Source organism: Armigeres subalbatus, chromosome 1 (genome assembly GCF_024139115.2).
Source record: "Armigeres subalbatus isolate Guangzhou_Male chromosome 1, GZ_Asu_2, whole genome shotgun sequence".
Classification (NCBI taxonomy): Eukaryota; Metazoa; Arthropoda; class Insecta; order Diptera; family Culicidae; genus Armigeres; species Armigeres subalbatus.
Genome location: NC_085139.1, coordinates 149,394,039 through 149,514,419, shown reverse-complemented (window position 1 = coordinate 149,514,419; position 120,381 = coordinate 149,394,039). Strand labels below are relative to the sequence as shown.

The 120,381-nt window shown below is 40.8% G+C and overlaps 4 protein-coding genes and 2 long non-coding RNA genes across 9 annotated transcripts in view; 2 read left to right on the top strand and 4 right to left on the bottom strand.

Moving 5' to 3' along the window:
• Positions 1-2,598: 2,598 nt before the first annotated feature.
• On the bottom strand, positions 2,599-3,164 carry LOC134207354 (uncharacterized). The gene is made up of 2 exons (XR_009978365.1): positions 3,027-3,164; positions 2,599-2,954 (listed from the first exon to the last, which is right to left on the bottom strand). It is a non-coding gene; the product is annotated as an uncharacterized LOC134207354 (long non-coding RNA).
• Positions 3,165-9,769: 6,605 nt separating this feature from the next.
• Positions 9,770-30,882, bottom strand: LOC134205245 (beta-1,3-galactosyltransferase 5-like). 2 transcript variants are annotated; one of them, XM_062680325.1, is made up of 3 exons: positions 30,622-30,882; positions 16,727-17,830; positions 9,770-10,091 (listed from the first exon to the last, which is right to left on the bottom strand). In XM_062680325.1, exons 1-3 carry the CDS (start codon positions 30,740-30,742, stop codon positions 9,820-9,822), a joined length of 1,497 nt encoding a protein of 498 aa, XP_062536309.1. In that variant the 5' UTR covers positions 30,743-30,882; the 3' UTR covers positions 9,770-9,819. The 2 variants fall into 2 exon arrangements, with proteins under 2 accessions (XP_062536309.1, XP_062536310.1); XM_062680326.1 differs by lacking the exon at positions 30,622-30,882 and adding an exon at positions 22,484-22,849.
• A 710-nt stretch (positions 30,883-31,592) lies between these two features.
• LOC134205243 (uncharacterized) lies at positions 31,593-67,545 on the bottom strand. Its single transcript, XM_062680324.1, has 16 exons — positions 67,388-67,545; positions 67,209-67,332; positions 66,555-66,778; positions 66,264-66,499; positions 54,619-54,884; positions 54,186-54,554; positions 53,607-54,113; positions 53,134-53,532; positions 39,088-39,309; positions 38,779-39,029; positions 38,501-38,724; positions 37,647-38,377; positions 36,792-37,588; positions 31,992-33,144; positions 31,856-31,923; positions 31,593-31,793 (listed from the first exon to the last, which is right to left on the bottom strand). Exons 1-16 carry the CDS (start codon positions 67,436-67,438, stop codon positions 31,746-31,748), a joined length of 5,670 nt encoding a protein of 1,889 aa, XP_062536308.1. The 5' UTR covers positions 67,439-67,545; the 3' UTR covers positions 31,593-31,745.
• Positions 67,546-69,691: 2,146 nt separating this feature from the next.
• On the bottom strand, positions 69,692-77,513 carry LOC134207347 (uncharacterized). The gene is made up of 3 exons (XR_009978364.1): positions 77,486-77,513; positions 69,865-69,977; positions 69,692-69,788 (listed from the first exon to the last, which is right to left on the bottom strand). It is a non-coding gene; the product is annotated as an uncharacterized LOC134207347 (long non-coding RNA).
• A 3,811-nt stretch (positions 77,514-81,324) lies between these two features.
• On the top strand, positions 81,325-111,648 carry LOC134205242 (serine/threonine-protein kinase Warts). Of its 3 annotated transcripts, XM_062680322.1 has the most exons (9): positions 81,325-81,457; positions 81,522-81,807; positions 96,100-96,266; positions 96,538-98,833; positions 98,897-99,017; positions 109,355-109,470; positions 109,538-109,610; positions 109,805-110,000; positions 111,055-111,648. In XM_062680322.1, the coding sequence occupies exons 3-9, from the start codon at positions 96,147-96,149 to the stop codon at positions 111,481-111,483; spliced, it is 3,351 nt and encodes a 1,116-aa protein (XP_062536306.1). In that variant the 5' UTR covers positions 81,325-81,457; positions 81,522-81,807; positions 96,100-96,146; the 3' UTR covers positions 111,484-111,648. The 3 variants fall into 3 exon arrangements, with proteins under 3 accessions (XP_062536306.1, XP_062536307.1, XP_062536305.1); XM_062680323.1 differs by having other exon boundaries at positions 81,384-81,807; positions 109,541-109,610; XM_062680321.1 differs by having other exon boundaries at positions 81,385-81,807.
• Positions 111,649-119,663: 8,015 nt separating this feature from the next.
• The window catches only part of LOC134205241 (superkiller complex protein 2), a 13,941-nt gene continuing 13,223 nt past the window's right edge, over positions 119,664-120,381 (top strand). The window contains exons 1-2 of the mRNA XM_062680320.1: positions 119,664-119,809; positions 119,880-120,381. The exon at positions 119,880-120,381 is cut by the window's right edge and continues 162 nt beyond it. Coding sequence (XP_062536304.1) covers positions 119,798-119,809; positions 119,880-120,381 — 514 coding nt within the window. The 5' untranslated portion in view covers positions 119,664-119,797. The remainder of the gene's footprint in view (positions 119,810-119,879) is intronic.

The window sequence follows — 120,381 nt, the reverse complement described above, 5'->3', positions numbered from 1 at the left end:
ATAACATTCTAACGTTTTTTGACAGTGCAAAGGCAAAGGCCGAGGCAAAATACAGTTTACGTACACGGAACATATTTCAAAATTTGCATTGGCATAATTAGGTACAGTAGACGTTCGATAACTGCAAGTTAATTTAACCATAATGCTGTTTAGCTGCAATTCGATAGTTGCAACAGTTTTGCAGTTATTGTACCGCTAAACTTCAACTGATATCAAAGTCAATGACAGACAGACGCGTTTGTCCACTCACAGGACAGTTATCGGTGCTATTTTCTTTGCGTTCATTACATTCTCATTACAGGTGTAACGTCGAGAGAAGTAAAGGGTGAGAAGCACACTTCTCGAGTGATTTTTGAAAACGTCGTATGTCTCTCTTTGTTTACTTTCTCTTTGCATTATTTCAAAGTCATATTATTTTGTATTACCAAACTCTAGTAAGATAAAAGGTTTTCTCGTGATGGGTGATTGAATCAGAAGCGTTACGTTTACCGTTATAATACAGAATGAGAACGAGGCCTCCTTTATTATTCTTTATATATACTTTTGAGTGTAGATCATTTTTGAACTGCTAAGTTGGCATAGCTGATCTGAATATAGGATTTGAAAATATTTGAAAAATAATTATGGCAATGGGCTACTCTAATTCGTATATAACAACTCCTTCATTCTTCAAAAAACTAATAATAATGGCTATTTGAAATACAAAATTATTTTCGAAAGCTGGGATTCAGCTTAGATCTAATCTAATCTAATCTCATACTTGCGCAGCCAATACTTGAAAGCATCCTGGAAAATGACGGTTTCTAAATTCCGTCATTTTTCTTTTCATACGGCCAGGCCAACTACGCAGTATGTACCGCAGAGATGACTTCTAGATACTGAGCGATTTCAGAATTTGTAAACCCTTAAAGTCGATCCATACCATGAAATCGAGGGGATAGGAAGAAAGCGTGGACCTCCCGTACCAAACGCTTCCAGTTAATCAAATATTATATTAATGAATTTTTCGTTGGGAGCAAAGCTATTTAAAAGTTATGAAATGCTCCATTCGGCAAGTGATGGTTGACGTCGTGTTCAGAATAACTACGTTCACTATAAATAAGAAAAGAAGAAGAAAATCATCATTAGTAGACGGTAGCTTCTTTCGTCGGTAACAGATGTGATGACAATTCTGAAAATAAAAGAAGCGCTAGCACAACATTAGAAGATTTGACACTTTAATTATACTCATGTTATTTTTTAAATGCTTTTCCAGACTGCTATCAGAAATCAAGGGGGGTTAAATCCTTGATTCCAATCTAGGAAAAACATTACAGGGACATGAGTATTACTATCTGCGGTTGGGAAGCATCTAGGAAGTTGGAAGGAAGGATTAGTGTAGTATTTACTTAATGACTTACCGACAATTTCATAAGCACTATAGAATTGGAAATTGGGGAAGGTTTTCGTTGGGTCAGGATTTGCCTGTAGCTGGCAATGTGACCGTGGTAGATCTTACCCCGTAACACACCACGTAAAGGTGTCTACCCAGCATTACGGGAACGAAAGCTGGGATTCAGCTTAGTCTTCAAAACTTAATCATTGATCAGAATCATTCATATATAAACAAGAAAAGAACTTCCAGTTATTCTATTAAATTCTATAGACATAATCCTCCATAATATTTGGTTTTCGAGCCCGTTTTGAATGTCTTGGTTGTGCATTCAAAGGATCCGCTTTTTGCTTTCGCCTCGATCGTATTGCATCCGTGGAATACTTTTTCGCCCGATTTTCAGACCCGTTCTCTGCCATTTGGTCAGACTGGCACCAAAACGTTGGGACTCGTTAATTGGCTATCACCTTTAGTGATCTTCAGCTGAGTGCGATGGGCGGTAGTTACCACGCTTCCAATCTGAATCTGAATTGTATCCTTGTTCATCGTTGTCCGAATTCTGCGTTGCCATTTTACTCATCATTTCATTCAAGGTATCGTTGCTGATGTCTTCGTTATTGTTGTGACTGGGCCCTTCTTGCGGATCAACTTCGACCCAATTCACTTGGCGGTTGAGCAGCAAATTTCTAAGTCGAAAACATTTACGCTTAATAGGAATGTCCAGTGTCCACGTGTGTCACAGAAATCGCAAATCATGTTGGCATACTTTGACTTGTTTGATGACACTTTCCTACTGAACTGAATTAAAATAGAAGATAAAAGGACTTTTAGTACACGGGTATGGTGCAAGGTATAAACGTTTCTTTTGTCATTCTATGATATCGTTATTAGTTTATCACTTTCATTTGTGTCTTTTTATATTCACGAATTAAAAATCCACAAATGAACAATAGCAGACACAATCAAAGCATATTCACTATTGTCCCTTTATTTGAAGTGCACTTTGGTTTTCAACTAAATTGTCACCACGTGCCCCGCATGGATCACAATCTATCTTTCACTATAACACTTGAACTGCTGTTGATTTCAATTGTAGCTATCCATTTGATATGCCGAAATACACAATAAGGTTTTATTTTTATCTCGTCGTCACTTATTTTGTATTACCAAACTCTAGTAAGATAAAAGGTTTTCTCGTGATGAGTGATTAAATTAGAAGCGATACGTTTAACGTAATAATACAGAATGAGAACGAGGCCTCCTTTATTATTCATTATATATACTTTCGAAATGCTATGAAAACTAATATGGATAATTTATTTGTTAATTTGTATTAATTTACAATAGCTTTAAGTAGCTCTGTAGTGTTACGACTGAGCCTAACAAGAAAATTCATGTTATTACAAAGGTTGTGTATTGCTTTTACCTTATTGCGATGCATTGTTCTACACTCGACTTGATTTTCGCTCCTATACACAGTCGTATTTTGGTACATGCTGCAGAAGATCCCTTGCTACCAGTCGATTTCCACCATCCACCACTTAGCGTCCGCTGTGATGTTTCTGGCAACAGACAACTGCCTCTTCAAGAGGCAAATAGATTCGATCAAAAACTAAATTATCGCAAAATTGACTTTGACCTGCTCCTTGCTCACCTGTTCAGTCTGGAATGGAGTTTTATTTACGTCAGTGAGGATGTGAATGATATGGCTGCTAAATTCAGCGATGCAATCTGTGGTTGGTTAAGTGCAAATGTTCCTTAATGTGTTTCTTCTACAGTAAAATAAACTAACCAGTTGGGGGTTCAGATAGCGAATGAGCCCAGCTCATCACTAGTATATTTCAGATCATCTTTTCATGACGTTACAATTCGTTTCATGTCAATTGACAGCTGCTCGCACATATAATTAATAGTAAACAAATTCATGGTAGTAATTAGGCAATTCAATTAATAAGTTTACACTGAAGGTAAACCTTGTTCGAAAGCGTCCAACTAGACACTACATTCCTATGAAAAGGAAACCGGCGGTCCCTCCCTGGAATACGCCTCAACTGAAAAAACTAAAGCGCAGTCGAAGACTTTGGCATCGTTACTTGAGAATTCATCATTCGACCTTTGCAAGATTGAATTTCAAACATGCTAGTGACGATTACATACGGTTGAATGCTGCACTGTATAAAAGTCATGTTCTAAGAGTGCAGAATAATTTACGTCGTGAACCTAAATCTTTCTGGAGCTTCGTGAATAGTAAGAGGAAGAATACGACTGTCACTCCTAATGTGGTTTATGAGAATAGTGAGTCGACAAGTGAATCTGAAGCGTGTGGTCTATTCGCCAGACACTTCGCATCTGTTTTCCAGACGGAATCATCTGACGTTGAGGCTGAGCTTACTACGACAAACGTTCCATTGGACGCTGTGGATCTGAATACTTTTGAAATATCTCCTGCTATGGTCATCCAAGCCGCTAAAAAGCTGAAAAATTCCTTTTCTCCTGGGCCGGGTGGTATTCCTGCTGCTATACTTCGTCGCTGTGCTACTGCTGTTGCAGAACCGCTTGCCTTTGTTTTTAACAAATCATTCGAAAGTGGGGTTTTTCCCATGTGCTGGAAACATTCTTATATGTTTCCGGTACACAAAAGTGGAAATCGTCGTGATGTCAAAAACTACCGTGGAATCACTAGTCTGTGTGCCGGTTCAAAGCTATTTGAAGTCATGGTTAGTTACTACGTTTTGCGCGCAACGAAGGCTTATATCTCTAACGAGCAACATGAATTCATGCCCGGCAGATCCGTTAGTACAAACTTGCTTGATTTCACGACTACTTGTATGACAGCAATGGAAGAAAAAGCGCAGGTGGACGTTATATATATACGGATTTGAAAGCGGCTTTTGATAAAATTGACCACAAGATACTCCTTCGGAAATTGTCGCGAGTGGGCGTTTCGGATAGACTCGTTTACATCATACCTGTCTGGTAGAATACTGCGAGATAAGTACGGAGCTGGTATTTCTTCACCGTTCACCTGTTCTTCAGGTGTCCCACAAGGAAGCAATCTGGGACCGTTACTGTTTGTCATATTTTTCAACGACGTAGCAACTTCTCTTGGATTTAGATGCAAGCTGATTTATGCCGATGATCTGAAAATATACATGGTAGTACGCTGTATTGAAGACTGCTCTCATCTACAAACGCTGATTAATAGGTTTGCTCTCTGGTGTCAAGAAAATAAGCTTGTGATCAGCGTTCCAAAATGTGCTGTGATGACTTTCCATCTTAGGCTCTTAGGATCCGATAATATTTGATTACTACATCGATAACTGCTGCCTCAAGAGGGTGGACCACATAACAGATCTTGGCGTTGCATTGGATTCAAAGCTCAGTTTTCACGCCCATTATGCGTCGATCATTTCCAAAGCCAATCGTCAACTTGGCTTTGTGACTAAAATTGCAAAGGAATTCACTGATCCACATTGTCTAAAGGCACTGTATTGCTCCTTTGTAAGGTCAATTCTCGAAAGCTCATCTATTGTATGGGCGCCAAACGACGTAACATGGAATCTGAGAATCGAGCGTATCCAAAAACGATTCATCAGGCTCGCATTGAGACATCTTTCGTGGCGGGACCCCGCGAATCTTCCTACCTATCCCGAACGATGCCAATTGCTTGGTCTTGGATCGGCGACGGAAAATTCAGCAGGCTACTTTTATTGTAAAGTTGCTGAACGGAGAAATCGATTGCTCCCATCTTCTTTCGTTGATTGGATTCCGCGTACCTGGAAGAATGCTGAGACAGCGGACATTGCTGCACACTGTATTTCATCGCACTCTATTTGGTTATAACCAGCCCATATGTACCATGATTCGTTTGTTTTCATCGATTGAAGCTGCATTCGATTTCGGAATTTCCACATCCCAGAACCTAATTTAAGCTTATATTCATGTTATTCATTAAGACTGTTGAATGTCAGATGAATTATAAATAAACAAATAAACAAATAAACAAACACTATACGCCTAATGACGAATTTCGCGCCAACTCGACTAGCGGTTGGCAGCACCATCTCAGAATCAAATGAAACTTGGTGGGCATAAAGATATGGTATTTCTAAGCCACTCTGCATACTTAGTTTTTCAAAAATTGTCAAGAGTAACATTTGATGAGGGCCTAATTATTTTTTCATTGATTTTTAAAAAATCGATGTAACTCTAAAATGACAAGACCTACAAAAAAGTGTTGTATGGTGGACTGTCGTGAAATTACCTGAAGTTTTTTGGAAAAATATTCAAAAAATATAAAACCGATTTCTACACTGAAAAAAATAGTTTTAAAAATTAAAATCGATATTACAAAAAAACCTCATCTCAGAAATCGATGAAATTTTTTCAGCAGATAGGTATTTCAATTATCTAACTTTTCTGGGAATAATGTTCCTGTGACATATTTAAAGAAAAAAAGTTTTTATAACAAAAACTTTTTTTATGTCCATATTGAGTGAAAATTTATCAGCGTGTTTTATGCATACAGCGCCAAATATAGATTCAGCAGCCTATCATCAAGGGGTTTCCAAGATGCTTTGAGGTGACAAGTAATCCAAGATTACTTCATTTTTCGCAAAGTAATCATATTATTGTGAGTAATCAAGGTAATCGAGGTAATCAGAGTAACCCATAGTAATCACAAGTAATCATTGATAATCAGTGGTAATCAGTTATTAATTATTATATTTTTTAGTAATCAATTCGTAGTAATCATTAATATTATTGTACTTCCAGTTGAAAACTGAAGTGAGCTCTAGCGACTTTTCTTTTATTTGTCGATGTCGAAACTGCATCGCGATTTGTGCGCATTTATATTGCCGCTGTGAGTCATCGTGAGCATTAGCCCCGATGTAGTTGCGATATATGGAAATGGCAGAAAAGTGAATTGTCGTGAGAGCTTACATCGGTTTTTATTTTTTGTTTTTGATTTTCAAAATTAGTTAGATGTTTCAAAAATATGGGTTCTTTGGGAAATTTGACTATAAATTAGTCAAAGAGAAACTGATAATATAAAACAATAAAACGAGAATTAAATTTTTAAGAGAAGGGTCTATTATTCATAACATACCAAAAGTTAGAATGGTTACACATCTCATAACTATTTATTACTAACGAAAGAAACCCAGCTTTGCCCGGGTGTTGCAAATGCCACAATGAACTATTTACAGCACCGCACTCTTGATCTAGAGTGCGTTTGTTTTCCGTGCGTTTGTTCCTCAACAGCTGGCCCAAAATTGTATTCTAATCATTTTTTTCCTTTCCTCGTTAAATTCACCAACTGTTGGTAAACCTTGCGAATCCCGAAACGAATCGGATAGGGAAAAATCTTGAAAATCGGCCAACCCGTTCGCGAGTTAAAACGTCAGGAAAGAAATCTCAACTCAATTTTTATTATTTATATAGAAAGATAGTCGATTATTATGAATTACTCTGGTTACATTGATTACATTAATCAAATTGATTACTTAGGTTACGATGATTAATAATTGATTACCATTAATTATTTATGATTACTATGGATTATTCTGATTACATTGATTATTTTAATCAAATTGATTACTGAAAATTACGCTGATTTATTACTGATTACTAAAAATTACAATGATTCTTACATCATTTTTATGCATTTGCCAGACCAAAGAACTCAAATCGTTATCCTCTGAATAGTTTTCGATAGCCGTTGAGAGACGAAGAGTTCCATGAGAGTAAAAATGTCAAATTCTCGTAAAATAATCAAATAATCATGAGTAATTCTTCGGAATCAGTAAGTAATCAAGAGTAATCAATGAGTAATCAGCAATAAACGTGGTAATCACTTTAATCAAGGTAATCACTGAGTAATCAAGAGTAATCATGGTAATTTTGACAGTACTGACAAGTAATCAATGATGTTGGAAACCCCTTGCCTATCATCAACCAACGACACATTTTGGACGTATAAAAATTTGTTTAGGAAGCAATTTCTAACATTAATGTGAACCAACATTTGAAAAGGGCGTATATTTTACTAGATTTCTTATATCAATGTTACACACAAATGACCAGATTTACAAAATTGTGTTGTTTGATGGACTATTGTAAATTTGTCTGAACTGTAAAATCTGAAACATAAAAGAGCGTTTCGTTCACCGAGAAAACAAATTAATGAATGTAAAGATTAAAATTGGTTTAGCAAAAAAAAATACTCAATAATTTGTAAATTTACTCGAACAATTTGAAAACATTTGGGTCTTCATCTGAGTTGGAATGTTTTTCAGCCTGGATTGGTATAAAAATATGAAACTTTTGTGCGCCAGTTATAGTTTTTTGTTTTTTTGAATAGTTCACCAAACTCATCTGCCATTGTTGAGTATTGCTCATTCGATATGTAACAGAAATGTAATTTATAGAGATATTTTTGTCTGATTGTGTAACTGCTCATTCGTACAACTCCCGAAGAGTCTTAATAGTATTTCCTATATAAGACTTGCTCGTTTTGCCATTCGTTTGAGAGAGCCACCAATAGCTTCACAAGGGCCTTTTCCGTGCGTTGTTGCAAAAAAGTGCCATTCTGCTTCTAAGCCATGTTTTGAATTGAAATTACACATTTATTTCGTAATGCAAAAATCGATCATTTTCAACCGTCTCCTCCAACCCTCCTTCAAACTTTTTATATCAATAATTTTAAAATTGTGTATGGATTGTCACACTTATGTAATTCATGGATGTTCATTTAGGTAAGCAGAGTTTAGATTTAGCAAAACCAAATTGTTAGTAGTGACCACGGCAACCCCTTCTAACTTTCAGAGGAAATCTCCCAAATTATCTTTAAATTTTTAACATTCAGATAATTTTAAATTCTTAACATTTTTAACATTATTTTAGATGGCTCGGAGATCCATAGTATTACATACCGACCGTCTATGATCGGCGAATTGAGGTGATGTCTGTGGTTTTGAGTGCACAAAATCTAACCCATTTTGCAGTACTGTTCCTTATCCTCATTTGCTTCCAACTGGTTGCATTCATTGGGAAATCCTGTTTCCTATCGAAGCATATTGTTTTTATTTTATTGATAATTTCATTTATCGGACAATGGACTCAAAAGAAATAAAGGCAAACATACTATTTTGTGTACAAAAAACTTAAATAGTCTAGCTATTTTATTGGCACCTATTATCAACCATCAAGTTGCAATGCATCAAGACTGAATCGGACTATAGACTCAAAAGTTTTGGCAAAAATACTATTTTTCTATATTACACCAGAAAGTTACCGATACCGCTAGGTGGATTAATCAATGTTTTTCTCAAATAAATTTTGACTACACCATTACAAATAAAATAAAACACAAGTTTTTTGTTATTTAATTGCAAATTTGATTTTTTTTGTGGTGATTCGATTATCCGAAGGATTCGATTATCCGGAGTGAAAATAAAATCGATACTCCGGATTATCGAGTCCGACCTGTATTACAGTTAAATATCACTTCAATTTCGTTTCGGGAACATTTGCCCGTTTCAAAGCAATTATTTGTTTTTTTTTGTAAACTCAATTGTTTTTAAGTTACTTTGATACAAAAAGTCAAAGAAAATATAAACCCTTTTCAAATGTTGGTCCACAAATATGTTAGATTATGCTAAATTGCTTCCTAAACAATTTTTTATACGACCAAAATGTGTCGTTGGTTTATGATAGGCTGCTGAACCTATATTTGGCGCTGTAGGCATAAAACACGCTGATAAATTTTCACTCAATATGGACATGGAAAAAGTTTTTGTTAGAAAAACTTTTTTTCTTTAAATATGTCACAGGAACATTATTCCCAGAAAAGTTAGATAGTTGAAATACCTATCTGCAGAAAAAATTTCACTGATTTCTGAGATGAGGTTTTTTTTGTAATATCGATTTTAATTTTTAAAACTATTTTTTTTTCAGTGTAGAAATCGGTTTTTTATTTTTTGGGTATTTTTCCAAAAAACTTCAGGGAATTTCACGACAGTCCACCATACAACACTTTTTTGTAGGTCTTGTCATTTTAGAGTTACATCGATTTTTTAAAAATCAATGAAAAAAATTAGGCCCTTATCAAATGTTACTCTTGACAATATTTGAAAAACTAAGTATGCAGAGTGGGTTATAAATACCTTATCTTCATGCCCACCAAGTTTCATTCTATTCTGAGATGATGCTGCCAGCCCCATAGAAGGGTTGGCGCGAAATTCGTCTAATGGTTTTCTCAATTCAGGTATCAAAAAGGCACGTAGTTTTCATGTAGCATTGTTGTATATTCACCTTATACCAATAATGTCATGCATCATCATAAATTCAGTAAATCAGGCATTTCTCAAAAGATCAACTTCTAAATTGCCAGCATTTATCTTTTTATATAAAATAATTGTTTATTATTAATTATAACTACAGATTTATTTACATTGTACACTGTTATCGGATAGTTTTTTCCACAAATCATATTGTTCGTTTGTCTTTACCATGTGTATACTGATAGACTTTTTAATGTTACACTGATTAAAAGCAATGCGTCTATTTAAAAACTCTTTTATGTTTATTCTATGAATATTCAGCAGTTGTGCTACTATTCCAGTTGTGTATACATCTTCCAGCTTGAGGTAAGTTTGTGATAACGATTTATTGTATAACTCCACAATGATGTCTGATGTCATTAGATAAGCTGGCCCTGAAAAGAATAAACAAATAAGTCATAAGGAAGAAAATAACTCTACGTTAGAATATCTTAGTTCTATCATTAGGCTGACTCATGAAATGTTTATAGAGAAACGTAAAATTCAAACACACTTCCAGGAATCATTCCAAAGTGAGCTAAACATGATCAGCGTAACTATATTCATATGAACTATGAACCTGCAGACGATATCCTACATGCAGTGAAAAGCGGTCTACAAAAGCATTAGGGGAAGGGGGGGGCAATATGCCCTAGCTAAGCAAACACTGCTCTATTGTCTTATTTGTAACGCTATTCATGGGTATTTTTACATTATGCATCAGTTAAACAAGATAGCTAGTTGATGCCATTCAAAAATTGTCAAAAATCTCAATCATATTGATAATATTTACATTTCAAAAAAGTGGTGATATTCTTTTGCCAGAAAACTCATGAGGCAAAACGCCTTTTAGCTGGCAGCTCCTAGGGAACAAAGTACCACGCGTCGGCGAATCAGCATTCTGGTATGGATAGTCCGTGGAGACGCAAGTACTTTGTAGGTTATTGCCACTAGGGCGTTTTGCCTCGCCAAAATGTTAGATGTTTCTTCAAAATGTGGAAATTTTCGGTTTTTCCGACCTTCCCAAGCACTTTTTTAAAACTTTCTTCGCCTATCCTACATAATTTTAGATCTAGTTTTGTTACGGACATCTTAAGGACGGTAAATATGAGGGAAACCACAAAAGACGTTTTGCATCGGGGGGGGCGTTTTGGGGCCTCTTCCCCTAAAACATCAGGCTCTACTAAAACCGTAACGTAACGTAGAAGTGGGTGGATCACCAAAAATCTCCATGCAGCAGTGGCGCCGGGAGTGGGTGGGACAGGTAGGACATGTCCTACGCACGAAAAATCATGGGTAGGACAACCTGAGCATTGTCCTACCCATGATTCTAAAGAGATAACAAACAATAAATGAAACAATCTGCACTATGTGCTATATTAATAGCTGCTTCCCATTTTTAGGATAAATTTTCTATATACTGGCTTTCAAACGTATGGTTTGTCTTCATTGTCATTGACATCATTTATTTCAAAGCAATTCGAAATAGTTTATTCTCTTGATCTTCCCTGAGAGAATTTTAGATTAAGGGCAATTAAACGTTACTTATTACAGTTTATGTATATCTTGCCAATCATCTGTCATGAAGAATATGTTAGCGACTTTTTTCAAAACTCATGGCTCATTGAGTTGGCCTGGTGTGCTTAGGAAATTGTTTTAAACTATCATGAAAAGGTTTTTTTTTTCGAGTTTCCAGCAAAACATTTTTAAAATTTCTATAAAACAAATTCAGAATTCTCGCGAAAATTTGTTCAGCATTTCCATGGATTTTTTTCAAAATTTTCTTTGGAAAATCTTCGGAATTTCCTCGGGAGATTCTTTGGAATTTCGTTGAAAAATTGTCCGAAATTGATTTCGAAATTTCTTTAGGAAACTTTTCGGAATTTCCTCGGGAGATTCTTTGGAATTTCGTCGAAAAATTGTCCGGAATTGATTTCGAAATTTCTTTAGGAAACTTTTCGGAATTTCCTCGGGAATCGCTTCCGAATTCTCCGGAGAAACTTCCCAAAATTTCCTTTGGAAACGCTTCCGGATTCTCAAGGAAGAGTCCCTCCGGTAAAAAACATCGGGAAACTTTTTAAAATTTCCTCGAGAAATACTTCGGAATTACTTTGTGAGTTCCTTCACACTGTTTTCGGGAAACTCCTCAAAATTTGCTCAAAGAACTCTATGAAATGTGCTCGACTCGTCGGAATGTTCTATAAAAACTTTATCGGGAAACCTTTCGATTTTTTTTAGAAAACTTTTCGAAATTTTCTTGGGAAACTCTTCCATATTCCAAGTAGAAATTTGTTGAATAATTATTTGCGAGCTTCTTAGGGCAAAATGTTACACGGTTTAAACGACTGTTGTGTTCCTTGTCTTCTAAAAAGACGACAACAGTCGTTTAAACCGTGAGAAATTTGTTCCATGGAAAACCATAGGAACATTCTTCGGGAAGCTCTTAGAATTTATTTTAAAATTAAGAATTTACTTGGGAAACACTTCGAAATTTTTACGGGAAAATCTACGGAATTGCTTTGCGAAACCATTCCTTTCCTCGGAAAATACTTTTGAATTTCCCCGGGAAAATCCATGTAATTGCTTTGAAACACTTTTCAAAATTTCCTCGGGAAATTTGTCGGAAATCCCACGGAAAATTGTTTGAAAATTCTTCAGGAAACTCTTCGGATCAGATAACTATTCAGTTTTCTTTGAAAAACTTTTCGGAATTTCCTCGAGAAACGATTCTGAATTTCCAAAGGAAATTTGAATTTTCTCCTTTAAAAAAAACTCTACGAAGAGAAGAGAAAACTCCTCGGGAAACTCGTAGAGATTTTTTCAAGAAACTCTTTGTAATTTCCCTGCCAAACTTTTCGGAAGTTTCCCTGAAAAGCGTTCAGAACTTCCTCAAGAAACTCTTTAGAATTTATTTGGGAAACTTTTCGGAAATACCTCGGGAAACGCTTCCAAATTATCTGAAGAAACTCATAGTAGTTTTTTTAGGAAACGCTTCGGACTTCCCAAGGGATTTTTTTTCGGAATTTTCCCAGGAAGTTCTTCCAAAAATCCCTCCTCGGAATTTCGTTGGGAAATACTTCGAAGGTTCCTCGGGAAAATGTTTAGAATTACTTTGAGAAACTCTTCGGAATTTCATCGAAAAAATCTACGTACTTAATTTGGGTAAACTCGTTACAATTTCATCAGGAAGCTTTCGAAATTACCTCGAAAAACTCTACGAGGTCGTTGGAATTTTCACGAAACACTCTTAAGAAATCCCTCGGGAAAATCTACGTAATTAATTTGGAAAACTTTTCAAAATTTTCTAGAGAAACGCTTTGAAACTTTCTCGTAAATTCTACGGAATTTTGTCGGTTAACTCTGATCATTATATGATAATGGAGGATATTTGACTGAGCACAGATAAATTCGATCAGCATTCAGAGCTTTGTGTGAAACGTACTCTATTAATGCCTCGTTTCAAAATTGGCGTTTTCTTAAATGTTCGTTGGGGCAACTTTGTCCTACCCACGTCTTGGAACCCGACCGCGCCTCTGCCATGCAGTATCACAAATAGTTCGGATTTACTATCAAACGGGAAAAAATGTTTATTCGACCAACAGCAAATCGGTTATTTTGGCCTTCTATGGGATCGTCATGGAATCCCGAAGTATGGAAGCACCAAAGAACATCACCCGATTGCGATTTTTTTCTAGAAGCCATAAATTACTATTTATTTTTATTTATTATTTTAATAATCATGTATTTAACATGTATAATCTAATAATGATTTTCAATGTGTGTAGTTATAAAAAAAAACTATATTTTGATTAAAACTCTCACTTATCATCTCTGTATAATACATATACGATATGTAGCATACCGCGAGAAACTTTTTTCGCAAGCTTTCATGATAGAGAACTGATTCGGGACGGAGACGAGCCAGCCTCGGGCTGAAAGTCTCCTTAATAAAGACACAAAAAAAAAACTGATTCGGGATGTTAAACCCCATGATAAATTTCTTTTAGAAAGCTCCAAATGCGGGGAGCACTGGCTCTAATAGATGATGCATTTCAACTTGTTCTACACAGCTGCGCTGTAACCATCACGAAAGGAGCGAAAACAAAGCGAGAATCACCATTTTTCTGTGGGGGCTGCCTATCCGATTCTGTTTCGCACCTGTATACAAGTTTGATAAATTTGTTATCATGGCTTGTTATGATTCGGAACAGTTTTTGCCTCTCTTTTATCTATTAAGAGCTCTTTCTGCAAACCCTGACCAGAACACATCGAGATAGGAAGATAATCGAAATGTAGAAAACCCAAATGTTTGTAGATTGGTGGGACTGAGGAAACCATCGACATAAGGAGAGATATCGAGATATAGAGCATCGGGGTGTAGAGAATTGACTGTAGTAGCTTGTGCCTAACATGCGAGCCCTCAGTTTCCCACTAGATAATCAGCTCCTCAAAAATGCTATTTTTGTGGACAAATGGACAAAAGCAAACCATCCATAAATTCAAAGAAATAATGTCGCTAACTTTTTGCACACTAGGATTCTAAACAAGAAATTATCGTCTCAGCGAACGCGTTACCTATCGGAAAAGGTGCAACGATTAGCCAAAAATATTCCAATGGTCTTGTCACATTGACAATCAGACTAATGCACTGTGCTGAGGATTCATGTATTCAGAATGGAAATTCCGACCTATACTGCAAATCGCCTCCAGCGGTGGGAATTAATGAATCTCCAACGATTTCTCGATCCAATATGTTTCGCTGGACAAGTTTGGCAACGCTGATGTGTTGTTCCGGCTTGTCGATCAGCACACCAGGCCTGAGCAACAGAGGTAGTCACCGAAAGCAGAACCAGAGTATTGGTGTCCCACAACAGCTCCGTGGCAGCAAGTTCACGCTGATTATGCGGGCCCGTTTGATGGCGAATACTATCTTCTCTTCATCGATGCACACAGCAATTGGCCCGCGATCTTTCCGACTCGCCCAGATAACTTCAACAGCCACAATCAACCACGTGCGCACGTTGTTCGCCAACAAGGGTATGCCGGAATTCCTCGAGATCGGCAATGGCAATGGGTTTTTCAATTTGAAGGATTCGGTGTACGATAACACTAACAACAAATGGTCGTGGCTCCCTAGGACTGTAATAGAAAGGATCGACACAGTGATGTATAACATCCGAGAGTACAGTAGAAGCATAAGTAAGTACTAGAACGCTAATGGCGCTGTATTGCCAAATTATGCTTCAACAAGCATCATTTGGCCATAATTTATGCATCGTGTTGTTATAGTGCATGTTTAATTTCATCACCAACATCGGTTTAACACATGTAGTACCGGTACTTTGGCTTCCAGGTCAAAGTAACCTAGATGTTAGTCACGCGAACAGGAACGACATTAGCAATCTTATACTTTTGAATCAACTGAGTGGACAATACAAACCTGACATACATACAAAAGGTCACACGTCAACTATCTCAGAGAACGAACTACTTCGAGGACAACAACAATATCTTGCTTGACGAGTGGTACCTGCCTTTGCCGATTCCTACTCTTCTATGTCACTCGTCGAAGCTGCAAACCACCATCAAATCAATCTCTACTACAGCAGTGTATCAACTTCCAACACCGACGCCTTCTTCATCATCACAATCGACGGCATTTGAGTCAGCCTTCGAAAGCTCACCTACAGTTCAACAAAAATGAGTAAAGTTGAGTAGATCGTGAAAATCTAAAACTGAACTGCCGTAATCTGGAAAAGTGACGTAACAGCCATTTTACAACATGCATGTTTTCCATTTTTCTGTTAAAGAGCTCGATGAGTAGTACTCGTTAACACCATTTTTGGAAAATGGCGTATACGTCACTTTTTCAGATTACGGCAGTGAATGGAAATTTCGTATTGAATGGAAAGTCCCTTTGAAACGCCCAGAGGGTTAAAACAAGGTGAGGGTCTATCTTGCTCGCTTTGGAGGGGGTAATACGACGAGCAGGTATTGACACGAGTAATGCGATTTTGGCGTGATCCGTCCAGCTACTCCGGTTCGCCGAGTGGAGTAAGTCAGACTGGAGAGGGAAGCTAATCAGATCGGACTAGTAATCAACACGTCGAAAACGATGTAGGTACATGATAAGAAGAGGCTCAAAAGAGGACAACCTTATCAACGAGTTTGTGTCGGTGGTGACGAAATCGAGGTAGTACATATTATTAGACTTCATATACATGGGCTCACTGATGACACCCGATCTCGTAACACCGGGTAGACACCTCAACGTGGTGTGTTACGGAGTAAGATTTACCATCACATTGCCAGCTTCAGGCAAATCCTGAACCAACGGATACCCTCCGCAATATCCAACTCCGTAGTACTTATGAGGGTGTCGCTAAGTTGGTGGCCTCTCTCAAGTAAGTACCACATCAACATTTCCTTCCTAGTTACGGTGAAGATGGGCATGGTCAGGAATAGTAATCCTCATGCTTTTGTTAATTTTGTATCATATTATAGAATCTAGGGCCCCTCCCCTTCTTGATTTCTGAAAGCATTCTAGATATGGATTTAAAAAAAACATGAGTGTCACTAGTGTCCAATCTACGAACTACACCGTAACAATGCTAATGCTTGAGCTCACTGATGACCACCGAAAACAATACCAGAGGTGCGCAATGATCAAGGTGGATCGATCAGGTGGAAGACGATTGGAGAACCATCCGAAGACTGCGTGGTTTACTACTTTTACTTACTACAGAGACCACTCTGGCCTTAATCTGAATAAAAAAAAATAAACAGTAAACACATTCGCGCATAAGCGCCATTTTTTCGAAAAGCTTTGAAGATAGCACGCGTTAGATTATTTCGCCATATAAATTCCGATAAAAAAATAAACGTTTCCTGTTGCAACCATTCCAATTAGCCTCGTGATTTTTTGTGCCAGATATTGTGGTAGCATTGGAGATTCTTAACACATTCTGAGATTTCCGCATCGTGAATTATACAAATAAAAGAAATAATTTATTTATATGTTAATACATACCGGTTGTAAAAGGTGGAAATACTGGAGGAAAATACTGTTCCGGACTGACGTAATACTTGGACTTTTTGTTCCGGATGGGTTTCCATTTCTTGGCCAATCGTCCAAAAATGGAACGCTTATAGCTCAAGTGAGATTCGATGAACTGCAGTAGCTTCGGCACATTTATGAACATGTCATCATCCGTTTTCAACAGATAAGTTGCATTCGGGCAGTTCGTGCTTGTCCATTCGAGAAGTGATAACGTCTTTAGTGTGAGATTCCGATAGCTGTCGATAAAATTGCCCCTAATAATATCACTGTACATATAGTTTTCCGCCGACAGCTGATCCTCGATACGTTGATCCAGTGTGCGGCCTAATACAAAACCGATCGATATATCTCGTCGAATGCCGTAGTGTCCCCAGGACTGCCTTATGGACAGCCTTTGATCGCGGTGCGTCGGTGCGGACGTAATTAGAATAAGGAGATTCACATCGGAGCCTTTATTAGGACAAATGTTATTAATAGTAGATGGGTCATTCATATGACCCCGTTCATAAATATCCTTGGTTTTAACTACTTTTTCCGTAGTACTATCAACGGATTTGGCGGGAACCGTCTTAACGACGGTTGAAACATTCTTACTGGTAGGAATGCTTACTCTCTTAACCTCGTCCACCTGCTGAGATTCCGACAGTTTGTCTATTCGTTGTATGTTATCATTTTCTGTGTCTACTTTGGCCGTAGACTCGTTCGAGATTAGTGTCGCCTCGCCAAGCTTCCGCAACACGTTTGTGATGTTGGTAGATGAACCACAGCCATTCGCTAGAAAGGTGAAAAAACCACAATTTTTCCTGCCCGGTTGCCGCTCCGGCTGCAGCAATCTTTGCGCCGTATGTGATGTCGCGTTTACCACTTGAAAAGCGGCATAATTCTTATCGGAAGTATTTAAACGTGACTCCGGGTATCGCTTTAGCGGTGGTATATCAAACTGTCGACTATTTAGCGTGGAATAAAATATGATGGTCGCCAGTATTATAATACCGAATATCAAATGTGTGATGCGGAAGTTTGTATAGCACATTTTTTTCTGCAACAATGATCTAACCATTTTCCATGGAAAACCTGAAATTATGGAGACGTAATTAATACCACGAGATCAACAGAAAATTGAAGCAAGGTACTTATCATAATAATTAAATTTTTGTCGTAAAGAAAAACACGCATATATTTTATATGACCACTAATGAAGCTTTAATTGTCGAAACACAATCTACAAAAAAGCTTACCCTTTAAAAGGCAGACAAAACTCAAAAGTTACTAAAATTTTCGTAAATAACTGTTCACATCATTTCAAACTTTTTTTTTTAGCTCAAATTTATCTGGAGTGTTACTCGATGGCAAATATAGCCAATATATGGGAAATAAGCGTTGCCGCTACGTTTCGTGCACGTGGTGTTAAACGAACGCAGGTGTTCACCGGGAAAAGCGGTAACGCAGCGTCGGTGTTGAAAAAAATGTTACATGGGAATCGGCCCATAGCAATACTGCAACCACGATACTAGCGATCAATGTTACAGTACAACCTCAACAATATGGAGTCCATTCAGACATTTCAGTTGAAGAATATAGAAAAATTAATAATTTGGTAATCTGGGAGCTCTAAAAAGTTGTAGGTATTCATAAGCGGGTCTCCAGTTAGCCTTGTGAGTTGAGGCGTAGTATGGCCAATCCGGGGATTGCGAGTTCGATTTTCGGTCCGGTCTAGGATGTTTTCGGGTGGGAAATAGGGCAAAATGTATCCATTGTACTTGCCAAACAAGATACATATTCATGCAATTGGCGGGCATATAAAAGCTTTCAATTAATAACTGTGGAATTACTTATAGAACACCTGAACAAGCTGACCAAGTTTCAGTTAAAATGTAGTGCCATTGAAGAATAATAAGAAGAGAAGGTATCCGCTATCAGGTCCTACAAAAGCAACCGTTTGCCGCTCATCTAGTTTTCTAGACGGCCGGAATAAACGACTACGCATTGCATTCAGCGGCGGGAAGAGATACTCGGCAATTCAACACACGCCTACAAAAAGATCCAGCTGTAGAAGCTCCTCCAAGAAGCAATTCAGGAGATCACCCAAATTTTCCAGTTAGTCGTTAATCAAGCAACGAACCCAGAGCAAGTAATGAAGTCAGGTTGGATACTGCCTTTCGTTGTCGGCAAATCAACTACATCATTCCGAAACTCCCAAGGAACGTGACATGCTTGCTGATAACGTTGCGACAGTCAAGAAATTTTTTGACAATGGTGTTTAACAATCGCCACCAGTGTCTGTCACTGTGAGAAGTTCGAGTATCAAGATTTGAAAATCAATCACACAAAAAGAAACTATTGTGAATCGTATAAAATACGGCAGACTTCAGTGGGCTGGTCACTTAGTGCGAATGTCGGAAGAAAGAATAGCGAAAACAATATTCAACAGAAAACCAGATATGAGCCGGCGACTTCGTGGAAGGCCACGAACACGCTGGCTGCACGCGGTGGAATCGGACTGGGGAAACATCGCGCAAGACCGACGATTATGGAGCTCTACAATACGCCAGGCATAGGCGTATCGACACTGTAGCCAACCAGGTACATCCTTATTCAGGATGGACGAGATACTGTGGGTGCAATTGGGAGCTAATAAATGACTTCGATTTTACTGATGATGTTGCTCTACTAGTGCAACGGCGCTCCAATATGCTGAGTAAGCTGAACGATCTGAAAGAATGGTTCTTCACGATGGGTCTCACCAACAAGGTCAACGAGACCAAATCGTTGGATGCCGAAACGCACAACCCCTCCAACTTTACAATAACCGAGCAAGCAAAACTTTCAAGATTTTGGCAACCAGTTATTATTAGACAGTGGTACCAAGATGCAACTACTAACAGTGTATCGGAAAGCAAGTACAATATTTTTCTGGAAATAAAAAATGTTATAGAAATGCTAATATCATCTTTCAAACTTAGACGTACATGTTCATGATTTAATTGAAAGCGAAAGTATAAATTTGATAGTTCCGTTAGGATACGGCAAGCATGAAGAATGTTTTTAGAGAGATCGATTTGAAAGCGAGCGGGGTGCAATATTTGTGATGGTATAAATCTCATTTTCTTCCTTCTGTCACTCTCCCATATGATGAGGCTTGCCGTATCCTAACGGAACTATCAAATCTATACTTTCGCCTCTAATTATAACATGAACATGTACGTCTAAGTTTGGAAGATGATAGAAGCATTTTCATATCATTGTAAATCGTTTAACGTCTCGTAGAAGTAATACACTCTCATCATTAATAGTGTACAAAATAATAAAAAAAATCCTCTGATTCCAAGTTTCTACATCTGAAGAAAAATCTCATTTATGAATAATTTATGGAAATAAGCATTTCTTAGACGCAGGTGTCCAATTTTTCAATTATTGATGACCTCAAGCCACATATTCAAAAAGTCTGTCACACAAAAGCATCTTCTGTCCAAATATTTTACTATGGTAATTGGATGAATTTCGCATTATCGATTTCGTGTAAAATTGCGTCCCTTAGTGTTCTGGAGCCCTCTTAGACGCAGGCTTGTGTTTGAAATGGACAAATAGCAAATGTTTGAAATGGACAAATTGATATTAAATTTGCGAAAAAATATCCACTTTTCTCAGTATGACGGGACTCGAAGCCACTGCCCGAGCAAAGTCGGTTACCAAATGAGAGCAAGATTATATCGAAAACGAAAACAAAATTCGATGGTCAACTTTGACAAGCTGTAACTTTGTACCCCGATGACCGATTGAGCTGGAATTTTGGCAGTTAACTACAAATATGTTGAAATTTACACATACTAAGTATCATTTTTTTTCGAATGACGCGTTCAAAAATTACGCACTAGGTCAAATTGTTCAAAAAATAAAAAAAAATATTTTTGATGTATTGGCCAATTCAAATGTCAAATTCCAAAATTTGTATTTTTCAAATTATAAACTTAGTGTCTCGCAGCACCTGAATTTAAATTGAACAATTTGTCCTAGTGCGTAATTTTTGAACGCGTCATACGAAAAAAATGATACTGAGTATGTGTAAATTTCAACATATTTGTAGTTCAATGCCAAAATTTCAGCTCAATCGGTCATCGAGGTACAAAGTTACAGCTTGTCAAAGTTGACCATTTTGTATGAAAAACGGCTTCCGCTGCGGAAGCCGCGGAGGTGTACATGAAAATTTGAAATTTTACCAACACTGTTTAACCATACATAATCCATACAAAACGAGTTCAACTGGATTAATCAAATAATTGACATCACAACTGCAAATTTTAATTTCAAACTTTCAAACAAAGCGCCGGCAAGGAGGTTGTGGATTCGAGTTCCACCAAGACACGTGGATTCTTTTTCTCATATTTTATATTAATTTGTCCACTTTAAATATGTGCTGTACATATGTACAGACAAGATTATTCATTCACGATATTTTTTCCACTCGAGTGATGCACTTAGGCAGTATTGCGATTTGGTTTTGACACCTTTCTCAATGCATCAAACGTGCTAAATAAAATCAATTACAACCGTGACAAAAAAATCTTAATTGCCTTGCCCTTATAACCGCTGATTATTTACCGTTCATAAAACGTTATACATACACAAATTCACGTTAATTTTTATTTTAACTCCCGATAAAATAAAGGTTCGATATCTTAGATATTCGATAGCAACGCAACGATGTTTCTAATTATAATAATTAAATGCATAACGCATTATCAAAACTGATTTCATTGCCCTCCTATGGAGACATCCTCACCATCAAATTATCGCAATTCGTCATTCGCACAGTGCGACCTTGCTACAACAACAGCAGCAGTGCCCAACACTGAGATTCGTTCGTAAGAAATGCTTACATGGCAAACGAAGAAGACGTTCTTAACGCAGCATAACTTGGTTCATCATTGTTTATGGCTGACGAGCTCAAATGTGTATTGCCAACAATTCGACCTCAGTCAGTTGGTGGTTATCTTAGCGACGAGCTAACTATTAGTGAATAATGTTCACAGACAGTGATTCACAATGAAGTCTTCGCGGTTCAAGCAAACCCTTAACGAAATTTCGGAGAAAAATAAAAGCATGAATTATATCGCTTAATTACCTGTTTTCAGCATATGAAGCAGAACAAAGATGTGTAGTTGTTTACCTTCCGCTAGATTTTAGAAACAGATTTTAGAATCGAATCACAAGTAAAAAAATGTTAAGCCACTATCCAGCTGCAATCATAATTCGTCAATTTCAATGTTCTCCCAGTTGAACTATTGAAGAGTTTGAATGTGCTTACGACTGTTGTAACAGACAATAAAGTGTGTAACGCTTCTTTTAACTTGAGCACCACTGGCTACTAGTCCGCTGTTTTGTTGCATTTGAACCATACACTTTTCATGAATTTAACAGAATGAAACATACAAGAGCTGTATAGAAATGAGCAACCCAAGATACTTCAATTTAGCAAATGCAGTCCTGCATTATAAATGCAATTAGGAAGAATTCTCAATCATCCCGGACAAAGCATAAAACAGACGTGTCATTATATCTGTAAAATATACATATCTACTATTTCGAAACAAATTTCAAGAGCCTTCGCACTTGCATTGAAGTGGCTCTCTCTAATGTTGCCGTAATCAGGTCGAGGTTCCAAACAGTGTCTACTTCATACTAAGATTTTCTAGCGAGATATTGCCGAAAATCAGCTTAAGAACTTACGTGGTGATTCGTAATCCTAAGATGTCTAGAATAATTTCAATGCTCTCTTCCGATTTTATGACTTAGTACGCCGATGATGACGAGGCTCTTCCATTAGCAACGCAATCCGTCCATCCATGATCCATTCAGTTTGCGCTCTTCAAGTTGTGTAAACAGATTTTTACGCCACCTTTGAACTTGATACACGCGACACGGAAACGATAGAACTTTTACACGTCTTCATCTTTTCTGATAATGGTCAAAAATGCGAGAATACGCGATTGACTCACAACGAGTTCTGCTTGTGTGAAGATATAATAAAAGCAAACAGTTTTTTGATGTTTCTACTGTTTCTACGGGTTTTCCCTCTACGCTGCTTCGCTACCCAGCGCAATGACACATGTCACGGGCGATGGGGTGACCATTTGAACCAGCGCAGGCGTTCATCCGCTGGACATTTACACTGAAATTTCAAATTAGAAACTGGGCATTTTCTTATTAGAATGACTCATATGCAGGAAAGAAGCAAATGATTCTAGCTGATACACAGTTGCGCACAGGAATACTTAATTATTCATAATCTACGGTATCTATAATAAATGTAATACAATTCCTGCCATTGTTCGAGAAAAAAGTAATAGAGAAGGTTTTTGGCTCGTTTCTGCTTGTTTACGAACATACATAAGAGTGTATGTAGACGGTGTTCATTATTTGATAATTATTGGAGATCCACTAATGATAATTGAATAACGATCGCGGTACTATTCTTTTCAAATGTGACATTTTATTGGGTTCTGATGATTGATTTCTGACCTTTCTCTTCCAACTATTTATGCTTATATGGTCTTGACTTTCTTGTTCTTAGTTGCTGACTGGGGTTAAACACCCTACGAAATCTATGGATTCTAATAGCTTTCTGCAATGCGCTTATTTACATCGGTCATTGATCATCAGTATCTTGAACATCATCTATCCATATTGGCGTGAAAATACTGGAAGTTTTTTCTGAGTAATTGCGGTTGAACACTAGTCAGCCAATTTAAGTAAAACCTAATCGATATCAACTAAATACTTTCGTTCTTTGGAGCAATCAGTAGACTGGTACATTAACTGTCAGACCTAAACACTGCTCTTCATAGCCGAATGGCCGCATCAACTCAAATCGTAAGGTTCATAATCGTTTCAGAAAGTTCAATGGGTTGACAATTATTTGGTTTCGCCGATGACATTGATATTATGGCACGTAACTTTGAGAGGATGGAGGAAGCCTACATCCGACTAAAAAGCGAAGCTAAACGGATTGAACTATAGTCATTAACACGTCGAAGACGAAGTACATGATAGGAAGAGGCTCCAGAGAGGAGAACGTTAGCCCACCACGAGTGGTGGTGGCGAGGTGGAATTCGTGTACTTAGATTCACTGGTGACCTCCGATAACGATACCAGCAGTGAAATTCGGAGACTTTTTTTGAACTCCGCAAAACGCTCCGATCGAATAGAGTTCGCCGCCGTACCAAACTGACAACAGCAACAGTTCGCTAACTGGGCGCATTTTAACTGGGCGTTCGATAACTTAAAAAGCGGTTATCCGTCAAAAAACAAAAACAAAAGCTAAGTTGTGAGGAGAGTCTGAATGGAAAATTATTCTCGTTCCAAGAAAAACACCGATCATAACAATGCATCGTAGACCCCTCGTCAGCCCAGTTAAAAGCGGCGCTCGTTAACTGGACTGATGTTCTAGCCCAGTTAGCGAATGGTTTCTGTATTTACAAAACGCTTATTAGACCGGTAGTTCACTACGGACACGAAACCAGGACGATGCTAGTGGAGGACCAATGCGCACTGGGAGTTTTCGAAAGGAAAGTGCTGCGTACCATCTATGGTGTGGTGCAGACAGTACGTGGAGGAGGCGAACGAATCACGAGTTGCATCAGCTGTGGGAGAACCATTCATTGTTCACACCGCGAAAATCGGAAGACTGCGGTGGGCCGGGCACGTGGCCAGAATGTCGGACAGTAATCCGGTAAATGGTTCTCGACAACAATCCGACGGGAACAAGAAGGCAAGGTGCACGATGGCAAGGTGGATCGATCAGGTGGAGGACGATTTGCGGACCCTCCCCAGACTGCGTGGTTGGCGACGTGCAGCCATGGACCCAGCTCAATGGTAAAGACTTTTATACACCGGCCCCCGGCCTTAGACTGACTGACAATAAATGAATAAATTGTCATTCTTTACTTGATCCATCACCTCTTGTTGATGGTTATCAGCAGACCAGAACCGTTTGATCTGTTCCGCCAATTTCTTGTTGGACAGACAGTTGTGCAGACAGTACGTGGAGGAGGCGAATGAATCACGAGTTGCATCAGCTGTGGGAGAACCATCCATTGTTCACACCGCGAAAATCGGAAGACTGCGGTGGGCCGGGCACGTAGCCAGAATGTCGGACAGTAATCCGGTAAATGGTTCTCGACAACAATCCGACGGGAACAAGAAGGCAAGGTGCACGATGGCAAGGTGGATCGATCAGGTGGAGGACGATTTGCGGACCCTCCCCAGACTGCGTGGTTGGCGTCGTGCAGCCATGGACCCAGCTCAATGGTAAAGACTTTTATACACCGGCCCCCGGCCTTAGACTGAAAATAAATGAATAAATTGTCATTCTTTACTTGATCCATCACCTCTTGTTGATGGTTATCAGCCGACCAGAACCGTTTGATCTGTTCCGCCAATTTCTTGTTGGAAGATTCAATAACGAGCGTTGGCATTTAGTTTCTTGAATGCAACACAATATTCAATCAAATGATCAGCTTAGAAAATCGCACATCCACACTCAACCATGCCGACCAACACAGCACGAGAGTGGGGTGTATCAGTTGGCAGAGGCAGAGACCTTTGATTTTGTCTGCGGTATCCTCGCGTCAGGATCGACTCAACACTTCCCTGGTACTGATATCAAGTTTCGATGCAGTGAAACACGATCGCCTGAGACATCTTGTTCATCTTCAGACCATGATATTGCAAGAAGCTGACACACTTTTCAACGTCATTGATCGAACATACCAGAGACCAGTTTGACTCTGAAATCATCGCCTTAGCCTCGTACTTGTATCCGCAATGAGAGCAGACAGATTTTTAAATAATCGTTGTCCCGTATCGTCTGTTTAGCAATGGAACTTTGGACTTTGTTGGGCTTGAAGCATTAGCATTAGGAGCTTAGAATAAGTCTGTACGATCCAATCGAAGACGAAGTATCAAGTAAGTAATTTGTTTGAACATGTATGTAATAGAAATTTGCAACACTTGCTGCATCATATCAATAAAACCTATTTTTTGTATATTAGCTATGAGCGTGTTTTTTAAGTTCTTTTGTTTACTCTTGCTTATATACTCAATCCAGTTGAAACCAGAAATCGGGTGCTAGCGAAGTTGGATTTTTCTCACAATCCGTACGTTAAACCTAACTTCGGAAGTGGTGCGCTGAATAGCGCTTCGCGATATGAAAACAGCGCACCACTTCCGAAGTTAGGTTTAACGTACGGGTTATGAGAAAAATCCAACTTCGCTATCCCCAATTCCGGTTTTCAACTGGATTGAGAATATTATTCATTCGCGAGCCATCTTGTTAAATCGTAAACCTTAATTAAAGTTTCTGAAAGCGTAATCGTGGTTTTCATTACTTTTCACGTCCGAACCTTCCTTCAAAAGGTTGTGGGCCCCGTTTCGCGTTCACGTTGTATGCTGCGGAAAAGTAAAAATCGTGTCGTGAGCAAGGTCGTGAGCGTGTTTAATCGCGTTTTATTTTCCGTCAGAGTAGCGTGGAATTTACATTCGTCTTTCGGGTGTGAACAAGCAAATGGCTGCCGACATGAACTGAAAAGCTGTGGAAAAGCTGAACGATTTCAATTACGAAGTATAGAGATTTCGCATCGACCTGCTGCTGATCCTCGACGGATTGAAAAAAGTCGTCGATGAACCGAAGCCAGCCGAACCTGACGCATCCTGGATTACCCAGGACGGTAAAGCGCGTGCTTTGATCGGTTTTTCCATCGAAGATAATCAGATCTGTCATGTAATAAAGGCAACATCAGCACATGAGATGTGGTTGTCACTGAAGAGACATCACTCCCGATCGAAAAGGGTGAACAAAGGAGTTCGACCGAGAAGGCTGCTGGAGGAGATTTTCATCGTTCAACGTGAAGATGAGGAACCGAGAAACTTGAAAGAGGCTTTAACCGGTCCGAACAAAAATCAATGGGTTGCAGCCATGAAAGAGGAATTACAATCGCATGTGCTGAATGGAACATGACAACTGACGGAACTACCGGCTGGCCGTGAAGCGGTCGGTTCAAAATGGATCTATAAGATCAAACGGAACGCAAGTGGTGAATTAGTCAAATTCAAGTCTCATCTTGTCGCACAAGGGTACTCGCAGCAGTAGGGTGATGATTATGACGAAGTCTTCGCCCCCGTTATCAAACAGGCAACACTTCGTACTTTTCTGGCAGTGGCATCTAGGCTGAACATGACCTTACGATATCTGGATGTGATGACCGCTTATCTGTATGGTCATCTCTCGGAGGAGCTATACATGAAGAAGCCACCCGGATTTGCTGAGAAAGGGAAAGAAAAGCTCGTATGTAGATTACGGCGTAGCATATATGGCCTTAAACAATCGGCCAGGTGCTGGAGCAAACGTCTACACAGTGTTCTCTTGAAGTTAGGATTCGTGCAAAGTAAAACGGATCCATGCTTGTACACGAAGCTTGTCGGAGGACACCGAATATGCCTACTTGTATATGTAGATGATATTCTACTCTACAGCGAAGGATTCCAGCGTTCCGTTCCACGACAATAAATACTACTTATCGCAGCCTTGTCGGTGCTTTACTATATGTCTTGCTATATGTGGCTGTATGTGCTAGGCCAGATGTCGCTGTGAGTGCTTCAATATGGGGAAGAAAAGTGTGTTCACCTACGGAAGCTGATTGGACAGCCGCGAAGAGAGTACTTCGATACCTAAAGTGTACTAAGGGTGCACGATTGGAGTATAGTAGTGATACAGGACTTGTTGGGTACTCCGACGCTGACTGGGCGGGAGAACCGAACACTCGACGCTCGACCACAGGTTTCGTGTATCTCTACGTTGGTGGTGCGGTTGCATGGGGGAGCTATTTGCAGCATTGTGTGACTCTTTCCTCCATGGAATCCGAGTACGTGGCAGTCGGTGAAGAAAGTCAGGAGGCAGTTTGGCTACGAAGAATTTTGGAAGATTTGGGTGAGAAGCAGAACAGAGCGACAAATATTCTGGAAGATAATCAGAGTTGTATTCAGTTCGTCGATTCTGATCGTATTACTTAGCGGTCCAAGCATATAGAAACGAAAAAGTGTTACGTTAAAGAGCTGTGTGCGCAGAAAAAGCTAAAACTTTTGTATTGCCCGACTGAGGACATGGTGGCAGATATTCTTACGAAGCCGCTGGGTGCAACGAAGATTCAAAAACTTTCCAAAATGTTGGGACATTCGCAATAACGTTTCGTGGCAGTGGTGGCAACCAGTGATGGTTTCACTCGGTGCAATGAACGTTCATTTTGGAATTATTCCCGAATCAATCGACGCAGAGCATGAGTGGGCCTGATTCATTTTCTCTGCTGAGAGCAGATGTGGTTGCAGACACTCCGAATGAATCCTGCTTATGAGTAAACATACTCCGATCGCGTGTGTGTGGTAATTGCTGCCCGGGTGAATCGTGTGATGATTGAGTCGGCAGCAAACATTGGGTGTTCATTATCGTTTCTTGATTCGATCCAGCCTTCAGTCTCGGGACATTCGATAGGATCATATTATGAAAATGTGATTCGACTCTCACTCATATTGTTCGGCAAAGGACGCTTCTTAGACGGTACGGACGGTACCTAGCGCAACAAGAATTTTGCTTTTATCGGCTTTGAAGCGTACGTTGCTTGAATTGGATACAAAATGGATGCATGAAAATTGGCTTACGTAACAATCGTTTGACTTGATCAAATCAAAACATTGGCTTTGTTTTAACTTGTTTCCTCGCAATTTTGGAGACGCACATTTCGGTTTAGTGCATCAGCATGCATATTGCCAGTAAGCATGTGGCGTGATACTTTTGACGTAGAACTACGTCTGTCTTTTCTATATTGGGGTACACTTTACGATTGCAAAAAACTGAAAAACGTCACGAAAATATGATAGACTTTGAACGTTAATAGCTTAGCCGTTTCTCGGTGGATTTTCAATTTTCTTGGACCATTCAATCAAGGAAGAGTCAACGCTTCATACCCAATGTACACTGAAGTCGTTTTTCACGCGGTTATTTTTACAGGAATTGTTTTTTATGCGATTTTTTTCACTCGAATTTCTAGACTTCTAGACTGGTTCATACAGACATATTTTTAAATTTACGCGGTTTTTACGTTGTTTTCATCTACGCGTCTCATATCCCCTGCGTAAAAACCGACTCTAGTGTATTACAATATCAATGTATGATAATATTTTCTATTAAAAACTTGCTAACAGCTTAGCACTCGGTTTCGGTGATTCAGTCAATCTTGTAAGTGCATCGCAAGCTTCTTCTTTCATAGCAATACATTCCAACTGGAACTGCGCCTGCTTTTCAACTTAGTAATCTATTGGCATTTCTTTAGTTATTAATAAAAAGCTTTTTATGTCCACCATTGCAGGGCTTTTAGCTGGTGCAGTTCGTTTCTGCTAACTTAAACGTGCGTTTTCTCTCGAAAGCTTGGGGGCGTTTGACGGCAGCTTCTTGCTTACGTCTACTGATGCCAGTAGAGGGACTCGAAATCTTCTTCGCTGCTGCAATGATTGCGTTCTGGTAAACTTTCTTTGGCTCGTTTTTGCTGATTCGTAGGTGTCTGCCAGAGTAAACGCTAGGTCCTACGCACTCACGTGAAGGAATAATAATTATTATCAATAAACTGCTAAACTTCTTTGTCGTGTCTACTCTGACTTCTCTCTCTGACTTCCATCAAACGCCGTTGACAGCCCAGCTTTCGCAATGGGTTTTTCTGTAATGAGCCACCAGGGGTTTAGACTGACTTAGTGACGGGTGCTTAGTCTCTGTTCCATTTTGCGTCGTACACTATCAGCCAGGGTTGTGCTTTTCAAATTTTGAAATCGATTATCATTTAAATGTAAACCTAACTAACACCAATTGATTGTCAATAATGAAGTTCAATCGGATGTTTGGCATTGTGTTTTGATGTTATGTAGGAAAATAAGTTCAAACGTAGCATTTACCACTGGCGTCGCCAGTTTTGTTATTTGGTGGGGCACCACTTGGCGCAAGAACAATAGCCTATGAGAACAATGGTGTGATTGCACCGTGTGGTGTCCCACCTCTGTCTCCGCCAGTGACATTTACCAATGCTTCGAATTGAGATACAATTATCGAACGATTCTTACTCTCTAGCGAGTTTTTATCAATTGATAATTTTGATATATGAACGCTTGAGAGTGTTGTTCATCCTCGATTATTTGATTTTTTTATTTTTATCTTCTTTTTCAAATCAATCTCAGGAGCATAGGATAAACGCACAGCTTTAGTCTAATCGCACAGAATAGTCGAAAACCTGTACATTACATACAGCTACGTAGTTCAACGTCACGTTTGCGTACAACCCGATTGGGCTGCACCTTTGAGTTTTTGTATATTAGCTATGAGCGTGTTTTTTTTAAGTTCTTTTGTTTACTCTTGCTCATATTATTCATTCGCGAAACATCTTGTCAAATCGTAAACCTTAGTTAAAGTTTCTGAAAGTGTAATCGTGGTTTTCATTACTTTTCACGTCCGAACCTTCCTTCGAAAGTATGTACCAGTTTTCGTAATATCCGCAGAACATTGGGTCACCGGTTTGACCTTTGTCGCAACTCCTTTTTGGAATACTGCGCGCAGTTGCCATCGCCAAAGCTTATCTTTCGTCCTCTTACAAAGGCAGCATCTTGCAATTTATTTATTTATTGTACATCAACAGACTACTTATGTCTTAATGATGGTAGAAAAATATAAGCATACATATCGTCAGAAACTTTTAAAAAATGGATATGCAAGAATGACGATTCTCGTAATCTCAAAGTTTTTCAAAAGAAATGAATATATAGTTCAAACTTACCTTCTATTGCTGGGGACTCCAAAGATACCCAGAGCCGCAATAGATAGATGCGGTTCTGGAAGTCGTTGAACTCAACGTGTGCCGAGTCATCATTTTTCCCGTACATATGTTTGTAGCGCATGAATGCTTATGCTTAACTAACGATGACCGCCACTAGCTCGATGGCTCAGCGACTCAGTGCTTCATCCGCTTCAAAAGTTTTATTACTTTTATTCTTTACTTTTGCCATTCTCGTTGTTAATTCACTGTTGATTTTGCCGTAGAATACTGGTCCACAATCGACGACGACCCACTCCCTTTCTGAGAACAACAATTTTTTCTTGGTCCCATCACTTTTTTAATTCACAGTCCTCCCTGGTCTTTCCAGGATTATAAGTCCCACATCTAATGAAACATTAAAATAGTTCAATTAATTGCATATTATTCGGCAACTCGGGCGTACGAAAACAATTTTTTTGTTAAATATTTTGGCTTTGCATATGCACAGCATAATATGTTTCGAAATGGACAAATTGATATGAAATTTGCGAAAAAGAATCCACGTGTATTGGAGAGACTCGAACCCTCAACCTCATACTCTCTAGATAGGCGTGATAACCCCTACACAACAAGACCACTTAAAGGTCACGTTTGCGGAAAAGCCATCAGAATCCGAGTACCAACCTCCACCGCGGTTAGCTCTTTTTTGCAAATTGAATATCTTTCGGATGCTTGATTTGTCCAATCTACACATGTGCTTTACTGTAGTATATCCACAGCCATGCGAGTGCACATTGTTTATTAAACGAGAGGATTAAAATAGTTCAAATTTCAATCAAAAATCGGCATAAATTTGGGACTAAAAATATTGCAGAAATGAGCTCGCCGAGACCAAATTCTGCAGTTAGTTAAAACTTTACTCGACTCCGAATTTTCTGCTTCATGGGGTGGTTTCGAAGCTTTTAAGACTTGACTGTATAAGACGCATAACATTGTTTTCATGCAATAGATGCATTACATTTAGAAACAATGGTTGACTATTGTTGTACATAAAATACAGAACAAAACGTCTGTAAACAAAAAAACACAATGATTATAACATAACTAATCCTAGCGAAACATTAACAATATTAAAAATAAAAAACTTAGTTCACAAAAGATGAAATTCGACCATACGACAACTGCCGCCAACCCTGAAATTGCAATATTAAGAAATCATTAGATGTTCAAATTGGAAAACTCTGAAATCTCGTACCTCAAGAATACTGTGACCGTAAACGTAAACCAAATTGTCGACAGTTGCTATTTGTAGCGCCGGGTTTCCTGCGTTATAAAATGTAATTTTCATTTATCACGTGCTTTTATTTAGCTTGATATCTCAGAATACTCACCTTGCAGTGTGTATGCTTTCATAGAGGCCACGGGCGAATCGAAAATAAGCTTCTGGTATAACGATGAATAAGAACGATCCATTATAAATATTTCCACCATGGTGGAGCTTTCCTCAGAAAGAGCAAACATTATCAAGCCGTCCACATCTATTGCTACAACATCAGTGTAGCTTCCGCTAAATGTCTTAAAGTGAACGAAACGCAATGAAACAGGATCGTAGTAGAACAGCTTGAGATTGGGCGCCAATGTGCCTAACTGAAGTTGGTGGGAGTCTGACACAGACAGCAATAATGCTGAATCGTTCACGTGTATCAAATGGAATGAGGCTCCCGATGTACTTAGAGGAAGTTCCTGTTGTACACTTAACACACCATTTTTACTAACGTACAGTAGTAGCACCAGGGTAGAATCTTTCTCCACCTGTGATACAACTAATGTTTGCAGTTCTCCGTTGTTGGCAATTTCCTTGAATTCGGATCGAAGCAACATTCCGTCCACTGTAGCTCGTACAGAGCTTGTCTCACCGTCAGGCGTATTTTGACGAACAGTTACATTAAAACGATTCACACCTTCCGTGCATGATTTCTCAAAATCAATAGTTCCATTCGCTTTGAACTGTTTAGTTCTACTGCTTTGAGTCATAACGCTGCTCTCATCTAACGGAATGTTTTCAATATATAACAAGCGTGATTCTTTAGCACTATTAGCTACATATGCTCTACTGGAAATCGAGAGTTGCTCTCTTATTACCGGGATCAACGGTAACAGATCTTCCACAGAGGACAACCGAAGGTTCATCATTTTGTGGACGGAAACACCATTCAGTCTGTTCTCAATAGTCAATCCATGTTGTAGACTACCTTCGTTAGCAAACACCAATTCCTTGAATACCATTTCAGCGGCATTGATCATAAAGGAAGACTTGTATGCGTCCAACAGATTCACTTCGTTGCACTTCATAATCGAAGTAGGCCCAAGTAGATGCACAGTGCCCTTCACATGCTTTGGTTCAACCATGATTTGATGCTCGTTGGATGATCTGGATACAATCTCACTCACGGGGATGCCGTTAACGATGTGAACAGTATTATGTTCGCCTGACAGTACCAAGTTGGAAAATTGTATCAATCCAGTTACCTGTTGTGACTTTTCCTGAAATTAATTGGAAAACATAAACAATTAAAATTAGTAGATAGAAAACTTGAGGTGATTAGGTATACTACAAAGCCACAAATGCCACCTTTGAACCACATGCTTTTTTCCAGTATTTTTTCTTGAGGGTATCATAATGCACATAAAGAAGGTGAAGCAACGGTAAATTATTGGCTCACTAATGCTGAACAATCGACTTAAATTTCAGCACTGTACGAAAATTATTACAGTGAACTCTCCCTAATTGGATGTTCTGTAATTCGATATTTTCTATTGCTCGATTGGATTCAAAGTCCCTTGAATCTAGCATACTGCGTTCCCTCCGCAAGTCGTTGTCTCCTAACTCGATTTAATTAAGTCGAAGTAATTTTCCAATGCATGTTCACCTCGCTAATTTGATGGTGTCAGAATCAGTTCACATGCACGATATACACGATGTAGGGCCATTCGACCGAACGCCATTTGAATGCATGTCGTTTGATCAAACGGGTCATTTGGCTGAATGTCTTTTGATCGAATAGTCCAGATAATTAATAATTAATTCCGAACGTCTTAGGGGAAAATGTTACACGGTTTGGACATTTTTTATTTTCCTTTTACTTCCACTATTTGCACACAATAGTGGAAGTAAAAGGAAGATACAAATTTTTCAAATCGTGAGTCCAGATAAGTTTTCATAAAAAATCAGAACCTGGCTATCATGGACATCACATTAATTGGTGAAATGTTCAAACATAATATGCTTGAACATTTAACCCAATAATACGATGTTCATGATAGCCAGGTTCTGATTTTTGATGAAAACCACGGTATTAGGCGATGCGCGGAATTAGGGCAGGTCACGGTACTACATGAAAAGTTGGCTAATGTTTTTCGGTTTTCGTGTACTTACACACACATACACACTGACAGACATAGGGTAAAATGCCCAATAGTGGACCCCCTAGTAGCGAATTTTGCCCTTTTTGTCATAAGGAGTAGACATTTTCAACATATTAATTCTGCTTGACATCTAATACCAAGTTCAGCATCCCCTCTTCACGATATATACTAATAATAGGTAATAGGTATTTTTTTGGTCCGAGTTCGAATGTTCAAAACTACTTCTCCAAACTTAGGGTCAATTTCGATTTTATGGGAAATGAGGCTAGTGTCGATTCCTCGGTGTTATGTACGCGCCGACGGGGTGTTCGAGTGCATCGTTGCACATAAGTTAAACGCGCACATACAAAATAAACATATTAAAAACTTTATTAGAAGACGAACTAAAACATAAACAAACATTCGCAAGAAGCGTGCGGACTGAATACATAACAAAACATAATGGCAGAGTATTGTTGTTGTTCTTGCTATCGCGCATCAACGGGTAGCAGACGAGCTGCTACCAGTGAGCAAGCAGTATTGGTGATGGTAGTGTTGTTGGTGGTTCCCAACATCTCCCCTTCTAATACAGCTGGAACGGGTCAAATCTTATCGGCGGTCTTCGATTGCGCAAAGAGCGGCGAGGTACCTGCACAGCTGTTTCGGTTGTACTTGACGGTACAGGACTTGATTCGAAGGGCGATGTGAATCTGGACGTTGACGTCGACGGTTCACGAAATCCGGTGACTTCGCTCGGTTGAACTGACGTGGCTTGCAATGGTGTCGATTGATCGAAGGTGCAGTAAGTGATGATGGCATCTGTGCCACTGGTGCAGATGGTGTTGCAAGTGCAGAAGGACATGATGGTTGAGGCTGACTTGGTTGGGGCAGATTCCAGGCTTGCAAAAGGATGTCCAGCGGCAATTGTTGATTGCTTGTCCTGGACGGGGTCGTCCCGGATGTTGCCACTCTGCCGGCGCTGGTTCGGTTACGTAGCTGGTTGATGTGCGACCGAAGCATACGCCTGTCTTCCACCCACACGTTAAACATTACGTTTCCAATTCGCTTCAAGACTACCGCAGGTGCCCATCTCCAGGAATTGTTGGTGTGTACCTTGGCGTAGACTGGATCACCTTTTTTAAATGACCTTGATCCTGAGTGGTCGTTCACTTCCGGAACGGTTGGCGGACGAAGTAGGTCCAGGCTGGTCCGTATTCTGCGCCCAAATATAACTTCGGACGGAGATTTACCTTGTGGAGCTGAAGGATTGGGTGTGGAACGGTAGGTCATCAAGAAAGTGTCCAGTGCCTCTTGGATGGCTCCTTTCCCCTCACGGTTTTTTTTAATTGCTCGCTTGAAGGTGTCCACGAAGCGTTCTGCCTGCCCGTTGGATTGCGGATGAAACGGCGCTGTGGTCACGTGATTGACACCGTTCTCCAAACAAAACTGAGCGAACTCGGCACTGATAAATTGCGTACCGTTATCACTGACTAGCGTCTCGGGCATGCCAAGGCGAGCGAAGAGACTCCGCAGGATACAGATGGAAGGGATACAGAGGGAAGCAGGCGCGAAGTCGACCCGTCTCACCTTCCGAGGACATAGGGCGTGGTAAGGCCACCTGGAAAGCCGGCAATGCGCTGGCACGATACCATGGTGTTCTTCTAAAAAAGCGAGTCACGATGTTCGGTGCTGCAAGGACACGCAGCTAACCTCGAGGGTGCGTTGTGCACTGGCCCCCCTATGAAGCATTACTTTCTGGTTGTACCGAAGGGACTATGGGCTTGGCGGCAATGGAAACGGTTTAGCGGGTCGGGGATGTAGTCCTGCCTCCCTCGGTGATCCCTAAACCCGCACTTCCTGGTCAACCCAGGATGTCTGTTGAGCAGATTCCCCCTGCATTTCTTAAGAAGAAAAAAAAACATGCTCAGTTCGTCGAGCTGAGTCGATTGGTATATAACACTATGGGTCTCCGAGGCTTCTATAAAAAGTACGTTTTTGGAGTGAAATGATAGCCTTTCGGTACAACTTTGTTGTACGAGAAAGGCAAAAAAAACAGTGAGTTATATTTTCACCTAAATACCAACTAGGCATAACAAATACAATGTAAACTAGGGACGCGTGATGACATAAGTCAATGTTTGTGTATATTTTTAATGTAAAAAAAAAACAAATCTTGTGGAAAACGCAAGTGTTGCAAGTCACTCCGTTTTACGGTACTGAGAATGCTTGAAGAATAAATTTAATATATCTGAGGGCAAGAAGAATAAGTCCATTTTGCATAAGAACGATTTTGCTCTATGACCTCCAGACTGCCGGTGAGAGCGATAACCCATTGTCACCCCCAGACCCATGGTCACCACCGATGACGGTAGCAAGCGAAAAGATACAAAGGTTCAAAACAATAATATAATAATAAAGATGAAGGTTCAAAACACAGTGAAAATTGATAAAACAATTTATGTTAATTAAATAAACGATACAAAAACACAATCTAAAGCGACTGTCGGTAATGATGATATCCAATATTGTATTCAGGGGAACATACAACGTTGTTGAATATTAAAGCCATCACAATCACAATGTTGCACCGTGAACAGCTAGATTGACACAAGGCATCGAATACTACCGTACTATAAGATGAATCGGAGGAAAAAATGAGCATGCCCTACCCTCAACATCGTATGGGTCATGTAATAGCCTTAAACCCCTTTACAAATTACTCTACATGAAATTTGAACAAATTTGCAACAACAACAAAACGGTGAACTAATTGATTAACAACATACCTGATGATACTCCTGAGCGTATGTCCGGTTTTTAACCACGCGTGTGGCTAAGAAATGCTGCAGCGAAAAGTCGTTAATAGCTTCTACGTACAAGTTTCCGATGACCTCAATAGTGTTATCAAACTGATATCGCTTTCTGATCGTCTGACTCTCCTCAGAATGAAGATCCAAATGGTGAGGATAGATACCGTCGGTCAGCTGATCGCTGCATAACAGTTGTACCACTTTTACTTCTTCGAAGTACTTGTACGATTTTATCATTTCTTGGTGATGACCCACTGAGTGAATGCTCTGATTCAATCGAACCACATCTATTCCGTTCACCAACGATGCCGTTACCAAATCATTAGATGTTACCGAGCCGCTACAAATGACTTCCTTGAATGCTTTTCCATGTGTGTGAAAAATGAGTTTAGGCTGTTTTTTCATCACTGAGTCATTGAGCAGGCTCATAAAGTTGCAGCTTTTGCTAAAAATGTTGCCTTCATTCCACATCTTCAAAATCTCAACGGAATTTCCATTAAACACTATCTTTTTCTCAAAAACTTCAGTGTTCCCAGTGACGGCTGACAGCATTGCATCATACAGAAGCGTTCCAGGAGTCCAATGTTGTAGCAGCAACGATCCGTGTACCGTTAAGCTGGCGATCACCTGTAGATTCGGTGGCATTGAGCAGGATGAACTGTTGGGAAACATGTGACCCTGCGCATCCGATACCGACAATGTACCGATCGAGATATCGTGTTTAAGTTTGAATGTTTTCAAGTTGGAATTCTGCAAATGTTTTGTCGGTATATCTGCAAAACGAAATTATTTATCTTAAAATGGAATCATCCTTTATATGTACTGGCTTACCATTTATCTGCTTGGTAGCCAAATATTTCGCACCGAGCTGCCCTATGCTCCATAAGCCGACTATATTCTGATTAGCTGTTTTCCTTGCTGAATTGTAGAGCACGTTATCAAGGATAATGCTGTTCATGTGCAATAAACTCATTGTCTCGTCAACCGTCATTCCCTTCTGCAGAGTTTTGCATCCCCCGATTTCCCATTGTTTCATATGGTCACCCTCGCCCTTCAGTGTCAGCAGTTTGAAGTATTCCTTAACTCCAATGTTGTTCAAATAGTCCATAAACATTTGGCTCGTCGAAATTACGTTCTTCTTCACCACCAAATTGTCTATCTTCAACTGCTTTGCGAAGGGATCAACACGATACGTAAAGCTATCGATTTCGGATATAAAGTTCTCTGCGTTCACCCCGTTGATCAACGATATTCGAAAATGCTCTGCTTTCACATCCGGTAGGAATAAATACTCAAGTTGTTGCGCATTATGAGTATTCACACTGTTATCAATGATAGACGCGAAGGAAATGTTATGAAACTCCATAAGTGTCATTCCTCCAAGCAGCTCAATGTAACATTCCTCTACCGATAAGTACCCAATTTCTTTGACACCATCGTGGAACGCCAGTGGGCTAGCGTCGGATATCAAGCTTTGGATGTTGATCGAATCTACAACATCTGCTACCAGCGTGTCGGTTTGTAGTTGACCAGTGAAGACTTTACGACCTGATACAGTTGACCTGTAGAAAGGAAACTTGTTACACAGGGCAGATAAATTGTTTTATCAACCATGCGTTGAACAATCTTAAAATGTGAGATGAAAAAGCAGAAAAGAGGATCACTGGTGTACAACAATTACTTACATGGATCCGCGTTGAACGGCTTCAGAATAAATATACTGCAGGAAACTGGGAACTGTGGCATACGTCTTCACGAAACCCCGCACATAAACATTCGACATTTCTAGATTCAAATGCGAAGGCCATTGATCACCCCTTAAATAGTTGCTCGTAGGATTATAGTTCAGCTCCGCGCACAATAGGTGACTAGTCTCTACATTGCGATTAAAGGTGAATGTTCCAATGTCCTAGAAATAATATGTCGGATTTAATAATGAAGACTATCAGTTTATAAGCCAAACCTGTTGAATGTGTTTCATCCAGAAATACCGTTGAACATCAGGACTAGCTGTAAGACCTTTTAGAATTAGTGGATCCTTCTGATTTTCCATATTAAGCTTCTTCAACTTCAACGTTCCCTTCAGATGAACACGTCCTGAATAAATCTGAGAAAAATCTTCCACCTTAGTGCCCAAAACATGCTTCGTAAAGTGCTGATCCTCGGCCGACAGTGTGAGGTCTTTCATGACGACGAAATTCGATGCAAGTGCCGCTAAAATGTTTACCATAGATTAAAAAAATGTCGCGAGCAGAATTAGGTTCGCACTTACAATTTATGTTTTTTGTAGAGCTTATCAACGCAACATCCCTGGGAATATTAATTCCGTTTATTGTTTTACTATGCAACGATCGAGCGTACACCTGCGATAGGTGTACCACAGCCGAGATAGTTTGATTGGTTCTCAAATCGAAAAAGTGGTTCACTGGGAAACTGTTCAAATGACGCGCATGTACATTTCGGATGTACGAAGGTGATCGCAGGAAAACGTTACCTGGAATGGAATTATCAGTAAGGTAGGTGTTTTTAAATCTAATTACTGGAATTCGAAATGATGTGTTATACTGCATGTTTCTCATTAGTATTTTTCTAGAAATCCTCAGAGAAGGATGACGGACTGTTTTAACGGTAACGGCTTTATGCGCGAGATAATTGGGCACGAATAGAAACATGGAATGTTTTAGCCCTAGCCCTGCGAGGTCTCAATAGGGGGTTTCTGGCAGCCGCGTTAAAAGTAGTGTTTCTGAATATATTTTATTGTGTAAAGCGAGGGCTGACAACCGACCCATCTACTCCCTTAGTAAAGCCGTCCCATAGAACAGATGATAATACCTCACTAACGTCGATCTGGCTCTGAACGTACGAGTGTCAACCCACGCACTTCTTCTAGCAGTCGCAAAGCTAATGGTTCACTGGTCAGTAAGCATGTACCAACCACCTTCAGTTAAAAAGTGTTCCAGGTGACTCAAATCTGCTCACAAATCATAAGAGTGTAAAGGACTGGATCGTAATAATACAAAGGTTGCGTTGGCGTTGTGATGAAGAAAATCATTTTGCGCAGGGCTTCGATAACGCACATGGGTGTCTTATATGCGCTAGTACGAAACAAGCCCGTTACCATGTTAAGGGAGGACCTACTTGTCTTTTCGGTGTCGGATAACAGCTGACTCCAATTTTGACTTCAACTGACTAGCAGCTGCTTTGGCAATCGTTCTCCGAATCAAAAAACGATGTTGCTATTCTTGCAGACCTGTTGCTTATAACGGCAACTTGGTCGCATTTGAGTTCAAGACGGCGGGCGGCGTTGGGGTTCCCGGTCCAGGAGGTCGTACATACACCTGCCGAAGGTTTTGCCATAGCTAAGATCAAATAATTGTTCTATTGTGCTGCTATGCATACCACGATGGCCAATAGATCGATTCACCCAAATGGTCGATACATAGGCTATCGTCTGACCTCGTAGGCAAGAAACCGGTTGTCATCGTGAGCGACAGCAAGCCGGATTCCGTGCCAAGATCCTGTGTGGACCATATTGTCACGCTTCGCATCATTCAGGTCAACGAATTCCAGGGGTCCCTTTACTTGGTATTCATTGACAACGAAAAAGCTTTCGACCGTCTCAATCACGAGAATATGTGGGCGCCCTGAGACGCAAGGGGGTTCATGAGAAAATCATCGGTCTCATCGAAGCATAGTACCCTATCCGGATCGTAGCTGGTGTGAGGCAAGGATGTATTCTATCACCGTTACTGTTACACCCTCCGGGTGCAAGAAAACGATCTCAAGTGGGTTGGTGAACGAACTCAACTAAAAGTATATTTTACATTAATAATTAAACATATAAACAATACAAAAAACATACAATCTAGTTTTCTCCCACAGCAACTAGCCTCTTTCTGCTCTCTAACTCTGCAGGCTAGCGGACGATTCTATATTAACAATTAATTTTAATTATAAACAAATTTACAAACTACCAAGGAACAAACTCACGGTAAGTAACGGTAATATGATCTATGCAAGACGATGACGAAACAGGGACTTCAATACAAAGACTTCGTTACAGCAATGATCTACAAATAACACAATGAATACATCATCTACACTACACTACAATATTCACAATACTCAACAAATTCTCACATTCAATCTTTCACAATTATACTATCATACACACATTTCATTCCGCTAGAAAGAAAACCATCTTTCTTCATTCCTTCTGTACAGAACCATCAACAAATCTGTTATGGCCGTTCCTTTTTCTACCGCTTTTTGCTTCAATTAGCTCCCTCATGTATGTGTGTCAACATTGAGCAACAACAAAACGGAACGCGTTCGCTACATCGCTCATCATGCGCGTTCACGCTATTAACCCTTTCAGGCCCGTCGGAATTACCCACGGCAACATTCCCCCACCCGTAAACCCTGTGGCGGCTCTCAGCTGCGCATGGTTTACTCATAACTATTCACTAGCCTTCGGCTTGTTGTACCTCCGCTACATACGAATGTGGTACTGAAATCCATCAACTAAATGGCATCATCATTCTCCCACAACTTCTTCACTGTTCGAACATCTACAAGATCGTAGCTGTCCGATGAACCTTGGCTGCAAACCTGGATCTTGATGACTTTCGACTGTCTTTCGTTTTGATGTACTCCGTTCGTCCAGCACATTTGCAGTGGTTGAATTGGTCCATCAGCCTTCAATATTTTGGCCAGCTTGTAATGTATAAGCGTCACAGCCGAACCTTCATCGATCATAGCTAGAGTTTGCACCCGTCTGCTTCCATTTGTCAATGTTACCGGTACCATCCTAAACAGAACTGTCGAATTCAACCGCCGATGACTATTGCATTGAACTTCCAATGGGGTATTATCATGCACAGCTCCACTATGCAATAGAGAATTGTGAAACTCCGGACACCCTTCTACCAAGCAGCGCTTCCTTATTCGACAAGGCAGATCTCCATGGTCGTACATGCAGCACGGACACAAATTCAACCGCTCCACAGTTTTCCACCGATCTTCTACACATTGCTTCAAGAAAACTTGACAGTGTCGTCCAAAGTGACCTACGTTTTGGCAAACAGAACATTTTACTTCACGGTATTGCGGTTGGTTTGAGGGCTCTGAATTTATCACAACTCTTGGACTATGCTTGTCACTTGGCGACCCTCCGTTCGTTGCTTGAACAAATACTTTCGTTCTCGGTTGCTCTCGTTTCTTGTTCTTCTCGTTTGCTTCCACCTTCTCGAAGGTTGCTTCCAGAGCCTTTTCGACGAGACTTTCCATAAAAGCTCCGAATGTTTCCAAATCGACCGACCGGGCGCGTCGCTTGTATTCTACCCACTCCATAGCATAGTACGAAGGCAGCTTCTGAACTAAATTCTGCATCAGAATCGGGTTCTTCAGATGGTCAGCCAGTCCTGCTGCTTTAAGGTGTTGCGTAAACTCTTCTACTGCGCTTCCGAACTCTATTACAGACTCCAAGCTCTCCGCGTTGGGTCCTTCTAATTCTTGGATCCGGTTTGCCAGCCTTGTCGACAAGATTTCTGGATTCCCGAATCTCCTCCGCAACTTCTCAACTATCAGCGGAACGTTCTCTGGCAATATAAGACGATTTCGAACCGTATCCAAAGCTCTGCCGGTCAAAGCCTCTTGCAGTCGCACCAAATTCTCAGCATTGGTGAAGCCACATGACTTGTTCGCCTGCTCGTACGCGCTGATGAAAATTGGCCACTCCTCGGCGGCACCGTTGAACTTGGGCAAATTTCTCGGAAACACCTGCCTCGACGCAATCTGTAGACGCGATGGTCCTGTCTCCGCCGCTTTCCCTTTTGTAGAGACTCTCTCCGGAGCGACATCGAACTCATCATCCGAAGAGTGAGCAATAACTTCCCTTTCGAACGATGGCCGGGGAAGTGTGACCTCGGGTATTCCAGCATAACATCTGTCCGTACCCCGCTTTACCTCTGCTCTACGTGGATTCAATGGCTTCACGTTGCTCCGAAGCTTTCTCGGAAACAGATCTTCCAGTTCATCTTCTGCCACATCAGCCTTCGCGCCATCTCCTAATTCCGGAAAATCGTCAGCGTCGAGCACGAAATCCCCATCGCTCCCGTCCAGATCGATGATTATCTTCAGAGCTGATCTTCTCTCTAACATCTTCTTCCGGCGGGCAATTCTCTTCCGCTCTAGCTCCAAGATCCTTCGCTGATTCTCCTCTTCGAGTTCCTCCAGTCGGTTCCACTCTTCGAGTTCTCTGAGTTCTCTCAAAACGCGGGTCCGCGTCGACTCCGCCGACGGAACACTAACACCTTTCTTTAAGCACCCACGAACGCGACTGGTATTCTTGACCGGAACAGACTCGGCACGTTTCACGCGGTTACAATACCGACCGATCATGTCCGACAACGCATGCAACAAATCATAGTGATCATCCTCGCTTCCGCTTATGCGCTTCTTGCCTATCTCTGCCTGTCCCTGATCTCCTATTTCTGTCGAATCTTCAACGTCATCGACGTCTTCTATATCATTGTCCTGCGCTATTTCCCTCGTCATATGTCCTTTCGTCAACTTCATCTTTCCCGACTTACCAATCTCCGTCTTACTACCTTCATACCGGCCAGAATGTTTGAAAACCACTGGAGAGATGGCTGTGCTGCCTGGGGATCCCAACGAGGCTCGGATGGATCGATCTTCTCCCAGACGGGTCGCACAGAACCAGACTACCTCGGCGACGCTTTCATCGACGCCTACGCACTCAAAGTGGTACCTTTCTCGACTGGACGTTAGCATCGAAATCCTCTCCTTCATCACAGCACGAGTATTTGTAGGACATGGTAGTAGATTTTGAGCTATGTTACACCCTCCGGGTGCAAGAAAACGATCTCAAGTGGGTTGGTGAACGAACTCAACTAAAAGTATATTTTACATTAATAATTAAACATATAAACAATACAATAAACATACAATCTAGTTTTCTCCCACAGCAACTAGCCTCTTTCTGCTCTCTAACTCTGCAGGCTAGCGGACGATTCTATATTAACAATTAATTTTAATTATAAACAAATTTACAAACTACCAAGGAACAAACTCACGGTAAGTAACGGTAATATGATCTATGCAAGACGATGACGAAACAGGGACTTCAATACAAAGACTTCGTTACAGCAATGATCTACAAATAACACAATGAATACATCATCTACACTACACTACAATATTCACAATACTCAACAAATTCTCACATTCAATCTTTCACAATTATACTATCATACACACATTTCATTCCGCTAGAAAGAAAACCATCTTTCTTCATTCCTTCTGTACAGAACCATCAACAAATCTGTTATGGCCGTTCCTTTTTCTACCGCTTTTGCTTCAATTAGCTCCCTCATGTATGTGTGCCAACATTGAGCAACAACAAAACGGAACGCGTTCGCTACATCGCTCATCATGCGCGTTCACGCTATTAACCCTTTCAGGCCCGTCGGAATTACCCACGGCAACAGTCACTGTTCCCCATCGTAATCGATGAGATTCGGGTAGATGCGATTGACCGTGAACCAAACCGCGGGCTGTTATGGCAGCCTATAACCATGGAGCACCTAAACGACTTCGAATTGGCTGATGACGTTGCACTCCTCGCGCAACGGCGCTCTGATATGCAGAGTAAGCTCAACGACCTTGCCGAGCGCTCCCCCTCGGCAGGTTTAGTCATCAACGTCAACAAAACCAAATCGTTGGATGTAAACACGGTGACTCCTTCCAGTTACACAGTAGCTGGGCAACCAGTGGAGAATGTTGAAAGCTTCCAATATCTTGGTAGCCAAATGGCGTCAGACGGCAGTACCAAGATCGACATAGGCGCACGGATCAAGAAAGCAAGGGCTGCCTTTGCAAGTTTAAGAAATATCTGGAAAACAGGCAGATAAGTGAACGCACCAAAATACGAATTTTCAACTCTAACGTGAAATCTGTGCTGTTATACGCTAGCGAAACATGGTGTGTATCAGTGGAGAACACTCAACGACTGCAGGTGTTTATTAACAGATGCCTGCGGTATATAATTCGGGCCTGGTGGCCTCACAACTGGATCTCAAACAACGAGCTCCATCGTCGTTGTCAGCAGAGGCCGATAGCAACAGACATTCGGGATCGGAAGTGGGGCTGGGTCGGCCACACTCTACGTAGGGGCGGAAACGAAATCTGTAAACAAGCATTCGACTGGAACCCAGCGGGAAATCGCAGCAGAGGCAGACCCAGAGGCTCATGGCGGCGAATCCTCAATAAAGAAATAAAAGAAGTCGACCGAAATCTAACCTGGCAACAGGTTAAAGCGATATCCGGGCAATGCTCAGGATGGAGATCTTTCAAGCGGAATAAACAAGCAAAAGGGAAAAACCCAAACTGTCCGTTTGTTTGAATAAAATGCGCGTTGAAATTCCTTTTTTTTATCGGGAATTTTGTTATATTGTCTATCCGGAACCAAGTTAGAACGCTTTGTATACCGAAGTTGGATTTTTCTCCAGATACAGGCAACTTCCCAACTTCAGAAGTAGTGTGCTGGAATCATCTAAAGATGCGCTAAACAACGTATCAATTAGTTTGACAGATAAAACTTTGGAATAAAGTTCGGTTCGGAAGTCCCGACTTCCGAATTCTAAGTTGGTGCTACGCCGACAATATTTGTTATTGTAGTTTTAAATGAAGTTAATCCGGTACTGTTGTCTTGATTCAGTTTTTAAAAGTTATTCAGAAGTTTACTCAGGGTTTTCCTTACAGATCCTAAATTAGGTCACTGGATGGAATTAGTTTGGGAATAGCTCTTGAAACCCGTTCACTAAATCCGCTAAGAATTGACAGAGAAGTATATTTGAGGAATAACGAATAGAATTCTTTCTTAAATAATATCCAGAATTTCTTTTGAAGTTCTTCCAAAAACTCTTTCGTGCGTTTCAGAATTTTCTTCTAGAATTCTGCTAGAAATTACTTCAGTAATTCTTCCAGGATTTTTTTCTTGAATTCTTGTAAGCATTCATTGTCGATATCTTTCAGGCATCCACCATATTTTTTTCAAAAGGATTCCTTGGAAATTAATTCTTCTGGAAATTCTTCTAGGAATATCTTTGAATGCGATTTCATCGTACATAAATGCCCTCGGAGCAATTGATTCTTGAGGAATTCCTCTGGAAGTTCTTTGAGGAATTCCTATGGAATTTCCTTGAGGATTTTTTCCGGAAGTTCCTTGAGGCATTCCTCCGGAAGTTCCTTTAAGAATTCTTCCGGAAGTTCCTTGAGGAATTCCCCAGGAAGCTCCTTGATCTATTCCTGCGGAAGTTCCTTTAAAAACTCCTCCGGAAGTTTCTTGTGGGATTCTTCCTGAAGTTCCTTGAGGAATTCCTCTGGAAGTGGAGGAGTTCTACCGGAAGTTTTTCAAATAAATCCTCCGTAAAATCATCCAAAAATTCCTCGGAAGTTCCTTCACGAGTTTCACCGGAAGCTAACACAGAAATTGGAGGAAGGAACTTCGGGAGGAAATCATGTAGGAATCCCTCAAGGTACTTACGGAGTTATTCCTCAAGGAACTTCCGGAGGAATTCCTCAAGGAACATGTAAGGATGAAACTTGCGGGGGAATTTCTGAAGGAAACTACAAGTAAATTCCTGAAGTTAAGTTTTCCATGTTGGACTATTGAAAGACTACACTGATAAAAAATCTACACATCCAATCAATCCAATAAAGGCAAAAATCTCACAAATAAATTTTATATGTGCGTTAATAATCACCCGCTATAGGAGAATCCACATAAAGGTTATTAGTTAATAACGGTTATGTGTGTTTCCACATATATGCTATGCGAATTCACATAGCCGTTATGAGGGAACTGCTATAGTCAAAATTTATGTATGCCACACATAATGGATATGATTGGATTTTTGTCGGTGTAGGAATTTCAGAAGAAACTCCTAGCATTAAGGTAGCCTCACACCTCGGGAATTTGGTCCGCGGATTTTAAAATATATTTTCGGGATTTGGAAACGGAAAATCAAAATCCCGGCCCCATTTCAAATGCACGGGGCTCAAAAAACTGTATGTGTCTTTTCAGCGCTATAGCCGTTCTCCACGTTGCAGACGACATTGTAGCCAGGTAGGACAAGCTGCTCATTGCCTACTTCCTGGAAAAGGGCAATATCAATCCCCAACATACGGAGGAAAGTTCGGAGGACATTTAGTTTTGTCGGATTCGTGATAGTGTTGATATTTATTGAGGCGATGTTGTAACTGTTGAGAGCCATTACATTAGAGCATCCACCTCCTCCCTCGTGTCGCCTCCGTAATTTTGTCGTAGCTTCTTGCCCGGTGGACGACCACCTCGGCGTTTACTGCTCATCGGAGCCGATGAGTTGTCGGTTTCGTTACCATCGCTAGCTTGACATGTAGTCATTCGGCTCACCGTAGTCTACGTAGAAGCCGGTGGAGGCATGAGGCTGCTGCTCTGCTCATCCAGGATCGTTTTCGTCAGCTTGTGCACATTGGTCGTTGTGTCAGTGACGCTCGGACCGACAGCAGGGCTGGTAGCGATGAATGCCATTCAAAATAGTGACTTAGTGACCAACGATGACTAAAAAAGTGACCAAATAGTGACTTTCAGTTGCAGAAAAAGTGTATGAAGTTTATAACCAGATAGCGAGCTACAAGTTGCATTTGCATTGCTACGGTGTAATTCGTAGACTAAAAACTATGTTGTGATCCTCATGTTTATCCTTAATCCTTATCTAGAACGTTATATTATAGGATACGCTTATTTTCATGGTAACCAGGAAAAGGATGGAACTTAGTAAGAGACCAGCGACTTAGCAACCACGGAGTTGGATATTGGGGAAGGTATTTGTTGGTTCAGCCAGAAGCTAGCAATGTAACCATGATAAATCATATTTAGTCACACTACAAAAATGTATATACCCGGCGTCACAGGTAATGAGTTACAAGTTTAAAATTTAAGCAACGATTTGAAGCAAGTTCTACAGCATTGTGCTAATAATGTTTTCCGTGAAACTGTAAAACAATGGCAAAGAATGATCTAATGGGGTCGTAAACATATTACGTAAGCAATTTTTCGATCCCCCCACCCACCATGTAAAATTGTTTTCATACAAATGATTTTAAAATACGATTTTTCCAGCAACAGGTAGATTTTTCCAATAACAAGAGAAGTAGGTGAAGAAGTTGACAATGTACTACGCGTCTCCATGCATGGCCTATACCAGAATGCTGATTTGAGGAAGCGAATCTGCCAGCTAGAAGGTGTTTTGCCTCAAACAACCAAATATCACCATTTTTAGAAATGTGGATATTATCAATATAATTGAGATTTTTGTAATTTTTTTTATAATATATAGAAGTAGGGAAGTATATTAGAAATGAACACTATTCCTTACACGCACAGCTGAAAGTATGCTCTTTTGGGCAGAAATACACTCTTTTGTGGGAGAATGGGACTACCCACAAAAGGAGTAAAATTTGATGCATAAAAAGGATAAGTTTTACACACTTTTTCTGTTTTTATGCCTAAATTTTAATCATTTGTGAATAAAAGATAGTCATAATTGTGCATAATATTCATTCCTTTTTGTATGTAGTCCCATTCTCCCACGAAAGAGCGTACTTTGAAGTTATAATTGAATACTTTAAAGTCAAAAAAGCATACTTCAAAGTCTTTTGTGTGTAAACTTTTTTAGCAGTGTAGGTAAACTCAAAAATGATTAATGGGATGCAGCTATAGCTGTGTTCACTATCTTAGTCACATGAAGATATTTACGCTTATCGGTAGCAGGTTTCTATAATACTCAATTATGTGCTCTGTACTGAAAGTCTGCAATTCGCATTTTAACAAATTCCATTAGTGAAGTACAACACCCTAGTCGACCTGAATCGAAAGTAACCTGACGATTTTCACAATACACCCCAGGAAATAATTATAAAACATTCGCTGATTTTCATACAAAATGGTCATGCTTGAGGATCAAAGTCTCAATTTCTAGCGATTGAGGACATTATTGGCATCCCAGCCTAAAATAACCTTATTTTTTAATTATGGATTGTTTTTTGTATGTATGTTTATTGAAAAGCCACGTCTGATAAAATATAGGGGGAAAGACGGCTTTGGCAGGTTTTGTTCTATTATTGGCAGGGGGGTTTTTGTCGACCAAATTTTATGAAATTTGGCCACAATATTCTTTGATATGCAAAGAATGTTTAAGCCAAATTTGAGCCTAATCAGTCATAAAAAACCCCCCTGCCAATAATAGAACAAAACCTGCCAAAGCCGTCATTCCCCCTAGTTGCAAACTATAATATTAGAAATCATTATAAAGCCACTTTACTTGTATGGAGCTTAATATAGAAGAGGTGGCTTTACAATTATTCCAAACTAAAACGTTCAGGAAACATGCATACAAAAAACAATCGTAATTTGGGATACCAAAAAAGTCCTCAATCTGATCACTCGAGATTGTGATCCTCAAACATGATCATTTTGTATAAAAATTTACTTTCGATTCGGTTGATAATAAAAGTAGGTACAAATGATTTTTATTTTGAACTTTTTTTTCAACAGGTGATGCAAAAATAGTGACTTTAGTGACCATTTTCCGAAAAATAGTGACTTTAGTGACTTTTGGATGCAAATAGTGACTTTTTAGTGACTACCGTGATGTGCCCTAATTTCACGCGCGCCCTAACTTCGCGCATTATACAATCATTTATTTTTTTAAATTTTTAGGTACCAGTCAAAATTGAAAAATCTGGAGGATTACAAAATATCATTGTTGTTGTATGCTTTTCACGAAAAAATTTGAAAAACAAACTTGGTTTAGTACACCAAATAAAATTATTTCAATTTGATCCACCCATCGACCGCCATATTTGCTTGTGCTTAGCACAGCGACGAAGAACATGACCCAATTAAACAAATGATTTTACTGTACAAAACTGGCTACTTTTTGGAAATATTTGTATCCATTATGCTCTGTTGGATATGTTTATTCGTCATTACTATTGAAAAGTGTAAAATTTTATGTATTTTGTGTTTATTTAGACTTTTGATTTGTGAGCGAAATTAGGTATATGAGAGTAATTATGGTGCCTAATTTCGTTTATTGTTGTTGCGTAGTTTCATTTGCAACATTCTAATGAAACAAAAGCAATATAATACACAGGAGAGAGTTTTACACTGAATAGAACCCGAAAAGTTCATTCCCATACGCTTTTTATCTAATTTTCAGGCGGATAACCACCGACATCGACTAATGTTGACATGAAAAATCTTATAGATCAGTGCCTGCAATAGCTACCAAATCCGATGTGTAAAATGATGCTAAAATGTGCGATGTGTAAAATGATGCTAAACTTAAGATAAAACTACGGCAGCTTTTTTGATAATGTATATAATATTGAAGATGTCTTGAATAAAACACATATTTGAAGATGTCCTATGTAAGAGATAGCGGAATTTAAGACTTTCTTTCATGACGTCTCGAAAATTTAAACTTTTTTTATACACCAGCTAAACATTGCTCATACGATGCCTTTTTTTCTTAAAATATGGTTTATATTTCAGAAGCAAACGATATTTTAGGAATTATGACTTGTGTCAACTAAAATGCATAAAGTTAAATCTAAGCAAAGCTCCAGGGTCGAAATATAGGCACATACCATTTCGACTAAAGAATGGGTCACTGACGGCTGTCTGATACCGTTATCTGCATATTTTGAACAATGGATGCATGCTTCTATTGGTTAATTGATTATATTTCATCAAACCAATAACGATATTCAATTCCAAACATGAGCGAAGTTGGGAACACTTTTGCGCGAAATTAGGAACTATCCTATTTTCTTGCGCGAAATAAGGAGCATACAACGGTCTCGGATTCATACTCCAATTTTTTTTTTAATAGCAGCAAAATTTGCAAGTAACATTTTTTTGGGACCTAGAATCCTTCTACTACGTGATGCAGTAGCAAATGTTTCCAAATGGCCACTACATGTTTTTTAATGAACGTTTTAACTTTGTCAGATCTTAAGTGTGCGAAATTAGGGTACTTCACGGTAGACTCAAAATAGTGACCAAGCCACTAAAAAGTGACTCGCTACCAGGCCTGCGACTGGCTTCGAGCTAGCAAACAGCGAATCAATTGGTCTTTCTTTCTTTGCACATGGTAGCTGTTTACTTGTTTCCTCCGGTTTCGCAACGAACAGCTTCGCGAACGAGGGATTAGGCTTGTGTGCCGCACCGGGTTTTGGTGCAGGAGTATTTCTTATGGTTTCCTTTGCCACATTGGCGTAGGATTTCTAACCAGTAGCTTCTTGTTTAGTACACATGTGATGCCATTGTGTACAAACTCGCTACAGTACTTACATGTGTGTATCTGTCCGGAGTACAGCACAGATTTCGATATTCCGTTTCACCACCATTCGCACAATCCGAGCACTAGCCGGAAGCCCAGCGAAGCTGTATTTGGTGCAATAGAGAGGACATCTCCCTATGTGCTCAAAGGCCATACCAAGGAACGGTAGACCTCCGGCGTACGGGTGGAGTGCAGCGATTGCAGACTCTTGGTCAACTTGCATTAGGGCTAGGCGAAGGATACAAAGAGTTTGCACTGAGGTGAAGGTAAATAAACGCATTAAAAAGCAAAGCTACGAACAGGTACCTGGTAATATTGAAGCTTATTGAGGCATTCTTCCCATCCCATGCCACAAGTACAGTGGCGTTCAACACCATAAAGCGCGAGCTTGGCCGAAGTAGCATTTGTGACGAAAGAGTGTTGATTGTGGTGGCTAAATCCATAGTTACGAACAATGCTCCAAGGCGGAGGCGAGTGTAGTTTTCCAGATAGGTGGAAGATAGGAACTGGTGCTATTACAAAAGCTTGCGAAGCAACAAATCTATCTACTTGACACAATTGGGATGTTGCATGAGAGGATAATCACCAACAGACTGAACTCGTACTTCGAAGGTAACAAAGGTCAAACAATCAGTTTGAGTTTCGTAAGCGTAGGTCCATGGCGCATGCTATCAACTCTATGATGAAAACTTCGGAGGTAACGATCCAACTCTTTCCAATTTTGAATTACAGTGAACCTGCCCAAACATCTTGCGTTCCAGCACAACAACGACAACGGGACGCACATCTACCACCTGCCCTGAGGAAGCCCATGTTCCTTTCATAGCAGTCGAGCCATTCCCGCTAGCGTACAGCAGTCGTCCCGGTCCTGCGTCCGTGTTGGGAGACGGAGTCTTCCGCACTCCAATGTTTGGCAAGTGTGGACAGCTGCTTCGCCTAATAATGTTCCAATTTCCAGAGGATTAGCTCAATCGTCTAGCGCAGGAACAAGACCACCTCAATACCTAATGTTCACTGTTCATGTGGATCTCTCGTCTCAAAACACTCACCGTGAGCGCAATGTAGAATCTTCCTCGACTGATTTCCGCAAAAATAACCTTCAAATTTACTAACAAAATGCGGGCGGAATCAATTCCTATGTCCTGGATGTCCGGGCCACTTCGGCTCAATGTTATGACTTGATCGTGTTAACGGAGAGGACACTCAGAACATGATAAAGAATCAGATATGCGCTGTGGGGCAAAACCGATTTTTGAACCACCCTCATACGGACTCCCGTCTGCCCAGATTGTCCAGGGGACGACGAAACTTCCGAGCACATAGTATTGTATGTTCGGAGAGCTGTTCGCAGAGGTCTGTGGAAACAACGACATGGCGATCCGGAATCGCTCTTTCCTCATCGCCCGGTCACAAATAAGACTTCGTTCAAATCGACCACATCTGCGTCAGCCGAAAATGGGAACGAAGCCTTCCTGATGTACGGAATATATGGTATCGCGTCTGATCATCACCTTCTCATCGGCAAAATACGCCTGCGCATTGCGCGGATTCGTTGGGAAGAGGAGTGTTGGACGACGTTATCGCTCACGCCGATCAAAAGATGACAAATTGGAAAGATGTTTCGTTAATGGAGATATTCCAGAAGTTAGCAGCGTAAAAGATCAATGGACCGAAGAATGCCTTCATCCGGCAAGAATAATCTGGGCAAACTGGGCACCCAAAGGAAACAATGGACCACCGATGAGACCTGGAAGAATGTAGAGGGGTAAAAGAAGCCAAAGCCACGAAGGATCGTATAAAAATATGCACGTGCTTTGCCTATGCCTATTTTTCCAAGCATTGTAATTAATGTCCATGTCGGGTAGTCAATATCCGAAGAATGGGTAATAACCTTTGATTGAACTCACCATTGATAATTTGTTTCTTGTCGACATAGTACAGTTGATTTAGCAAATCCGATAACAGCACATTGTTGAATGTTCCGCTTACGATCAGATTCGTGACGCCCCGCGTTCCAGACAATTTGACAGGAACGCCAGCCCCTGTTGAAACGACAAATTTCCGCAAACTGGAGAATCTCGGAGCAGCTTTGACTCCATTCACTGAGTAGACTTTGAAGGCGGTCAGATCCATCGCGCTGAATACTTTGTGTCCTTGTTCCACAAACTTATCGGTTGCGTTGTACAACATATGATCTATCTGAATCCGGTTAATTGCATTCGTACTAACATGAACTCTTGTCGTATAAAGGTTACCAATATGCACAGGAGACGAGACGTAATTTATATTGGAACGACTCATCGTATCTAAAAAAGATAGGAATTTGAAATTACAAGAACTTCAATTGAAAATTCTCCTTAATAAATATTAATTTACATACATGCAAACATTGGTCCACTGTACAATACTTCTCTAGCGTTGACAATAGCCGATGTGATAACCTTTGAAGACTGTAAGTCCCTTCTAGGACGTACATGAACGGGTCCTCTTTGCTGATTATGAACCTTAACATGTTTCATTCGGGTTGATTTGGTTCGTAGGTTTCCTTGAATTTTCATATTTGACTGTACCGTGTTCATCCGATTCAAATAGAACAAATCTTGCGACTGTGCATGCAAAGCTGCCAAGCTGCTTTTTGAGGTGCTCCAATCAGTTAACAAACCCTGCGGAGATGTTTCAATAATTCCTCCAACTTCTATTTGATCCACCTTGTTTGATTCGGCCAGAAACACTTGGGATGCTGACAAAAGTTGCCCTTTTGATTTACATGTGCGTACTGTTTTGCTCAGTTGATACTTTAATAAGTCAATCCACTTTTTGCGAATGTTCACCAAATCCTTGATGTGGAAAAGACATGTCTTCAGTGCGTTAAAGTTCGATTGTTCACCTGAAAATATAATAAAATTTAATTATAATCTCAGAGCCTAATTGACATAATTAATGGCGACTAGAATATTACCTGCGCTGGGCATGCTTCTTGCTTTATTCAGCTGCATTTCGACCATGTCCAACATCTTGGGACCGGAGTTGTACAAGATACAGAGGTACAACTTTCCCGTGGTTTCCTCCTTATAAAGAAACAAGTTGCCCACTTTGGGGTCTAGTGGAAATGGAGTATCGATCGCAGTTCCGCGTTTGCCAATGACCACATACGAAGCAGCAATCTTCAGCAAAGGCTGGTTGTTATAGAAGTATAGAGTTCTGCCGTGGGACATTACTGCCATGTCGTAATCGGACGTCATAATATCAATGTTCCTTGGATCCAACCCTATTTTACTGACGCGACGGAAAAGGCTCTCGCCATTCCATCGGTATAAAAAGCACGAGTCTGGAGCGGTGATAATGAATGTCAGATTACAAACGAAATTTTGAAAAAAAAAACTTTTTCCTACCTAAAGCCAGGCAACGCATTATGTAAAATTGGTTATCTACTTTGTAATGTGGTAAACGATCGAACAGAAAATACATCTCCTGAGTTTTTATCAATTTGAATTGATCGTTGAGCATGTAAATATTATTTACCGAACGTTCCGGGTACTTAGCAAACTCCAGCACCAGCATAACCAATTGATCGCCACTGAAAACCAACAGTTCATCGCAGCGTGACACTTCTTTGACATCACGCAGGGAAAAGTGGTAATCTACCCATCGGTAGATCCTGTAATTAAAATAGAAACAGGCATGATTGGCTGTTCAACCTTCAAAGAGACAACATCGGAAAGTAAAACGAGGCTTGTGAATTTTTAGTTTAGTTTAGTTTATTTTTTTGTTTTAACATTATTCGGTTACAATAACAGTTTTGAGCTGAGTTATGGAATTCCTTTCAACAGCTATTATACTAGTTTCCGCTCAACTTCTGAGACGAGCAAACGTGTTTTCGATTACGCTCTCCAAAAGTCAAGCGATTTATTCCAGTGGTTTATCTTTCATCTGTCCGTGCCGCGTCGCGCGCTATACTGCCGGTGGACGCATAAGTGTCCCATGTTACAAATTGGGGAATGATGAAAAACGGATTTGAAGTTCAAAATTTTGTTTCGCATTTATCTTACTATTCATGCTTCAAAAACAGTTCAAGTCACAACTATTGATAAATTAGTACTATTTTCTATGCAGCCCGAAAAAAATTTCCCCAAAGTTTTGAATATTCCAATATTTATTCGATCAAAATATGTACTGGGACGCTTATGCGGCGAATTTCTCTGATATTTCGGAATATGGACGCATAACAGTCCCACTGAGGTACAGTGTTTGTTGTTGCGTCTGACATTTCGCGTGTTTATGTTTTTATTGTAGTGCGCAAAACGGAGGTGATATTTAAACTAAGTAAAGTGAAGTTTTAAAATGGCTTTGCATTATTTAAAGCAGTACGGTTCAGGTGAAACTGATTCCGAAGAAGAATTCCTTGGATTCGATTTGGAGGAAGCACCTGGAAGTGGCGTTCTTTTCGAGTTGGAACGAAACATATCCGAATCGCTTTACACAAATACTATCGGCGATACAGACATGCCAGCTGAAACAAGCGGCGAATGTCCGATTTCTCGTTTGGATGGCGACAGATCATGTTTCGCATCAGCTTCAAGTTTTTCAAAACCTGAAACAAGCGCCGTAAGTAACTGCCTTGAAGCGACCGGAGGGAATATTACCGATTCTGATTTTAATGATTCGGACGACGAAGAAGGGCAACAAAAGCGATACAAAAAGAAAACTAAAAAGGATTTGCTAAAGGAAACTAATGCCAAAAAACGACAATCATCCCATTTGATTATTCTGGAAAACTGTGGTTGCCGCAAAGAATGCAACAATAAACTTTCGAGAGACGACAGATTACGGTTCTATGAACAGTTTTGGAAGCATGATATTGCCGGACAAGGAAACATAATAAAACAGTTCGCCCATCTTAAACCGATAGTAAGACGTCGTCAACGGGACAATAACAAGAAGGCGAATTTGTCGAAACGACTAGCGTATACTCTTCCCAGTTCAAATTCTGATCCCGTGGTGGTATGCAGGAAAATGTTTTGAACACGCTCGGATTTCGCGAAAACTGCGGGTACAAATACATTTTACAAATTAAATTGGTAATATTCTAATTTTGTGTATGATTTCAGAAATTTAATTTACAGAAGTCTTCAAGGGGAACAACAGGACGGCCCACGAGCTTACAAACGTGGAAAATACAAAAGGAACAACAGTGCCCGAGAAGCTATAAGGGAACATATTTTTGCATATGGGCCACAAATTTCTCACTATCGAAGGGAGCATGCGCCGGCTCTATCTCCCTTCTGACTTGCGAACGTGCGAATTTCTCCATCGAAGCTAATGTACTGTGGCAAAAGTCACCACGTGGCATTGATAAGACCAGGAAGGATTCTCTTTTAGCGGTTGTTCTACCTATCGTAACTGATGAAGAAAAATCGTTTTTTGTTGATCTTCCTACAACGACTACATCGGACGATTCATCAAATGAAATAACTGAATAGTATTATGGTTAAGTTTGATTTTTTTCTCAAATAAAATGTTTAGTTGCAGAAAAAACACACGGATCTTAACTGTTATATGATTGATAGACAAGACTGACCTAAGTACGAACATTTTAAATTACAGTGGTTATGCATAAACCTCAGCCTCAGATCCTCCAATATATTAACTTTACACATTTTCAGCATTCGAATGAGAAGTAGATTCTAACAAACTTCTCGTTATCTATCTATCTCATTATCCTTTGAAGTTGTGTGGTTTATGAGCTTTCCCAAGTGTGCTTTATAAATAACTTCTGAATCGTACATATATCAAGTTCTTACGATGCAGAATATAATTGATATTATTATGATTGTCGTTATTTATTATCGAAATGATTTAGTGGCACAAACATGCGTCCATTTTTTTAAATGTGACAAATATGCGTCCACTTTTCAAAATGTGACAAACCGGCTCTAAATTTTTTCAACAATTTTCAAAACAAACTGCTTTTTTTTATCTCATATTCTGAAAATGTTTATTAATTTAGGATGTTTGGCGACATAATCTCAAAATTGACAAAAAGTCACATGGGACACTTATGCGTCCACCGGCAGTATAGTGTTTGGCGATGAGGTGAGAAAACACCTTTCGAATAGACTATTCGCGCTTTCCAGTGAAGCCGTCTTTCGAGAAGGTGCACGGCTTTTGCCGCACAGTTCTAGGACTGCAGAAAGACGATGTAGTGAGATTTCAGTGCCACCGCGGTGAACAATGTGCGTTCGTCAAGGTGAAAGACCTGCCGCCCGCACAAAAAATCGTGGACGAACACGACGAAAAGCATGAGGTGGATATTGCGGGGAAGAAGCACAAGCTCCGTATAACTATGGAAGATGGAAGTGTGGAAGTGAAAGTGCACGATCTGCCGGAAAACGTTTCCGAAGAGAAGATTGTGGAATTTTCAGTGCGTTCGGGGAAGTGATTTCGTTGCGGGAATTAACGTGGGGTGATGGTTTCGAGTTCGGTGGCATCCCGCTCGGTATATGGTCGGCTCGTATGCTGATTCAGCGAAACATTGACTCGTGGGTCACAATCGATGGACAACAAGCATACATTCACTACAAGGACCAGGTTGCCTCTTGCAAACACTGCAAAGAGCAGGCTCATACTGGCATATCTTGTGTGCAGAACAAGAAACTGCTGGTTCAAAAGAGCTACGCGAACGTGACGAAGCAAACTGGGCCACGACAACCGCCGAAGAAGATGAACGGTGCGAAACCTCCGATCGTTAAACCGATGGAACAATGTTCCGTCGCTCCACCACCAGCTTCGCTGGAGGCCTTTCCCGAGCTACCGAAGCCGGCGAGTCAGAACGAACCGTTTGGCTCAAACAACCAACCAGCAAGCCAGCTAGCTGCGAGCACCGCGCGAACGGTGTCCCCCAGCCCGTTATTGCAAGCACCACAAGAGCGCAGCTCATCGTCGTCGTCGATGCGGAAGAACCCACAGAGCGCTGAAGTGGCCTTGGTGGATGTTTTTAGAAAACCTATTAGCGCAATTCGATCGCAAAGCCGAACAGCCGGCAACGAGACGGATGACTCGTCAACATCTACGAGGAGTAGCCGAAGCCGAGGTCGCCCGCCCGGCAAGAAGCAACGATACGACGACGGTAACGATGAGCGGGACGAGAACTAATATCGTTAAATGACGTCCTAAAACCTCGCATCAATAAACATAGGAACCATCACCATCCCCACAAAACTGAACGCGTCTCGAAATTTTATCAGCAGCCTATGTCTTGTTATCGTGTGCCTGCAGGAAGTCGAAAACGAACAGCATTTCTGCCTGGCTTTGTCGTTTTCGCGAATGCGAACCACACGAGGAGAGGCACAGCTGGTGCGGTGAAAAAGCACATCCAGGTCACTCACTTTGAGAAGAGTCTGGACAGCCGACTCATGGCGCTAAGAATACACGACACAACCATCTGCAACGTCTACGCTCCCTCCGGCACTGCGCAGCGAGTGGCCAGAGAAGGCTTTTTCAATGGCACGCTGGCGTACCATCTTCGTCACCACACTAGAAACGTCATCGTCACTGGCGATTTTAATGCGTGCTCCGTGCGTGCGATTCGTTCAGCCCGAATACTAGTCTATCCCTTAAGACCTCCGTACAGCAGCTGCAGCTGCACGATGCGTGGGAGATGCTGCGCCCACGCGATGCCGGCTTTACGTTCATCAATCGAAACGCGCGGTCTCGACTCGACAGTATGTACGTAAGCCGGGGACTACACGACAAACTGCAATCCGCCTTTACACACGTCTGCTGCTTCACAGACCATAAAGCGCTTACGGTCAGAATATGTCTCCCTCCGCTGGGACATGAGCCGGGGCGCGGTTTCTGGGCCCTTCGACCGCATCTCCTTACCGATGAAAACGTTGCCGAGTTCCAGTATAAGTGGCAATACTGGACTCGACAACGCAGAAACTATGGGACGTGTATGGATTGGTGGCTGTCGTACGCTAAACCTAAAATCAAGTCGTTTTTTAAGTGGAAATCTCGATCTGCTTTTGACGAATTTCACGATGCGCACCAGCATCTATATGCGCAATTACGGCAAGCGTACGACGGCTACTACCAGCAGCCACAATTAATAACCACCATCAATCGGCTGAAAGGAGAAATGTTGGCACTGCAGCGTAATTTCTCGCACATGTTTATGCGCATCAACGAGACGCATCTGGCCGGCGAACCAATGTCGATCTTCCAACTGGGAGAAAGACGACGAAAGAAAACCGTAATTACACAGCTGCAGACGGGAGAGGACGAATTAGTCGCCGAGCCTCAGGCGATAGAAATGAAGCTGTTTGATTTCTTCTCGAGCCTCTATGCAGAAGAAGCAGCAGAAAACGGCGACAATAACAACGACGGGAACGATTTTGCATGCGAGCGCGTTATCCCTCCGGGCGATCCGTCGAACGAAGCGTGCATGGAGGAGATAACAACAGCAGAGATCCTCTCTGCCATCAGGGCAAGCGCACCCAAACGATCCCCCGGTGCCGACGGGATCCCAAGAGTATTTTATCTCCGCATGTTCGACGTAATTCACCGCGAATTAAACCTGCTGCTGAATGAAGCACTCACCGGCAATCTCCCCAATACCTTCGTGGAGGGTATTATCGTGCTGGTGAAGAAAAAGGGAGGTGATAACACGGCCCGAGCATACCGGCCCATATCGCTGCTCAACAGCGATTACAAGTTGCTTTCTCGTATCCTCAAAATCCCGCTAGAGCGCGTTATGCGAGCCCATCGTGTGCTGAGCGACGGACAGAAATGTTCGAACTCAGAACGCAATATCTTTCAAGCTACTCTCGCTCTCAAAGACCGGATTGCCAGCCTCCGTCACCACCGTCGCACCGGTAAGCTCATCAGTTTCGATCTGGAGAACGCCTTCGATCGGGTGCGTCATTCGTTCTTGTTCGGCACCATGCGGTCGCTCGGGTTCAACGAGGAACTCATCGCTCTTCTCGCGCGCATAGCCAGTCGGTCCACATCCAGGCTGCTTATCAATGGGCACCTCTCTCGATCGTTCGAGATCGCTCGGTCGGTGCGGCAAGGGGACCCGTTGTCGATGCATCTCTTTGTACTGTATCTCCATCCACTGATATGCAGACTAGAGCAAGCGTGTGGGGATGATTTGCTTGTGGCATATGCGGACGACATCAGCGTCGTCGTCACAACAGAGGCACGGATAGGAATGATCCGTGAAATTTTTAACCGTTTCTGTGCAGCAGCCGGCGCGAAACTTAATTTGCGCAAAACGATGTCGATTAATGTTGGCTACTGCGAAGGTAATATCATCGATATTCCGTGGCTGCAAACGGTAAATGTCGTAAAAATTCTAGGTATCACCTTCGCGAACTCGATACGATTGATGACGACGTTGAATTGGAATGCGATGGTGGGGAAGTTCTCCCAACAAATGTGGCTTCACGCTTTTCGCACTCTGACGTTACACCAGAAGGTGATTATGTTAAACACTTTCGGCACAGCAAAATTATGGTACCTCTCATCGGTGCTGCCTCCACTGAATCTACATACAGCGAAGATAACGTCAACGATGGGTACGTTCCTGTTTAGGGGAACTGTCGCCCGCAAGCCGATGATGCAATTGGCTCGGAAACAGGAACACGGGGGTTTAAATCTGCACATCCCGGCCCTCAAAGTCTGGCTTTGAACAGAGATCAACTCCCTTCCTTACTATAGATCCTTTCTTCTCCACGTTAATCCTCGCCCTGCAATTTCAATAGATCATCCCGACATCAAAACAACCCTATCATGCTTATCCCAAATCCCTCACCAAATCCAACAAAACCCCTCCGCTGATCAAATCCACCAGCATTTTGTGCAGCAAACAGAACGGCCTAAAGTGGAACAAAATAGTCCGACGATCGACTGGCCCCGCGTGTGGCAAAACATTGGATACAAACAACTGTCTTCAATACACCGTTCGCAACTCTACTTGTTTGTGAATGGAAAGACCGAGCATCGGAAGCTGCTTCATACAATGCAGCGAGTAGCAGACGACAACTGCACCCATTGCGGGAACCATTTACAAGAAACGCTCCAGCACAAATTTTGCTCTTGTCCTCGTGTCGGCCCGGCTTGGACGGTCCTACAGCAGAGAATAGCAGGGCTTATGAATGGATGGAGAAGATTCTCTTACGAAGAGTTGGCGATACCTACTCTGGCAGGGGTGAACAAACGTAAACGAGTGGAGATTCTACGAATGTTAACGAATTACATCAACTTTGTTAATTTAAGTAACGATGCTATAGATGTAAACTCATTGGTCTTCCACTTGGACGTTAATTTTTAAAACTGTAAATATCTTTTAATTGTAAATGAACTACAAATAAACTGAATTTTAAACCACAAAAAAAAATTATACTGCCGTCATACGTACATAGGACAATTATGCGTAGAACGGTAGTATATAGTTCAAATAATATTGAAAGTTACTGGTCTGGTTCAATCTACAGTTTTGGCGATTTAAGGAGAAAGTTGAAAAAAAAACTTGAAATAGCATAAAGTGTTGGGATAGCTAAAGGAAAATTTTAAATTCTAATATTCTATACCCTAATATCACAGACTATGACAGACGCCGTAGCAACGGGTTTGCGGAAGTAGCGCATCCCATCCAAAATTTCGAGAGTATACGCTGGATCCATTTGTCGATTCGTTCTAGCTTTGCGATTCTGTGGACGTAATTGATGGGATTGAATGCATCCAAAATCAGGATCATCTTCAATATCCAGTTCTGCTTCACTTGAATTTTATTGCTATAGCTAGCGGCACAGCTATACCATGTTGGGAAGCCGTAGGTTAGAGATGGCTTGAAGACAGTCTTATACAGCAGGATCTTGGAGTTGACGTCCAAATGTGAACGTCGGTTTATGAGCGGATAGAGCACTCTGATGAGTTTGTCACATTTACTCAGGCTGTGCTCTATGTGGGTAGCGAAGGTTAGCTTCTGGTCCATTGATAGTCATAGGTATCGAAACTCATCCGACCATGGAACTGGGAGACCCCAAACGGATATTTCGCTTTGCGGAAGTTTTTGCGGGCTTCGCTTGCGAGTGAAGAAAATAGCCTGCGATTTGCCGGCATTCGTTTTTATCTTCCACTTCGGAACTTCGTGTCGATCAGATGTGTGCCTATTTACCGGAATTTCGGAATTGCAACAATTACTGCGTGTTTCCATTTCGACGGGAAATAACCTAAACCAGCGGTTCTCAACCTGGGGTACCTTCGCCGGGCCCAGAGGGTACCTCGGACAAAAATGCATAATGGAGAATGAATTACAATTTTAATTAAAACTTATTGATAAAGTTTTGATAATTTTGTATTTTTTTTTATTTCAAAACATTGTCTTGTACATAATATGCATGGCGATCAGTAAATCATGGTCTATTTAATCCTGCCCTCTACAACCAGTACAACAGATGAAGGGCTGTGAGACAAAAGATCAAAAGGGCAAAACCTCGAATTAACAAATTTGAAAAATCTTCTCTGCAATCTACCTGATCAAAACAGAATGTTGAATAATATGTTAAGAATATGATTCTTAACTAAAATCTGGAGTCTACAGATTCAGAAGCCTCTATTGAGAAAAATGAGGATTTTTTCCCGAAAAGCTTAGTTGTTTGGTTGCGAGAGAATTGGAAGCATTCTTCTACGATTCTCGGAAGCCTCCTTCCAAGATGCCCGGAAGAATGCCCGGAACAACTGGTCGCATTAACACACCCGAAGAGTAAAAAAGGCACTTTTCAACAGGCTCGAAAACCTCCTTTTAAGAGGCTCGGAAGCTTACTTTCAAGAGACTTGGAAGCCTCCTTTACAGAGGCCCGGAAGTATTATTTTAGGCTTCCATATTTAAACTTTCCTTTTTTCTTTTCCTCGGCTCGGAAAGCTCTTTTCAAACGGCTCGGAAGGCTCCTTTCAAGTGGTTCGGAAGCCATTCTTTAAAAGGCTCGGAATTCTTCTTTCAAGAGGCTTGGAACCGTACTTTCGAAAGCCTCAGAAGCGTCCTTTCAATATTCTCAGAAGCCTCATTTTAGTGGCTTAAAAGCCTTCTTTCCAGGGGCTCAGAGACCTTTTTTGAAGTGGCTTGGAAGCATCCTTTTATCCAAAAGGCTCGGAGCTCTCTCTTAAAAAAGCTCGGAAGCTCGGAAAAAAGCTACTTCTTTCAAAAGGCTCGAAGCCTTCCTTTAAGAGGCTCGGAATTTTTTTTCAAGAGGCTTGGAAGCGTCCATTCAAGATACTCCAATGCCTACTTTTAAGTGGCTAAAAAGCCGCCATTAAACAGGCTCGGAGGGCTCAAAAGTGTTTATTCAAAATACTCCAGAGCCTCCTTTCAGGGGCTCAAAAGCCGCCATTCAATAGGCTCGGAAGACTCTTCAAGAGGCTTGGAAGCCTCCTTTCAAGAGCTCGAAAACCTCCCATCAAGATGCTAGGAATTCTATTTTAAAGAGGCTTGGATGCGTATTTTCAAGAGGCTCAGAAGCGTCCTTACAAGACACTCAGAAGCCACATTTCAAGTGGCTCGGAAGTTTTCCATAAAATGGCTCGTAAGGTCTTTCAAGAGGCTCGGAAGCCTCCCTTGAAGAGGTTTAGAAGCTATTTTTCAAGAGGCTCGGAACCCTCTCTTCAAAGAGCTAGGAATTCTTTTTCTAAATTAGGAAGTTTCAAAGAAAATGAAAATTTTAGAAAAGTTTATAGAGAGCCAAATATTTCGTTAGTTTTCAGGTACACTTTCATATATCTTAAAAGCCTCGATTATTTTCATCTAAAGCATAAAACATAGGAGGTACCTCAAGAAAAAGGTTGAGAACCGCTGGCCTAAACGAAGCCAAGCGGAAAAGAATTTTGCTAGAACAATATGGGCCTTCCGAGGTAAATTCTTCAGATTTCTTGGACTTGAGTCTTCGAATAATTTGTGTGACTTCCTTGGGATGAATCAACCACCGGTGACCATGATCACCATGAGTTTGGTCAATGTGTATGATCGACTCGTACACTGCAGCGACAGTATCTGGATCATCTTCCAGTTCGTTGCGATGAGCCTGTGCGAAACTCATGACCAGTTGTTGGGCTTTCTCCGTGGATGATGCGATAATATTTTTTCCTTGTCGCAATGGTGGGCTGTATTTAGTAGATTTGCGTAGAGCTTTGGTGATTCTCCAGAGTGTGTCACGGTCATCGTTAAGCGTTTCTTTAAATTTGCAAAAATTGGCTTGATCACACTCTTCTCGGATCCGGCGGTTCAGTGATCTGACTATATTCCGATAGATGGGATCCCTTCTTCTGTACCATTGGCGCCGACGTTTATTTCGTAGCGCTATCAACCTTCGGGTGCTCTCTGGAATTGCCGCTGTTTCGTAGGTTCGTTGCTGCACTTCAGGGATCGAGGCAGATTCTGCCTCCCGAACTGTCGACGAAATGAGCTCGATTGAAGCATCTATCTCGGTTTCACTAGTTAGAGCCGCAACTGCTGGGTCCAACAGGTTCAGCTTAGAGTTCACCTCGCGTTGGAAACGGCTCGTGCATCGCATCGAAATTTTTGCGTTGCTAGTGTCATTGGGGTGGTGACACTAATATTGAACATAACTGGGAGGTGATTCAAAGACAGTTTGTTTAAGGTGATCGGTTTGGCCATGTCGAACAGGTTGTTGGAGAGAGCTAAGTCCAGGGTGGATGGACGACCACGGCCAGTCGGTTGAAAAGTGAAGAAGTCTCGGAAATGTATGAAAAAATTACGAATTTCCGCTTACTGGCATAGTATTGCTCCTGCTCTGTTGACTTTCAAGCAGTTCCAGTGACGGTGGCATGCATTGAGATCACCCACAACGAAAAAAGGTTCTTCTCTTCTTGTTATTGTACAGAGGTCTCGACGGAATTGTGTCCAAATCGAACGACGTTTTGCTCCAGGAAAATAGGCCGCTATTATGTGTATATTGCCCTCCAGTGTGTCAATCGAGATTCCCGCAGTTTCAATAACCTTGGTCAAAACGTTCAGCTCAGAGAATTTAATACCTTGACGAACAGCGTTATGGGCCAGGGGAAAAAGAAGCGGTTTTGCGCTCGGCACGCATTCGGGACAACTTTTCTATGTAGCTTTTGTGGCTAGGACAGCCACGGTAGTTTGCAGTATGTTGACCACTACAATTTGCACATTTGATCGTGTCTTACGTGTCTCATTTTTGTCAGCGCGCTCCAATTCCGCTTTTTAGAAAGTCTGCGCTCAGTTGAGGAATGCTGTTCACCACATTTGACGCATGACGGACGAAGATTACAGTTCTGCATTCCGTGGCCGAAACGTTGACATCGGTGACATTGGACAGCATCTGTGGGTCGTCGTTCGAAGCCAGGGGTGACATTGTGCATCTCGAATCGAATCACTCGAACCCACGGAACCCCTTCACAAAGAACAACAAATACTAGAGTTCCCTCTTACTTCACGGCAGGCTACTGACTGATACTTCTGCCAGCAGCTGCAGTTCTCTTTATTTCAACAACAGGTATCCAGGTGTTCATCACCGAAATCTAACCTGGTAACAGGTTAAAGCGATAGCTGAACATCGCTCAGGATGGATATCTTCTAAGTCGGCCCTTTGCACCACCGCACCGGAGGTGTCCAGGGCCCATAAGTAATTACAAAATAGGAAAACAGTTTTAAAATTAAACTTCACAAATAAGGTCAAACCAAATATAGAATAAATGAATAAAGAGATTAAACAATTTATGGGAGATTATATATATGAAACAGTGACTACAACAGTGCAAGAAGAGATAAATCACTGCACCAAGATGCCAACAAAATGGTTCGATTGATGAAAATCTGATTTTGAATCCCATGTACTTTAAATGGGAAATATTTTGTTTTTTTTTTTTACACAATCCTGTAGATAAGCTTTCCAAAGTTTGGGATCACACAACTTGCGACTGCTGTAAAAGTTTCGTCAAAATCAAGAATTGGGTTATGCAAAATATGTGATATGTTCATAAATTCGTAGATACTCACACAACTTTACCGAAGCCAGCTTCCGAATATCCGCTGATGAGGAACAAATCAGACTTGTGCTGAACCAAAACGGACCGCTGGATATGACCTGGGCGGTTGATTTTCTGACTGGCTTTTATGGTCGTAGAGCCATCATTTTTCGCATTTTCTGGAATTTGATAAATATGGAATCGATCTCGCAGATACACGACGCCCACCAGCAATCGTTTGTTAGTTACTGTCTTCAGTTCCTCCATCTGAAATTGATATAATTAGGGCGCTATTGCATTGGAAACTCAGAAAACATTTTACCTCGAATTCAACTACTTCCTCGTTGATATCGGATATCGTGGCTATCGAAGCCAGTTTCACGCCGCTTTCGCTAACAATGATTCGTAGAATATGATTATCGGAGTAGAGATACATGTTTCCGCTGCTTCGGACGCGGCAAAATACTGTTTGCTGACCAGCGGCAGTGCGATTTAGCTTCAACTTGACCCGACGCAGTGTTAGGTCATACTGAGATGTGTCGACTTCTGAAGAAAAGTTGGTTATTGATCAAACAGTTTTTTAAATTCTCGTTCAATAAATTACAATTACAAACTCAAATGTCTAACTTTAAAACAAATCACGCTAATACATAATTTAAAAAACTGTCTTTTTTAATGTGAATGGGATATAAAATTCTTAAAACAAATTATGTGTATTTTATTATTAACTGTTAACTAATCCAACTAAAACAATAAATTAGGATGGATAATTATAAATTTGCCCCGTTCTTAAGTATTACATTTCATTTAAAAGTAGGGGAACAGTTCCTCCCATCTCACAAAATCCGAAACAAGGCCCCAATTTATTTTCACTATCATTGTTTGGGAACCACTGATACCCACTTGAAAGTATGCAAACATGTAACAGATCACTAAATCCACATGTCTTTCGTATTCTCCGTCAATTTTCACTTACCACTTGCAACTGCCTGTGGGGCTTGTCTGATCCTTCGTTTGGACAAAAGTTCCAATTTGCGTCGCATGAGTAACTCCATCTCGCTGCCACCGTCATGATCGAAAGCATTCCAGCACCAGACCACCTGTTGTGTCGAGAATAAAACTAATATCAACATTATCACTCAATATATAGATTACCTGTGGTGCAATTAGTAGAACGTAAAGCCACGTAGTAAATAACATGACCATTTGGGGGAATTATTCTCATCCAAAGCAAGCGCTTCCGGCTGTTCTTTCACGCACAAGGTTCGGTTCCGTTTTAGCAGAACGATCATCCATCAACAAAAACAAACTCGAAACGACTTCCTGTTTCGTGACATTTAAGGTGAAATATTTCACGTGTCACCCTTTTCTCGTTCGGCAGGGTGACCAGACTTACCGAACGAACGAGCCAAAACATCTTCTCCAAAATTGCTAACGTAAACTACCGATTATTTAAACCGGTAAACAAAAGTACGGCCTGTTGAACTATTGGAAACCACATTACTCGCTATACTGAATAATCCGACATTCTTTACAGAGTTCACGTCTTCGCAAATCGCAACTGCTTATACAAATCAATTCCAATTCCATTCCTTTTCAAATAATTCAGGATACAATCCCTTTACAAACAACTAACAAATTTCCTCGCAAATTGCTCGGGATGCTCTCTCAGCTCATCGCAATACAAAATTTGTCAATTAGGAATACTCATTCTACGTAAAAATCGGGTAAGTTCTACCTGACTTTTAGATATTTTAGATATAATTCACCGGACACTTAAGTTTCACCTGAACTGACCTTTCACTTCGTTTTTTATTCGCTCAATCGACGCTTTATATTATTAAAGGTCTACTGTGACTGTCTCAAAAAACCCATATTTTATACGTTCGTTTTTACGCCTATTAGGTATTATCAAAATTTAAAACAAAAAATCGAAAAAATGCTGTTTTCAAGACTGGACTAACATTTGCCGGACATTGAGCGAACATCGTGTGAATTTTTCACACCGGTTCACACGTGCAGCACTTTCAATTTTTTAAATAGCCTCCAAGAAAATATGGGAAAGTTTACCATAAAAAAGTCGAAGAATCGACTGAGGCAATAAAACGAGATACAAACAATTGACCTCTGCCGTCAAAACTTGTATCTCGTTTTATTGTCTCAATCGATTCTTTGATTTATTTAAGGTCAACTTTCCCAAAGAACCCCTATTTTATGCAGCCTCTAACTATTTTTAAAATCGAACGTTAAATCGGGCCAATTTAAAAAAAAACAGCACTTTTTCGATTTCTGTTTTAAGGTTGGTATCGTGTTCAAAAGAAATTACTTTTTCTATCCCAATCCCAATCCCGTTTACTGAATTGGAGAAGTAAAAAATTGAAACGAAATTTCTTCAACAGTATCCACCTGAAAAGAACAAAAATCAAAAAGGGAATTTGTAAGGTTCCCACGCAAACTAATGGGAGCTGTCACTTTACTTTCGAAAAGATAGTATGCTCGATGATTCCGCAAGTAAACGTGACATGCAGCTCCATGCAGATCAGTTGTCAAAATTCCGCTTGGTAATATTGCTTTTTGCATTGAAACTTTTCGTTTCGTCACTGAAACCATTGACACTTGTCTTCAGCGACTGCTTCCGCGATAGAGCATTTGCACAATTTTTTCACTCATACATCTATATTGCTGTCAAAATGTGCATTTGACAATTAAATTTTCAACTATTTTTTGACACCGGTGCACTCACACAACCAATCGACATCAGTTTTCAAAAAATCAGGAGTACCATTACCCGGATAAAAAATATTATTAAAATACAGTCGCAATTCGCTGGTTGGGCCACGACCTCAGCCCAACTAACGAATTCGGTTTTTTAGTTGGGTCAACTGACAGCCATTTGAACACGTGTATTTCGACTTGAACATCACAAATGATGTCCAGTGACGCCCAATCCCGTTTTCCGTGTTTACATTGAATTTTGACGTACGGTTGCTTTTTAGTTGGGCAGTGGCCCAACCAGCGGAGGCCCAACTAAAAAGTGACCCAAGTATTAAGATCCCAACCAGCGAATCCCGACTGTATCATAAATTTTATTGTTACAACACCATTTAAAACATTATTTTTACCATTGAATATAATGGAATTTTGACAATAAAATCACATGAGAAATAATGGTTTTCCACGATAAAATGAATGGTAAATGGGACTTTTACAATTAAAAAGGGGGGTTGTTATGTATCTTTACAATAAAAAAATCGAAAAATTTCCATACAAAATTTGGAGCAAAACAATTGATTTTACGGTTCTTCTATGAGATGATTTCGAGCGACAAAACAATAGAAAACATTGTGTTTTAAATGTTTTCATTTACTGTTTCTATTGTTTTACAATAGAAATACAACAGGATTTAGAATACATTATACTCCAATATTACAATAAAAATACAATACAATTAATTGTTTTACATTTTTTTTTTTTCAAATTAATTTTAATTCAGTTAAAACTTGATTTTAACTCATTTTAACTCGCATTGCTGTTACTTGGCTACGGGTGCATAAACCTGTGAAAAATGTAAATTATTAAAGAATGTCAGTTTTATTAAAAGTATGTACGTCGAGAAGAAAAGAAAAAATTACCTGCATCAGTTCTTATTATATCCCGTTGGTAAGATTGGCCAATGGTAGCCACTGAACGATCTTGAATCAGTGAACAGCAAGCAGCAGTATTTTATTTATCATAAGCTTCATTTCTGTAAAGGAACAAGGATACATGTTACTATGTCATCAGGTATTATGCAGATAAAATTTTTATTTATTTTTTGTTCGGGATGAACCACTGCGTTCATTATGTACATTGAACTTTTGTATGTAGTATAAGGTGCCTGCCAGAGTAGACGCGTCTACGCGACGCCGCGCGAAAATTGTACGCAAGGGAATAACAATAAAAAATAAGGAGCTATCAAATCGTATGGACGCTACGCTTCGCATTGCCCTTCGCGTCTACTCTGGCAGCACCCTAAGATTACGATTACCGGTGGTGAGTATAAACCGTTTGTCAGCGCAGTATCATTACTTGACACTTTATCGGTCGCTATTAAATGCGCTGCTAAAACAGTAGCGCAGCTGACAGGTGACCAAATTTGCTAGGGTTTCGTTCAAAAAAGCTTTTATTTGATTTAAAATAATGAGGTGCAGCACTCATTTCAGTCGTACCGATTTGCCATTCCGGCACACGTAAAACCAGTTCCCGGCCTAAACAAAATTTTACTCGATCTCTCAACATTTTACTCTCATTCCCCAACAAACATTCACTAGTTGAACTAACATCAGTGTGATGATTTAATTCAGCGCTGTCAACAATCAATATGAAACTGGTGATTTTTTCATGGTTCCAGTTTCATAGATTATGAACGACCCTCGGTCCCCAGAAATGTCATCTCGGTACCCAATACGTAAGCTATGGTTAGCCACTTAGAACAAGATTTAGCACTGCAACCATGGCAACACTCCACGAGTTTTTTTTTCAGTAAACAATAACAAAATGTGAAAATTGGAAGTTGGATCTTGAATGTTTTCTTCACGATGATAACGAAAAGAATAAGCTTGAGTTTCCTTTTTTGAATTTATTTTCAAATAATTTTGTTTTTCAGCAACTAAATGAAGACTACTAATAAGGCAGAAGAGGGCATATTATAGAGATGATATTTATAATGAATATATTATAATATAATGAAAAATGGAGCCTGAGAGAATGAGAATGGCGGCGTAGTGCCACCGTAGACTTGTTGAAGACCGAAAACTTGTCGGATTGCAGCTTGTTTCGAATGGACGACGGGAGTGTCCTGGGCGTGGGATTTTCTGACAGGTGGAGACTGCACACGATACGACGCAACACGGGTGTGGGTTTTGGTTGGACGCCAAGATCGTTCCCGGAATTGGCGTCACCAAAGTCTGGCCGAACACGGCGAGCCGCCGCAGATAGGGTTAGGGTTAGGCGCGAGGTTTTCCGCCAGATAACAACCAGACACGGCTGCATCCTGGCCGCAGGAGTAGAAAATCACTGGGCGCTAGGACTGCCTCAGCCCACTGAAGCCATCACTTGGGATGTCGGCTTACCGAAGTCGTGACTTTTTTATGCACTTTTGGACAATTACAGTTTTTGATTTTGTGTCTTGACTCTTGATTTGTGTTGGATCAACTGTCACTTACCCTTATCTTACGCGTTCATCGTCCATTTTTCCTCTCATTTTCCTCCATTTCCCTTCCCATTTCCTCGGATTTAGTGGTATCGCGTAAATACGTGCTAGCAACGAATTCTCAAATTGTTCTAACTTTCGTTTTCATTTTCGGCAGGTTCGATCTTTTTTAATAGACACATATTATCTTTCTGAAAACTAGTTCGTTATTGTTTAAAACGTTATTTATATATACGAAATAAGATTCCAATTTTTCATATATGGTAGCTGATCTGACAATACTACTTCGCAATCATAAACAATCATTCAAGCAGAAAATTTTGAAGCAATTTCGGAAATCTTATGGGCCTACGATTTTGCTGCCAATTCTGACCCGCCTCTTTGACTTCTTTGACTCTTCTCTGTGGATTCCTCCTTCTAGATATAACAGACTTCGGGTTATAAACTTGCTTGCAATTTCAACAATCAAAAAAAACCTAACATAAACCAATGCGTACTCTTTTATATTTTTTGTAATGTACACCCATCCAATTTTTTTTCAAGAAATGTTTGAACCATTTATCAACAGTTAACTCAGAAGATTTCTAGAGAATTATCTGTTCCTCTATCTGAAAAACAAAAACAAAAAAAAAATAACTGGAAGAATCCAAAAACTTGGAAACTATCGAAGTGATCAAATTCTAAAAATCTTACCGTGTGTATCGCAAGACATGCATCGTCACTGTTTTTTTCCATGGTTTTTCTTTGAAACCAATACGTGATAGCAAAAGAAAATTAAAAAAAAAATTAATCAACAAAACTCCGTGGCTAGCAAGTTCACAGAAGTCAATTTTACTGGAGGGTTAGCAAGGACACACATTTACTATGAACTCCATTCAACGCAATCTTATTCCTGCGTCTGATTCCGAGTAGAACTATTTTTAATGAGGAATTCTTGAGATTTTACGGGTAAATATAGTTTTGTCGTTTTGTTTTATATTCATATGTATTTATTTTTTATTAAATGCTTAACTTTTATTTCAGCTAGGCAATGCCGAGACGCACTAAAAAACCAAGGGAGAAATTTACGCAGCTCAAAAACCATAAGAACACGAGTACTTCTCGCGGTTCCCACAGGTCCTTGCAACAGATTCTCATGCTCACATTATGCAAGCCGTAAGCGCATTCGTCTTTTCACATTATCGCGTATTTTTGGATTTGTTTCCGGACCCGGTCGTACGTAGAATACCGAATGTTTCCTTCCGTGATGGATCTCCGGATGCATTTTGACTCCAGGTCATTTCTATGGCTGCACTGAAATTGAAGTTTAAAGTACTCTTTCGGCAGATCTTTCAGAAGCTAAATTGATTGTTTCGTTATGAATCATTTTTGGCAGATTTCACGATAAGTTGTGAAAACTAGAATGAAATAATTTCCAAAGAATTTGGAATTCATGCTTTATTCCCCTAAACCAAAAATTTCATTAAGAATACTTTACGAATGTGAATCTACATTTGCTACCACTATCTGCGTGTGGGGAAAAATAAAACATGTGCAAAACTTAAAATTATATAGGGTAAGGTGGGTCACGGGGTAAGATGGGTCAGGGTCGTTTTAGAGCATCATATACATTTTAATGTGGAGATTATAACGTTGTTGGAGGGATAATTCGGTTTTACTTTATTGTCACTCGATTTTATTTTGGTAGAGTATGGCAAGGGAAAATATTGTTCTGCATAGTTTCTTATGCGAAATACAGTTTCTATAAAAGGTTGCGAGAATTTAAATAGATACGTAGCACCTATCCCTCACACTTTCCTTACAATATCTTGGCCAATACTACTCAAATCTCTACATCTTCGCCACCTATCTGAGATGGTAGTACCCCTGCGGATATTCCGGGAGAGAGAAACGAGATCGGAAAAGCATAAGCATTGCTTCTAATAATCCTTGCCCCGAAGCAGGACAGAAATCGAGCCCCGTGCTGGTGGCCGATGAGTTTTCGCTATCGTTGGGCAATACACCTCTAGAGACCGGGACCGTAGTTTTGGAGGTGAGGGTTTGTTTGAATTGAATATTCGATGTGTCACCATCCCGATTGTGAGCAAGTGGGACGTTGATCACCCAAGGCACAGAGAACAGACATGGAGGCTCGAACAAAATTTCTTGCAAAACATGTGTAAAAAAACAAACCGAACCGCAACGCCCACGACGTCGACATTGCAACTCACAATCTCATTTTGACAACACGATGGCGTTGTTATACTCTTGCATGTATCGCTAGTCAAGTTGAAAACCGAAATGGGGGGCTAGCGAAGTTGGATTTTTCTCGCAATCCGAACGTTAAACCTAACTTCGCTAGTAGTGCGCTAGTCTAATTAGGCCCTAATTAGACTAGCGCGCCACTAGCGAAGTTAGGTTTAACGTACGGATTGCGAGAAAAATCCAACTTCGCTAGTCCCGTATTCCGGTTTTCATCTTAATCGAGTATATAATGACACTAGCGCACAGTGGCATTTTTTGATGACGCTAGCGCTGATTATGCACGGGATAACGGCGACATTCCAAAGTTATTTCAAAATGAACAGTAAAAAGTTATCACAACATAGTGAGTGCAGCTTCAACGTCTGTTCTCTGTGCCCAAGGGTCCCACCATGTTGGAAGCCAGTCAACTGTAACTTCCCCGTCTGCCCACTAACCGTCAGTTTCGGTTACCGCATGAAGCTCATGGACCCCAACAATCTACATTCGCCCGTTCCCTTCCATTTTCCTATCCCTTGTCCTTGTTCTTGTTGGTGGGGTTACTTTTCTTTCATCATCGTTACCTCAGAGGTAATTTGGGCTTAGAAGGTAGTAACAAACGCTAGTCGATGAATTATTTATATCATCGTATCTCCGATCTAAAATAGAAAAGGAGAATATTAGATGAAATTGGAATTCATATTGGGTAACGATACGCATTTCACCGTTGAAAAATAAATAAACAATTCATTGTTACATCTATGGCAACAGTATAAAATTAGAACTAATTTCAATTCAATGGTGGGGTTGCTTTGTTTCACTGGGTACCGCCGGGTACCAGAAGGGTTAGTACACTGGAACCATAAAATGAGTACTAATTTGCACTGACCCCAATATCTTGATAATTATATCTATGGCGCTGTGTTGAATTAAGTCTGTACTATTTCTTATCACAACTTTAGTTCAAGCTTTGTTCACACAATTTTGGCGAAGTTATACAACTATAACATCTCATTTTGAAAAACAACTTTATTAACTGATTCGTTAAACCTTTAATAAGCATTTTACTAAGCCTCAATTCAGCTACATGTGAATTCTTCGAAAAATAATAACGCATAGAATGTAACATCAGTAAGATCTCCAATGAACGTATTTTGAAGCAATTGCTATTTTCATATAATCATTTTAAAATTTTCCTAAATTGGGTCTCGAACTGCTGTCATTTGATCATCCGCCGGTAACGTTGTCATCCGCGCCATCCTTGATTTGTTAGATATGGCTCACTCAATGCATAACATAAATAATCTTATTGCTGAATATGAATCATAATTGGACTCTTATTCAATAAGTCGATCTGTCAAACTACAGTTTGTTAATAACTGTACAAGATTTTTATTTCAACCATTGTTCAGCCAGTCATAACCATCGCACACTAGGAAAAATACGTAAAAATAATGTCGATAAACGATAAAATAAAATCCGTCCTCAATGCTATTTATGAATTTATGAAAATAAAATCAATGTATATTCGGCCTTCCTCAGAATCTCTTGATAATCGGTTGCGATATGATTGTCAAATGCTAAGATTATTCCAATTTCGCCGCAATAAAGATCAACATCCATGCGATAATATTGGGATTCCACACATCAAAGATTCAATAATTTTCCGATGTTATTCAATGGCGTTATGTCCGGCTTTTAGTAAATTTCGTTAGTTAGTAAAAAAATAGTTCAGCATGAATGCATGATTTTTTTTTATTGCTCCAGCTGTTTTGTTCGTTATAATCTCCGACACTTTAATAAATCACGAAAATAAAAAGCTTGTCTTGAAAATAATCTTTATTTTTCTAAAAATCAAATTTCCCAAATCTAGAATCCAGATTTTCTCTGAAACTGAAAAAGCATGTTTTTTCCCACTGTGCGATAGATCAAATAAATGTGAAATCCAATGGTTAAGAAGGACAAAGGTTAAGAAGGATGTCTAATGCCTGCTTATTAACTTACTATTCAAACTCAATTCGACCACCCTATCAGAGCATCACATCATAGTCGAACAGAGAACTTTAAAAATCATTAGTTCAGTACATTGTTAAACTTCCCCAATGTGCTGAAATGTGATAAAGCGAAAACGTAAGTTCGACTTCAAATAAAGGTAGCAAACAAATAAATAAGTCATGTCGAATATTAGTTTGATAAAATGGTGAAATGAAATCTGTCTAGCAAATTATTCAGCATCTATTTTATTCAGCTATGAAGATCACTAATAAACAATAATTCAACCTAGATGCTTATTTGTAGCTTGTCGTTGTTTGTTGGGTCTCTCTCGGGACGGTAGAAAATGAGACGTAAACAAAAATATGCACGTTCCACGACAACAAGATGCCAGATGGTATTGCGCTTTTTGCACTTTATAAGAGTTTTGCGAGATTTTTTTCTCACAGTCATCTTTTTCTCACACTCAATACACTCAAAAAAGTTGGATTTTCCGTGTATAATATTTGTGTGTGAGTGCTCAATCTGAAAACAAATAGACGTCAAATCATGGCGGGAATCGATTTAGTGTACACGCTTACATGTGACTAACGAGTAATGGGTTATAATTGGGTAAATTTCAGTAACAAAAATCGATCAAGCCGAAATGAGAGTGCGTGTGAGAAAAAGAAGCGGTCAAATCACAACCTACACATAACTCTTCAAATTGGTGAAATCGGCAATATTATTCATAATCATTTTTATTTGGTTGAGAAGATATATTTACTCATCCAAATTTCTTCCAAACACTTAAAAACAATATTCTTTTCACCTTTTGAAATCGAGAGAATTATAAATAACATGATAGCACAGACAAACAGACGTAACACTAGAGAAAATACCATCGACCATGATTTCAACGATCAATTTGAATTTGATTGATTACGCAATTCACAATTAGAGGCGCTAGTGTCGTAATCCTTCGGTTTTGACATTTCACTCCAGCGCCTTCTGGTGACGATGTCATACGAAACATCGTTTCGTGTAACATGCTCGTAAGATGGGGGTAGATAAGTTGAGCGATGGATTTTTCAGAAAAATGTTCAAGCTGTTACGTCTGTTTGTCTGTGATGATAGCGTCAACGTATTAGACAGTTTTTCTGTTATCGATGAAGGATCATTTTCATACTTTTGGCCTTTTGGCAGCACGGTGCGGCTTGAAGTGTTTGGGCCGAGGTGATTTTTTGTTCGGTTTGAGAATACAATTTCAAATGTATTCTAATATGTTTAAATAAGTTCTAGTGAAACGAACTAATAGGAAGAATTTAAGTGCGTGTGTTTAGAATTATGGTGTGGTGATTAACACCTTAAAGCAATGGTTGTATCGAGCACTGTGACGATTTTCAGGTAGGTGTTTATTTGATGATACCGTTTTGTAAAAGTGGAAAGAATCACTCCGGCTCAGTGGTGTGGCAACGGAGAGCGAAGTTTTGAAATCTACATTTTTATTTTCTACAATTGGTTCAATTCGGAGTAAAACAAGTGGTTAAAATATATTGAGTATTGTGAAAGATAAATGGGAGACTTTTTAAAAATTATCAATCATAAACCTACGGCTTCCAAACAGTATAAATCATTAGTTTTCTGTGCAGTGAGCCGGGAATCGGGTCCATAGGCCCAAGTAGTGATTTACCCTATTTGATGAACTATCAAACGTCGAACGTCACCGGTACGGAATGCAGCCACCAAAATGATAACCGAAAATAGTGACCGATGCGAAAAAGAGTGACTAATCTAAAATGATAGCACTGATCAAAATACTCGCTCCCAGTAATGATGCTCTAACGCGCGCTAACACTTTAAATACTTACCACGGTACAGAAGCCGTATAGTGATCTAGGAATGGGCGATACCGATACGATATATCGGGAATCGATATTTTCGCTCCGATTAATCGATATTTTATATCGATTTTTTTGTGTTCGATTTTTGACCGTATCGATTTTTTGTAGCTGATATCGAAATTCGATTTTTTCAAATACCGAGACATTATCCGTAATACATCAAAACAATACAAAATTTTCAAAACGACTTATCTGCTTTTGTAAACAAAGATTCTAACGACGATTTGACGAATCTGATAGCTCTCCAACGCAAACCAACACCATCAACAGGTAGCGGAATCCTTCACCTTCCTATTGATGGTATTGGTTCCCATGGGAGTGCTATCAGATTCGTCAAATCGTCGTTTGAATCTTTGATTACAAAAGCAGATAAGTCGTTTTGAAAATTTTATCTTGAAAACTAAAAATATAGCACCTTTGGCACAATCTGTTAAACTTAGATGTGTGATTCGATGATCTGAAATGGGAAACCTAAAGTTGCCATTTTTTTATTTTTTTTTTTATTTTTTTTTATTTTTTTTTTTGCTCGTGCTTTTAATTTTTGGGACGTATCGATATATCGGAATATCAATGTTTCAACGCCGATATTTTTCGGCATCGATATTTTGACAATAAAAACAATGCTAGATTGCTTTGAGAATAGGTCGTATGTGCAGAAGAGAGGCTCTCTCTGGTCACGCTCTCTTTCACTAATATATAAACTAGTTTTGCATATTTTGGTACATTTTCACTTCAGAACGCTAGACAAAGCTATTATCTTTAGTCATCTGCCAAGAAACATGGAGTAAAGTGTAGTATAGATCTGTAATAATCGAAAGAGAAAGAAAGCAAAGAGAAACTCTCTTTTGCACATACGACCTATTCTCAAAGCACTCTAGAATGATTCGGCAGTATCGATATTTTTTCAAAAAAACGCCCATTCCTAGTGATTTACCGCTTGCCCAGCAGCAGAAACTGTAATGGAAAAGAGACTTTCTGCACCATAAAGTTTCATTATTTTCATCTCTTCACTAATTATAAACAAAACTGTACACGCTCAAATGATTTCAGCCATTCTCCGAGTAAAATGATAAGCAAAAGTTTTTGTTCTCTTTCATTTTTTTAATTAAATTTTTTATTGCATAACATTCCTAGACCTGCAAAATGAAAATATATGCTTGAGATAATAATTAATAAGCAAAGCTATTGTAATTTTATTGTTTTCAATTGTTATTTCATCAATATAATAAATCCATGAAATATTCCAAAATTATATTAATACAATTACATTAGACGGATTTCCAGATCATCCAAACCGAATACTTTTAAAATTTGTTTAGTTTTTGGATGAGCAATACTAAACATAAGCGAACAATAAAAATATAATAGAATGAATCGGTAACATTTAAATATATTGTTATTTTAATGGACGTACAATAAAGATCTTTTACAACCGTGAACATTTTACAATAAGGGCTCATTCACAAATTACATAACGCAAAAAAACACAGATTTGAAACCCCACCCACCCCTCCGTGACTTGTTTGTAACATTTCCCTTATACCCACCCACCCCCATTTGTGACGCGTAACGTCTTACTAAAATTTCACAAAAATGATAAATTGGTATTTTCAATGAAGTCTACCTTAACTTCCTTCATAGCACATTATAATACTGTCAAATTTAAATTTAATTAGTAATTTCATTTTTTATATAATTTTATTATCATAAATGTTACCCGTAACAGAACTAAGCAAACCCACCCACCCCCTAGACAAACCGTAACATTTAGTAACGCAATATTGTGTACCCACCCACCCCTTTATGCGTTATGTAATTTGTGAATGAACCCTAAGCATACAATAGTTTGTATTGTTTGCCACACAATCTATTGTATTTCAATGGGTTATGTCATACAAGTTACTGTAAATTTTTATCCGGGTAACTTGACCACTATCTCCTTGTCGCAGAGTTTGGCGCTGAGTGCTCGGCGCGGAAACCCAAAGGTGGGAATAAAATTTTGGGGTTTATGCGCAATATTGAACAAAATTCCGTAACCTCTCTACTTTTTAAGGTTGGTATCGTGTTCAAAAGAAATTTCTTTTTCTATCTCAATCACATGTTAAATTCCGTTCACTGAATCGGAAAAGTAAAGAATCGAAACAAAATTCTTACAACAGTATCCACATGAAAAGAACGAAAAACAAAATTGTCATTTGTAAGGTTCCCACGCAAAGTAATGGGAGCTGTCACTTTACTTTCGGAAAAATGTTCTGCTCGATTATTATAAATTTTAAAAATACTTAGAGCAAGATTACCGGTGGTGAGTTTAAGCCGTTTGGCAGCGCAGTATCATTACTTGACACTTTACCGGTCGCTACTAAACGCGCTGCTATAACAGTAGCGCGACTGACAGGTGACCAAATTTGGTAGCGCGATAAGAGCGCTGCTATTTGATGAACTGTCAACTGTCAAACGTCAGCGGTACGGAATACAGCAACCAAATTGAGAGCCGAAAATAGTCACCGATGCGGAAACGAGTGACGAAACTAAAATGAAAGCGCTGCGTGGGTGATTAAAATGCTCGCGACCGATAATGATGCTCTTAGAGCACCTCCACGCGAGTCCTCATCGCTATTCTTATTATAGCGCTCCCTCTCGAGTGCTATTTTAGGATAGCGCCCCATCTTCCCACCGGTGGTTTCTGTTTTAGGTATAGCGACTTCGTAAATACATTGAGTTCTCACCGGGCGTTGCTAAAAGTAGTCATTTTCTTCTTCAATGGCTCTTCATTCCAACTGGAACTTGGCTAGCTGCTCAACTTAGTACTCTATAAGCATTTCCTCAGTTATCAATTGAAAGCTTTTCTGTGCCCGTCATTGCATGAGTATGTATTTTGTGTGACAAATATGCTCAAGAAGCCCACTTGAAAACAACAGAATCGGGAATCCGGAGGGCAATTCTACGCTTTGCTCGTAAGGCTAGCTGGGAACCCGTCATCAAACTTTTTTCACTATTATTCCTTCTGGACTTCCTTCCTCCTGGAAATTTCCTTCGAGGATTTATACTACTTGCGGTTGAAGAAATTTCTCCTGCAATTCCCACCAGTTTTCATACAGCAATCTCTTGACTTGACAAAATCCTGCAGGAATGCTTCCACATTTTTTTTCTCTGAAGAATGTCACGGACAAACAATTTTGTAACAACATCCGAAAGAATCCAAAGAATTTTCTTGGGAAAACTTACTAAGTAAGTAATTTTCTTTCGAGAAAATCCATGAAAATTTTGGACTCTAGCGGGCGTCCGTGCGCATCGCTCCTCATCATAGCTAATCCACTAGTATAATTACTCCTTCGCGGAGTTGAACTGGGGCGCTAGATTTAAAAAATTGAATATTTCCCTTGCTATTTTATTTACGCCGGAATTGTTCTGAAAAAGAAAAACAGATTTTCTGCAATTTTTTTATCTATACCAAAGTGACGTTTCACGAAATAGCAACTCTGTATGAAAATTTAGCAACCCAGTATGGGGCGCTAAATTTGGAAACTCACCGCTAATTTTGAGTTGCGTTCTTATTTTACATTCCCGTTTAGATACCGCCGGTGCAAAAGAGGGTCTCTATAAAGGGCCCGGAAATAGCGATAGGGACCCCGATGGGGACTCCCGTGGAGGTGCTCTTAGAGGCATAAAAAAATACGGGTTCTTTGGAAAATTTATCTCTGGAAAGCCAAAGAATCGATTGAATGCATAAATTTTTTTGACGGGAAACTTGAACTTCATTTTGGGTAGATAAGTATAACCGTGTATGAAACAAAGCATTCGTCCCGAATCGCTGTATTTTGCAACACGCCAAAATGACAGCCCTGGTGGCGATTCCGCGTACTACAAATATGGCAGGCAGCTGCTGCTTTGCTACCATTAAAAAGTGATATTTCTACAATGTTGATAAATGTCAAACAGGTATTTTTTGTGAAAAAATAATCCCATTTTTTTGGAATAATTAGTGCGATTTCGACGATAATAGATGAAATAGTACGGTCGTTTGCTGTCGCGTACGCGGGTGCCTCGGAGAAACGGTGCAAACGGCGGACAAAGGCGAGTGTTTACCCCCCAATCCCGAGTGCAGTTTCAGATGAAAGGCGAAAAATAATATGGAGGAATGCACAAAAGCAACTTTTCTACATAAAGAAGAACCAATACGTCAAATATGGGTATTATTGATTTCTGGGATGTTGAAGAAAATTTGCAGCAGTTCGTCGCAGTTGGAACGGATCGGCAGCAATTTACGAGATCGGCTACCGGAACCTAAGGTAGGTGTTTTGGCAGAATGGACATGGATTTTGGGAACTCTCGGTAATTGTTCCTTCCAGCACCCCCATCATGCAATCCTTTCTACACGGCGTAGCGCCAGCCAGCAAAAGTGCGGGTTGAGTGAAGCAATCCCAGATTATTTATCTCAAAGAATTTATTCAAATGTTCGTCGTTGTGTAAAATTTTGTCAATTTATTTACATTTAGGGGAACTGGGGGCATCTTGGGCACTATGATTGAAGGTCATTATCTGCCTTGCATATTTCTTCCGATTCTTTTGTGATGTATTCATTAGTAAATAGAATGATTAGCTAAGTATTTTTCATGGGAAATTTAGCAGGTGGCGGAATTGTAGTTTGATTACCAAATGTTTATATCGCATAAATGCGAAGATGCAACCGATAAAATAGTTAGAGTTTGAATTATTTGCCAATAACTTATCCCAGAAGCTACATTTTAAAATGTGTTTTTGGTGGCCTTTCAGCGTGATGTTTTTCCTACAACTTCGTCTAATTGGTACACTGATTCATAAAGAAGGGTGGTGTACGCGTTTTGGAGGAATCTCTGGAGAAATGTTAATGAATGCTTTTATTCATATAAACTAAAAATGGGATTTAGGTAGAATTAGGGTTACGTCGAAACTCTTCCAGTCTATCTCCAATAACATTTAACAAAAGGCCAACTGGAGCCTGCCCTCACTTTTGTAATTTCCCACCACACGACGGCGAACAGAAAAAGTTGTTTTGATCGCAGGGGCAATCCACTGGAACCTGCTCCCTTTGGCGATCAGACAGCAAATCATGATACACAAATTTCAGAAAGCATTTTCTGGAAGATAAGGCAATTACAGAAGCTAGACTCTCTATGACACACCCAATAACAGAACCTATATTTAGTTGCATTTAGTATTTACACTTGTACTCTATCTTGTTTTCCGAACCGTTTGTTTTAATATAAGTGTCTTGACCTAAGATAACCTGTAGGCTTCCGTTATTATTTTTATTTATTCAGACTAAGGCCGAAGTGGCCTGTGCGGTATATAAGAGTCTTCTCCATTCGGCTCGGTCCATGGCTACACGTCGCCAGCCACGCAGTCTACGGAGGGTCCACAAGTCATCTTCCACCTGATCGATCCACCTTGCCCGCTGCGCACCTCGCCTTCTTGTGCCCGTCGGATCGTTGTCGAGAACCATTTTCACCGGATTATTGTCCGACATTCTGGCTACGTGCCCGGCCCACCGCAGTCGTCCGATTTTCGCGGTGTGAACGATGGATGGTTCTCCCAACAGCTGATGCAACTCGTGGTTCATTCGCCTCCTCCACGTACCGTTCGTCATCTGCACCCCACCATAGATGGTACGCAGCACTTTCCTTTCGAAAACTCCGAGTGCGCGTTGGTCCTCCACGAGCATCGTCCAGGTCTCGTGTCCGTAGAGGACTACCGGCAGTGTTGCATTTTGAACTGAACGCGAGCTAAGAATAGCATGTGCGTTCCTAAAAACAGAACTTGATCAAAGCAATCTTAGATCATCGTTCAAAATTTCCATTTGGCTCTTGAACTCTGCGTTCTGATCTAAAATTTGAACGCGTTCAAAATTATGCCAAAGTAAAGTACATATATAAGGAAAAGTAAAAGTTATATATATGTAAACTATAGGTTATTTTTTCAAGACTGCGCATGATATCGCATGGCAGTAGATTGATAATCATATGGAAATGCTAATATCATCTTCCAAACTTGGACGTACATGTTCATGATAGAATTAGAGGCGAAAGTATAGAATTGATAGTTCCGTTAGGATACGGCAGGCATGAAGGATGTTTTTATAGAAGTCGATTTGAAAGCGAGCGGAGGGCAATATTTGTGATGGCACATATCACACGACCTTCCTTCTGCCAAGCTCCCGTATGGAAGAATATCCGTGTGGAAGCTGATATATCTCCACTGGCAAAAGGAAGGTGGTTTGACTTGCTCATATGCCATCGCGTGCGGAAGGATTTTCTATCGACGAGTACTGTCTCCAAATTTCTAATATGACATCAGCATTTAGTCGAATAGGATTTTTATTGCACAGTTCTGCTTCCCCACTTCCCCAGCTTCCACACCGATATTCTTCCCTCCCCCTTCATACGGGAGCTTGACAGAAGGAAGGTCGTGTGATATGTGCCATATCAAATATTGCCCTCCGCTCGCTTTCAAATCGACTTCTATAAAAACATCCTTCATGCCTGCCGTATTCTAACGGAACTATCAATTCTATACTTTCGCCTCTAATTCTATCATGAACATGTACGTCCAAGTTTGGAAGATGATATTAGCTTTTCCATATCATTGTAAATCGTTTAACTTCACGTAGAAGTAACACACACGAAATCATTAATTTAGAGTAGATTGATGTTATAATTGATATTTCAGTATGGCGGCTTGCATGTTTTATTTTTTAAATTATAAATTAAGCTATAGTTCAAAATTTCTGGTTAACACTATAGTGCAATGACCGTTCCTGAAATGGAGAAAAAACGGCATAAATATTCCCAAACGTAACGTATATCAGCAAGCGGTCAATCAAACATGGAAAGCCGAATAAAGAGAAAAATGTCTACATGTCATTTTTCGGCAAAACATTCTGATAAGTAGTTTTGATCTAAAGATAAAATTATCTTAGCTAACAGTAAGTTATAATAATATTATGCATATAGCAATACGGTTGAAGCAGTTACAATCAAATTCAAGTTGATCAAATATGCGATAATGAATCGGATTCAATTATGTTTAATTTTTCAAACAAATTCTTCAACATGTCTAGCAGCAATGAATTTCTATAATGTAGCACCTTGATTGAGAACTTCAAATTGTAGATGTCAGCAAAATAACTATTTGAGTAGTACCTTATTCTCTATATAGGTCACTAACAGTTCAATTAAAAACTGATAGGATTTCAAGTAATAAAATGAAATTAGCTTTTATTTTATCGTATGATGGAAGATTAATAATAACAGATAAAATCGCTTATACTAAACTAAAAATAAAATGTACTGTGTACCCATGTGTATAATATGGCATGTAAAATCAGAGCTTTCTTAATTTTTAAGTGAAGCAAATTGGCGATTCATCAAGTATTTTGAAGCCTTATCCTTTCCGTAAATATGCATTAAAAAGACGCTTTCTTCCGATTATTATCCGGTATCAATTCTCAAATTGTTGATTGTAAGGGTTTACTGCTCATAACTTGAATTTTGATCTGCAAATTGCCGGTTTTCTAACTGTTCAATACAAAATAAGAATATAATTATTTTCTTTTACAGAGAGGTATTCGATGTCCTCGAATGAATACTCATTTATGCGGATTCAACTTGAATAATTGAGTTCGCTTGCAAAAAAAGGCGGCCAGACAACACAACTCCAAGCAGGTGTTAACATTGACAAGCTGCTGAGCGAATGACAAGGTTCATACTACGTTCGTGCAAAGCCTCCTTCGAGTTCAGTTTTCTGATCTGAACGAGTGATCTGTTCATAAGCTCACAGGTTCAGTTCATTTTTTGTGAACGCAAATTGAACGCGTTCAAATGCACCACTGACTACCGGTCTAATGAGCGTTTTGTAGATTGTCAATTTGGTACGGCGGCGAACTCTATTCGATCGGAGCGTCTTGCGATTTCCAGCCACTATACGTCTCCGAATTTCTCTGCTGGTATCATTTTCGGCAGTCACCAGTGAGCCCAAGTACACAAATTCTTCTACCACCTCGATGTCGTCACCACCGATGCAAACTCGCGGTGGGTGGCTCACATTGTCTTCTCTTGAACCTCTTCCTATCATGTACTTCGTCTTCGACGTATTGATGACTAGTACGATCCGCTTGGCTTCCCTCTTCAGTCTGATGTAGGCTTCCTCCATCTTCTCAAAGTTACGTGCCATAATATCTATGTCGTCGGCGAAGCCAAATAGCTGGACGGACTTATTGAAAATTGTGCTACTCGTGTTAATCCCTGCTCTTCGTATTACCCCTTCCAAAGCGATGTTGAATAACAGACACGAAAGACCATCACCTTGTCGTAACCCTCTGCGGGTTTCGAAGGGACTCGAGAATGCCCCTGAAACTCGAACTACGCACATCACCCGATCCATCGTCGCTTTGATCAACCGTGTCAGTTTATCCGGAAATCCGTTTTCGTGCATTAGCTGCCATAGCTGGTCCCGATCGATTGTATCATATGCGGCTTTGAAGTCGATGAATAGATGATGTGTGGGCACGTTGTATTCGCGGCACTTCTGCAGTACTTGGCGAATAACGAACACCTGGTCCGTGGTGGAGCGTTCGCCCATAAAACCCGCCTGGTACTGCCCCACGAACTCCCTTGCAATTGGTGCTAGTCGACGGCATACAATTTGTGATTGCGCGGTAGTTGCTACAATCCAGCTTATCGCCCTTTTTGTAGATGGGACACACGACACCTTCCATCCACTCCTGCGGCAAAACTTCCTCCTCCCAAATCTTGGTAATGACCCAGTGCAGCGCTCTAGCCAGTGCCTCACCACCGTGTTTAAATAGCTCTCCTGGTAGTTGATCAACCCCAGGGGCTTTGTTGTTCTTCAGCTGGCCAATCTCCTCCTAGATTTCCTAGAGATCCGGGGCCTGTAGAATTATGTCCTGCGCGCGATCCCCCAGGTCCATCACCATACCGCCATCTTCGTCTGCCACATCGTCATTCAGGTGCTCTTCGTAGTGCTGCCGCCACCTTTGGATCACCTCACGCTCGTTCGTAAGAAGGTTCCCGTTTTTGTCCTTACACATATCAGACTGTGGCACGTGGCCCTTACGTGAACGGTTCAACTTCTCATAAAACTTTCGTGTGTTATTAGTCGAGAGTTTTGAGCGCAGGCATACTGCAACGAGGTAGTGGTCGGATTCAATATTCGCACTGCGGTAAGTGCGGACGTTCGTGATGTCGGAGAAGAATTTACCGTCGATTAGAATGCGGTCGATTTGGTTTTCCGTTTCTTGGTTAGGTGATCTCCATGTGGTCTTGTGGATATTTTTGCGGGGAAAGAAGGTGCTTCGGACTACCATTCCGCGGGAGGCTGCGAAGTTTATGCATCGTTGGCCGTTGTCATTCGATACGGTGTGCAGACTATCCGGTCCGATGACCGGTCTATACATTTCCTCCCTTCCTACCTGAGCGTTCATGTCACCGATGACGATTTTGACGTCCCGCAGTGGGCATCCATCGTATGTCTGCTCCAGCTGCGCATAGAACGCTTCTTTCTCGTCGTCGGATCTCCCTTCGTGTGGGCAGTGCACGTTGATGATGCTATAGTTGAAGAAACGGCCTTTTATCCTCAGCTTGCACATCCTTGCGTTGATTGGCTGCCACCCAATCACGCGTTGGCGCATCTTTCCCAGCACTATGAAGTCGGTTCCCAGCTCGTTGGTGGTGCCACAGCTTTGGTAGAAGGTAGCCGCCCGATGCCCGCTTGTCCACACTTTCTGTCCTGTCCAGCAAATCTCCTGCAGTGCCACGACGTCGAAGTTGCGGGGATGTAATTCATCGTAGATCATCCTGTAGCAACCTGCGAAACCTAGCGACTTGCAGTTCCATGTTCCAAGCTTCCAATCGTGATCCTTTATTCGTCGCCTATTTCTTTGCCGATTATATCGAGTCGCATTATCTCTTATATTGTTCGTAATTATTGGTTTTCCAGGCGGCTTATTGGGCCTGCGCAAACCTCCTGTCTCGTCGGAGGGCCGTCGTGTCAGGGCTGTTTAGCGTCCCACCTAACACCAGGACTTGGGCTTGTGCGCTTTGAGCGGCACACGGTCGCTTTGGCGGAGCCTACTTGCGGATACATGCAGCTTTTTATAGAGGTTTAACAGGGCCCACTGTCAAACCCCACCACATCCTAGGCAGGCTCCACAACTCGCAGATGGCCTGGGCTAGAGACGTTCCGATACTTCAAAATATCGATATTTGATTCGATTCGATAATCGAATCAAAGTATCGATACCACCGATATATTGGAATGAAAATATCGATATATCGGAAAATCATATGATATTTCCTAAATGAAAATATTTAGAATATATTTATTGTAGTTATTTAATTACTAAAGTACTGTATTACCCCTCTACATTTTGAAATGACTTTTTTCTATTACTTAATCCAGTGACGTTTCCCTACCCTCAATCGACCTGTATATTGGCTTTAAATTTAAGGAATCGGTGTACGAAAGTGCATAGAATAAATAGTTTTTTATGAGCTCTAACGACTCTGATAATTTATTTTCTATTTAGGCTGTCAAAATATCAAAATTTTCATTTTTTGTATCAGTGCACAAGTAAAAAGTGAGCCATCTACATACTTTTAGAATGTGTCAGTCCAACAATTATCGGCGACGACGGCGTTGGTCGTAGTTTTGACCAGTAGCGGCGGCGTTTTAGGTATGATATCTACTCGCTATTTTCCGTTCGTTCGGAAAAATCAACTGAAGTTTTGGAAACTTTGCTGAAATCCCACAGGCAATTTTTTGCATTTGAATTTCTCCTCGGGTTATTCTGATGAAATTTTTAATTAAGAATTTTCACGAGAAAATCCATTAAAATATTCTTAACAAAAAAGGAAATTCTCCTAAACTTTCAAAATTTTACGATTTTCACAGACATTTTTAAAAATTTTCGCAAAAAGTTCCATTAGAAAAAAATTTCATCAGAAACCCGCAAAAACATGTCTAGGAAATTCTCTTTAATTACTACGGGGCATTATTTTGGAGGAAATTTTCATATTTTTCCAATTTTTCTAAATTTCCATTTCCACAAACCTCTTTCTTATTTCTAAAATGGTTTTATCTTATTTATCGTACGAACACGTTAAATATATAATTGAATGCGCATAAGGATTCAACAGCCGTATGGCAGATATTGCACATCGGCGCGTCAATCCAAAGCGTCGAGATGCCAAAAAAATGTAATGGGGCACCTGACACCATCCATTTAAGGCATTTAAGATATTTTGAATTATTTTCTTTTACAAAATACAATGCAATTGTTATTTTTGTTTTGATTCAATATATCGATATCGAAAGCTATATGACCGATATATTGAAAGCAAAATATCGATACAAAAATATCGGATATCGAAAGAAAAATATCGATATTTCGATATATCGGAAGTATCGGAACGTCCCTAGCCTGGGGAGGGATCGTCAAGCCCTTAGACATAGTCCCTGCTGCCCTAAGGCTTTCGTTATGACAATAAATTACAATTAAAATTACAATTTCCAAGAAGATATATTCCTTGAAGGGTTTTAAAAGCTTTGCAGATAGAAGACAAATGTTAACTTTAACTTTAGAGAACATCATTAATGGATTTATTAAAAATTTCCCAGAGAACCGAGAAAAGATTTTTTTTTTCATTATGCTAAAGTAAATATTTGCTAGAAGGATATTCGAGATAAATCCTGTCTTGAAAAATTGAGAGGGAAAATTGTGCCATTGAAACTAAGAATAAGTTACGGACATTTTCTTGGTATAGCTTCTGCTTGTTCATACTATAAGAAGTTATAAAGGATTTTCTTGGACATAATATTGAGCTTTTGGAATAATTTAATATAAATCCTATTTCCTTCTGTTTTAGATGTGACAAATATGGGTATTTTATTGGAATTGATTCATACTGAACTAGTGTAAGAGCCTCCTGTCCCTCAACCCTTATTACTTGAAGGTTCTGCGTACCACGGCAAATGACAGCTTTGAAAGATTCCCACACTAGTCAATGTGATAATTTTCCGTTAATAATAATTCCGATAACGAACAACGATAAAAGAGAGGCAAAAACCTGTTCCGAATCATAACAAGCCATGATAACAAATTTATCAAACTTGTATACAAGTGCAAAAAAATGAATCGAATAGGCAGCCCCCACAGAAAAATAGTGATTCTCGCTTTGTTTTCGCTCATTTCGTGTTGGTTACTGCACAGCTGTGTAGAACAAGTTGAAATGCATCATCAGAGCCAGTGCTTCCCGCATTTGGAGCATTCTAAAAGAAATTTATCATGGGGTATAGCCTCCCGAATCAGTTCTTTATCATGACAGATTGCGAAAAAAGTCTCTCGCGGCATGCTACATATCGTATATGTGTACAGAGATGATAAGTGAGCGACTTGTTGATTCTCTTTAGGATTCAATCCTTGATGATTATTGTTGTGTCAATTCTTCCAACCGGGAAAAACTGGATATCTAAAAAAGAATGCTGAATGGATGTCTTGCCGCAAGCGTGCGCCATATTTACGGCATAGTTCACTCCTTTAGGACTTGTTGTCCTAGTACGCGATGCCCTTAAACTGGTGCGTGGACATCATCCTTTAACTCCGAGAGTTTCTCTGCACTACGCATCGACTGGAAGACTTACTCGTCCTTAGGGGTCGTACACTAATTACGTAAGCACTTATGGGGGGAGGGGGACTCTGCCATTTTCTTACGTTCCATATAAATAAAAAATGATTTGTATGGGAAAAGGGGGTTGAAAAACTTACATGGGGTTACGGCAGGCTGTGAGCTCTCAGCCGCACCAGACCAGGGAAATAGAGGGGGATGACGCCTCCTGGACCTTGGTCAAGAACAAGAGGAAACCGAAGACGTCAAGGGCCAAAAAGAAGGACCAGGCGAATGAGGGTAGCAAGAAGTCAGGGGCGATGCCCTAGTCATCAAGACGGACGGCTAAGTACTCGGCGAGATGATCCTCGAGCTGAAGCGGGGCGTCTCGCAAAAGGGCGCCGCCTACAAGAAGTTGGCGGAGGAAGTCCTAGGCGAGACGGTCAAGGTGAGGGCACTCACGACGGTGGTTAATCTAAGGGTTAAAGACCTGGACGAGAACACCGAAGTCGAAGAGCTCGTCACGGCACTGCGGCGACTGTGTGAAGTGGAGACGCGCACCGCAGCCGTTCGGCTACGGAAAGGTCCGGCAGGCACGCAGGTAGCCTTGGTTCGACTATCTGCAGCGGACGCCTCCAAGGTAGTCAAGTTAGGGAGCGTCAAGGTGGGATGGTCGGTGTGCCCTGTGGGCATATACGAGCAACCCGAAGTTTGCTTCAAGTGCCTGGAACCGGGGCACAAGGAATGGGACTGCAAAGGCCCTGACAGAAGCAAGCTCTGCCGACGCTGCGGATTGGAGTGACACAAGGCACAATGCTGCACGAACACGAACCCTCCCAATTGTTTGATTTGTTTCAGGAAAGCTGCGAACAGCAAGCACCCCATGAGGGGGTTCGAAGTGCCCGGCGTTTAAGCGTGCTGCAAAATCACAGTGCAGGTAACGCAGCTAAGCCACTGTGATGCAGCCTAGTAACTGCTGTGTCAGACAGTTGCTGAATGAGGGACGGATATCGCCATCATAGCGGATCCTTACCGGGTACCTGCCAATAATGGTACCACCGATGGGTCTAAAATGGCGGCAATATGGACAACGGGGAATACCCAGTCCAAGAGTTGGTGTCTTCGACACACGACGGCTTGTCAAAATCAACGGGGTCTTTTTCTGCAGCTGCTATGCGCCTCCTCGATGGTCGATCGAGCAGTTCGGTCGTATGCTGGATTGTTTGACGACTAACTTGATGGGGCGTAGGCCGGTGGTGATAGCGGGGGACTTCAACGCTTGGGCCGTGGAATGGGGAAGCCGTTCCTCGAATCAACAGGGGCAGATCCTGCTGGAATCACTGGCCATGTTGGATATGGATTTGGCCAATGTCGGTACCAAAAGTACCTATAGCTGGAACGGGGTCGAGTCGATGGCCATACGAGTAGTTCGAACTGAAGGGTAGATGATGGCTACATTCACAGCGACCACCTGGCGGAAGAGTAACTGTGGCGGAACTGGCGCCAGGACCAGATGGTATTCCGAACCTGGCCATCAAAGCGACCGTTGCTGAGGCTCTCGAGATGTTTAGATCTGTCATGCAGAGATGCCTGGACGAGGGAGTCTTCCCTGAAGCATGGAAAAGGCAGAGCTTGGTCCTATTACCAAAGCCCGGAAAACCACCGGGGGATCCGTCGGTATAAAGACCAATATGCCTGCTTGATACGGCGGGGAAGGTGCTCGAGAAGATTATCCTCAACAGGTTGTTGATACGCACGGAGGGTGCGGATGGTCTATCGAGTAACCAGTTTGGCTTCCGAAAGGGTAAGTCGACCGTAGACGCTATCTTGTCGGTTACAAAATCCGCGGGGCGGAAGTGCGTTGACATAACCTCAGGGGTTCCGCAAGGTTCCATACTGGGTCCGGTGTTATGGAACGTCATGTACGACGGTGTCTTGAGGTTGAAGTTCCTGGAGGGCGTGGTAATCGTCGGCTTCGCTAACGATATTACGCTGGAGGTCTACGGTGAATCAATCGAAGAGGTGGAGTTGACTGCAGCCCACTCGATCGCAATTGTTGAGGAGTGGATGAGTTCCAGGAAGTTAGAACTGGCTCACCTCAAGACTGAGGTGGTTGTTGTTAACAACCGAAAGTCGGAGCAACAAGCGGTGATAAGGGCAGGCAACTGCGCGGTCACCTCTGAACGCTCCATCAAACTCTTGGGGGTAATGATCGACGATAAGCTCACCTTTGGTAGCCACGTCAATTACGTCTGCAAGCGTGCCTCCACAGCTATAGTGGCATTGTCCCGGATGATGTCCAATAGCTCTGCGGTTTATGCCAGCAAGCGCAAACTTCTGACTAGTGTCGCTGAGGTATGGGGGCCAGCTTGGGGCACGGTCCTGCGTATTAACTGCTACAAAACTAAGTTAGAAAGTACGTATAGGCGCATGTGCTTAAGAGTTGCGAGCGCGTACCGTACCGTGTCGCACGATGTACTTTGCGTCATCACCGGTATGATGCCTATTGACATCGTTATCGGTGAAGACATAGAGTGCTTCGAAATGCGCGGCACGAGAGGCATCCGTAGGACTGTCAGGTTGGCCTCAATGGTCAAATGGTAGCGTGCGTGGGACAGTTCCACTAAGGGTACATGGACACATAGGTTGATACCGGAAATAGGTACGTGGCGCCATGGGAAAATCACTTTCCACCTGACCCAGGTCCTTCAGGCCATGGTTGTTTCAGACAGTATCTACACCGGTTCGGACACTCGGCCTCGCCCGAGCGTCCGGTGTGCGCAGGTTTAGAGGAAACGATGGAACACGTGTTGTTCGTGTGCCCACGTTTTCGCACAATGCGTGACCACATGCTTGCCACATGTGGTCTGGACACTACCCCGGACAACCTAGTCCGGAGGATGTGTAAAGATGAAGTTGGCTGGAACGCCGTTATATCGGCTTTCGTCCAAATCGTCTCGGAGCTACACAGAAGGTGACGCGTGGACTCGAGGAATGGCTAGTTCAGGCGCAAATAAAAGGTGGTCCAAGGGTTCGGAGTCGGCTTCATGGGTCATACCGGTGCCCTGCGGTCGAACTCGATCCTTTTATCGAATAAGTGGCCGCGCGAAGAACAACATGGTATCGTCGCTTTCGCGGCGTCGGTCAACTGGGCGGGTACCGAGCCCGAGAACGGAAAGGGATCCTCGTCAAGGCTGGGCAGGCGTAGGCACCGCGTCGGGAAGTCCCTCTGTGTGATGGCGAATTGGCCCTACCGCAGAGAGGTCAATTTGGGGTGCACGCGGCATCACCATTCTTGATACCAGCCGTGCAGAGGAAAGCAGGCGCGAAGTCGACCCTTCCCACCTTCCGAGGACATAGGGCGTGGTAAGGCCACCTTGAGAGCCGGCAATGCGGTGGCACGATACCATGGTGTTCTTCCAAAAAAGCGAGTCACGATGTTCGATGCTGCAAGGACACGCAGCTAACCTCGAGGGTGCGTTGTGCACTGGCCCCCCTTTGAAGCATTACTTTCTGGTTGTACCGAAGGGACTATGGGCTTGGCGGCAATGGAAACGGTTTAGCGGGTCGGGGATGTAGTCCTGCCTCCCTCGTTTGCTGTTGGAGGTGGTCCCTAACCCCGCACTTCCTGGACAACCCAGGATGTCTGTTGAGCAGATTCCCCCTCCATTGCTCAGAAAGAAAAAAAAAACACATACACACGGACAGACCAACATTTGCTCAGCTCGTCGAGCTGAGTCGATTGGTATATAACACTACGGGTTTCCGAGGCTTATATAAAAAGTTCGTTTACGGAGTGAAATGATAGCCTTTCGGTACAACTTTGTTGAACGAGAAAGGCAAAAACATGTACACACTTATTTTTTTTACCGTGATCTCAGCAATTTAGTTTAGTTTAGTTTACTGAGAATAATCACGTGAACCTTTTACATCAAATGCTTAGGTGAGGTCAAGGAAGCAACCATGTTGATGGAAATGGAAATTTAAACTAAAGTAAATATAGTGGATAATACATACTAAATACATTCTAAACAATTAGAAAGGATTTTATAAACGTATTTAAGGTTGGTTTCAGTCGCGTTTCGAGGGGAAAGTTATTCCAGAGGCAGATGCCATGTATCAACCTGGCTCCTGTTGGTGAGGAAAGATCCAAGAAGGTTGCAAGCTGATATGGATAAACCGAATTCACGTTCGAGTTTGACTTTCAGTTTACTATGGTTAACGCTGTTGAAAGCTACAGAAAAATCAATCAACACCATGATAGTGCAAATATTCTTATCGAAGCCGTCGTAGAAAAAGATATTTTAGTTACTAGATAAAGATTGTCGCTGTCGTCGCTGTCCGGAACATCTTTTGCTGGCGAGGATAGGGGAGCTAAATGTCAAAGAAGGAAAATCCATACGATTTGACAGGTATGTACCACACATGTTTCGGACAGCAGAACAAAGGGAACCGAAGCGACAATCTTTATCTAGTAACTAAAATATCTTTTGTCGTAGATGTCATGCACTGCTTTGGTTAAAGCAGTGGCCCTACTATGTTTCTTCCTGTATGCTGACTGATGCTGACTGATTTATTGAACTTTTACCGAGATTCGCACAGCCGAGCCCCAGCAAACGTGTTTTTTGCCGAGATTTCTGTCAAAGTTGCTGAAAATCAGCAAATCTTCTTCTTCTTCTTATTGGCATTACATCCCCACACTAGGACAGAGCCGCCTCGCAGCTAGGCTCTGTCTCATTTGGAGAATTAAACTTAAAAGTGACAGTTCGAAAATTAAAAAATCACCCCGTTATAAGAATGGCTGGTGCTACCCAGCAATTCCAACAGGACATCGATGGAAAATGATTCGATATCTGTCAAAAGTAATCTTGCTCTGCGAGCAGGGTTATTTGATAATTATTGAAATGTCACTTTTAAGTTTAATTTCAGTTTAATTATCCAATTGAGACAGATCCTTAGTGTTCATTAAGCACTTCCACAGTTATTACCTGCGAGGTTTCTAAGCTAGGTTACCATCTTTGCATTCGTATATCATGAGGCTAACACAATGATACTTTTATGCCCAGGGAAGTCGAGAAAATTTTCAATCCGAGCCTAGACCGGCACCGGGAATTGAACCCAGCCACCAATCAGCAAATAATTTGCCGAAAACCAGCAAACAAACGCCATTTTTGCCGGGATATCAGTTTTAAATTTTAGGCAAATGTTTGTGCGGATTTTGCCGAGCTGCATAGTGTGTAGTGTGTGTTTTCTATCGGGGGTCATTTTTCCATACATTTTGGTGGAGATGAGTTCGGTGATGAGTAAGATTTATAGGGAGTTTGTACTAAATAAAAACCCCGATAGAACATTTTAGTTTACCCAAGACATAAAAGAGGAGACCATACACTTTTGCGTGGTGGGTGTTTTAGAGAAAACCTACTGATTTTTATAAAATAATATTCCCTCATAAAGACACCGTGATGTACTCTCCGCCTCAATATATGGGTTAACCATTCAAATTCTATTGTTTCGTTGTTGTTCCGCGGCATTGTATATTGGGCTCAAGAAGAGCCAGTGTCAATACACGCTGTGTTACGACTACAACTGCCTTCATTCAAAATTGTGGGGGTCTAGCATCAATCTCTTTGCTGCTACCATTTTCATCTGATTGATGGAGTTAATTGAATCTTTCTCCATAAAGTGCTATTTTGACCTGTCTGATGTGTATTTTTATAACATTTTATGATGCGCGAGAAAGGCACTCTCACCGCTAGGTGGATTGATGTGGGTTTTTATATTTAAAATAGAAATATATAGTGGATTAGGATCCTACTTACTACAGTAGATATAACTTCCGATTACGTTTTATTTCATTTACAAAAACGCATGCTACCTATAACCCTTAATTTATTCGTTTATTTCTCTTCTGTTTTTTTTCAGTTTATCTAAATATCAGTTCGTTACTGGAATGATCCATTGTTGTCGAAATGAATCAAAAAAGCGGCAACATTCCTTCCGCTTCAAGAAATCCTGCATATAATGCCGCAGCGTTAGAAAAAATTAAGAATGATTTGAAATCCTACGAAGCAGGTCACGGAATTCCTCAGGTAAGTACAATTCGTTCATCCTACAGTAATATGAGATAATCTGGTCGCTAGATTGTTCGTAAACAATTTAGTCATGCATGAGTTTTGAGAATTTGAGTTATTTCCTACACTGGCCATACCCCGAAGAACATAGTCATTTGGAACGGCTCGAAAGCTGATGGGAATTTGCTCTTGTGACATAAGCCGTTGAACGGATAAATATGCAGACTAACTTGTTAATCATATGAGGATGCAGCAACTTATTTATTTTTCCTGTTCCTATTTATTTTAGAGTTCCGCATCAAGTTTAATACGTAAAACAAGTATTGAGAGAGAAATACCACAGTCATCGCTGCATCTGCCACGAAATAGTCCTGCATTAGATTCCGGAGCAGGCAGTTCACGATCCAATAGTCCACACTCACAACAGCTGGGATCGGGTCGAGTACAGTTCTCGCCCTCTCCCTGTCCATCGAATTTCAGTGATGTACCGCCCCTACCGCCACCACGATGTTCATCAACACCCTCCACACCCCCTCCCCAATTTCCATTTCTCAAACGTATGTCACCGGCATCGATGGCCACATCACGCAACGGCCAATTCCAGTCCCAAAGCCCCGCCCGAGGAACATCACCAATATCAAGCAACAGTAATCTAAGGCAGCCTATCATAGTGCAGAATGGACCACAGGTTCAACAGCAGTTGAACCAACAGATGTCAGCGTTTTATAATAATAGTTCGGCGGAACCACCTCCCCCCTACCCAATATCCCCAATTGGTCAAGTGGCGCCGCCTAGCTATATGGCATCGATGCAGTGCCGACAAAGTCCTACACAATCATCGCAAGATTTTCGCAAAAGCCCAAGCTCGGGAATCTACTCAAGTGCCTCGGCGGGTTCGCCCTCGCCAATCACGGTTTCGCCGAACGCTATCTGCAGCAGTTCAACGGCCAAGCCAATTGCCTTACCACCGGCCAGAGGCTCTCGCCAAACCAACACACAGCATCCTATCATAATGCATTCAGTGAAATCGACACAAGTCCAAAAACCGATCCTACAGACCGCGGTGGCTCCTTCAGCTCCTGCAACGACCGGCAATGTGACGTGTGCGACCCCAATGCAAACGTCGAATCCAACTCCTGCTCCACCACCACCGTCGTACGCTACGTCGCTAGAGCAGAAAAAGCTAAGCAAGAAAGCCGTCACTGTACTACCCAATCAGCCCCATATTTCCATTTCCGGTGGTGGGGGAGGGGGGAACGGAGGAGGAGGAGCGAAGAATGTTTCGTTTCCGGCTAGCGCCACTGTCACAACGGCCACGACAAGTGCAATGGGTGGTGGAAGCACCGGAGTGGATCCACCTTCGTACGATATAACGATGATTCTGAAGCAGAAGCAACCTCCACCCCAAACGAGAAATTCGCAACCTCCTCCTCCTTATTCCGAGGGTAACAATGCCTTCATCGCTAGCAATAATAACGATGATAGTAATTTACATGACCTGAATGCCGGTAATGCTGTACATAGTAATAATAGTAATAATCTCATAAATCATGCTAATAACAATAGTCAATGCCTTAGCAATTTAATAAACAATAATATTAATAACAATAAAAACAATCATAATAGTAATAATATCGATAATAATATGAATAACAATAACAACACTGGTGATAAAGTTGAATGTGATGGAAAAACGACGAGCGACAATCTGAATTATGGTATTTCGACTAGTTCAAAAAAATACGAACCAAGTATAAAGAATATCGCTAACTGCAATAACACAGGCAGCAATAATAACGGTGGCAAGAATTCGAATCTTCCGCCGAACGGTGCATCTGCTGGCCGGGTAAACAACAATCAGCTGCAGCACCTGGATGCCTGTAATAGCAATAAAAACGACCACAAGCATGGCTACCGGCCGACGGCCAACACCAAGCCCAACGGTCTCTCTCCGAATCCCACCGCATCGGATGAACACCCGGAAAAACCAACCCCCTCCAGTAAGCAACCGCATTCTCTCGGAGAGCCTTCCAAGAAAATCAAACATCAATCGCCGATCCCGGAACGGAAACAAATCTCCAAAGAGAAGGAAGCCGAACGTTTCGAATGTAAAGTACGCCACTACTCACCGCAGGCCTACAAGTTCTTCATGGAGCAACACATCGAAAACGTCCTCAAGTCCTACACCCAGCGGAATTTCCGCATCCGACAACTGGAAAGCGAAATGTCCAAGATGAAACTCACGGAGGCAACCAAGATCGAGATGCGAAAACTCCTTTGGCAGAAGGAAAGCAACTACATTCGGTTGAAGCGAGCCAAAATGGACAAGTCCATGTTCTCGCACATTAAACCCATCGGAGTGGGGGCGTTCGGTGAGGTCACACTGGTCAAGAAAATCGACACCCCCAACCATCTGTATGCAATGAAAACGCTTCGAAAATCGGACGTACTCAAGCGGAACCAGGTGGCGCACGTCAAAGCCGAGCGTGACATTTTGGCCGAGGCGGACAACGAGTGGGTCGTTAAGCTGTACTATAGTTTCCAGGACAAGGATAATTTGTACTTTGTCATGGATTATATCCCAGGTAATTGAAGTAATTAAAAATAATTGTCCCCCAATGTACCTTTAATATTGTTTTATTTTGCAGGTGGTGATTTGATGTCGCTTTTAATCAAGAAAGGAATATTTGAAGAGGATCTTGCTAGATTCTACATTGCCGAATTAACGGTGGCTATTGAAAGTGTCCACAAGATGGGATTTATCCATAGGTAAGTGTTACTATACTCTCACCTTACTGCAACTGCTTTAGTTACACGAACTACAATTATTATTAATTTGAAATAAAAATGAAGGTGGGTTTTGGATTGCAATTTTCTGTGATGTAAACATTATGCTTAGGGTACATGTACTAAATTTCGCCACCTTGGAAGAACAAATAAATTTTTTATCGAATCAGTGCAATATTTTACAATTTTTAGCAAACTCCATCTTTGCAGGGTTGCTGTCCGGAATTCTTTGCAATATGTCCTGCCCATCGTATCCTTCCGGTGTTAGCTACCTTCTGGATACTAGGTTCGCCGTAGAGTTGGGCGAGCTCGTGGTTCATTCTTCGCCGCCACACACCGTCTTCTTGCACACCGCCAAAGATGGTTCTAAGCACCCGTCTCTCGAATACTCCGAGTGCTTGCAAGTCCTCCTCGAGCATTGTCCATGTTTCATGTCCGTAGAGGACAACCGGTCTTATTAGCGTCTTGTACATGACACATTTGGTGCGGTGGCGAATCTTTTTTGACCGCAGTTTCTTCTGGAGCCCGTAGTAGGCCCGACTTCCACAGATGATGCGCCTTCGTATTTCACGACTAACATTGTTATCAGCCGTTAGCAAGGATCTGAGGTAGGCGAATTCCTCGACCACCTTGAAGGTATCCCCGTCTATCGTAACACTGCTTCCCAGGCGGGCCCTGTCGCGCTCGGTTCCGCCCACAAGCATGTACTTTGTCTTTGACGCATTCACCATCAGTCCAACTTTTGTTGTTTCACGTTTCAGGCGGGTGTACAGTTCTGCCACCTTTGCAAATGTTCGGCCGACAATGTCCATGTCATCCACGAAACAAATAAATTGACTGGATCTGTTGAGAATCGTACCGCGGCTGTTACACCCGGCTCTCCGCATGACACCTTCTAGTGCAATGTTGAACAATAGGCACGAAAGTTCATCACCTTGTCTTAGTCCCCGGCGCGATTCGAACGAATTGGAGTGTACGCCCGAAACCTTCACACAGTTTTGCACACCATCCACCGTTGCTTTGATCAGTCTGGTAAGCTTCCCAAGGAAGCTGTTCTCGTCCATAATTTTCCATAGCTCTACGCGGTCTATACTGTCGTATGCCGCCTTGAAATCAACGAACAGATTCACGGCATTTTTGAAGGATTTGCCGTACAGTAAAGATCTGGTCCGTTATCAAGCGGCCGTCAACGAAGCCGGCTTGATAACTTCCCACGAACTCATTCACTAATGGTGACAGACGACGTAAGTTGATCTGGGGTATCACTTCGTAGGCGGCATTAAGGATGGCGATCGCTCGAAAGTTATCACACTCCAGCTTATCGCCTTTCTTGTAGATGGGGCATATAACCCCTTCCTTTCACTCCTCCGTTAGCTGTTAAGTTTCCCAGATTCTGGCTATAAGTTTGTGCAGGCAAGTGGCTAGCTTTTCAAGGCCCATCTTGATGAGCTCAGCTCCGATACCATCCTTACCAGATGCTTTATTGGTCTTTGGCTGTTGGATGGCATTCTTAACTTCCCTCAAGGTTGGCTTCCATCGTCCGCTGAACTGCCGTAGTCATCTCCTCCGCTGCCTTGACTTTCACTGCCTGTACTCTCAGCGCCATTCAAATGTTCCTCGTAGTGCTGCTTCCATTTTTCGATCCACCACACGTTTGTCCGTCAAGATGCTCCCATCCTTACCCCGGCACATTTCGGCTCGCGGCACGAAGCCTTTGCGGGATGCGTTGAGCTTCTGATAGAACTTGCGTGTTTTTTTAGAACGGCACAGCTGTTCCATCTCCTCGCACTCCGCTTCTTCCAGCCGGCGTTTCTTCTCCTGAAAAAGGCAGGTCTGCTGTCTCTGCTTCCGTCTAAAACGTTCCACGTTCTGCCGGGTACCTTGCTGCAGCGCGACCGCTCGCGCTGCGTCCTTCTCCTCCAGAATCTGTCTGCACTCTTTGTCGAACCAATCGTTCCGTCGACTTCGTCCCATTACCAGACGTTGTGCTCCGCTGCGTCGTTAACGGCTGCTTTGACTGTATTCCAGCAGTCCTCAAGAGGGGGCCCATCGAGCTCACCCTCTTCCGGCAACGCTGCCTCGAGATACTGCGCGTATGCAGTGGCGACATCAGATTGCTTCAGTCGCTCTAGGTCGTACCGCGGCGGTCGTCGGTACCGAACATTGTTGATGACGGATAGTTTGGGCGCATATTAAGCATCACCAGGTAGTGGTCAGAGTCGATGTTAGCGCCACGATATGTCCTGATGTCGATAATGTCGATTTGTTATTCTGTCTGCGGTGGTGATCTCCAGGTGTACCGATACGGGAGGCTGTGTTGGAAGTAGGTGCTGCGAATGGCCATATTTTTGGAGGCAGCGGAATCAATTAGTCGTAGTCCGTTTTCGTGCGTCAGCCGGTGAGCGCTGAACTTTCCAATAGTCGGTCTAAACTCCTCCTCTTGGCCAACCTGAGCGTTCAAATCTCCTATGATGATTTTGACGTCGTGGCTTGGGCAGCTGTCGTACTCACGTTCGAGCTGCGCGTAGAATGCGTCCTTATCATCATCAGTGCTTCTGGAGTGCGTGTTATGGACGTTGATTATGCTGAAGTTGAAGAACCGGCTTTTGATCCTCAACCTGCATATTCTTTCATTGATCGGCCACCACCCGATCACGCGCCTTTGCATATCGCCCATCACTATGAAAGCTGTTCCCAGCTCGTGTGTGTTGCCGCAGCTCTGGTAGATGGTATGATTACAACAAACCTCCTGCAGCACTACGATGCCGAATCCACGGTCCTTGAGCACATCGGCTAGTATGCGTGTGCTCCCGATGAAGTTGAGAGATTTGCAGTTCCACGAACCGAGTTTCCAATCGCTAGTCCGTTTTCGTCGCAGGTCTTCACCGATGGTTCCGGTCCGTACTCTCTTGTTGATTGTTCGTTGCGTGAGTTTTTTTTTGGCAGGCTTGCAGGGCCTGACACCAAACCCCCTAAATTTCAGGAGAACCATTCCTCCTTATTTCCGGTGGACCATGGTGCACAGTTTCACTTAGAGTCCCTCGCTAGCACTCGGACGATGATCAGCCGCTTCTAACATGGAGAACAGACGCTGTTGTGAGCCGATCCTGACATGGAGAACAGACGCTCAGTAAGATTTGCACCTCCGGAGTGGAGCAAACCCCCACTTTTACCTCTTTATATTTTATAATCAAACAAACTCAGTAAGCATCATCATTACGATATCTAAAAATGTTCTTATTATAAATCATTGATTTATGATGAAAAATGCAACTGAAAATATGTTTCGATGCCAAGCCATTTTGTCCGTTCGAAGAGCAGGGCAAAATAAACAAATGCCGGAAATTGATAAAACCCTTAAACTACATTCTAAGCTAAGCCAATAAATGTGAGCGCGCAACAAGTCAAAGCCCGGTTCTCAAGTAGGTACTTAAATTAATTTTAATAAATATGTTTGTTCGAGGCGTTTATTTACTGTATGAACATGAGTATTATGACCGCACAATTCGTAGTTGCTATTCCGTGATTGACTAAAACTCGCCAAATTGTACCTACAGAGAACACATTAAATGGGGCTTGAGACTAGCTACCCATTCTCAATGTACACGTTTCGGGAGCTCAAATATCTAAAGTCAATAACGGCGCCGGCCACGTCCTTACGGTCATATAGGAAGGGACGGATTGTTAGTCCGACTCTCGTTGCTACTAGAGACCGAGTGTACCTCTGCATCTCCACGATTGTCTTGGGATAGGATGTAGTTTTAGTTACAAAGGATAATGGATTCACTTCGGTAAGTGATGCGATCTGTGATTCGCTGTCTCGTCACAAGAAAAAAGTTAAACCATGCAGCCCGGTGGCATATGAAATCTGAGGAAAATCGCGAATTGCACGACCGAACGTTCGTCTTCTTCTTCTTATGGGCATTACATCCCCACACTGGGACAAATCCGCCTCACAGCTTAGTGTTCATTAAGCACTTCCACAGTTATTAACTGCGAGGTTTCTAAGCCAAGTTACCATTTTTGCATTCGTATATTTTGAGGCTAAAACGATGATACTTTTATGCCCAGGGAAGTCGAGACAATTTCCAATCCGAAAATAGTCTAGACCGGCACCGGGAATCGAACCCAGCCACCCTCAGCATGGTCTTGCTTTGTAGTCGCGCGTCTTACCGCACGGCTAAAGAGGGCCTCGAAGAGGGTATGGTAATAACTTAGCCGGGCAAACTCTAATCTTCTCGCGGTTTTCTGCATAACATTCGGTATTAAATTCTTCAAGATCTGAATGAGTATCATAGTTCTTCTTCGTAAGTTGTACCGTCCAACTGCAATGCACTGTTTTTGGATGTTTCTGAATACATTTTTCCATATAAACTTCCAACGAGTTTAGCACAGCCCAAACGTTGACCGATTTGGCTGAAATTTTGTCCAGAGCATCAGGGCATCAAATAGAACCGAATAAGAGGGCGGCCCATCAAAAAAATTGAAAAAAGTTTTTCCCATACTAATTTGAGCCACCCTTATTTTCTTATTTTCTTATTATCTTATTTTCAGCCAGGGACAGAAAAATTCAGTTCAACTACACTCAAACAGCTGACATTGAACACGCAATCAAGTTGATAGTCCTTCCCGAATTTGAATGTGCGAATGAATAGGACGGCATGCGCACGAACAGCAGCAAGCGTCGACTCTCGGTGTCAGCGTTGTTTTGTGCGGTGTCAAAATGAATCTTCAGCTTGGCACATTGATATTCAATTTGAAATCTCAAAATATGAATATCATTTCATACTGCGGTGCATGGATTCAACATTTTGAAGTCAGATTCTAAAATATATGCATTTGTTTAGTATATAAACTAAAATAATCATCATTTATCGGTGCAAATTGACCACAATTCAAAATATTCATTTCAGCCCCGGTAGATATTCATTTTTTGCGCTCGATTATCAATCGGCTATTGAAGATCGGGCGGTAAATTTGGTATGGAAGTTTGACAGCATGCTGCGAGATGTTCGTGCCTGCATCGCCGAGCGTCTGATCAAAACAAACACGAATCTATGACGAAGCTGCCTACTGAGCATCGATGCAACTGATAGTAAAACGAAGATTTCCGTCCTTGTTTTCAGCATCACATAATGCAAGAGAGGGTAAAAACTCTGCGTTGTATAGAACAGTTTAGTAGGTCTCCGCATCGGTGTCGGTGTCGTGTGGAGCATAGTTGTATCTTGTCGTTCCCGCATCAATAACAATGCCAACCTCCATTTCAATCACGATCTTTATTTAGTAGCATAGGTCAGCGGTTCTCAACCTTTTTCTTGAGAGGTACCCCTTGGAACTTTTGCATTTATTGAGGTACCCCCTGTTTTGTTCGCTACCAAGCATCTTGAAAAGAGGTTTCTGAGCATGCTGAAAGGAGGCCCGTCTCTTAAACGGAGGCCTTTGAGTATGTTGAAAGAGGACTTCCAAGCCCCTTGAAAGAAGAATTTCGCGCCTCTTGAAAGAAAAGTTTCGCGTCTCTTGAATGGAGGTTTCCGAGCTCCTGGAAGGAGGCTTCCGAGCCTCTTGAAAGGAGGCTTCCGGGCCTCTAGAAAGGAGGCTTCCGGGCCTCTAGAAAGGAGGCTTCCGGGCCTCTTGAAAGGAGGCTTCCAGGCCTCTTGAAAGGAGGCTTCCGGGCCTCTTGAAAGGAGGCTTCCGGGCATCTTGAAAGGAGGCTTCCGGGCCTCTTGAAAGGAGGCTTCTGAGCCTCTTGAAAGGAGGCTTCCGGGCCTCTTGAAAGGAGGCTTCCGGGCCTCTTGAAAGGAGGCTTCCGGGCCTCTTGAAAGGAGGCTTCCGGGCCTCTTGAAAGGAGGCTTCCGGGCCTCTTGAAAGGAGGCTTCCGGGCCTCTTGAAAGGAGGCTTCCGGGCCTCTTTCAATTCGCGGAATGTACATTGAGCGGAAACTGACCATTTCGCGGAAAACCCCCATTTCGCCGAAAATTTAATTGGGACATAATTTGCCTTCTTAGCATGTATGCATTTTACCGACATATGACAAAACACTGAATTTACCCTTCTTTAAATGCGCTTATTAGCGCGGTATTTTATAAAGCCCATCGGCCTTCTTTGTCATTTCACTTCTAAACATATTCATATTCGGCTCTGCACCACCAATTTTCGGGATGAATATGGGTCAGTGAGTATTTTTTAGAATTTCACAAATAATTAAAAAATCGTGAAACTGAACACATGTTTGTATTGGACTATTAATATGCAAGGATGTTATCGATCATTTAGTAATCTGCCTTCGATCATTTAGTAGTTTGTCAATAACTCATTCCAGAGGCTAAATTTCAAAATGTATTGTATGGTGGACTTTCAGTGCGAAGGTTTTTCTACAACTCTCCTTAACAGGTCGATGTTCGAATTCCACTATTAAAGGAGTTACGGTGCTAGTTGCTGTACTTATACTAAATGATAACAAAATATGCAATCATTTAGTCTAAGTTACTGCTACTAGCGCTATAGCTCCGTTATTAGTGAAATTCAAACAACGAACTGTTAGGTAGAGTTGTAGATAAACCTTTGCACTAGCAGTCCACCATACAACACATTTTGAAATTTAGCCTCTAGAATGAGTTATAGACAAACTACTAAATGATCGAAGGCAGATTACTAAATGATCGATAACATCCTTGTTAATATGAGGTAGTAGTCGTAACAAAACACGTCTGTATTGGATGATTAACAAACATAGAATGAAAATTTATTTTTTTTATTTATTTCTTTGTTCGTAACATTTTTAAAAAATCAATCGGATGCTCGAGATAAGGCGAAACACGTGATGTGGCCTTTCTTTTAAATCACGGTGCAATGCGAAAGGAAAGATCATTGCTTCTTTTATATTACGCAATTGCTCGGGGTATTGCAAAAGAGTTGATGATGCCTTCTTTTAAAGCACGCATTTGCTCGGTGCAATGCGAAAGGGGAGACTCTTCCTTCTTTTAAATTACGCAATAGCTCGGGATAATGCAAACAAATTGATGATGCCTTCTTTTAAAGCACGCGTTTGTTCGGAACAATCCAAAAAAGAAGATCATTCCTTCTTCAAAATTACGCGATTGTTTACGATAATGCAAAAGAATTGATACTTTTTTAATCTTCAATAATGTGTTTTTTTTTAAGAATTTATGCTGCTTTCTTTCTCGCATTTGCTCGGTGCTATGCAAAAAAAGGGAGGAGATAATTCCTTCTTTCAATTTACGCGATTGCTCAGCACGCGTTTGCTCGGTGCAATGCGAAAAGGGATATCATTCCTTCTTTTATATTACTCGATTGCTCGGGATGATGAAAAAGAGTTGATGATGCCTTCTGTTAAAGCACTCGTTTTTCGGAGCAATGCAAAAGGAGAGATCATTCCTTCTTTTATATTACGCGATGGCTTTGGATAATGCAAAAGAGTTGATGATGCCTTCTTTAAAAGCATGCGCCTTCTTTATTGTCAATATCAAGAAGTCTATGCTCAAGTCGAGCTTCAAGTTGCGTAAAGAATATGATTAATAAAAATAAGATCATTTTCATTGCGTATGCCAAACGAGCATTATGCCAAACGACTTTTGTGCCAAATGACCATTATGCCAAACGACTTTAAGCCAAACGGCCAAATGACTTTATGCCCGGTATATTGATTTTTTTTGTATTGGCCTTCTTTATACGCACGTATTATTTATTTTGGATTGGCCTTCTTTATATTAGGTGTTAAAACTGCGTTCTACCTACTTGAACTGCACGCATTTGCCCGGTATATAAGGCAAAAACTGGAATCCGTTCAGTATTCGAGTTTCCTTGTACACTTAAAAGCTGTATAAATTTTTGAATAATGTACAAAAAGGATGATTTCAATAGATAGCATTCATTCAATGACATATTTTCAAATGAAAAAAATTGTGAATGAATCACATACAGTGGTTGGTTTCCTACCCGCCACTGCCGTATCCAGGCGCTAACGTATATGTAAAAATAGCCAGCATGAGTTAACCACCTGAAGTTTGTATGGCGAAAGACATCTAACGCAAGTTTTCTCAAGAACAACAACTTTTCACGAGAGTCTATTTGGTACCAGTTATGTAGGAAGGTATCTGCTACTACGCCTACCGAATATTTTTTCGATTAGAGTGACTATTCTCGAGATATTAAACTTTAGATGCCTCTCGCCATACTGATTTCCGAAAGTTAACTCCTAGTGTGCCGCTCAAAGCAGGCGATTCATTCAATGATTATTAGAGTGGGGCGTCATGGTCATTTTTTCAAATCAATGGTTTTTCGAAGCCATTCTGGGTCCTGAACAACTGTGCAGAATTTGGGACCGATTGGTTGCTTCCTCGCTTTCCGCATCGCGTTTGAAGTTTGTATGGAAATTAGTATGGGAGAACGTATATTTTTGAGTGTTTGAGTGTTCAAACCATATGCAAAAAATCATTTATTCTGCCAGCACTGCCGAACTACGTGGAGTAATAATTTAACTGAGTGTTATTTCAATATTATTGATTTTATAGGACTTTGGAGCTAATGGGAGATATTCGAAATGATTTCACAAAGTAAAAATTCCGACTAGAACGAAAACGGGGTTTGCACTCTGACAATAATTATAATAATTAGGTAGGTGAAGGATTCCGCTACCTGTTGATGGTGTTGGTTTGCGTGGGAGAGCTATCAGATTCGTCAAATCGTCGTTTGATTCTTTGTTTACAAAAGCAGATAAGTCGTTTTGAAAATTTTGTCTTGAATTAAAGGTTGTCCGGTAGTGCTGGCAGAAACATTGATTTCTTGCATATGGTTTAAACAATCAATTTTCGAAACGTAATAACATTTTTTGTAGACCTTCCAGCTGCGTACCTTCTTCGGCAAAGTCTTTCGGCATCTTCCAGGCTATATGCTAACGTATTGAGCCACGTGATTGATGATAAACTGAAGCCGCTAATAGCAAAAATGTAAAAAAGTACGTTTTCCCATACTAATTTCCATGTAAATTTAAAACGCGATGCGGCATGCGAGGTCGCAACCAATCGAGCCCATATTTTGTACAGTGGATAAAGGTCCAAAAACGATTCAGAAAAACCTTGATCTCACTTGATCGGACGAAGTTTGAGTTTTTCCATACAACTACGCCCCACTCTAATGATTATTGAATGCGAATGGTAAGTATTCTATTTCAAAAGAAACAATTTGGCTAGCAAAGTTTCCTATTACATTATATCAAAACGTTAAAATTCAAGGAAAGATGTATGCATGACTATGCTTATAAGTATGTTACTAATAGCCTTTTTTTAAATAAATTTCCCAAATCATATTAAAATAATAGTGCACTTTATGTTTCTGCGAAATGGGTTAGTCCGGGAAATGTCATTCCGCGAGATGGGTAATTTCCGCGAAATGCACCATTCCGCGGAATGTCGCACTCCGCAAAATGGGTTTCCGCAATGTGGGACTCCGCGAAATGGAATTCCGCGGAATGACATTCCGCAATTTGTCATACAATCGTATAGTATTCTGGGAATTAGGGCATTCTGGGAAATGTCTTTCGGGGGGTTGTGGTATTCTGGAGAGTAGTGCATTATGGGAAAATGATTTCTGTGGTATTTCTTTCTGAGCAATGGGTTTCTGCGGTATGACATAAGGTGGGTCAAACAGCGGGGCACAATGGGTTCTTTAAATTCTACAGTTAATATTGTTTTCATTCTTGATATTACACTGCCAAACGGCTTAAACTCACCACCGGTAATCTTGCTCTAATATGAAAAAAAAATGTCCGCATTTTCTCAAGAAAACAAGCCGTCCGTCCCCAAAGACAAAAAAAAACATTTTTATAAACAAATTCACACCAATATGCTTGAAGATAACTTAAAAATTATTGAATCAGCAATGAAACATATTTTTTGAATACAAACTATGACCTTGCTCTATTTGCATGTCCATGTTAAAATCCCCAATTTTCGCTCATGTGTTTCGCATAAGAAACACAGCTGAAAAATATTTTTCCTTGCCATACTCTACCAAAATGATTTTTTATGCTCAAATCGAGTGATAGTAAAGTAGAATCAAATTATTCTAATTACAACAGCATAATCTTTGCATTCAAAAGTATATACGATGCTCGAAAATGGCACTGACCCATCTTACCGCGTAACCCATCTTGCCCCATCTTACCCTAATTGTCAACGCGTTTTGTCACCAATAAGACAAATACTTAATATTTAAGCACTGTTTTCGATTGTATGCCGAAGTTAGAAGTACAATAAACAATTGTAACGCTTCACCTGATTATTGTCATGCTTTATCTATAGGGACATTAAACCGGACAACGTACTGATTGATAAGAAAGGTCATATCAAACTAACCGATTTTGGACTCTGCACTGGGTTTCGCTGGACGCATGACTCAAAGTACTATCAGAAGAATGGTAAGATTCAATAATAAAATGTTCAAAGATCGTACTTAGTTAATTTTAACAACCTTTTTTATCCAAGGAGATCATGCGAGGCAAGACTCAATGGAATCATGGAGTAAAGCTGGTTCGGAGATTCCGCCACCATTGGAAAGGTAAGTCTTCTGCGGATAAATTGTTATAATCAGGGCCCAGCATAAAGGCAGCATCGCCTAGACTCCACCAAACCGAACGTAGTCTACGCCAGTGTATTGAGAATACAATCAAGAGCTCTTAAAAGTGTTCGACCTGGATCCGCGAGGTGTTAATTTTGGTCTGATTCTTACTAATAAGTTTTTTTTGTTTCCAGGCGAAAATTCAGAGAGAAAAACCGAGCAAAAGCCCACTCGATCGTCGGTACACCAAACTACATCGCTCCCGAAGTCCTACTGCGGAGCGGGTATACTCAGTTGTGCGATTGGTGGAGTGTTGGTGTGATATTATACGAAATGTTGGTGGGGCAACCACCGTTTCTGGCTAGTACGGCCGAGGAAACCCAGATCAAGGTTAGTATATATAATAATGGATGGGGTAACAAAAGGATTTTTAGGCGGTGTTGAGCAATGTGATTGCGCAGTACATTCCAGTTTATCACCCCTTTTGTAGATGGAAACCTACTGCCTGGTGACTACCCGCCCTAGCCAGTGCCTCACTACCATGTTTAAGAAGCTCTCTATGTAGTGGATCAACCTCAGAGGCTGGGAATAAAATGCTTCAGATTACCATCCCGCGGAAGGCTTCAATGTTTATACATTGTTGGCCATTGTCATTCGATACTGTGTGCGACTATCCGGTCCGATCACCGGTCTGTACATTTCCTCCCTTTCTGCGTTCACGTCGCCGATGACAATTTGCACGTCCCGCTTTGGGCATTCATCATATAGGAGAACGGTTCGGCATTTCATTGCATAGCTCCTATTTCCACCCCATAAAAAACAAAGCAATGAAAAGGAATTTGGTTTGTTTCTTATTTTTATGATTTTTTTTCAGCAGTGAGCACGCGTGTTAGCAAAAAGAAGCGACAAGATTAATGCTGTATTTCTTTGTTTTGCGATGAGATGATGTTCAGGGAGATGGAAAACGGAATATTTCCCCTATCTGCTCTCGATGTGCTCTCTCGTCTCCTTTTGTGTGGGCAGTGCAAGCTGATAATGATGTAGTTGAAGAAACTATCTTTGATCCTCAACTTGCACATCCTTGTGCCATTTGGCTGCCACTCAATCCCACATTGGCGAATCCTGCACAGATTATTCTATCGATACCGATTGTATCGAGTCATAGTTACTTTTAGGTTGGTCGTAATGGATGGTTCCACAGCGACTTATTGGGCCTTGCAAGCCTCCTGTCTCTCCAAAGAACCGTCATGTCAGGTTTGTTTAGAGTTCTACCCCACACTATGACTAGGACTACTGCGTAGCTTTTTCCACAATGGCTCTACGTTCTAACTGCAACTTGCCCATGCCACTTTTTTATAGAAGTTTAAAAGAGCCCACTATCAAAAAATAAGAAACACGAAAAAAGATGAGGAAACTAAATAAACAAACCATTCCTTCATTTTAGGTGATAAACTGGCGGCAAACGTTAAAAATTCCCTCGGAAGCCAAACTTTCCCCGGAGGGCCAAGATCTTATCCTTCGGCTGTGCAAAAACGAAGATGAACGCATGGGTAAAGATGTGAGTAAAATCAAGTCGCATCCATTCTTCCGGACCATCGACTTCACGAAGGATTTACGGAACCAACCAGCACCGTATGAACCAAAAATCAAACACGCTACTGACACATCAAACTTCGATCAAATAGATCCGGGCAAGCTGCACGACTCGTCCTGCGAAGAAAGTGGACAGAGCTTCGACGATGTGTTCGACAGTAGTAAACCCTATCATCATGGATTTTTCGAATTCACTTTTCGGCGATTTTTCGACGACGATGGTGATCATAAAATATCGCTCGATGCCAGCGACAATCAGACCGAAGCTATATATGTGTGAAATGCGGAGAGTTTTACTAACAATTATATATATGAAAATTATGTTAATACTCTTAAAATATTAGCAATTATATTTAAAAGTACTATATGTAAAAATAAATATTTAAAAAAAAATGTAATTGTAATTTCTATAAAGAAAATCCAGATTGTTATATAATAACTTAAATTATTTCATCAAGCAAGCATTTTCCGTTTCTACCGAGCTACCCAGGGCAAGCATCTACCGCTAGACACAAGCTTTCAGAGCAGTCCAGCTTCCACTGTCTGCTGCCAACGTGATGCGCCAGGCAAACTTACGCCGCACTGAGGAGTATTTCAGCCCAAATCCTGGCCAAAAGTCAAAAACAAGATTTTTGGATAATTCCCTAATTCCATATTATTCTTCGTTTTTGAACTCTCAATTCGGCACCAACATTTCAAAAGGGCGAAACTGCTTTTGTAAACAAGAGCTTCTCACGTCTCTGGGGGGCTTATTTGTGCTCACCCACACAATCCAGCACCATTAAATGAAAGAAGAGGATTCGATGCTTCCATCAGTGGTATTGGATTGCGTGGGTGGGCTCAAATTAACCCACCAGCGACATGAGATGCTTTTGTTTACAAAACCAGTTACGCCCTTTTGAAATGTTGGTGCCGAATTAGTAATTGTAATTTGCACAGGGATTTTTGAAACAATATGGTTTACTTATAAGCAATGCTGACTGTCAAAACTCCATCAATGCTAGTTTAATCGCGATTGTGCATGAAAAAATATTCGTTTTTTTCGTGTTTTTCTTGATTTTTAGTGATTATGAAGATGAAAATCAATATAAGTATCAATGATGAGAGTATGCAAAACGTTTCCAAGCATGATTCAGGTGATCCATAATCATGATATTATTTGTTAGCTTTTCTACCTTTTTTACAATAATATGTTTTGCAAAATAACTTTTGATTAGGTTCCAAACCCGTCCAAGCAACAAAATTGTCAGCGTTGGAAAGATTCGAGTTTCCTTAAATAAATAATAAGCTCCACAAAAACATTTCACGCATCCCCACGCAATCGTGACTTGGTTGTATTTCTCGCTTAACTTTTCAAAAGGACTTAAGTAACATTTTTTTCATGAATTAATTTGAATAGCGCAGGTCGGTGGCACGAAGCCATGTTTTTGTATCCAACATCTCTGTATAAAATTTATGATAGTATGTGTTTTGTTTACAAACATCACATTTGATTTCCATTAGGATACAGAACTGTCAGTGGGATACGGTCGCGCAATGTTGGCTGCAAAACAAACCTATTGTGTGAGATAGGGATGCCACCGGGCTGGAATAGCGCAATCGAAAGCTTTCATGTTGTTCTGTTGATTGCGCTATTCAAATTAATTCATGAAAAAAATGTTACTTAGGTCCTTTTGAAAAGTTAAGCGAGATTTCAATAAAGTGAAGTTTGATAAAAAAAAAGCTAGACAAAAACTCAAAGCAAGCATAATTTTTCATAACGACGTATGTAACAAAAGTAAACAAAACGGGGTTTTTAATACAACGTGACAATCACACGCGGCTTTATATAATACGCATCGATTTTACTGATTTCAGATCTTAAAATTCTTTAATTCAACCTTTTGCGAATCGACGTATGTAAAAATTTCTATTTTGAAGTCTCACTGTTACATACGTCGCTTTAACATATAGAACTAAGAGCGACCTAAGTAACAAAAAAAGCAAAACAAAACAACACTGCAGTTGCGTCAATCGTGCACTATGGAAAACCGACCAATGTACACCGACGTACGTGTAGCATACCGGTGTATGTATAATTTTATCGTTTTTCACAGTGAATTTGAATGAACTGAGCTTTGCTGTGAAGCACGTTTATTACGTGTCATGTAATGATGCATGCCAGCGGAGAAAAGCATTGAAAAAAGATTTAGTTTTAAAACAGTTTTAGAAAAAGTTTTGCCAACTTTCTGCAAAGGATTTCTCGAATCCTCATAAATGTTACATACGTCGTTATGAAAAATTATGCTTGAAAGGTTCAGCCCAATCGGGTTGTACAGTATACCCCCGCTGATCCGACAAATGTATAGCCGGACTACCGGGGTTTCTCTCGTTAATCCGACTGTCAAATCCATATATGTCTACAAATAAATCAAAACAAAATCACAGCACAAATTTGAAAACTGACAGCATAGTGTGTTTAAATGGGTGTTGATACTTTTTAATCCGGTAAATTCCGAATTAGCGAGATCCGGACTAACGAGTCGTCGGATTAGCGAGGTCCGGATAAGCGGGGGGATACTATGTATACGCAAAGGTGACGTTGAACTACGTAGCTGTATGTAATCTACAGGTTTTCGACTATTCTGTGCGATGAGACCAAAGCAAGCGTTTTTCAAGCCCAGCCTGAATCTGCTTTCGATGTGATGAATATAATTTTTGGACCAACATTTGAAAATGAAGTTAAAAATAAAATTTTCAAATAATCGAGGATGAACAACACTCTCAAGCGTTCACATATCCAAATTACCAATTGATAAAAACTCGCTAGAGAGTAAGAATCGTTCGATAATTTTATCTCGATTCGAAGCATTGGTAACAATGCCAAACATCCGATTCAACTTCATTGTTGACATTAAATTGGTATTAATTAGGTTTATATTATTTTAAATAATAATCGATTACATAATTTGAAAAGCACAAGCCTGGCTGATAGTGTACAGCTGCAACCATCACCGACGCAAACTGCTACAGAGACTTACCACCCATCGCTAAGTCAGTCTAAGCCCCTGGTGGCTCATTACAGAAAAACAAAAGATATTTTAGTTACTAGATAAAGATTGTCGCTACTGTTCCCTTTGTTCTGCTGTCCGAAACATGTGTGGTACATACCTGTCAAATCGTATGGATTTTCCTTCTTTGACATTTAGCTCCCCTATCCTCGCCAGCAAAAGATGTTCCGGACAGCGACGACAGCGACAATCTTTATCTAGTAACTAAAATATCTTTTAGAAAAACCTATTGCGAAAGCTGGGCTGTCAACGGCGTTATTAATAAATGATAATAATAATTATTCCTTCACGTGAATTGCGTCGGCTTGGCGTTTAGTCCGGCAGACACCTACGATTCAGCAAAAACGATCCAAAGAAAGTTTACCAGAACACATTCACTGCAGCAGCGAAGAAGATTCCGAGTCCCTCTACTGCATCGACAGACGTAAGCAAGAAGCTATCGTCAAATGCTCCCAAGCTTTCCAAGGAAAACGCACGTTTAAGTTAGCATAAACGAACTGCACCAGTTAAAAGCCCTGCAATGGCGGACATAAAAAAAACTTTCAATGAATAACTAAAGAAATGCTAATAAATTACTAAGTTGAAAAGCAGGCCAAGTTCTAGTTGGAATGTAGTGCTATGGAAGAAGAAGCTTGCGATTCTCTTACGAGATTGACTGATTCACCGAAACCAAGTGCTAAACTGTTAGCAAGTTTTTAATAGTAAATATTATCATACATAGATATTGTAACACACTAGAGTCGGTTTTTACGCGGAAGATATGGGCCGCGTAAATTAAAACAACGTAAAAAACCGCGTAAATCCAAAAATATGTCTGAAGGAATGCGAAAATCCAGAAACTTGCGTGAATAAAAAATCGCATAAAAAACGATTCCTGTAAAAATAACCGCGTAACAAACGACTTCAGTGTACATCGGGTATGAAGCGTTGACTCTTCCTTGATCGAATGGTCCAAGAAAATTGAAAATCCATCTAGAAACGGCGATATTAACGTTCAAAGTCTATCATATTTTCGCGACGATTTTCAATTTTTTGCAATCGTAAAGTGTACCCCAATATAGAAAAGACAGACGTACACTGAGATCAAATCTCCATTATTTTTTATGTGCGGTAATCATATAGAAACGATTCGGCTGGCTTTAGCTCTATCTTATGTGCAGCATTTGAATTTGATTAGTGAACATTGATACTTAAGAACTAAATTCATACAATATAATGGTGGTTTATTTATACTTTATTTGATCTGACAATGAATTTTATGTGCAGCGACAAATAGCTGATAAATATTATTATCGGCACATAAAATATAAATGCGCGCAATGGAAAGCTAGTTTTTCCAAATATCAAAATGGCTGCCTGGAGACGGCTCGGAAAAAACGGCTAATCCGAGGACGAAGCGAGGTAAGCTAAATAATTTCATTATTAATAATTTATAATACCTGATCAAGCCCTTTTTACTTCATTTTCAGCATCGAACACAAATTACAAAATGTTGGATGAAATTCAGGACCGCCTTAGCGAAAAACGAGCAAACGCCATTCAAACGGCAAACCGGGTTGCGAACATTTTCAACGCTTCGTATGCGCATCCGATATGGCAGTACGGTTTCTAATTTTACTTCGTTGTTCGGCGGAATTCTGTTTTCGGGAACCATTCTTCATCCATCCGACTTAACTGAGAATCCTTTTCCAGTTCTAACGCAACCAGTTTAGACGCCCAACGTCCTCACAACAACAGCATCCATACAGCTTCCCCATGAAGTGCTTCAAAACAGAATTTCCGCATCAGAATGTTTCTCGGATCAAAAAACTGTACCGTATACGGTACAGTTTTTCGATCCGAGAAACATTCTGATGCGAAAATTCAGTATAGTGAAAGCCGTGAATTTAGCAATTTAGATGAATATTAGATGCAGTGGCCAACATGTGCAAAATATTATTTTGTTACACGATAGTTTTGATGACCGAAATTCGATACATTCGATGTTGCAATTATTGATGGCATCAAACCCAGGGTGTTGTTCCCCATGCTACGATTTTATGTTTAAACTTATGTTCAATTCACTAATAAATTCAATATGAGTAATAGCAAGCTTATCTGTTTTTATTTACGGTTAAACAAGAAAATCAATTAACTGAATCCATCTAGATAATAAAAGAAAGGCATTTGATTTTTATCTGCAGCTGCACATAAAATATATTGGAAGGATCATATATGTTGTATGAATATTGCACATAAAATAAAATGTACAAATAATTTCTAGCTTTATGTGCAGAACTAATAAATATTATTTGCAAAGCTTGATTGCAAAAATATATGTGCATTGCACATAAAATTTAGATGGGAAATCAGCTCAGTGTAGTTCTACCACCGGCACCGACGAAGTTCTACGTCAGAAAAGAAATTGCACTGAAAATATTCCAAACGTTTGAACGATGTTCAATTTCACGTGAATCAAACGTGTTTCACAAATCCTCATTTTCAATCACGAACCGCGTTGAATAAACAAGAAATGAACTTGAATTAGCACCATTTGAAATAAAGGATTATTTTAACGTGTTCTACACATCATTCTACAAAGCACTCATTTGGAGCTGCGTTCGCGGCGTTCGCGGTTTTCGTTCAAGGAAGCGAGTGAATTAACATTGCATACGTGTTGTTGCATCTTTTGTATCGAATTCCACTGATATAAGAGAAGAAATCATGAGATAACAGAAAGGTAGGTTCGTAGCTTTATTTTTTTATATCATTATTGCGGCATTATTGAAGTTTCAGATGATCTACATAACGATACCATTCGTCGATCGCGGAAACATGGATGATCAGCCACCCGAAACTGTATTTTCATGGTTTTATGGATCGATTCCTCTACTATCGCGGGCAGAAAAAAAACCTCTGAAAACCCAGAAATCTACTTTCTCGCAATGTTAACTACCTGAGCCATGGAAATCTTTAATTATTACAATAAATTTAAAGCGAAACTAATGCAAATAAACATTAAATATTAACAAATGCCCCTACTCAACAATTTCATTTTTTCATTTTAATTTTTCTTATCTACAGAAAGCAATCAAGAAGTTCGGTGAGATACATTCTAATGTTTGTCACTCGCAAGGAGGAAATAGTTTAATGATACCAAGATTTGTTCATTTTAGGGTCCTTCCAAATTCCCACCAACTATGCGTAATTACAGAAATTTTGACAAAAACTCGTAAGAATTTCTCACAGAATATTGAGGTTCCTATTAAAAGCCGAGTTCGGATCTAAATCATGCTAAATCCTTCCGGTTCTAAATGTTTTTTTTTCTGAAATGCTCAAAATATTTCCAGAATTCAAAAACAAAGAAAAAACTGACAAAAATCTCGCAGAATCTCAAACATTAGTGTAAATATTAAGATACTTTAAGCAGTTTGACAGAAGCTGTACGACCGTAATCAGTTCAAATTCAATTTTATTGGCATATCGGTGTCGATGCTGCTCGTATAGAGGAAGGAAGCAGCGTGTGTGCGAAAGATTTGTAAGATTTTTTTTCATTTAAATTATGTTTTTTATCTATATGGAGCGTGAGAAAACTACAGAACTCCTCTTTTTTCCTTCTTTTTAGCCCTTACGTAATTAGTGCACGGCCATCGCAATCTTCAAAGTGCTCCTAAAAATCGGAAAACATACAATTATCATGAAATTGAGAAGAAAGTACGGCCCTTTATTTAAACGTTTTCTAAGCTTTCCGCATTTCATACAAACATAAATAAAAATATCCTAAAACTGCAAAGCTGATTAAGAAAATCTAGTATAAATCATAAAAGAAATATACTAATATACGATTAAAAATCCTCAGTCTGCACCACGCATTTATCTATTATTAGCACAATTCAAATTCAGTTTAATAATTATTGTTCGCATATTGGGTGATGTTAACAACATGACAAATGAGCAGCAAAAAACTTTGGAAGCCCATGCGTGCAGTGCTCTATATCGCCTTTAAAAATATCTCTCACCAGCTGGGGCCCTGACCCCCCCCCCCCCTAGACTGGGACTCTACACTGAGCTGATTTCCCATCTAAATTTTATGTGCAATGCACATATATTTTTGCAATCAAGCTTTGCAAATAATATTTATTTGTACCGTATACGGTACAGTTTTTTGATCCGAGAAACATTCTGATGCGGAAATTCTGTTTTGAAGCACTTCATGGGGAAGCTGTATGGATGCTGTTGTTGTGAGGACGTTGGGCGTCTAAACTGGTTGCGTTAGAACTGGAAGAGGATTCTCAGATTAGCCGGATGGATGAAGAATGGTTCCCGAAAACATAATTCCGCCGAACGAAGGAGTAAAATTAAAAACCGAACTGCCGTATCGGATGCACATACGAAGCGTTGAAAATGTTCGCAACCTGGTTCACCGTTTGAATGGCGTTTGCTCGTTTTTCGCTAAGGCGGTCCTGAATTTCATCCAACATTTTGTAATTTGTGTTCGATGGTGAAAATGAAGTAAAAAGGGCTTGATCAGGTATTATAAATTATTAATAATGAAATTATTTAGCTTACCTCGCTTCGTCCTCGGATTAGCCGTTTTTTCCGAGCCGTCTCCAGGCAGCCATTTTGATATTTGGAAAAACTAGCTTTCCATTGCGCGCATTTATATTTTATGTGCCGATAATAATATTTATCAGCTATTTGTCGCTGCACATAAAATTCATTGTCAGATCAAATAAAGTATAAATAAACCACCATTATATTGTATGAATTTAGTTCTTAAGTATCAATGTTCACTAATCAAATTCAAATGCTGCACATAAGATAGAGCTAAAGCCAGCCGAATCGTTTCTATATGATTACCGCACATAAAAAATAATGGAGATTTGATCTCAGTGTAGTTACGACTATAGTGATAAACCACAAAGAAATCCATTGCTTGTCACTTTTATTTAAAAGAGGGGAAGTCGGCGAAGAGAATCCTCTCTTGCGACATTCGCCCTTATTCCAGATAGAGCTTGAAATTATGTTTCGCTTCCAAAACGAGGAAGTCCAAACCAAGATTTTTTTATGGACAGGTTATCCGACTTGTCAATACAGTATACCCCCGCTGATCCGACAAATGTATAGCCGGACTACCGGGGTTTCTCTCGTTAATCCGACTGTCAAATCCATATATGTCTACAAATAAATCAAAACAAAATCACAGCACAAATTTGAAAACTGACAGCATAATGTGTTTAAATGGGTGTTGATACTTTTTAATCCGGTAAATTCCGAATTAGCGAGATCCGGACTAACGAGTCGTCGGATTAGCGAGGTCCGGATAAGCGGGGGGATACTGTATTTTTCCTGAAACCTGAAACAAAATGCGAACACATCGGACCTGTGTAAAATAAATGACATTAGTAAAATTTTGACAAGACAAGCAAAACATCATAAAACTAGAGTCCTATAAGTCACTGTACATAAAACAAAAACACTGCGGTGTTTGATGTTTTATTTATTTATACATCGTCGGGTTTGTAATTTTTGTAATTCGTAGTTACAGACAATTGTATAGCGAATATGTCTATAGATGTAAGTATGCAGCTGAAAAAAGTATAAACTAACTTCATAAAATATAAAATATAAACTTTTGATCATACAGATTTCTTGGTGGACAAAACCTCCCCCTATAGTGGAGGATACAGAAGATGTTCTTCGGCAATTTATACTGGAGCCGGTCATTCCAGTAAATGAACCGAAGCCCCATTTCCATCCACGTGTACCGTGTGTAGAGGCTTTGTACGATATTCCCGCAGCTCCTTTAAGTACCCGAATCGTTCCGGAACGTTGTCAGGAGACTGGCCGGATAGTTGACTTTATTGAAGTTCCGATAGAGAATGCCGGTAGCAATGCGAAGAATTCCATGTCCCTACGTAGGGAACCCGGACTGCAGGACGATTCTACTCGTGGATCAGCTTCCTATTTCCCTTTCTGGCCTGGTGGGTTCGATGAACCGGAGAAAACAATTCAAACACTGGACATTGAGAATTCGGTGTTTGAGAAGAACTTGAAAACCTGCCCACCGGGTTTCACTAACGGGATGGATTTTAGCGATGTAGACCAATCCAGTAATGGTATTGTCGATTTGCTCTCTGCGATTGAAC

Bases quoted from the DNA above. Each gene is read 5' to 3' on its own strand.
- LOC134205245 (XM_062680325.1), bottom strand. From the start codon at position 30,742: ATGCGCTACAAACATATGTACGGGAAAAATGATGACTCGGCACACGTT. The intron at 17,831-30,621 runs GTAAGTTTGAAC...CCATAATTTCAG, and splicing joins GGAGTCCCCAGCAATAGAAG to GTTTTCCATGGAAAATGGTT. The intron at 10,092-16,726 runs GTATGTATTAAC...TATTCTTTTCAG, and splicing joins ATTTCCACCTTTTACAACCG to GGCCAGCTTATCTAATGACA.
- LOC134205243 (XM_062680324.1), bottom strand. From the start codon at position 67,438: ATGGTCATGTTATTTACTACGTGGCTTTACGTTCTACTAATTGCACCA. The intron at 66,500-66,554 runs GTAAAATGTTTT...TATCAATTTCAG, and splicing joins AGGAAGTAGTTGAATTCGAG to ATGGAGGAACTGAAGACAGT. The intron at 31,924-31,991 runs GTGAGTATTCTG...TTTATAACGCAG, and splicing joins GAAAGCATACACACTGCAAG to GAAACCCGGCGCTACAAATA.
- LOC134205242 (XM_062680322.1), top strand. From the start codon at position 96,147: ATGAATCAAAAAAGCGGCAACATTCCTTCCGCTTCAAGAAATCCTGCA. The intron at 109,471-109,537 runs GTAAGATTCAAT...TTTTTATCCAAG, and splicing joins AAAGTACTATCAGAAGAATG to GAGATCATGCGAGGCAAGAC. The intron at 110,001-111,054 runs GTTAGTATATAT...CCTTCATTTTAG, and splicing joins CCGAGGAAACCCAGATCAAG to GTGATAAACTGGCGGCAAAC.